Consider the following 138,926-nt stretch of genomic DNA (forward strand, 5'->3'; position numbering starts at 1 on the left):
AGGCAAAATGGGGTGTTGGTGGGGAGGAGGCTGTGGGTGAGGCCTGCTTCCAGATCCACAGCTGTGTCTGTGCCTGAGTGGGGAGGGTCTGAATTCATGCTCTGAAACGAAGGCGACAACCTCCCCTCAGTTTCACAGGGAATTTGATGGCAGCAGAGAGCGTGGGCCTGGTGATCTTGGCTGCCCCACTGCTGCTGCCTCTGCTGGGTGGGCAGGCTGCTCAAGAGTTGAAATGAAGGTGGTGGCCAAGCTGGGTAGGAGAGAAAGGGGCATCTGTTTACAGCCACTGTGTCTGGGGGGCTTTCCCAAATAGTAGAAGGCCATAGGAGAGGGGCTTTGGGGGGCAGCTTCCTTCTAGGAAGACTGAGGTAGGGGTAGATGGGCCCTGTCCCCTGGCGAAGACGAAAAGGAGGAGCCGGCGGGCTTGAAACCTTCTCCTTCATCCTGTCTTCTTTGCTCCTTGATTGAGAGCGTGGCTCAGCTCCCAGCTGCCTGGGTAGCTGCCTGGGCCGAGATAGGGTTCTATATCCTGGAGGCCTGGTGTCCCCACCCCAGCAGGTCGCCCGGGAGGGGCAGGAGAGGAGGCCTCTTCCTCCTTTGTGTCCGGACAGAAGTGGCCGCCGCGCCCAGAGCCAGTCCCGCGGCAAAGGCCCGGCCAGCCAGCGGGTTGCACAATGCCACGGCTGCTCGGTCAGCCCGCGCCCTGCCCCGTCCTGCCTGCCTGTCGCCGCCTTTCCTCTGACTCTCTCTGCATGCCTTCCTTTCCTTGCTCTTCCCTCTCTTTCATCCTGCCTCCCCTCTTTTCTTTCTTCCCTCTTTCTTTTATTCTAATCCGTTTTCTTCTTTCTTTCCCTCCTTCCTTCCTCCCTTTCTCTCTGGGGACCTGGCGCCGTGCTTCAGTCTTGCTGTCTCAGGCTGTCTCGGGCTCAGTCTCTCTCAGGCTCTGTCCCCTGATGTCCTCTTGGTCACAGTCTGGCCCCGGGCCCTCTGAACGCTCCGCGGCTCTGCTCAGCATTGCCAGCAGCCACCCAAGAACCAGGCAGGGTTCCCTGCCGCCAGGGCTGGGGGGGAGGTGCAGATGGCGCTGGGAATTTGGAGGAAGCCTAGGCAGGGGGACTGTAACCTGCAGTCTTTTCCTTGAACTAGTGAGGGAGAATTTTTGATTGACAGCTAACCCAGCTCCATCAAGGCCAAAGAGATACTCTGTTTCTTGCTGTAATTTGACTTTTCCAAAACCAGTCCAGTCAGGGGGCGGGGGGCGGTGAGGAGAAGATAATCAGAGCTGAGGGTGAAGAGGCTGAGGCCCCGGGTCGCCTCTCCCCAGCCGGGTACTTCTCATGTCCCCCCCATGCGTCGAAATCCCAGCCCCGCTAGACCGAAAAGGAGAGAACCCGAGAAGGGGAGGAGCAGGGACTGGGGTGGGGGCCTGGCAGGCTGGGGTCAGTGCTGCGGGCTGCAGACAGACCCTTCCCCCTCAACTTTCCTCACCCCCCTTCTCCCAAACACACACACTAGTCTCTGGAACACCTCTCTCTAGCCCTTCTCCTCCTTAGAGGAGACAGGTTGACAGAGATGCAAGAAAAAAGCAGCCTCCGCCCCCCCCCCCCACCCCTGGTGTTTGGTCCCATCCTGAGGACAGGAATGGGAAAGAAGAGCAGGCATCTCCAGTCTGAGAAACCTTGTCCTTCCCTGCTGCCTCAGAGCCTGTGTCTTAGCCTCAGCTCCTGCCTGTTTCCCTTGGCGCAAACTGGACTATTCCCTGCTGACCCTGAAATTGCACCCCTCCTTCAAATTCACTCTGCCCTGACTAGAACGCCTGTGTCTCTGGGGATATCACCTGTTCTTCTCCCCCAACCCCACCAACTTCCCTGCCCCTCTCTTGCACCCACACTGAGAATTTCCTGCTTGCCTTTGCCCACCTTTGCTAAACCACCATGGGACAGTTTGATGAAAAGCAGAGGGCTGGGCAATGAATGAACCCCAAATTCAAAGAGGAGGGTAACAACCAACTTACTGAGGGGGAAGGAATCCAAGTTGTGTGATCTTCCCTGCCATCACACTGCCCCCTCCAGAATTCCTGTGTCTGACTCCAAAGAAATTGCTTTCTCCCATTCCTTCATAGCTTTTTTTCGTTCCAAAAACAGCCTACAATTTTATTTAATGAAAGACACATTTATGAACAATCAAATGATCCTCATAAAAATTTTATTGAAGGACGTAAAAACAAGCTACTTGCCCACGACCGAGGTCGTTCTCTCGCCTTGCCCGCTCTCACCCTGGCTCTCTGTAGACAGAGCCCCGGTAGTGACTTCTTTTTTGGGGGGAGGGTAGGATGTCTCAGAGATGGAGTTGAGGGCAAAAGAGGGCGAACAGGAAGACGGGACGGGGACACCCCACTGAAGTTGTGTAGATCTCTTCTCCACTTCTTCAGGCTGGCAAAGAAAGATAAAGATACAGACAATAAATTTAAAATAAAGACGTTTGCATATCTGTGCCAAAGCAAAGAGAGGACTTCTGGTGACAGAGGTGTACAAGTTCCCGAGGTCCTACCCCTCCCAGCCTTGGGCCACCTTCCCCAAGCTTCCCCTGCCCAGGATTTGGGGGGCTGAGTTGGCCAGTGGCAGAAGGACGCTCCCCTTTCCCTCCTTCCCTCCCTCCACCCCAGCTTCCCCAGTCCCCTCCCACTCTCCCTCCCTCGCTGCTGCTGCTCCAGAAAGAAATACATACATACATACTATTTAAAAACGCATTTTTAAAAGCCACGTTCCGAACTGACAATTGCTGATCTCGGCTCGCGCAGAGACTGCGGGAGCGTCGGGGCCGACAGAGACGGATTACGTCAAGAAATAGTTCCTCCACCTACCTCGGCCGGCCTCTCTGCCCCTGCGGGGCTCCAGCGCCCAGCTCAGCCCCGAGGGTCCGGGAACCCTGGCTTCGGGGACTGGCATTGGCACCCCATTAAGAAATCCTCCCGGGGGTGGGGGCGGAGGCCATCTGCTTATGGGTGGACACGGGCAGGGGCTTCTGTGCTGAGATGCGAGTTGTCCTTAGGGGGCGGCGGGTCCTTGGGTCCAGAGTTGCGGACCCCCAGGAAAACGCAGGTCGCGGGGATCAGCAGAGAGAAGGGGGTGGGAGAAGAGAAAAAAAAAAAGCCAGGAAAAAAAGCCCCTGCGCATTGATCCGCGCCGTATTTTTGGGTAAATACGATCACGTGGGGGCCGGGGAGCCAATGAGCTGCGGGGAAAAGGCTGGAAAAATAATTACCTGCCTTGATTGTTCTGTGAGCAGATAAAAAGTACATATACAGTTCATACAATAATCTTATGTATGTAAAACCCTGTTACGATGTCGGCGACGGGGCCCATCAGTAACTATTACGTGGACTCGCTCATCTCTCACGACAATGAAGACCTCCTAGCGTCCAGGTTTCCGGCCACAGGGGCTCACCCCGCCGCCGCCAGACCCAGCGGTTTGGTGCCGGACTGTAGCGATTTTCCGTCCTGTAGCTTCGCGCCCAAGCCGGCAGTGTTCAGCACGTCGTGGGCGCCCGTGCCCTCGCAGTCGTCCGTGGTCTACCACCCGTACGGCCCCCAGCCCCACCTCGGCGCCGACACGCGCTACATGCGGACTTGGCTCGAGCCGCTGTCCGGCGCCGTCTCCTTCCCCAGCTTCCCTGCCGGGGGCCGTCACTACGCCCTCAAGCCGGACGCCTACCCCGGGCGCCGCGCCGACTGCGGCCCGGGCGACGGCCGCAGCTACCCGGACTACATGTACGGCTCGCCCGGGGAGCTGCGCGACCGCGCCCCGCAGACCCTGCCCTCGCCCGAGGCGGACGCCCTCGCCGGCAGCAAGCACAAAGAGGAGAAGGCCGACCTGGACCCCAGTAAGTTGGGAGCAATTTTCCTTTACAACCCGCGCGGGAGGGGAGGGGAGGCCAGGCGGGGGGAGCGGATTACAGCCCCTCGGAGCGGCGCAGGGAGCGCGGGAGAGGGGTGAGGGCGAGGACTCAATAAAAGCGAATTACCTTGGGGAGCTTTCAGGGGCAGGAAGGTCTGAGAAGGGGGCCCAGGGAGCCAGGTTGGGAGAAGGCTGAGGGGGGCTCCTCTCCCAGGAGCTGGCTTTGATGAGACCCCCGCCCCCACACCCCCAGCCCAGGCTTTTTGGCTCAGTCACTACTTTCGGAGAAATGCAGACAGGGCCAGGGGATAGGGTGGGGGCGAGGTTCATTTTATGGTTTGGGATGAGATGGGGGAGAGATGAGGAGGACACTGGGGATAGAGAGGAAATAACCCCAAGGAGAAAAGCCACCCCTACCTCCCAGGCAGTGTGGGGGTCCTCACCCCACTAGAGATTCATAAAACAGAAGGTCCATGGGCTTCTCCCCCAGGAACCCTGGATGAGAGGTCTGAGGGCTTTCTCAGCCTGGGAACTTGGAGGGATCAGGACTTCCAGAGTTGAGGGAGAGAAGAGGGATCCCAGTCTCCTTAAACTTGAGAGCCCTCTTCTGAGGCTCTGCAGGAGAGAGGGGTGGGAATGGGGGTCAGGGATAAGGAGTGGGGAGAAGCATCTCCCCAGATTAGAGAATTGCACACACACACACACACACACACACACACACACTCCAATCAGGGAAAGGGGAGCCTTCTGAGTATTGCAGAGAAAGGCAAGGGTAGGTTTTTTTTTTTTTTTTTTTTGGAGGGGGGACAGGTGAGAGCTGCAGGGCCAGAAAGAGGATAGAAGGGGAAACAGCAGGAGGAGGGGGTGCAGCCCCTGGGTGTGAGGAAATGTCTGGGGGAGACCCAGGAGGGGGCTGCAGGAAAGGATTTCCTGCAGCCCCATCAGGGGCCAGGGCCTAATTATACCCCTCTGAAGGCTTCCCTCCTTGCCCTCAGCTACTCCCATAAACCTGAAATTGGAGGCTTGGCTCCTGCAGAGCCTGTCCTGGGGCTGGCAGGAGGAGGGGGCACTGGAAGCCAAAGAGGGAAGCTAAGATATAGGGGAGCCTGTCCCCAAGGCCAGCAGCTCCCTGGGGAGAGGAGAAAGGCTTTTCCCATCCCAGCATCACCCTGAGAATTCGCCTCAGCAGGGTTGAATTCCGAGAGCGGAGATGGGGCTCTGGAGAGGATACTGAGGGGCTTGGGGACTCTCAGGGTCAGGAAATAGAACTGCTGAAATTTCAGGACTTGGTCGTGGGCTGGGAGGATGGGAGGGGGCAGAGGAGGAGGGAAGTGGGGAGGAGAGAGACCTCGCTATAAAAATAAAAAACAAGAGAGAGAAGCGTTTATGGGCCTATGAAACGGTTGGGAATTTGGACTTTTTATGAGGATATTCTCGAATTACTACTCTTGAAGCTGAGGAGGACCAGACTGTAGAGGCTTTGATAGCTTCGATTTCCTATAGTTTTAGGTGCTGGAAACTGAGGAGGGGAAAGATAGGGAGGGGGGAGACCGCAAAAGCAGTAAGGGGGGTGGAATTCCTAAAGCAAAACGTGTCCAAATTCAGGTTCAATTATTGGGTTTGGGGAGCCAGGCTGAGCCTGAGGATGGGGTGGCAGGGGTCCTAGGCTGGAAGGGGGCTCCACTGACCCCTGCCTGTGTTTGGCCCTCCAGGCAACCCCGTGGCCAACTGGATTCACGCCCGTTCCACGAGGAAGAAGCGCTGCCCGTACACCAAGTACCAGACGCTGGAACTGGAGAAGGAGTTTCTCTTCAATATGTATTTAACCAGGGACCGTCGGTACGAGGTGGCCCGGGTTCTCAACCTCACCGAGCGGCAGGTCAAAATCTGGTTTCAGAATCGGAGGATGAAGATGAAAAAGATGAATAAAGAGAAAACCGACAAGGAGCAATCCTAAACCCTGCCCCAGCCTGCTGCCTCGCACAGCCAAGGGAAAAACAAAACAAAACAAAAAACCCACAAAATACCCCAGCCCAGGCGGGAGACAGCACTGAAAGAAAAAAGGAAAGAGCAAGATAGAGAAAAGCCAATCGGCTTAAAAAGGAAAAAAAAAAGGGAAGGGGAAAAGGAAAACTCTTGCAATTTGGGAGGGTTCAGTGTTGAGAAATTGGTGTTTTAGAGTTAGTTCTACCCAGCGAGGAGGAGGAGGAGGCGGGGAGAGAAACCGCGTTCTCTTCTCCCAGCGCAACTGAAATAAATGACACACACAAATGTGATTTTTTTTTTCTTCTTTCTTCAGAGAAGCCAGTACTTGAATCGCTATATTTCTATTTTTTTTCATGTATTGTATTTGGTCCGGGCCATCACTCCCCAGGCCTGGGGTGCTCTGTGTGCAGATTTTGTACAAACACACACACGCGCACACATACAACATACACAAGTATGCTTCCCAGCCCAGGAGCGAAAAGGCGAGGGCCGGGGACCATGCCGCAGGCTGGGTCCAGTGGCGCAGGCCGGCGCCTCTGGCATGTACATAGCAGTGTCTCCTCTCATCCTCAGAGTCGGTCTGTAACGTGCTTCTGTTTGTTATGGTAGAACAGCTCTGTGTTAATATATCGAAGTCACTTAAAAAACCAGAAACCCAACTGCATCCAGTTCTCATTATTTCTCCTCCTTGTCGCTCCCAGGCTTCTGACGTGGAGGAGGCAAGTGCTTAGATCCTTTAGGGGAGGTGGGAGCCAGGCAAGGGTCTCCCCCTACTTCGGAAGGGCAAGTGCCCGCCACTCCTCCCCAGGCAGGGTGTGATGGGGCTAAGAGGCTCCCGGGTTGTGGTGGAGGCTGCTGAGGCCCGGGTGCCGCCTGTGCCTTCCCTGGCTGGCTGCCTGTGAGTCTCCTGGTAGCTCGATGGAGTCCCTGGGGGTGGGGGTATGGCATGAATGGTTTTCCTTGGCTGTAATTAATTGTAATAATTTATGAGTACATGAGATCGGAGGGAAGAGATAGGTAAAGATGAAGGTTGCGTGCTGGGTGCAGGCCGGGGCTGGATTCTTGCCTGGCTGCATCGGTGCTTTGAGGGGTGTCTTGGTGGGGGGGAGGCTGCTAAGGAGGGTGTGCGGTGAAGGGTGAAGAGGAAGGCCCTGCAGGCCTCAGGGAACTGGACAGGCAGTGGACATTGAGAGTGAAAGAAGATGCAGAGAGAGAGCAGGGGGAGAGAGTAGAGAGGGAAGAAAGAAAAGGGAGGAAAGAAGGGGGAGAGAAGAAAGATGGCAAAACCAATGCAATCAAGATTAGATTTAGTTTCTATTTCTCAGTGTATTCTCAGTTCCTCTCTCCATCTCCTAGTTCTCTCTTTTCTATTCAACCTATCTCTCTGGTGCTTAATTTGAATGTTGATCTGGGGGTGAAGTTTGAATGTTGATCTGGGGGTGACAGTGGTTATGCTGAGCAACCGCAGCATTTCAAGAGATCCCTAGGCTAGGACCAAAGGAAGCTGGGCAGGGATTAGCCAGAAGTGGGGTGTTCTCTGGTGGCTGTGGGACCCCAGGGGCAAAGATTTGGGGATATGTGTGTGTAACAACAGCCCAGTGGGGATGGTCGACTGCCTAGCACCCTGAGAGCCTTCCCCAGAACCAGCAGTTTTCATCTGTTAATCAGAAGCAGACTCAAACTGCTGGGTATGCTTCAGCCCAGCGCCCCCTTTCTCGGAAATCCCCCAATCTGGAAACTATTAAACTCAGACTGCTTGAAATATAGCTCTTTAATATCTCAGGCTGCCCATTTTGGCGAGAGTGCAGGGTGTTGCTCTGAATACTTGGGGAATACCACCGTAAAAGAAAATAATTGGGGACCCCGATTCCTAAGCAGCTCCCCCCATGGCCATCACCTTACAGGATTGGTGAGGCACTTGTAGGGACCAGCCCCTTCCCATCATTTGAATCTCCTACCTGCTCCTCCTATTAAATAGTCCAGTTTCAGGGGCTGGAGGAAGGTGGAAAGAGGTGAACGTTTTGTTTTTGATAATATTTTGAGGGAGACAATTTAAAGTCGCGGTTTGGTTTTCCCAGTCGCTGAAGCACCCCTCCTCTTTCCCGCTTAAGAAGAGACCTCCCAATTCCAGAAGCGATTGTTTTCTTGGTCCTTTTGAAAGGTGCTTTGCCTGTATTTTTCTGGCTACCTCGCTCCTCCTCTGGGACCCTGGCCTCAGTTGCGCCCCGCGCGGAGGACAAGGCACCCACCCATCTCCCTCGGTCCTGACCGCGGGGACTCAAGCCTCTCTCCCGGCCCGAGCTCGGCGGTGTTTCCGGGCCTCCACCCCGCCCCTGCTCCAAGGCCCTGTCGCCTCCCCTCGTCCGTCCGTCAGCGCGGCCTGCTTCCTGCGGCCCTCCCGAGCCGGTCTGGCTCCCGGCAGGAAGGAGGGCCCTGACCAGAGCGTGGGATCCACAGCAGGCCCACGCGGTCCAGCCCGCGGTTCAGTACCAGCTCAGCCTCCAGCCTGCAGGTCAGGATTGGATTCGATTTTTATTTATTGTCATTTGTGAACTCAAACCACAACAACACGACACACATCTGGGGAAAGAAACGAAAGCTGGGGACGAAAGAGGGGCTTGCAAACGCCCCCCTGCCCTAATCCTCCCCTCCCACCTCTCCTCTGCTCCTTTGTCAGAATCACAAAACCCTAAAGGTTGTTCCACTTGGGAAGGCAGAGGGTAGGTACATTTCCGAGGCCCCGAAATGCCACTTTTATGGCGCTGTTTGTCTCCCTGCGCTGGATTCTGAATGGGGCCGAACAAAACAGCAGCGCGGAGCTGGCTAGACGTCTGGGCTTAATTGTTTTATGGTTTAAATAAGGTGGACACTCTTTCCTTTGAAATCGGATTATAGGAATGTTTTGTCTATGGCCCACGGAGAACAGGACCTCACTGGATGGGAGGGAGAGGTGGAGAGAGCGCGCGTGAGAGAGGGCTGGGCCACAAACCAGGGGGCAAAGAGCCGGGAGAAGTCAGAGTCCCACCCCAAAGTCCTGAAGGCGGCGGCGGAATAGGCGGTACGGAGCAGGCGGCAGGGTAAGAGGAGCGAGGAGTTTAGAGTGCGCGCCACGGGCAGGCGGTCGCGGGAGCTTCGGTGCGAGTGTCTGCGTGCGCGGTGTTCCGAGGCCAGAAATGCGCCTGGTTGCGGGGCAAATCGCGGCAGTTCCTTTTGCACAGTGTCTCAATGCGGGAAGGGAGGGTGACAAAAAGAGAATATAGTATAAAACCTTGGACAAGGTTTATTTCGAGGATTTAGAACACAAAAGAACAGCGCTCCTGGGGAGGGGGGAATCCCTTCCGGGGACCCCTCTCGTGCGCATTCATTTGGAAACTCCTTCCTCCCACCCCCCCACCTTTGGGTCAAGCCTGGGGACCTGCTTGCTCTTAGCTGCTGGCTTTTTTTCCGGCCGAACTGCATTGGAGAAAGTGGACGCGAGGTGGCGCTGTTGCTCAATGTTAGAGGCGGCGGCTGTGCCCCCAGCCGGCCTGGCCGCACTGACATTTGAGGCCCGGCCCCGAGGAGCAGCGACTAAAAGGCCGGGTGCCCCGGCCCAACCCGGCCCCTCTGGCTCTGAGCAAATCAATCCTCTCACCTGCGAGGTGTAAATAAATCGCGAGTGGCGGCAGGAGATGGGCCCTCGTTCTGCCAGCAGACTCGGGAGGTTCAGAAGGGCGGGCGTTGAAAATAATCGCTTTGCGGAGGAGATAAGCACGAAGCAGGCAACGCGTAATTAACGCGAAAAGGCAGAATGACCCGGACAAACGAACATAAATCCACGATACCTAGGAGGGCGGTGCAGGCCTCGGGGCGAGGGACGGAGACGCCCCAGCAAGGATGGCTGCTTGCGGTTCCTTTATTTCCAGGTTTGAGGAGCGAAATCAACCAAATATATGTAAAAAAACAATCAATCAAATGAACTGAAGAGAGAAAAGGCGAGGGACCTTTGAAAGGGGAAATCAAGTCCAGCCGGGGCTTTGGGGACTGGTGGGCTCTCAAAGCAGGCGATGCATGCAGCACACTCTGGACAGTTGCATTCCAAGACACAAAGGCCCGGAAGGATAGCTCTATGGCAGGATTTTCGCTGGCCCATAAAATGTTGAGATATCCCCTCACCCCCTAAAAGATAAGGCGCAGGCCCCAGAGCGGATATGGCCTGCCCAGCCTCTGCTTTCCAGGAGGAAAAAAGGAAAGTATTTATGACAGTCCCCAGTGACCTAGAAGCTGGGAGTCCAGAGTCTGTCAGTTTAGTACCCACAGAGCAGGCTCAGAGAAGGCAGAGGCTGAACCAAGGCTGCAGCGTGCTCTGGTAGTGGAGGAAATCTCAGTCATGTCCCCTACTGCCCTGGACCCTGCAGCCCTGGCATGGCCCTCTGAACCTCCCCTCCTGTGGCTCCAGGGTCAGAGTTATTGGTGTTGTGTCACAGAGTTGGAGCAGTCCCCACCTCACTCAGATGGGGGTGGATTCTTCCAAATTCAGGGTATCCTGATCTCTTGCTGGGGCCCCAGTGGTTCTCCTTTGGGAATGTGGCTGAGAGTGACTATTTCCCCAGCAATTATTTAGATTCAAAAGGGGGAGACTCATTTTCTCTGCATCATCCTCCCCTGCGCTTTCATTTCTTCCTTCATCCCTAGAGCTGGGCTCTGGATGGATAGTGAAGAAAAAGATCTGATTTTCTAACTGCCTCCTTCCTCATCCAACCCTGAAACTCCAGAATGTGGAAGGAAATTAGGTAGCTTTTTTTTTTTTTTTTTTATGATGCAAAGAGCGAAAGATGCATGTGTGTTTATCAGGTCTTATTTTCACATATGTCTGGGTGTGCACAAGTGTGCACAGTGTCTGTGAAGTCTCAGGGGTGCTTTCTGATAATTGAGTGTGTGTGCATTTGATGTTGTTCGTGGTGGAAGAGAGCATATACAACATGTGTGGATCCTGAGTATGGCCCCGCATTGCCCTCACATACTGTGGAGGGGGAGAACCAGAAAAATCATTCTTCTTCATTCACCTGCACAGAGCACACGTGTCCACAGCTCTCTTTCTCCCTTTTCTCTCTGTCTGTGTTCAGTCCATGTAACTGTACATGTTTATGGCCAGAGAAGGGTGCTGATGGGATAAGGGTCTTTCATCCATTAGCATTAACTTGAATTTACCCAGTCTTGGGGATGGGGGAACCCCCCAGAGAAGTGTGGGTAAATATTTAAAGAGTGTCTGTTGACAGTTCCCATCCACATCCTGGCCTGGGCAGCCTGCCTGGGGAAGTTGGGGAGGGGGGATGCGGTGAAGCCAGGAGGCCCCTCCAGGCCAAACTAGCATTTCCTATGGGGTTAGGGTATGTGGGGACAAGTAAGAGGCCTGCTTTAGAGGCCTCCAACCCAGATACAGGGGGTCTCCTAAGAAGCAACCTCCTGGATCAGCCCAGCCAGAAGCCAGAGAACCACAGCTGCCCTCTCCCTCTGTTCCCACCAGCGGCTTTGCTCTCAGAGCCTCCAACAAGCTCGTGGCCATTGCCCGGGCTTCCTGCCTGAGGCATGAGCTGGTGTCTGAAGGGGCAGTGCAGCCCTGACTGGGTATATGGAGTGTCCTTGCCTCTGGCCCTCTCCACTACCCACAGCCAGCTGACAAGGGATCTTAAGAATCTAGGGGGGACAGGGCAGCTGGATAGGGGCAAGAGGGTTCTGATGGCTGACGTGTCTGGGGATAAGATGCGCTTTTCCTCCTAAAGTCCCCAGACTTAAGGACCCCCTGGGGAACCCACGTTTGGTTGTTAGGGGACCACTCTCTCTGGTTGGCATTCAGCCCCCTCGGGGGTCTTATACCTGTTGAGGTAACCTGAGTTGACCTGCTGGCTCAGGTACCTCTCTCTCTGAGAGGAAGGAAAAGAGAAGGGAGGAGAGGCACCTTCAAATCTGAATGCGCACCTTGGAAAAGCTGGCCCCAGCCATTAGCTGGGGCTGGCTCACCACCACCCCCCACATACCACACCCCCATCCCTCCCCCTTCCTCCCCTCCCCTTCTTCCAGGTCCCCCCAGCCCTGAACCCCTCTACCCCCCGCCCGCCATCCCTCCCTTCCTTCTCTCTCTCTCTCTCTCCCTCTCTCTCTCCCTCTCTCTCTCTCCCTCTCGCCTGTCTTCATGTCGTGGATTGATGAACGCGAATCGCGTGTAAGCGCCGCCACCGCCGGGAGTCTGAGGAATTCGCCTGGGCTGTTAAAGGAAAGAGCTAAGTGCGAGAGCGCGAGCTCTACCTACCGACAGTGAAGAGAGCCGCCGCCGCCGCCGCCGCCGCCGCCGCCGCCCGCTTGCCCGCCGCCGCCCGCGCCCAGCCCGGGAGCTGCGCCGCCCCGCCGGCCGCCGGCACCCAGGCGCCCCCCACCTGCCCAGCCCGGCCCGCCGCCCCGGGGAGCCGGCCGGCCTGGGGATCGCTCCCGGGGGGAGGGCAGTTTCGGGGGTCCCGGGCGGGGGAGTCGGGAGCCAGAGGGGAGGGGGCGGCGGGTTTTCATGTGCCCAGCATGAGCTCCTACTTCGTCAACCCCCTGTTCTCCAAGTACAAAGGCGGCGAGTCCCTGGAGCCGGCCTATTACGACTGCCGCTTCCCGCAGAGCGTGGGCCGGAGCCATGCGCTGGTGTACGGGCCCGGCGGCTCGGCGCCCGGCTTCCAGCACGCCTCGCACCACGTCCAAGACTTCTTCCACCACGGCACCTCGGGCATCTCCAACTCGGGCTACCAGCAGAACCCGTGCTCGCTGAGCTGCCACGGAGACGCCTCCAAATTCTATGGCTACGAGGCGCTCCCCAGACAGTCCCTTTATGGGGCTCAGCAAGAGGCGAGCGTGGTGCAATATCCCGACTGTAAATCCTCCGCCAACACTAACAGTAGCGAAGGACAAGGCCACTTAAATCAAAACTCGTCTCCCAGCCTCATGTTTCCATGGATGAGACCCCACGGTGAGAAGCCTTTTCTCTTTCCCCCTTAGTCTCCCGCGCTCCGGGGTCTTCCCCCCTCCCTCGCCTCCTTTTTGTCTGCCCTCGCTTTCCCTCCTGGCTTGGGGCTCTCTCGGGCCCCACCCCCGGGCCTGAGTGGGTTTCTGGAGGTTGGGAGGTTCAGCTGGGGGTGGGGCACCGGGTTTGTCTGGGAGATTTGGGGGATTGGGGTAAAAGTGGGGGAAAAGGTGGTATCTGGGTGCAAAGGGTTAAAAAAACGTTTTCTCCACCTCTGTCAGTCTGTCTCTCTCTCTCCCCTCCTCTTTCTCTGTCTGTCTCTTTCTCTCACCGTCTCTAGTCAAAGTTGGGGAGGTGGCTGGGAAGGAGCGGGGGACCCTGAGGTTATCAGCTTTTGGAACAAGCCAGTTTCTCCATAAGGCAGAGAGCCCCAGTCCAGGACAGTGGCCAGGCTGTCTTGGGATGAAGACCCCTGCTTCCCTCCCCTGGCTGGGTCAGGGGGTGGCAGGACCCCAAGGACAGGTGATCTGCCTCTCTGGGGTACCCACCACCTCCTCTGAGAGAACTAGCTTTAGGGCCACTACCCCAACTTTGCTCTACTTCCCTCAGTTGGAGAGAAGAGAGGGAGTCAGAGAGGAGGGGGGGGGGGAAAGAGTCCTGAAAAGGAGGGAGGCCATGTAGGTTAGAGGGCTCTGACGTCCAGAAGACCCTCGCCAAGCTGCCCCCCATCAAAGGCTTGTGGGGTCTTTCTGAGACCCTCAGGGCAGCTCAGGTCATGAGCCCCTCCAAGGGTGGCCCCTCATTGCCCAATTTCGAAGTAAAAGGGGAAGCTAGAAAGCGACAAGTTCCAGCAAGGATGGCCCGTGATTTATTTGCTGATCTCTAGTTAGCAATCAGGCCAAGCAGTGATACATTCCAGGAGATCAATTATTTTTCCTCCTTGCAAGGCATAAGGCAGAGAGATCTGAAGAGGGGCAGTGAGCAGAGCCTCACTTCCTCACCCCCAGCCCTTTTGCCTTCCTTTTGGAAAGAGACTCTGTCCCCAGCCCTTCTCACCCAATGCCCCTCTGCACTTGTAAACAAAGCTGCAAGGGCCAGTTTCCTGGAACTGCAGGCCTGGGGGGACTCTGCAGTGCTCCCTTGGCCTCTTCCAGCCCCGGCTTTCCAGACAGATCCTAGTCCCTGCCCCCACCCCTACCCTACCTCCCAAGGTGAAGCTAAACCAAAACAAATCCCCCAAACTTTCCTGCCCTTGCCTGCTCTGCCTTTTCTGCAGGAGGGAGGGGAACTGGGGAAACCAGAGGGGGGGATTTCAGGGGAGGAAGAGTGACAGGGGAAAGCCAAGCCCCTACCCAAACATAACCAGACTGGGCTTCTGTTCTGTCCAGCTCCGGGGCGGCGCAGCGGAAGGCAAACTTACAGCCGGTATCAGACCTTGGAACTAGAAAAGGAGTTTCTCTTTAATCCTTATTTGACACGAAAGCGTCGGATTGAAGTCTCTCATGCCCTGGGACTGACTGAGAGACAAGTGAAGATCTGGTTCCAGAACCGAAGGATGAAGTGGAAAAAGGAGAACAACAAGGATAAACTGCCCGGAGCCCGAGATGAGGAGAAGGTGGAGGAAGAAGGAAACGAGGAAGAGGAGAAAGAAGAGGAGGAAAAGGAAGAAAACAAGGACTGAGCAAAAAAAGAGAGACATCCCCCCCCTCCTTTAGCAACTCCCTTGAAGTTTCATTTTATGGTAGCAGATAAATTGAGAAGTTTACGACTGTCATTTGCTTTTATAGAGAATAGAATGACACTCACAACTCTAACTACCTGTCAGATACTTGCAGCTCTGGTTTTATTACCTTTGGACTTCCCCCCACCTTTATTTGTTTGGGGGCTGGAGGGGGGATACTGAGACACAGCGAAAAGTTCCGAGTCTCTGTCTCAGTCGTTGCCCCAACACACACACTTCTCCCTACCCCCACCCTTCCTAGTCTTGCCTGGATTTTAAGGTCTGAGACCTGGCCCCCTTTCCCCTTCTCCCGGCCCCTTCTTGCCACACTGCCACCTCCCTGCTTCTCTGGTATTTATTTTAGAGGGGAGCCCCCTCAAAATGTGGAAGAAGACTCGTGGCTTTGTTTTCATGCTAGGATTAGTGTCTTAGATGGACTTTTTTTCCCAAAGGACAGAAAAAGTGAAGGAAGGAAGGAAAAGAAAGGGAAGATATTCAAAGATATTTTAAAAATGATAGCAAGGAATATCCCCTCTCCCTCCCTGGGGGTCCCCACTTAGACCCCCTTGACTTTCTCTAGGAACCTGATGGAAACCTGAAGGAGACGAGGTCGCCCCTTCCCCCCTCCCTTTTCACGGGGTAGAAAGGCGCCTGCCTGCAGTTGCCGCTCAGATCCTACCTAGCCATCCCTTGGTCACTCGGGCCCATGCCTTCCTCCCCTTCAGCTGTCTAATTCCTGTTGTTGGGCCCAGCTTCCTCTGAGCTGCACTGGTATAAGCGCTCAGAAATCGCCATAATCATGAAAATAATAATAATACTGATAATAATCATAGTAAATCTTTAACATACTACCTAAAGGGAACCTGCAATAATCTTGAAAAAATAAAAAAGAGAAATTAAAAAGATCCTAATACAGGAGAAAAAAAGAGAAAAAATTTAAAATAAAAAAAAAGAAAGAAACCTCCAACGTATTTTATCACTACCTATAGGAAGAAATCCTGCTTTGAGAGTATTTGTAATGCAGTTTTGTTGTCGTTTGTTGCTGCTTATTTCACTAAGAAAAACCCAACAACTGAGACTGCCTAGCCCGCCGGTCCTGTGCGCTTTTATTGTGCTTCTAACCCCAGTAGAGTAGAACTAAATTGCACTGAATGTATAGTTAACTGTCTTGAATCCTCTGTTTATGCAATGTGCTCGAAAGAAAAACAACGTTAAAAATATATCTATAATAATAATTTTTGGTCATTCGTCTTTATGTCCAGCTATGAATGTAGATTTTGTGTCCCGGCAGCAGCTCTGTTTCTGGTCGAAGTACTTTGTATTGTATACGTGAGTCATAATAAAAATTGGAGAAAAAATATTTGAAGCTGTAATGACTGACTCGATTTTTCCCCATCATACCCCATTTTCTACCCCTCCCCTCCTTACCCTTTTTCAATATTCTAGTAAAGGTTTCCTCCACTGATCTGACTTGGGGTTGGGGAGCACTCACATGGAGAGGAGTGGAGGAGCTGAGAGGACTGGCTGGGCTGGGAGGGCAGGTGAAAGTGGGGAGGTGAACAGGAGGAGGAGGAAGCAGAGCAGAATGCCCTTGGGAGAACATTGGCTCCAAACAAAGTGGGTTGGTAGATGCCAGGGTCCCAGTGGGAAGAAAGCATCTTCTCCTCCACTCATCCATCTTCTTCCTCCTGGCCCTGGGCTGAGCCCAGATCAAAAATCTGCGCCCCCTCCCATGCCCCTCCAGCAACTAGGCCTTTTTCAACCAGGGGCTGGGGCTAAGGATGAGGACATGTGATTCCTTCTGATCTCTCATGGTCAACCCTTAGTACTCAGCACCCAGCACTAGAAAGGATGTGAGGCTTGAGGCAGTCTGGAGGACTTGGTTGGAAGAAGCCTGAGAGTGGGGTAAGGGAGCTTAAGCCTAGGGGAGAGGAGAGAAGGGAAAGGTGGAGGGACTGGCAAGGCAAGCAGCCCGAGTCCACTGTCTGAAATTCAAATTCAGCCAGCACAGAGCCATCACTGTCACCCAGCCGCTTGCGCTTACTCCAGCCTCGGTCCTGGCTGTTTCAAGCCCTCTCAGCTTCACCTTGGCAATTGGGCAGCCTGCCCTGCCCTTATAATTCAGGTCATTGGCTTAGGTGGGGGTGGGCCCACTGAGTGATCAGTCCCACACTCCAGCCACAGCCGGGTAAGGACAGTCTTCACTGGACTCCCCATTCCCCAAAATAAAGGGTTGAAGGCTAAGGGGCTCAGGGGGCAAGAGGTCTCTCGGTCTTCCCTGGAGAGTCCTAGACAGAGAAATCTGTTTATGCCAGCAAGATTCTGGTCAAATAATACCAAATTCCAGAGATACAAGCCGTCTGATTCAGTCAAGAGATGGGACGAGGGGAGGGGATGGGATCTTCTGGTCTTAAAAACCCAGACCCCCAAAGACTGAAATATTTTTGAGGTCAGACCTCTCTCTCTCTTTCTCCCTTCACTCTCTCAGTCTCTGTTCTCCCGTTCAATGATTTCCCCAGACTTACGCCCAGTAAGTCGACTCTAGTTTTGTGTAATTTCACCCGCGTCTGAGTCCCTGGCTCCCACGCAAAGTGGTCTTGAATACAGGATTGGGTCAGGCGTCGTTAATAGGGGAGTCCTGCGGCCCGAGAGAGGCTACCGATTGGAAGCGCAGGCTGCGGGCAGGCAGTCGGGAACAGCTTTGAACAGCTCTGGGGTAAATCTTTCGGAACCTGGGGTCCCAGCTGACAGCCGCGGGGCCAGCCAGGTAACCCCGTTTGCTGCGGGGAAACACCGGCTGCCCGCCGGGGAGGCCCGAATAGAGAGCATTTCGCTCTGACCTCAGGCCTTCCCACGGGCGTCCAGACTCCGAGGGCCGGCAAGGGTCGTTTCATTTTGAAATGTGGAATTATGCTTGCTATTAATAAAAAATCGCTGGCCCAGTAGCCATTGACCTTACACTAAATGCCTTCGAAGAACCTCACCGAATTTTCCCCGCACCCAATGCCCCATTCAACCCCGGCCGTGCGCAGCAATGCCCGTGGCCCCAAGCCCGGCGTCGGAGGGCGGGGTGCGTCTGGCGCCCAGCATCGCTTGAGATGCGAGGCAACGGGTGGGCCAGACCCAGAGAGCTCCAGCCGCCCTCTCTTACAGCACCCGCTCCCCCCAACCCGTGGTGCCCACCGCCTCTGTTTTCTCGTTTGGAGAGAAAAGGAGGCAAAACCCGTTTTATGGGAGAACTTAATTGCGAGCGGGGATGCGCTCTCTTTAGAAACGCGTCCTCCCAAATACTCCCGCCGTCCCATTACCGGAATGGGGACCATTCGGCGGCAGCAGCTAGGACTTTCTCCCATTCTTTACTTTTTTATTAGCCAATCAAAGTGGCTTCCGAAAGCTATTTGTGATTTGTGAAAAATAGTGTCTTTCAAAATGCTGAGTTGAAGCATCTCGCTCATTTCGCCTTGAATTTATTATTCTAATCTCAACCGTAGAGACAGGATAATGCAGCTATTAAGTTGGGGGGCAAATTCGTTTCTCAGGATTTAAAAAAAAAAAACAAAAAACACTCGGCATTATCTCTCCCTCCCCACTTCGTTGTAGAGGCCAAGGGAATTGCGGGCCTGTAGGGAATCCAGGGGAGGAGGATGAGGGAGGTAATAAGTGCCCTAAAAGGCTCCTTGGGGTACCCTAGGATGGGAGAGTGGATTGACCTCCCCAGCCTCAGCTTCCCCAAATGAGATGCCCCAGCGGCTGTGTGCTGGAGAAAGTCACCCCATGCCAGTTAAAGCGAACTATAAGACAGGTTGTGCCACAGACTAGAAGTAAAATTTCCGGTGAACTGACCGCAGAGCTGTCCCATTCTCCCCGAGGCCCATTGTGAAAAGCTGGGCCAGTGCTTCCTTGTCGTAATTTTTAACTACCTGTTATAAAATTTATGGGTGGGTTTGTAAAAGAAACGAGGTCCCTGCATCCGGCTGAGGGAACTGCTTCACTTACTGTAGAGGAAGTTTGGGGAGGGGATGATGGGACCCCCTGTTGGTTGGGGTGGGGCACCCAGCCGTGGAAGTCCCCATGCCAATATGACTCTGGAACCAAGAGAAGAGCTTTGGGCCTTCAAATCTCCAGCTTGTTGGGGAGAGTGGCTGGGTGGTGACTGGTGGCAAATAGTCTCTATGGGGAAATTTATTCTGGGCTCCCTCACATTGGATTCATTGCCAAAATCAGGGGTCTGGAGTCTCCCGTGCTCTGGTGTTTAGCATGGAAGGTAGAATTTAAGGAAAGAATAGATTCTTTTTTCAGGGCCTGCAAGGTGTGTCCTAGTTGCCCAGACATTGGAATTTTTCTGAAAAAGGCAGATGGGTTTGGGCCACCTGACCAGACAGAAAAAGGCTTCCTATGACCATGCACCCAAAGGAAAAACAACTGGGAAGTAAGATCGATCATAGGCCTTAATTTTATATTTAATTCTAAAAAGATTAGGAGGAAGCTGCCATCTGAACCTAGGAACTGAGGAGACGTGACATCCTTAGGAGACCTAGGGATGATCTTGGGGGGTGGGGGGGTAGGAATGTCACTTTCCCGGAGAAAAGAATCTGGGGACGAGGGGCGCTTTGGGAGTTCTGCAGGCTGCTCCCCATTCTCGTCCGCCACGCCCCCCCTCCCCAAGCTGCCTCCGCAGGCCTAAACCCTCTCTGCTCTTCAGACCACGGCCAGGTCAGTCTTGGTTATGAGGCTTCCAGCCGCCTCCCCGTCCTGTTCCCATCTGGGGTGGAGTGGGGGCTTCCCCTACGCCCCAGTGGGAAGGATGTTGTTCTCTTCCTAGAAAAAAATGACAGGGGTAGGCTGAGCATCCCTTCTCAGTCCCTTCACGCCGCCGGGGCTGCCGTCACTGCCCCAATGCCACAAATCTTTGCAAAGCTGTGGTTCCCCCAGAGCCAACCTTAATACCCCATTTATTAAGGAAAATATGTAAAATTCGGCATGGCAGAGGGAGGCAGCCGACTCAGCGCCAGAATCCTTCCTTGTCTCCTGTCAGGTCCCCCCTTCGCCCTTCCGCGCTAGCCAGGAGCAACCCGGCCCGTGGGGAGTGGGCGGCGGGTGGGGGTGGGGTGGGGGGTCGGGGGATGCTCCCTCTCCGAGAGAATTGGGTAAACATGGCGACCGCGGCGCCCATTTGCACACGCTACACAAATGCATCGCATTCCCGGTTGTTTGCAGAAAATTTACAGCTGAGTAATAAAAGTTTACGATCGACTCACAAGTTGGATTGGCCACAAGAAGTCATGTGGATTCCATCCATGAACGTGAACTTTTTATTGTGGTTTGTCCGTTCGGAGCGCTCCGCAGAACAGTCCTCCCTGTAAGAGCCTAACCATTGCCAGGGAAACCTGCGCTGGGCGCTCCCTTCATTACTAGTATTTTTTTTATTAATCTGATTAATAATTATTTTCTCCCCTCATTTAATTTTTTTCCTCCCAGCTGGAGTTGCCGGAAGCTGGGAGCACCTGGGGAGGGGGGCGGGGGGAGAGGCTGGAGTAGAGGGCACCCGTCTCTCCCTTCCCGACCCTCTAGCCCCCCAAGGGGCAGGAGGAATGCGGGAACAGGAGTTGAGACAGGGAGCTGCAGATGCCTCCGCCCCTCCCCTCTCCTAAGCTCTCCCTCCTGCCCCCTTCTTGCATCTCTCCTTAATTTTATTTGGCTTTTTTAAATTATTGGGACTATTCTTTTTTATTTTAAAATTTCTATAAAGTATATATATATACATATATATGTATGTGGAGCTGAGACAGGCTCGGCAGCGGCACAGAATGAGCAAAGACGAGAAAGAGAGAGTGGGAGAGAGAGGCAGAGAGAGAGAGGGAGAGGGAGAGTGACAGCAGCGCCCGGTAAGTGTTTCCTTATTGGTTCAAATATGTAACTAATGGTCCGTAGCTGGGTGGCGGTTTCAAGATAAGGACAGCAGCGGCTTGTCTTGGTTAGAAAGGAGAGGGGGCGAGATGGTGGGCGCGTGGCAATTATGGGGAGGAAAAGTGGGGGTGGGGGAGAAATTGGGTTAAACTGGAATATGGTAGTGGGGGAAGTATGTTGTCCTTATGTCACTGTACGCTGAAGTTGGGGGTCGGGGGGCCAGAGGACTGCGTGGGGCTCAAGGCCGGGGTCTAGTGCGCAGACCTTGTCCTTACCTGTTATAGATCTGCGGCCTCTTGGCTAACGGGACTGGGACAGAGGGGGCTCGGGAGCTCAAAATCCAGGGCAGAAGAGAGAACCTGTAAGCTGTAACCAATGCCTTCCGAGCAGAGTCAGCCCCCCAACCCCCAAACAAACTTTCCAGTGCCCCCTCCCTGCTCCGCAGCCCCCTCCCTCCCGGAGAGCGCGACCGCTAGAGCTCACACATGCGCAGTGCGGGCCCAGGGCCTGCGGCCGCGGAGCAGGAAGAGAGCGCTGCTAGGCGGGCGGCGGGGCCTGTTAATTGGCAATTAGGGGGGAGGCTGGTGGCTGGTGCGCGTCAGCGGAGAGGAGAGCGTCTGCCCACCCCCTGCTTCCACCCCCACTCGAGCGGATGGAAAGATGGGAGGTGCTCTGCACTGCGGATGGATGGGTGGGGGTGGGGGACTCCGTACTCAAAGGCCATCTTGTGCTTGGAGAATGGGGGCCAATCTGCTTTCTCTCCCCCCACCCGCGGCCCGGCGTTCCCCACCCCCAACCGCGGCCACCCGACCCAGGATACCAACTGGACTGCTTCACCCGCGTCGCCTGGCTGCTCTGGGCTGTGATCTGCCCTGTCTGGGGCGGAGGTGGGAATTGAAGAGGCCCTAGAATGGGTGGGGACAGTGACCAGGCCTCGCCGGCAGGGCCTCCTGAATGAGCAGAGGTAGTGAGGTCTCAATGCACGGCTGGGGCACGACTGACTTATGGGGTCGGGACTCAGAACTGGGCGGCCCGGAGGGTCCTGGGCGCTGGGGATCTTCCTAATAATTGGTGCTAATGGCGTGTTGTATAGTCTTAACCCAACACATATGGTTTCATAACACAGTGGCTTAATATCTTCCAAATGTACGTGGCCCTGAATGTGTTGCAGCTTGATATATGACCCCGCCCTGCTCCCTGGCCTGGGTCCGAGGCGGCCCCTATATGTGTGAGCTTCTGTTTATAAAGGGCAACGCACACACACTCGCTTACACACCCAAGGCAGACACACCCCAGAGCTGGGGGAGGGGAGGGTGCATACTTCTAGAGGGATCCGAGAGTCTGGGGGCCAGAGTCCCCTTCAGCCCGAGCCAAGAGCACCCCCCCCATCCTCTCCCAAACGCGCGACTGGGCTTCTGCGCCAAGCCCGAGTGGGGGAGGGGACCGCTCCTCGATTTCCTGTTTAAACCCAGACTAGTCGCCTGAGGGGGGGGGGGGGGGAAGATAACCTGTTTTATCAAATTTTTAAAAATATAGTTCGACTGCATTCAAATCAAACCCCTTGGGCCCGAGTTGACGGTGAATCTTCCCTCCCCTCGCCCCACAATCCCCTTCCCTTCCTCTCTTGCCCCCCCAAAATTCCCCTTTCGCAGCCGACATAAAGGCCTGGGAGGTATTCTCCCGGGGGAAGAAATGGCATTTTCTCTCCCCCTTCCCCCCACCCCCCCACCCCCCCGCAATAGGACTTGTGTGTGTCGGCAGAGGCGTCTGCCGAGGGGCTAATTTCGCGTTCCTTGTTTACGATCGAGAAAAGCGCTTGGCTCTCCCCAAATGGGCCCAGCCCGCCGCCCGCTCCGGCTGCCGCGCGCTCTCTCGCCGCCCCGGCGCGGCCCTGGGGCTGACGCCCCGGGGAGCCAGGCCGCGGCCGCTCAGACCCCGAGTCCGTGCGACCTGCAAAGGGCGAGGGGAGTACCGTGGGCCAGTGGAGGGGCCCCGGAGGCCTGAAAATGGGAGCTTTTCTCCTGGCGTATTCTGGGAACCGCCGATCGGTGAGGCCTCTATTTCTCTTTCGCTGTATTTTGTCTGCCCCCGCCCCAGCAGATGGCCGCACTGACTGGGGGAGGGGGACAAGTCTTTGTTCACCGCCCCCCCCAGGACAACAATTTCCGGAGAAGGCCACTCGGGCCAGTGGGGATTCACCTGGAATACTAGAGGGGGCCCCCTCCCTTTGGAGGGGTGGGCCTGGGCTAGGCTGGGGTATCACCTTCGGCCTACAGGGATCTAACCTAACGAAAGTGGTTGGTGCGATTTCACATTGGTAGGGTTGGTGGTTGTCGGGTTAGTAGCACCATCCTGAAATGTCCTTATATATTATTTTTATACATTGATTTTCTGTCCCTTCTTGGCTATGGTCCTGCAGGCTCCCACTCATTTCACCCCTAGACTCTTCTCAGGACCCAGAGGGATGCAGAGACAGTCTAGCCGCAGTGACTGGCCCTAGTTTTCCATTTTCTAGTCTGGCCAGGGGAAAAACCCAGCCCCAAACGCCAGCCCCTTCCTTCCCTCCTTACTTTCAATTTTCCTTCCTTTCTTTCTCTCCCTCGATGGCACTCAAACAGAAGCACAAAAGGGGCCACCCGTGGCAACCCTCAGCCTCCTTGCAGGCCAAATTCCCTGTGGACAAGGTCCTAAGAGCAGGAGGACACTGCTGTGATTATCTAATAATAGCCAGAGCAGCTGAGAATAGAATCAGGCTCAAGGACTCTGCACACCCAGAGCTAAGGCTGTGCAGAAGCCCTGAATCCATGGGTCAGGGTCTGGTGACACTCCCTTGGGCCCAGGGCCCCCAGCAGTCTCCACTGAGTCCACTCTTTGGGTACCTCAGGCCTGTCCCTTACGGGGCTTTGTCAGTCCTGCCACGGGCTGTATTTCATGCGCCAGCTCCTAGCTAAGGAGAAATGGGCAGAGCAAACCCTTTCTCCCCCTGGTCTGACAGTTGTGATCCCCACGAAGAATGCGACCTTGTTTGGAGAAGGCGGCCTTGTTGGGTTGGCTGTTATGTTCCGAAACCAGGCTTGGTAGCTTTATACGTTTATTAGATAGAGGCTCAAATGTACAGGCGCAGACTTCTGCACGAATATATACAGACTCATGTTTCCTCAGTGGTTAATTGTGTATTACCATGCCTATATGCGCTCAAACACCATTTTATGTGCGTGCGAAATTTTGTTAGCCCTCACTAGATGGGCTTGGGCTCAAGGAGGCACTGGGTGCCCTCTGTGCGTGCTCTGCTGAAAATGTGTTCGTGCTGGAATCGGAGTATGCGGGTATCAATAACCAAGAGATGCCACAAAGGTTTTCTCAGACCTTATTGCCTTCGCTGTCCAAGCAGCTGGGCTGGGGAAAGATTGACTTCTTTCTGCTTCCTCTCCACACCTCCCTGCAGACTTCCCCAACTCAGGATTGTTTGAGCAGGCGAGCCCAGTTGTGCTGAAAGTGAGTTCGGTGGGAAACTTTGGTCGGTGAGGCATGCCTGTGAGCAGTTTTGAGCAGTCGCTGGGCCCTGGTGTTCGAAGCCTCGCTGAGGCGGCAGAGAAGATTGGAGTGGTTAATAAGCTGGCCTCTGGGCAATGATCTGGGGCGGCTGTGGACGGACTAAGGTGCCTGGAGAGGCCGCTGGAGAAAGCCAGCCAGACGGATGAGGGTGCGGTGAATGCCTGTCTCCCCACTCCTGCTCGCTCTGGCTGCTGACGGGGTCTCAGCTTTGCCTGTGTCATATGTGGAGCGGACTAGGGGATCTCAAAGTTCCCCAGAAACCTAGATCTGGTTACTGGTGGAACTTTATTTTAATCCTCTCTGCTACCTAAGCCGTAGAGATAGCTGAAGCTTGGTCTGACCGCCAGTGGGCCTAGAGCACTGACTGTGAGCCAGGGCTGAGAATTAACCAGCCTTCTTTCTCCCATTTGGGGCCAAGGAAAGACAGAGGCTGGGGTATAAATGTCCATTAAAACCCCCAGGAAAGAAAGTAAGGATGGGAGAGGAGCTGGCGGGGGTTTAACTCCACTCCCTAGGCGATCAGGTTCCTCCCCAGAATCTCCTGTCCAGACTTGCTGCGGGTGCGAGGCGTGCAGCTCTTTCCCATCTTCTATCGCACCAAGGGCAGCCTTGAGCTTTTAGGCCTTGGCGGCCCCGAGTGCCAGGGTGACATTACCCCCAAAGTGTGCCCCTCATCACGGCCCACGGCCTCTGCCACGGCGCTGCAGCCGCCCCTGTTTATTGTGTCTGTGAGTTGTTTACTTGTTTTGTCTGCTGCCACCCTGCGTCAGAAACCCGCCAAACAGCAAACTCACCCAGGAGAACAAAGTGCGGCGCTGTCCTGAACTCCCTCCCCTTTCCGGCACCCTGCTCCCGCCATTCCCACCTCCCTCACTCTCCCTTTCCGAGAGGAGGAAGCAGAAATCGTCCTAAAATAGGGCAGCTGTTTATAGGGTCGGGGGAATTATGGGGATACCATAAACCTCCGGGTGTCCTGGTGGTGGAGAGACAGAGCAGCCCTCCCCTGGCCTCCAGCTTTTTTTCCTTTCCCCTGGCAACTGCTCGGTTAAGGGGGCCACACTCCTTGAGAAAGCCGAATCCCCCTCACCCCACTCCTTTCTGCAGGAGTTTTCCCTGAGACACAGGTTGTTGGGTTTTAAATCAGGCTAATGTTGGCGGATTCATAAAGCTAGATAAAGCATGTCGCTCTCCCCATCACCCTCCCTTCTCCTCAGCCCCCCAAAATAGCAGTGAATTTAAGCAAATCCTACAAAATTAAATTGCCCCTTCACTAAAGATCCTATAAATCTCCAATCTCGCCAGGTGTAGAGTCGGAGAGGCCGCTGTTCGCCTCTAATTTTGCTCCTGGCTATCAAATCTGAAAGAGTATTATCGAAGTAAGTAATATTCTCTCGTTTCTGAAATTAATTCCCCCCTCCCCATCTCTCTCCTCTTTTCACCAGCGCAGATTAAATGGTTCTTTCAGATCTGCAAACAATAAAGGATCAAATTATTTATAGGGAAATAAAGACAGTGTTTCTTGTTGGCTTATTGTTCCAGAACTTTAATAACATTTTATTTTCAAGTGGGAAAACTTAGACCAGGGGAAGAAGAAGGAGACAGGTGGGGGGAGAGGAAGTGAGGGGAGGCAGGGAACCCACACACAAAACTCCTGCTGTATGTAGTAACTTTTATGATATTTACAATTTCCTCATGACAACTCACTGTGATGTCATAAATGCTGCGTTCTTGTTCTTGAATTTTACAATTCTCAAAACTTCCAAAATGGATCCAAGCAGTACTCTGCATGGAGGGATATAAGAGAAGCCAGAAAATTGGGGATCGTTTGTTTTCATTCTGGAGGCCAAAAATATTCTGAGTGTTCTGGATTTTAATTTTCCCTCCTGGGCCAAACAGGACTATTTGCTTTCCCTCCCTGAAATGTCACTCAGGATCTGAATTCCCTCCCCATTCCCAATGGGGATGAGACAGTATGTCTGAATGCTTTCTGTATGCCCCCTCCTCAGTTGATACTCAGCTGCTTGGGACAGAGGTTGGAGGCTTGGGGGCCAGGCCCCCAAAGCCAGAAATGATTTCTTCCAGAGGGGGCCCAAATGGGCTCAGGGTTGAGTGCGATGGGACAGAGATGTTGAAGACCTACTGTACTTCTTAACCTTCAGCCAGAGAAGCCAAACAAATGCCGGTGTGGGAGTTTGTGTCTGCTGATGGTAGCAGCATTAAGTGGAGTGGTGGTAAAGAAAGGTCAGGCAGAAATCTGGAAAGAGAGAGGGAGAAGAGAAAATATGATGTGAGTTAGCTGAGACCCTCCAGGTACCTTTCTTCTCTGTTTAATTGCAAATAAAGCAAAAGCAGCTTGGGCAGCCTCTCAACCTCTCAGCTCAAAAGCGCAGGCCTCTGAGGTGTTTGGGGCAGTTCTCAGGAGCTTGACATGCCCCATCTGGCCTTTTCCTCTATCCCCCCTCCCTGCTGCCCCCCAACTCCATTCAGCTGGCCAGCCTGGGGCCCTGTCCCCAGAATATTAGCACCCCCAAATGGGATCCATTTCCGGGCTGGGTGTGTCAAATTTCACTTTTCTCCAAGTGTCTCCATGCCTCAACTTTGAAAGGAGAAAGAGCATTCTTTTTTGCAGTACAACACATGTGTGGAGAGGTATGAGCTCAGACAGTTTCCCCACTGGATCTTTGAGAAGCTGGGGGCTCCTTGGGTCAGCTATGCTGGGGTATCCCCAAGCAGACCCAGTTCCCTGCGTTCAGGTTCTCTGACGGACTAGGAAACTCTTTGCAAGCCTTTTACTCTGCATTCTGTGAAGATCAAAGGATCTCTTACACAAAACACTAGGCATTTGGAGTAGGATTTATTTTTTTAATTTTTAAATAAAAAAGAAATCCTATCATAAGCCAGTCGGGCCAACTGAGCAATCACTCTAGAACAGCAAAGCCTTAACCAAACAGTGCTATTGTGAGGTGAGCTGAACAATTATTGAAACTCAGCTTTCTCTGCAAGAGGGATTTCAGCCCTCGCCCAGTGGCACAAAAGGGGCCAGTGGGGCAACCGCTCCTCTCCCGCCCTGGAAGTCGAGGATCCAGGGGGTGGGCCGGGCAGCTGTAGGGGCTTCCAGGCAGCCAGGCATTCAGGCCGACTGCTGAGTCCCGCGGCTCCAGTGCCCACGTCCCTGAGCAGCCTTCGGAGGCGCCGGGCTGCAGTTGGCGCCGGCAGCCAGGAATGGAGTGTGTATGTATCTGTGTGTGAGGCTGGGTGAGTCACAGACAGCGGTGCAGAGTTGGGGGATCTGGGGAGAGAGAGAAGACTGGCAGAACACAAACTAACCAGGACCTCTGGAGAAGACTGGCCCCAAATAAAAATTCCAGATCTCATGCCTCTCACTTCACATACTCTTCCCCTAGAATTAATTAATATATTTCCCAGAGCAGAGTGGAAAGCAAAGGCAGGCAAGGTGAGGCCCACCCATGAACCTCTCCAGGGCCAGAGGCCAGACCCAGCCACCCTCTCCCCAGTTCAGAGATACACAGGCCCCCAACCCCCATTCTGGAGCAGGATAAGGCTAGAATAGGAGCCTTAACACTTGCCCTGGGAAACCCTCCAGTGTCCAGCCTCCAATGCAACCCTTGGGGACTCCCGACCAATGACTGCCCCCCATTTAGGCTCAGGGCACCTACAATGAGTTCTCTCCTATAATTAGTGTTCATGAAAAGCATATGTTTTGGTTGCTGGGACAGGGAGCCGCAACTTTCCCCCTTTATTCCTTTTCTGTATTTTTTGAATTCTGTTTTTGAATCCACTGATTCCAGCTCCGAAAGCGAAAATCCGTTCTTGCCGCCAACCCCCCTCCCTATTCCAGAGGCCGAAGGGGCAGAGCAAGTCGGAGACCTATGGGCCTGATGAGGGGATGTTCTCTGATTTCTCTAGGCTTGTTTTATAGAAACAAAGAACTAGTTCTCCCCCCTCCTTCCCAGGACTTGTGCATATTTACAAGAGCTCAACTGCAGTTTTAATAAAACATCTGTTCTTGCTTCTGCTGATGAGTTTCCATAATTGTTTTCAGACAAATTTAACAGGAAAATATAAATATATTTAGAAAAACCCAAGTCCCAGCTTTCCCCCCATAGACAGTCGTTCTTTTGCCAAAAAAATAAAATTAACATGAAATGAGAAAAGGAAAATATAATCCAAGGGAGGGAAGATTCGGCTCATCTGACTTGTTCTCCCCCCTTGGAGCGAATCCTTCCAGCAAATTTCAGCTGCATAATTAAAGATCTAACTGAAGGAAGAAGGCTTCTTTCCTGAGGAACGAAAGGTGATGGGGGAAAAGTGTGTTAGAAACTAATTTTGCCGAAAGTCTTTAAGCAGTGGCAGAATTTATTTGTATTTCTGCTTCCCCTTCTCCCCTCTTCCAGCATTTCTGCCTCCCCCCACCCCCAGCAGCTGGTTCCTGTTCATTATAAATTGGCGAGACCTTTCAGTCTCTGCCCTCTGTTTAGGGACGTAATAAAACACTTAACTTTCCGGGGCTGAGACTTACATTCTGCTCCTCAGGGCGCCCACCCCCTGCGCCCACTGCCTTTAGGCCCCAAAGGGGACTCTCCCCAACTTAGGCACCCTTTTCCTCTCCACACTTGGTTTAGAAGGGGCTCAAGAAAACAAACCCAGGCATCCTTGCTGGGGAACTGCAGCGCATGCTTCCCCAGAAGCCCCTTCTTTCTTCCAAGGTCCTTCCTTCCCCCACCCACCCATAAAAGAGATTTTAAAATACATAGAAAATCAACAGTCATTGAAAGCAAAACCTCATTAAGACATCCTATCTTCCATCATTCAATTTGTTGTACATTGCAACAATTTAATATCTTGAAGGAAATATCACTGACATGATTTATCCCTCTAGCAATCTCTCTCTGAAGGGGGGGTGGGGAGGGAATTTACTCTCTCTTCCGGCCTGTTCTACGTGTAACACTGCTGTCCTTAGGGCAGAATTGAGACTGGGAACTCTGAGAGCGGCTACTGGTGTCCAGGGGGGCACTGACTTGTTCCTTAGTTCAGCCCCCTCGGCCTTCCACCCCCTCCCCACTTCTCTTTCTCTCTCCCTCTTGCCCTCCAGGGGGCCTGGAGCCCCAGCCAGCTGTTGGAAACCCCTGCCCAGGCATGCCATGAATTCGAGGACAGCTGGATTCTAGAGCGAAAAGCAGCTTATGCTGGTGTCTGTTTGTGTACCTGCCATGACACCCCAAAAGAGACAACTCATCTCAAAATTTCTTTCTTATTTTAAGAATCCTCCTCTATACTTCACCTTCATTTCCTTGGGGAGAGGAAAGTATGGTCCAGGAGAGGGAGCCTTTATAATTATAGGGGCCTTCCCCCTGCCCTTCTAAACACCAACACATTTCTCTCCTCTCTGAAGGACTGGGGCTGTATTTTTATAAGCCAACACAAATTGTCTCACAGGAAGACTCTTCCATCCCGTTACGAGGTTCATGTATTAACTAACATGTTGTCTCCATCAGCTCCTACATACTGTCTGCTTTTGGGTTCGAAACTTTATTTTTCCCCCCTAGCGACACTCCAGGGAAACCTTAACGTTACAGAAGATGAATAAACGAGTTTTTTTCCCAGTGTAGTCCCGTTTATGGCTTTATTGCTACCCATTGATTACTCCGCTTTGTTACACAGAAGGAAAAGATCATAAAATCCGGCGACATCCGGGTTCTTGTTATAGCCAGTTCTCCCCCTCCCCAAAATGGTGAGGGGAAAATATGATCTTCCACTGTTCCCTTCGCTTGCCCCACCACCCCCCTCTTTGTCAACTCAGAGCATTTTCGGCCTATGTTACAATATCAAAAGAAGTTTGGATTAATCAGGAGGAAAAAGCCCATCTGCACACCTTCCGCTGTTTCCGTTCGCCCACTGCGGCTCCTCAGAAGCCTCGGACTCAGCTGCCTTTTCCTAACCTTCTCTTCCTTTTTCTCAGCCCCCAGGTGGGAAGAAAATGGGGGTAGGGAGCTGCTGAGAGGCCTGGCCCCACCAGGTGTGGCTGGCCCTTGGGAGAGAGCGCCCCAGGAAACCTTGGCTGGAATCTCCAAGCCCCAGAGCTCAGGTCCAGGGGCATTTCCCTTGGCAGGACAGCATCCGAGAGGGGCAGGGGTTTCTGCCCTGGGCAGGGGCTTGAGACTGCAAGACGCTCTGTGTCCATCAGAGCCCCACCAGCTTTCTCTCTTTGGCTGGATGCTATGTGAATTACCCCAACGGCCCTGGCTGGCTCCAAATCATAAATTCTCACCAACATAAACAGGAGTTGATGTGTCTAGAAAGACTCTCAGAGTTCTTTCTTCTTCCTTTCTTCCTTTTTTTCTCTCTCTCCCACCTTTTACTTCTTTCTCTTCCTTTCCTAGTGTATTTTTAAATAAATTTTCCCTTTTAGGCAAAAATGCTGTAAGAGTTTCCCCCAAAAGGGGTTCCTGAGCAGGAGGAGGGAGAGAAGGGCTAGGAGAAAGAGGAAGCGGATGCATGGCTCCTTTGCACACCTCAGCTCTGCCACTGCACTCTGAAGACTCAGCATTCCCTCTTTAGACTTAGGGGTTCCCCCCATGCCCCCCGCCACCCCCAACTCTCAGACATACTCTCCTTCCTCTAAACAGCATGTCTTATGCAATTTCTTTCCATTCTTGATTTAAAAAAAAATTATTCGGGTAAAAATAGACTGGTTTAAAGATGGGAACTCGCTCCTTGGAGTATCAAACCAGATTTCCTGTAAGATTTCTGGGGAACCCCCTGAGCTGGGAAGGAGTTCCTCCTATGGAGAAATCAAAGTGTAATTTTAGAAGAGGGCAGATATAAAAGATGAAATCAGATTGAAAATACAGAGATTTCTCCTGTGGCCACAGCATAGCAAAGTTAGCTGGGGCTGAGAGATTTCCTGGGAGTGCAACTCTCCTTTTCTGGGCCTCAAGGCCCTGCTAGAGGACATTCACCCTTTCCTTCACCTTCAAATCAGTTCTCTTACATATATATTTTTAAAAGAAATCCAAGTCTTACTTTCAAAGCACACACTTAGTCTCAACTAGGGAATCAACAGAAGCAGAAGCGATTTTTTTCCCCCTTCTTGACATCTGGCTTGCGATTGGCTAGGAGGGGGTCAGCTGACTTTGTCATTTTGTCTGTCCTGGATTGGAGCCGTCCCTATAACCATCTAGTTCCGAGTACAAACTGGAGACAGAAATAAATATTAAAGAAATCATAGCCCGACCAGGTAAAGGCAAAGGGATGAATTCCTACTTCACTAACCCTTCCTTATCCTGCCACCTCGCCGGGGGCCAGGACGTCCTCCCCAACGTCGCCCTCAATTCCACCGCCTATGATCCAGTGAGGCATTTCTCGACCTATGGAGCGGCCGTGGCTCAGAACCGGATCTACTCGACTCCCTTTTATTCGCCACAGGAGAATGTCGTGTTCAGTTCCAGCCGAGGGCCGTATGACTATGGATCTAATTCCTTTTACCAGGAGAAAGACATGCTCTCAAACTGCAGACAAAACACCTTAGGACATAACACACAGACCTCAATCGCTCAGGATTTTAGTTCTGAGCAGGGCAGGACTGCGCCCCAGGACCAGAAAGCCAGTATCCAGATTTACCCCTGGATGCAGCGAATGAATTCGCACAGTGGTGAGTTTTACAGCTCCGAGATATAAATTAAATAAACTGAACTGGCTTTATGACCGGCTTCCCTAGAAGAACGGGCGGAGAGAGTTTTTTATGGCCCCATAAAAACAATCACGCTCGTCTCCTCGCCGACGCCGAGACAGGGCCCCCTCTTCTGCCCCCTCTGCTCGCCTCCTGCTTGCTTGCAGGGGCCTGGCCCCCTCGGCCCCTGACGGATTGGAGGGCTCTAAGGCGAGTTGAGGGGGCAGGAACAGGGCAGGGGATGAGGGGAGGGGGTGGGGGAGCCCCCAAAGTCGAGTCAGACTGAGGAGAACGGAGAGGGGGCAGAGAATGGGACAGAGAAGTGGGGAGAAGTTTCCCAGGAGCTAGGGCGCTTGGGGAGATGGGGGAGCCCAGACCTTGAGAAATGGGGCCTCATCCCCAGTGTTTTGAGATTTTTCTGAAAAATCAGCTTTTAGTTTACAGCTTCCTGCTTGGTTCTGTCCCCCCACCCCCACACACCTTTCTTTGAGACACACCTACCAACCGGGGTGGGGGGGAACTGAATGAGGTTAGGATCCTGGCTGTACCCCCAGTGGGGGTGGGGACAGCAGAGGGGAGAAGGCTGGAGCCGGAGGGGCCCGTGAGTGCTGGCCAAGTTGGGAGGGTCAGGGCTGTGCTAGGCTAGATCATCTGCAGAGGATGCCTTGCTGATTGTTTGTAGTGTGTTTTGTGCCCGGATCTCTAGGGGTCGGCTATGGAGCGGACCGGAGGCGCGGTCGCCAGATCTACTCGAGGTACCAGACGCTGGAACTGGAGAAGGAATTTCACTTCAACCGCTACCTAACGCGGCGCCGGCGCATCGAGATCGCCAACGCGCTCTGCCTGACCGAGCGACAGATCAAAATCTGGTTCCAGAACCGCCGGATGAAGTGGAAAAAAGAGTCTAATCTCACGTCCACGCTCTCAGGGGGCGGCGGAGGGGCCGCGGCTGACAGCATGGGCGGAAAAGAGGAAAAGCGGGAAGAGACAGAAGAGGAGAAGCAGAAAGAGTGACCAGGACTGTCCCTGCCACCCCTCTTTCTCCTGCTCCCTCGCTCCCCCCAATACCCTCCTAATCACACACTCTATATTTATCACTGGCACAATTGATGTGTTTGGACTCCCTGAGACAAAATTAGGGAGTCAAATATGGACCTGAAAAGTCAACTCTGGACGCCCCCCTCCCTCACCGCACAAACTCTTTTCACCAGGCGCCTCCTCCTCCTCGCTCCCTCGCTAGCTCGTTCTCGGCTCGTCTGCAGGCCCCTTCCCCCGCCCAGGCCTTGGGGCTCGTCCCAGAACCTCGCTTTAGACTCCACAGATCTCCCTCCAAACGAGGACTTGGCCTCCCACCCCCTCGGCGCCCCCCATCCCCGCCCCCGCTCAGAGAGCCGGCTCCCGGGCCCCGGGGGCCTCTGCTCCCGGGCCTCAGGGCCCGGCCTGGCAGCCGGGGAGGGCGGGAGGCCCGAGGAGGGCGCGTCGGGGCCCCACAGCAGCCCCCAGGGCCTCCCCGCAGCCCCCGCCCGGCCCCTCTGCCCCAGCAAATGCCCAGCCCAGGCGAATTGTATTTAAAGAATCCTGGGGGTCATTATGGCATATTACAAACTGTGACCGTTTCTGTGTGAATATTTTTAGCTGTATTTGTGGTCTCTGTATTTATATTTATGTTTAGCACCGTCCGTGTTCCAATCCAATCTTAAAAAGGGGAAAAAAGAGAGGGAAAATTACAAAAAGAAAAAAAAAGTGAGCGACGTTTGTTTAGCCAGTAGGAGAAAAAAAATAAATTAAAAAAATTCCCTCGTGTTACCTTCCTGTATAAATCCGACCTCTGGATCCGTTCTCGAATATTTAATAAAACTGATATTATTTTTAAAAGTTTATATCGGGATTTCTGTTACTTCGCTCGCCCGCCGGCCTCAGGCTGAAAGTTGGAGCAGGCTCTGAGCGCTCCCGCGTCTGCCCGCTGCCTGCGAGCCCCCGGCCCCCTGCACGCGCCTGGCCCGGCCCGGCACCGATCCCGGCCTTGCGGTTCTCCCGGGGGTCGCACTGGGGGCTGGGAGGCCTCTCTGGGCTCCCCACGCAGAGCAACGCACTCAAACCGCAAAAAAAAAAAAAAAAAAAAAGGCCGCATGGGTTTGGTTGGGGGTAGAGTGGGACCCCGGGTTGGCCGCATTGGTCTCCGGCCCCACACAGGCCTTTCTTCCTGTCTTTGGTAGTTTGGGGTCCTCGGCTTCTGAACCCCGGACCCCCAAAGGCCAGAAAGGCTGCATCATCCAGGCCCCAGGTCGCCCCCGCCCACTCCCCGGAGTAGGGAGGGAGGCGCCGGAGCTAGCAGGGCAGCCCCCGGCCCGCGCCAGGATTCTTGCGAAACGTGGCGGAGGCGGAGAGCCGAGGGGAAGAAGACCGCCGGGATCTGAGCCCTTCTGCAGGGCCTGAGCGATTCAAGGACATCTCGGAAAAGAAAGCCTGGAAACTGATCTCTCGCCTGCTCTGGGACTCCTGACGTGGCCGGGACCAAATTCCTTCTTCCTTACTTCTCCAGCCCGTCTTTTCCTTACTGTTTCTTCTCCCCTCAAACTAGGCCAGTGAAGAGCGCAGCCAGACCCTAGCCCTTCCCCAGCTCAGGCCGTCTTTCCTAAGCCCAGCCAGAGAAACCTGAGTGGATGTAGGGGGTGAGGTATTGAGGGGGTCTCCCGGAGGAAAAAAATCCGCCAGAGTTTTCCAGACCTTCCAGATCCCCTCCAGCGCCTCCACCAGCGGAGGGGGGGGGGGGGCCGAAGGGGGGCTTCCCCTGGCAGGGGCGGAGATTTCCTGGGGAGAGACAGGCAGGAAAGAATAAGACTTGGAGCTAGGGGAGGGGGGTCGGAAAGGGGCCTAATGGCTGCCGAGGCCCTGGTCTCAGGCTGTGAAGGTAGACCAGGCGCCTGCCCTGCCCACCCCCCACCCCCCTGCCCCCAACCAGGTCCTTTGGGAGACCTCCAGATCGCTCAGAAATTGCTCTCCCTTGGACCTTCTGAACCCAGGTCCCTGGAAAGCCTGGTTCAGAGGCCTTTTCCCCAAAGGGCACAAAACAGGCCTTTTCCTTTGCCCTGCTCATATAATATTTGTAGAAGCTTGGATTTTGCTTCTCCATGCCCTCAATGAACATGTATTTTCCATCCAAAATACTTGGCATGGGTACCACACGAAGGTCATACACAGGGATGCTGAGCAGTCCTCCAGTTCATTATGTCTGATTCTTTACCTAGGCTGCTAGCCACTCACCCACCCACACACACAATTGAAAATTGCCTTGATGTCCCTCTGGAGTCCCTGGGGTGATGAGGAGGCCTACCGATCTTCCCCTGGCTCCTTACCTCCAGGCTTACCCCAAAGTCCCCAGCAATCTTAGTCCCAGGAGCCCTCTATCTAGCTCTGTCCACCCAGGACCACTCCTCATGGGCATCCTGTCTACCTCTCCAGAGGCTGGGTTCATTTTCTCAGTCTGACAGGCACCTCCTCAGCGGTATCAGGGCTCCGGGGCCTCAAAGGAAAGGGACCTGGACCCTTGATTTAGAGAACCTGAGATAAGGCTCCTCCAGCCTGGGTTGGGGCTCTCCTACCTCAATCCCCTTCTCAGCCATTTTTGAACATTGAAACTCCCTGGGGTTGTGGAGGATGGGGCTATCCGTTATCAAAAAACGCTCTGCGCATCCTGGTGAAGCCTTATCTCCAGTTAAAATTAAATACAATTTAAAAGGCCATTTCAGGAGTTTATTGCTGCAACACCCAGCTTCTTCTCTACAGGGTAGAAAATCCTGAGAGGCCTGAAGGCCAGCCAACAAGCCAGGATGCAATTCCTCCAAGTAGGCACCAGGTGTCGCTGTGGGCTTGTTGTCCCGGCTACCCCCCAATTCCAAGAACCATTTTTTTTTTTTCCTCCCCCTTCTCTCCTTTTCTCTCTGTCTCACTCCCTCTCCCCCTTGGTTGGGCTTTGCCAACATATCAAGATGCGTTTCGCCGGCTTCCATCACTAACCTCCCGGAGGTCATCAAGCCAAATTTATGAGTGGCCGCTCGAGTCACGTGACTCTATTTAAGGCTCCCTTATTTGGGAAGAGCGCATAGGATAAAGAAAGAGATATCTCCACCTATAAATTGTGCACTTTGGAGAACAAAAAACCCCTCAACTTCAAAGAGTCACAAATCACCCTTAATCAAAAAGGGTGCAGAAATTTTTTTTGGGCCCTCCCCGCCATGAGCTCCTACGTAGCCAATTCATTCTATAAGCAGAGCCCCAATATCCCTGCCTATAACATGCAAACTTGTGGGAACTATGGATCGGCCTCAGAGGTGCAGGCATCCAGGTACTGCTACGGCGGATTGGACTTAAGCATCACTTTCCCACCGCCTGCGCCTTCCAACTCTCTCCACGGGGTAGACATGGCTGCCAACCCCCGGGCTCACCCCGACCGCCCCGCCTGCAGCGCCGCAGCCGCTCCGGGACACGCTCTGGGCAGAGATGAAGCGGCTCCTCTGAACCCCGGGATGTACAGTCAGAAGGCGGCTCGCCCAGCGCTGGAGGAGCGAGCTAAGAGCAGTGGGGAGATCAAAGAGGAGCAGGCGCAGACAGGGCAGCCTGCCGGACTGAGCCAGCCACCGGCCGCGCCACAGATTTACCCGTGGATGACCAAACTGCACATGAGCCACGGTAAACTTTAGGACTTCATTTTGCGCGCTCGGGTCCGCCTGGGTTTTATAGGCCATGCGGGGCAAATAAAGAAAAAAAACCTGCGGCCATAAATTTTACGATCCAGGCATCAATGGCTCGTAAAACTGTCCACTAAAAGGCTTAGAGGCTGTGTGCGCCCAAATTTACGACGACATAATTGGATCATAGGAACAAAACGTGTATAAAAGGCAATATTCAATTTTTGGGGGAGAGGGAGGGAGTTAAAAAAATAGAGGGATCTGAAGGGTGAGGAGCGCGGGGCTCCAGAGCGGGGATCCCCCCGCGGTCCCTCCTCCCTCCCCTGCGGAGCCGGCTCGGCCGCCGCTTGCGGCTCCGGAGGATTCCAGCGACTCGGGAGGGGCGGGAGGGGGGTCCCCGGTGCTCGGATCTCGAGGGTGCTTATTGTTCGGTCCGAGCCTGGGTCTCCCTCTCCCCCCACTCCCAGCCCCTCCGGCTGCTGAGTGAAGGCTGCGGCGGAAAGTTTCCTGCCTGGGCGGAGGCTCCTCTCCCGGGGCCAGGCTGGGCTGGGCCGGGCCCGCCTGCGGCCCGCCGGGCCTGTCCGGCCCCGCTCGCGTCTTCTCCCTCTGGCCGCGGGTGGGGGCCTGGGGCTGGGATGGGGACGCTGGGGTGCTGCACGCTATTCACCCCTTCCTGGCTTGGGGGGTTTATATTCCAGAGACAGACGGCAAGCGGTCCCGAACCAGTTACACGCGCTACCAGACTCTGGAACTAGAAAAAGAATTCCACTTTAACCGCTACCTCACTCGCCGCAGGCGCATAGAGATCGCCAACAACTTGTGTCTCAACGAGAGACAGATCAAGATCTGGTTCCAGAACCGCAGGATGAAGTGGAAGAAAGATTCCAAAATGAAAAGCAAAGAGGCTCTCTAGAGGCATCGGGGAGGCCCGCCGAGAGCACCCCGAGCCCGCTTCGGTCCCGCGCCTTTCCCTGTCGGTTTTTCCTCTCTAGATATCTTGGGGGCAAGAACGGGGGCTGGAGCGCCGGTTCCCCACCTCAGACAAAAGCTCTTTCCCTTGGCATTGCGCATCCCTACCGACCCCAGGTTCCCGCGGGGCTGCCCGCGCCGACCGGACTCCCCTCAGTTCTGCTCAGCACCGTGGTCCGGGACAAGTTCCGCAGGGGACCCCCAGACGGCTGTGGCACAGGAGCTGGTGCTGAGCGAACCTGGCTTGGGCCGCCTCTCAGAATTCCTGCCCCAGCGTGGGCCGCCGGGGTTCAGGTGGGCCCTGCCGCCGCGGCAGGCCCCACGCCCGGACCCTGCGGCCTCGCCCTCTCCTTTGTTCGGGCTTAGGCGGGCCAGGCGGGCTGCCGGCTTGGTGAGAGCATGGTTGTGCTTGGCAAACCCCGGCACCATCTCGGGGTGCTTCTTTGTAGCCACTCAACTCGATGCTCATTTTTTAAATGGTCTGCATATGAAAGGGGGAGATGACTGTCTGCCTAGGGCCCCCTCGGCTGCCCTATGCTCTCTAAACCTGCGCCCCCTCAACCCCAAAACCCGGAAACCCGTCCAGCCTGCGCTCTCTGCATGTCCTCTCAGGCCCCCAGCCTCAGACCGCTAGCTAGCTCAACTATTGGGGTTCCCTACTACTAGACCCCACAAAGGTTCTAGAGGCTCCTGGCTGCCCAGTAGTCCTTGCCACGACTTTCGGTGTCCTTCTGCCCATCGCTATTGTCCAACTATTTATTAACTCCACATCTTTCCTGAAACTATATTTTTGTCATATCAAATAAAGACAAAGAGAGAACAGGACGAAAGATACAGTGGCTCCTCTCTGTTTGGGGGGCATGTATTGGGAAAAGTGTCTAAATGGGCTGCGGGGTGTTGGGGAAGGCCCACAGCCTTCCAGCGGCTCCTTCAAAAGAATTTTAGGAGAGTCTAGGAGCATTGAGTAGAGGCAGGTGAAACTGAGCCCTTTTCCTAACCCTGGCTCCAAGAAGAACCTCTTGGGGAAGGGGAGGACACCCAGACCGTCTCTACTGCCTTTTCCTGTGCTGTGGCTGTCCTAATCATTCAGGCCTCAGTACCCACTCCCACCCTGACTGGGTGAATCTGAGGCCTCTAGACTGACCGCCGCACGCATTGCATGCCAGAGCTAATCTGCAGGGACCAGGGATCCATGGCTCCCAGGTGCTCAAACTCAGGCCCTCCTGGGCCTTTGAAGAGCTCTCTCAAGGCTAGGTGGTCTCTGAGGGGCCTCACTGGACATAGAGGAAGGGTTGAGCTCTCAGTCTAGGGGCCTATTTGGTCGCCCAGACGATGCTCAGAAAGAGTTGGTACTGCTTGGTAGAGGGGCACTGCAGGAGGAAGTGTGTGACCTTTGTTGGGGGTGGGGAGCAGTGGGGCAACCTGCAGTTTGTACCTGCCTGGCCGGAAATGTTCAGATTGTCTTCCCCACGTTCTAGAGCCTAGGGCTATGCAGACAATTAGCTGGGAAAGGAGCTGCGTAGACCAGTGCCTGAGTCGCGTCTGTTGGCCCGCCATCATTTATCTCAGTCTCAGAGATTTTGTGTGGAGGGGGAGGGGGAGCTAAAGAGAAGGGGGAAACGCAGAGAATTCAGGTGGTGCCTGAGGCTGGCCTAGGCCCAGAACTGCTCTGCCCCAGGCTCCTGGGATGGGATGAAGGAAAGAAGTACTTTACGGGAGAAACAAATGTGGGAAGGGTCCATAAAACTTTACTGCATTTCCTCTCCTGCCTCCCACGACGGGGTAATTTCCTGGAGCCAAGCCTAGGCCCCCCACACTGGGGGGCGGGGGCCAGTTCGGGAGCTGGGCTCGGAGGCTGTTCCAGCAGCCAAGAGGGAGAGGGAGCAGAGAGGATCTGGGGAGGGGGAAGGGGAATATTTATGATTATTAACGCTGATGCTACTTGGATTTATTATAAGGCTGGACTTCTCTGCATCCTACTGCTTAAGCTGCCAGTCTGTCTTTTATTTATTTTTTTTGAAAGATCCAAGAGCCTTGCCTCACTCCATGCCTAACACACAGGAGGTCTTACACAAGTTTCTTGAACTGCACCCCTGGCTACACCCTTCGTCTTCTCAGAGCACTCACCAGGTTAGGGCACCCGTAATGTCTCTCTTCCATTAGCTCACAGCAGTCAACCCAGCCCAGCACCAACTCATCTCTCTCAAGCCCCCTTCCTCTCAAATAAAATGTGTGATTTTCTTCAGGGAGTTATTTTAATTTTTTCTCCATGCTGAGTAAAACTATTGGGCGAGCAGTGAAGCATGGAGAAGCACTGGCGTCTCCAGTGGGTAACAGTTAACTAAGAAAGAGGCCGTGGCACCCACCAGCACCCACCCCAGCCTCCCTGACTGCCAGGGGACAGGCTCTGTGCTTCCTCCCCATTGGCGGTGGGGGTGGGGGTGGGGGGAGGGATGCACCACCCCAGGGGGAAAACCAGGGGTGGAGGCAGTGTGACAGACCTGCTGAGCAGGGTGCACAGATGCCTTCTCCCCACAGGGTTTGGGCCTCTTTCCCTGGAGGAGCTGGAGGACTTGGGTAGACAGAGCCGTGCCAGCCAGTTTTCCACCCTCTGTCACAGTCTGCAGGCCTGCGCCCAGGCCCCAGCCTCTGCTTCAGCGGCATCAGCGACCATAACCTAGACAGAGGCTACAAATCTACTCCCGTGCACTGGGAGTGGGTGCAGCCCAGACCCCTGCTTTCACCGCGAGCAGAGGCCTCTGTGTTGGAGTCTGGGGTGGTTCCCCTACCAGCCAGCCTCCTAGAACGATCTTCAAGTACTAGGGTTTGGCATTGCTCTGGGGGAGTTTAATGGAGGGGCTTCTGGGTCTGACCAGAGACCACGGAGCCTGCATCTCCACTCCACCCTGGAACCCACCCCCTCTGGCAGCGAGAAATAAGGGGAAGAAACATGACTTACCTTCCCGGGGGAGTGGGAAGAGGGGTACACGGCCCACTCTGAACAATTAGAGGATAGAGGAGGAAAAAAAAAATAGGAGGAAGAAAAATATCAACACAACCTTGAAGGCGACAGGTCCTTATGGAAATAAGTAAGTAAGTAAATAAATAAATAAGGATCCACTCCTCCCCCCCCTCCCCACCCTGCAAGGGGTGTGTGGGGGTGGGGCAAAGGAGCAGCAAAAGGGCTTTTTAGTGTAACCGAGCATTGGAGAAATACGCATGGCTTCTATGTGAATTTAGGAGTTTGAAACTTTTGGAGGTTATTTATGTGAATGGCCTGAAGGCAAGCCCGTGAGTGGCTCTTGGGGGACCACGTGATGTCATTAAACCAAGTTTTATGGTGTAGGGAGAGCTGACAAACCCACAATATATTTACATCATATATAATCTTAACTGTCCAGCCACGCAGCTGCTGGTGAGGTTTAATGCTAGGACAGAGGGCCTGGCAGTTAGAGGGGATTACGGCGCTGGGGATGATGGTGAGAGAGGTTACATCTTCGCAAATGAATCCCAGGCGAACGCTGTAAGTTAATTTTCTCTCTCTCTGACCCTTTCTCCCATTTACTTAATGTCCCCCCAACCCCGCTCCAGATAGGAGGCAGTTCCCACTCATTAAGGGGAGGGGAAGAAGGCCTCCCCAGGCCATGGTGGGAGAGAAAGAGAAGCCGCTGGGAGGTAGAAGGATGGGGGAGTTTGTCTCCTCAGACCAGCCCTCCCCACTCCCAGCCCCTTAGTTCCTCCAAATGCAAGTTAACTGGGGTAAAGAGAGACTTGGATTCTTTAGAGCTTCACTAGGTCTCCCTGACCCCCTTTCCCTTCTCAATTGGGAAGAAAGACAGCGGCAGACACAGGGATGTTTGGTGTTTGTAGGACTGTGTAAACTCTAGGCGCAAGCGCAAAGGGCCTCTGGGGCCTTTGTCCTGGGGAGGGGCCAGTTCAGCCTTGGCCAGTGGCCCAGAGTCCAGGCAGGGCGGGCAGCTGGGGAGGGGGCCAGGGAAGGAGAGTTTGAGACTACTGAGCCTGCGACCTGAAACGGCAGAAGCATTTTAAAGATAGAGGATGGAGCCCAGGAGGTCCCCAAACATTCTTTCTTTCTTCACCACCAGACCTAAATCGGCAGCTGTCCCAGTCTCCGCAGTCTGGGGGTCTTAGCCGGTCTGGGGCCAGTATGGTTTCATGCCTTCCTCTCCCTCTAGCTGTTGAGATCTTTCCTGGTGTCCCCAGCACTGGCCTGAGGTAAAACTAGGCCCGGGAGGCCAGGAGGCTCCTGCTGTGAGTGGAGTATAAATGGGTGTGGGAGTGGAGGTAACATCTTTATTAAGCCTGGCCAGGGAAGTCCCTCAGCTCTGAGGAGAGAGTGGCCTCTGGGGGAAGGAGCATTCAGGACCCAATATGGGTTTGCACCCTGGGGCCAGTCTCAGGCTTGGGCTCCCTTCAAGTTTCTAGGAACGTTCCTTCCTAGAGGTGTCGTGGGACATGGAGGCACGTGTCCTCCACACCTTCGAGTGTGTACCCTACCTGACAACCTAGGAACTCAGGTACTCTGAAGGGGCCAGGGATTCCGAAGCCGGGCCAAAAGGCGGCCCTTCGAGGGTGTAGCCTCTTAAGTCCTGGGAAAGGGAAGGGGAGCGGATGGGGAGAGGGAGTGAGCCGCCTGGAGGGACTGACTGCCCTGGGGGCTAGCAGCTCTGGGTGCCTGCGGTGTGGAGAGGTGCGGTTGGGTGACTGGAAGAGGACACTGCTACTGAGCCCCTGCCGCCCAAGAGACTGAGGCAGAAGCAGGCAATCAAGCAGAGGCAGGGAGTCCAGGCAGACTCTGGCAGGGTGAGGGGGGACAGAGACCCAAAGACACTGGGCACTGGGCGTCAGAGCTGGAGCCGCATCCCTCAGGGGACTGTTGCCTGTGTGAGGAGCACAGGCACCCTGGTGGAAAAGTCCAGAAGCCTCCCCTCTGGGTCCTCAGTCCCTCACAACCCACCTGCCCCACCAGCCTCCCACACCTTTATGTTCCGGGAAAGTGGCAGGATCCCAACGGACTCCTTCCAGTGGCCCAGAGGAGAATTAACTTTCCTGTTCTTTATGGGCCCTCCTCCCTTCTCCTCCTCCCCACTAGTCCAATTTGGAGAGTTTCTGGAAACTTTCCATTCAAGCAGCAGGGAGATGGGAGTTTCCCTTGGTCTATAACTTGACTCTTCCCCTCCCTCTGGCCTCCCTAGTACTTCAGGGAGCAAATCTAATGGTCTTCAATAAAGAATTTAAGCAGGGCCAAAGTTCCACACCCAGGCAAGACTCACCACCTTCCCCCACTCCTGGCGAGATCGCAGGCCTAGTTCTCTCAGCTCTGTGTAGCAGGGTGAGCGTGTTTCTGTTTTACAGACTTACATAGCATTTCTTGGAGGGTTTCTATAACTTCCTCGTCTTCTTTTCCTGTTTCTTAGGCTCAAAAGTTCCATGTAAATATCACCCCTTAATAGACCCTCCTTCCTCTCAAATAATTTGCCAGAGCGGTTTTTTTTTCTTCTTTTGTTTTGTAGGACTAATATAAAGGGAAGTAGTAGTAGTACAACAGGTCTTGAAATTTTTGGTTCTCCCACCCCTCCCCCACACTGGAATTAGGTTTCTCTAGAGTAGGGGGATGGGCAGTCCATCAGGTGCCCCAACTAACCTGGAAAGCTTTTAATTTTGTTTCTAGGTCTTTAACCCTAGAAGAGGTCAAGCAACCAATCAGAAATGTGCTAAGCAGGGTCACATGGCCTCCACTAACCAATCAGCCAAAAAGGTCTCACCCTTCCCTGCTTTCTTCTTCCTCCTCCCTCCCCACCACCCTCTTTAGTTTCTGGGTCCTCCCTCTCTATGATGTGAAGGGAATAAGTGATGCTGAGAATATTCTAGCCCCTTCCCTCTGTCCCTTACCCAGCTCTCAGGAGTCTGCGGCTTTTGTCCTCTAGTTCTAACAAAGTTGTATTTCGAGGTCAATCTCAATTGTACTGGGACTGGAAGTTGTATGGGCATCCTCTGCATTACTCCATGTTCTCCTGTGTGATCTTACCCAATTCCCTGCACTTTACAGATATGCCCTTTCAATTAGGCTGTACAGTGGGTGTGGATGCAAACTCCAGCCCTGAATTCAAATTCTGTGATTATTCCCTATATACTTACTTTGCACACCTTTTCGTTTTTATTCTCTTCCGATCCTCTTGAGCACAGGTGGAGTGACTAGAAGCGATCTCTTTCAATTTTCTTCCTGGAAATGCTCCAGAAGTCACTAGCTTTATCAAAGCGCCTCTGGCATGGTTGGGGAAGGCAGCAAAAGTGGAGACTTTTTGAAAGTTGTGTTTGGTACCTTTAGTTTGTTGAGTAACTTCAAGTCTGGAAAAGGGAATCAGCACAGAAAACCAGGACCCTTGCCTCACTGCTCTCATATGAAACAGTTGATGGATTTAAGTCCCCTTCCTTTCCATTCTTTTAACAAGATATGCCACTGCTGCTGCTTTATCCTGGCCAATGGCTATCAAAGGACACAGCCACTGAAGATGTGGGTTTTAGTGTTTATATTTACATGGGTCAGGTCAGAATAAGCAATGGGTGATAAACTATTTCTGAGCAAAACAGCTGATGGTGCAGACAGTGTGCGTGTATGGCAGGAGTGCGTGTGTCTCCTGAACACTTGGACTGGGCCCTGAGCCAACTGACTTGCTTTTCAGGTCCAGACCCAGGCATTTCATCCCCCATCCCTCAGTCTCCAGGGCTTTGTTGCAGGGTTAATTTTCTGATTGAGTTCCACCCCACCCCAGCCACCCCCCCAGCCCCCCCGCCCCCCCAGCAACCTCCCCTTCTCCCTGCTGATCTCCGGCCCTCTTTGAGCTGACTGAGCAGCAGGAGTTCTGATGGGTGGTGTCCCCAGACATCCAAGCCCTCCTCTGGGGGTGTCAAGGGATAGCCCAGTTTGAGCTGGGCTTTGTCAGCATCTCCGTGGTGGTAGTTTGCTTTCTAGGTGGGGCTGATTTGGGGACAATGCCACAGGCCAGGTGGGAAGGATTAGAATGAAAAGCCAGAGGGAGGGCAGCTCTTCTCAGAAACCACTGGGCCCTCACTTCCCAAGTTACCTTCAATCCCACCATTCTACTGACTTCTTTCATGAACTAGAATTAGAGCACACAAACTTATTTTTCCCTGGTAGATGGTATGGTAATCTTGTCTAAGACCAATCCTCACCTCTAGTGTGGATATCTCATGCTGGAGTTTCCAGATTCCATGAAACTAAGGCAAGAAGAGGGGAGAGGTGTGGCTGGCTCCTTCTAAGCAGGCACTGGAAGAGAGCTTTTATTGCCTCAGCCCCTCCTAATATCCAGGTCAACTTTATCTGTCTCTTTGCCTCTCCCTCTCTTTGTGTAATTACTTTGGGTTGAGTTTCTCAGCGGAAACATCATTGTCCAGGGCTTCAGTTCTGTGCTTTCTTTTCCTGAAGAGACAAGCACTGTTCTGAGCCTCCTCCTCAGTGGGATTGTAGACCCTGGAGCCCTTAGCTGTGGAGAAGGGAGAGAATCTGGATTCAAGACCCCCCAAGCTAGGGCTCTTTGGCTTTCTGAGATTCAATTTAAAGAAGAGGCTAGCTGTTAGAGAGCCAGGAATATCTCATCCTTTTTACTAGGTCTTTGTAAACCTCAATGGTGTACCTGTTCTAGTACTTCCCTTCACTGCTTTGATAGGGCCCCAGGAGCCCAAGGAGTCTGGACTGAGGAGCTGAAGTAATAGAGATCTCTTTGTCCTTGAGTCCTACAGAAGAACTCTGGGATCCATTTTCTTCTTCCACTGCTAGGAAGATCCACTGTGTGGGGAGTGGGAGGGAAATGAAATTTAGGACTTGGGAAAGTTGGGCTGTCTAGAACCTTGTTCAGCTTCTGATGACCAGGCCTTAGAAGCTACAATGAAAGGTTGACCAGAAGGCTCTGGGTATGCTGAGGAGCAAGTACAGGAAGGAGGCCACTTCTCTACAGCTGACTCAAACACAGAGAAAGCTCTGCCATGATGTGCAGCCCCATATTGGGGGATGGGATGGTGGAATGTGTGGGCTTAATTCCCTGGGATCTCTTTAGTTCTGCATGTGTCACAGCTCTGACAGAGTTAGAGGAGGCTAGGTTCTGCCCTTGAAAGATTCCCACTTCTCCCAGCCCCCAGCCCAGAACATCACACACAAAAGTATATGTATGTGGCCAAGTATGGTATTAAAGAGGTCAGAAGCCCAGGCGGGACACAGTAAACCAGCCTTAAACTAACTTCCCAGTCCTTGTCCTGCTCTATTCTTCCCATCAGCCCAGCCTGAAGACCATTTGTCCTCCCCCTCCACACTCATGCCCTCAAGCCCCAAGCAACTGTTGAGTTTCTTCCTTTCTGCTTCCCTGGAAAACCAAACCCCTGGAGCAGCCCCCACAGAGGGTGGCAGCCAGGCTCTCGGTGATCTTTAGTGTCCTGTTGGCCTGTTGAGTTGTAGGAGGGTTGGAAGGCAGTGTGGGACCATGAGGCCAGATCCTTATCTGATCAAATCCACTCTTCAGGCTCAAACTCCAAATATCTCAGGGCTGCTTCTTTGCTCAGATAGTAGAGAAAATTCTTGTCTATAAAATGCTTCTTTAAAAAGTTAATTTTCTGGCTGGAAAACCCAGCATGTGTGTGTGTGTGTGTGTGAATGAAGAGAGTAAGGGTCAGGTCCCTCATTTTGGATTGTGTCTCTCCCCCTCCTCTGGGTGGAGGATGGGGATGTGGGCTGAGGCTTTATTGAGGGTGCTTTTCCTGTTGGGAGTAGTGGTGGGTCATAAAACCTAGAGGAGGTTGTTTTGATCTGGTGACTTCTCAGGAAGTAGCATTTGAGCTTTTGCTTTGTAAATCACTCTCCTCCAAACTGGCCAACTAGATTGGATTGCACTTCCCCAAGCCCACCTGGGGCCCTTCTTACTTCTCTTTCCCCAGTAAACCAAAGCAGAAAAATCAAAGCAAGTCCAGGGGCCCCAGATCCTCTGCCTCCAATATGAAAAGGGCTCACTGGTGATTTGACCCCTCTAAATTCGGCATGTTCTGGGTGGTATGGCCATAGTTCTCCTTAAAATTCCAGATTTAAAAATCATACCATCTTTCATTTTCTTTTGCTCATGCAGACTTTGGTTCCCCCAACCCCTCAGTTAAAAAACAAGTAACATGGAAGGTAATCAGCTTCTGAGTCTGGTGGTAGATACAATGACTCCTGGGGGCACTACTCTCTTGTGGGGCTGCCGTCTCCCTGTGATGCATTTCCTGAGCCCCAAACCCCTTCTTGACAAGGTGGGACTTTGGGTGTGTAAGAGAGAGCTCATGAAGAGAGGGGATGAGACTGAGGCATCATCTAAGCATTATATGAATGGAGGAAATTCTCTGCAGTCAGTGACTGGGATTTATGTAATTAAGATGCATGCTGGGGTGTGAGTGAAAGCCCACAGCCTCCTTACTAACTGAACTGTAGCAAAAAAAAAAAAAAAAAAGCATTTTACCTAAATGGCTCCATTTTGTAATGTTAATGACCCTTTCCCTCCTAAAGACACCCCTGCTTCTCAAGGGTCCCTCTGCCAGCTTTGGGCTAGGGAGCTAAAGGGAAAAGAAGTAAAGAGGCTTCTATCTCTGTCTCAGTTCAGGCTACAAGTTAGGATGCTTTCAGGCCCAGACATCAGGGCTCCTATCCATAGCCAGAGAAATGCCCCATATGCTGGAAATGACGCCATAGATTATATGAATTCCTGGGCCCTCTTAGCACTTACTTGCACAGGCTCCAGTTTACTCTCCTTCATTTCCCAGAGAAGTCTGGGTTGGGGCATCCCAAACCCACAACCATCAGAGAATCTCCCTCATTCCTAAGGCTTGATGCAAATACACTGCCTTTATAGAAAGCTGAGCACTTCCATAGCTGTATACGGGAAAATATATTTATAGATCGCTCCGTGTATAATAGGATGTATGTTTTCCATCTCTCTCTACTCCACATTTAAATGCAGATTTATAGATCTTTAGATTTATAGATCCACAGTGAACATAACAGTCCTCTGTCAGATTTCTGTGTGCACATTACCAATCTCTCTATAGTGCTGGATGTATAGGCTGGGATGTATTGGTACAGCACTCCCTAAATATCTGGATGAATATTTGGTGAGCTTTTTCTTTCCCCTTGGTTGGAAAAAGACTCTTGAGTGTGTTGCTCAATCTCTATTTTGAAAAATTTATCTAGATTTATGCAAAAGCCCCAACTCATAAAATAGCTACATATTGAAGCTACATATTTGGAGATCTTTATAGTCTTTGCAGTTTTGCTGCAAACTTAAATATTTGAAAGTATGTTTAGAGATGGTTCCATAATACATGTATCTATATGTAGGGGCATAGATCTCCCTCCAGAAGGATATAAACTTAATTCATCTCTCTGTCTATCTCTGTGTCAATAAAGACGTCAGGTGAGTGTCTTTATTGGGGATAGGGAACAAATATCTTTCTGGCTGTTTTGCTTATTAAAGAGAGTGATTCTGTTGCTGTCTTCAAGGTTCCCACTAAAGAGAGTCCAAAGGAGTTAGTTGCCTCCTAAAAACCTGCTCTAGGGACCACAGCCCTCTCCAGGCTTTCCCTGTGACTTGAAATCCCAGCCCAGTCTCCCCAACCTGCAGGACCTCCCAGAACAGCTGCTAAGAAGGGAGAGAAGAGGGAAGAGTCCTAGGACTATGCTACTCTTGGCTCCCAGGGTGGAGAGGTTGAGGGAGGGAAGCATGAGTCTCCCCAACACAACTGGGCCTTTGAAATTTGGGGAAAGATGTTCAAGTCTCCCCCTATTTTTGGAGGGTGCCCAAATAGTGCGAGGGTCACTGCCCTACCCATAAATGCCTCCTCCCCAATTGTTCTTGGTGCCCAGGGCCCAATTAAGCGGCTGCCTCACTCTCGGCAGCCGAGCTCTTATCGGCCGGGGATTGATGCCTCCGCGGCTCCTGTATATCATTTCCAAGATTTTTTCTGTCCAACTCCTCGGCTCCTTCGGCTTCCGCGGCTTTGACTAATGATTGTTACAGATGCCAACGTCTCCAGAATCCTAATAGCCAGGCAGGCGGACTCTTATTTACCCGGCAACATTGCCGCGGGGGAAGGGGGGCTGGGGGAGCAAGGATTGGGATGTTGCAGGTTGTGGGGGACAGGGGAGAAGGTTATGATCAACTCAAGTTTCCCTGAACTTCTTCCCCAGTGAGAAAGACATTCCCAACTCCCTCCTCTGCCTGAGGGAAAAACAGAATCATAAAATAGGGCTAATAGTAACTCATAGTTTGCCTCGTTGGAAAAGATCAAAGAATGAACAGGACATGGGAGAATAATCAGAGAAGTGTTTATTACTTGTAAATAGATGAGAGATTAAGCAGGAGACCAGCAGTTTAGGGAGGAAAAAGGAGGGTTTCTTTTCTTTTTTTGTCCGGAGGAGGAGAGACAGGGAAAGTCAGCCACGGTGGGAGAAGGGGCTCCTTTTTAAGTTTTCGCGTCTTCCCCGTCCTCTCCCCACCCCAAATCTAGTCTTCCCATCCGTGAAAATGCCTCCCCTTTTTCCCTTTCTTCGCCTCACCTTCGGTCACTCCGGTGTAGGGATGACCCGCGTGTTGCCGACCCGGGTGCCTCCTCCCAGAGGCCGCTCGGGTGCCCGCTGGGGCTGCCGGAGTGCTGGGGCCTCTGTCTGGGGGTGGGGAGAAAATCAGACCCAACAGCCCACTGCGGGCTGGGGGTCGCCGGCCCTGCGGTTCCACGCGGGCCGAGTGGCGGAAAGTTGCAGCCGAATCCGCTTCTCCGGCGCTTCTGGGCCGCCAGCGGGGCCAGGTCTTTGGGGGGAGCGGCTGGAGTTCCCCGCCGAGCCTGCAGCCTGGGCATCGCGCTTCCTCGGGTCTCCATCCTGACCTTCCCAGACACACATACTTCATGCCGGTGAAGAGACAAAAAAGCTGAGCGGCCCGGCTCCGAGCCCAGGCGTGGAGTGCTCACTCCAACCCGGAATATTTTTCTATCAGAGAATAATGGAGCACAAAATAATTCAGCAGAGCGGATGGGCAGGAGCGCAGTGTGGGAGCCCCGCGCGGTGGCCCGGCTGCACAGCGGGCTGCGCCGCCCAGCCCCGGAAGACCATTTCGTTGGAGTGTAGAGCGAGGCCGCAGCCCAGCCCCGACCCAGCAGCCCGAGGGCCAGTCTCTAAATGACGGCCCTTCAAGAGGACTCGGAAATGCAAAAAGGGAGCCGAAAAATTTAAACAGTCTGAAGGTAGAGGCGTCCCGGCGCGGCCAAAGCGAAAATCAATCACGTAATTAAAACGGGGAGAGGGCGAGGCCAGAGGTTGGGGGTCCCGGGTTCCGAGGAGGCGGCCAAGGTATGGGCCGAGGCGGGTGAGTGGCCCGGGGATGGGGCTCGCCCGCCACGGCCCGGAGCGCGAGGGGCTGCGGGAAGGTTTATCACAGATCGCTATTGATTCCTGCTCGTCTGGGGAGAGCAGGCTGCGTGTCCTCCTCCAGGCCGGATCCTGAAACCGACCGATGGGCCTTTCCGGGCTCCCTCATTTTTTATGGGGTTCCGGCACGCAGTGAAAGACGGCTCCCCAGATCCCAGGAGTGCCCGAATCTGTCCAGGCAAGTTTGTCTGAGAGTGCAGGTGGCACCAAGACATGGCCTCCGGGTTTAAGGGGATAGAGGAAGGTGGTACCCTAGTTTCAGGCACTTACATGTTCCCCTTGGTCTGGATTCCCCCTGCCTGGGAATCCAGGCTTGCCTTTGGAATGACTCTTATCTAAGGAGGGAGGCTTGGAAGGGATGTGGGTAGGCTTATCAAGGGGAAACTTGGGCCTGAGCTAACTGGATCCCTTAGGGGTCCCAGGGACCCCAGAGAAGGAAAGGGAACAGTTTCTGGAGGAAGGAAAGAAGGCACACAGGGAGCTCTGTTTGTGAAGAAATGATGTTCTTGTTATTATTGAGGTTAATGATGGTAATGATTGGGTATGGCTGGGTCAGCCTGAAAGAAGAGCTCTCCACAGCCCTTTCTCACAGAGGCTTCTCTGGAGAAGTCACTGGCTCTCCGACCTAGCTGTAATTGGGGAGAATAAAATGAAGACCTTTCCTCCCTTTCCCTGCCCTTTCCTCCCCCACTCCTTAAGAACTCCAGGAAAAAAGGGGACACCTTGTAAAATCTTCATCACCCACCCCAATAATTTCCCCTCTGCTCTCTCCAGTAAAACGCATCATTTGGGGGCACTGGGCTTTTGCCAGGCACCCTTCTTATGAAGTTCAGCAAGCAGTTCCTGGGCCAAGTCCCCACTAATGAATTCTGTTTCTGACTCTGGAGGAGACCCAGGATTCTCTTGCCTGCTCCATGGAATTCTCCCTCTATCCTTGTCTCTGCCTTCCTTGGTCCAGGGTGCCTCAACCCATGAGTCCCTGGAAGCTCAGAGGCCAAGAACAGATTAGAGTATTTTGAGATGCCCTCATCAACCCCAAAAGGAATCCCACCTTCCTATCGGCTTCTTAATTCTGGGAGCACCAGGTCAGCTCTCTGGAAGCTACCCTAAGCCAGCCTAATTCCTAAATCTTTCAAAACCACATTTAGAGTGCTTTAAAAGTAAAAGTCCTTTCACCCCCCTCTAACAGGAAAGTTCAAGTTAGAAATACTCAGCAGCGCAAGCTTCTTGCAGCACTGTCAGAATTTTTCAATAACAACAACAAAAATAAGAATTAAAGCTTTCATCAAGGGGAGAAAGGGACACCCCCACCCTAGTTTTAAAGAGGATATAATCCTGCAGCCTTGGACGAGAGTGGGGAGCAGGGGTCAGTGAGGCCAGGATGAGCAAAGAAGAGGATGGGGAACCCAACCTCTAACTAACAATTTCTCCAGCATAAAAATGAAACATCAAATTCGTTAGCCCAGGGCCTTCATTTTTCCCCTTCCACATTATAACTAGTTATTGAACTCACTGGAAGATCTAAAGGCCATTTGCGAAGAGACAAATTTCAATGGAGTTTCCCCATCAATAACCCCATGGCAGTGACCTATTGGAACAAGTCAAACACCCGAGGTGAAATGCAGGTCACTCTGTCTAACCAATATTAAAATGCGGCCACTTTTTAAAAAGCCACTTTAAATGAGATTTGAGGAAAATTGAATTCCAAGGAAGGCAAAGCAAGGAGGGGGAAATTCACGAGAGGACCCTGCTTATGGTCTCCGAACAAACAGGAGAAATTCATCTTTAATATTTTAAAGGGGGGCAAATTAACATTCCATGATTGCTTTTTTTTTTTGAGACTATAAGCGATTCCAGGAGAAAAAAAAGGTTGAGTATTTTCTGGTGACACGTCTGGGTTATTAAAATCATTTTAGACCAATTCATTACTTTTACTGACAAGAGATTTAAGAAAAAATCAATTAAGCATTTGCATATTCTTTTGCATACATTAGCCCTGCCTGCTGGCATTAGAAGGGGACAAAACACATACATATATACATATACACACACAGCGGGGAAAATGGGAGCCTTCCTTTATTTTGGGGTTTGCAAGTTGCTTGGAGAAAAAAAATAAAAAATGGAATGAATTACTTGATGGTATACCATCTAAAAGTCAAATTTATTTGAGGAAGAGGAAAGAGACATGTTGCAATGTTTAATCTCTAAAACAACAACAAAAACCATATACACACGCGCGCGCGCACAGTCACATCCTGTCCTTCTGAGAGTGGGGAAAGGAATGACACCTTATTTTCCCTCTCTTTGCCCGCCAAATCCTGAGTTGGCTCTCACTATTTTTCTCCCTAGGAAAATCCAGGGAGTCTGAGAGGTGAGATTTTAATGCAGCAGAGAATCAGTGGAGTCGCTGAGGTCTCTCAGCCGGCAGCTTGTTACTGGGGAGGGGAGGAATATGGGTTATCCAACGGTCAGTATGGTAATGCGGGCACAATAAGGCCTCGCACACAATGGACACATATTTTTCTTCAGCGGTGTCAGAAGGGAAGCGCTTTGTACTAAAACACGTTTCCGAAAGAGAAACCAGATCGAGATTTAGAAAGAGTATGGGGTGGGGGGGGGGGGGGGGCGGATGCGGGTAGCATTCAGAGAGTGATTGTTTGGAGGCTGGCAAAAGGTGATCAGAAAAAATAAAAAAAAATAAAATTGGGGCTGAGAGAGGTAGAGGGCAGAGCAGGGGTTGGAGATCCCTGGGCTGATGAGGCAGGAGGGCAAAACACAAAAGGAGATACAAGGATTCATCACGGACAAGAGCCGCTTTAGTGCCCCCCCAACCCATTAAGCTAACGCTAAGTACAGGAGCCCTCAGAAGGGATCTTATTTCTATGCTCGCAATAATATCCAGGTGAAAATGTTTGTATGTGTGTGTCTGTGTAGCGGACTCTGGCTTGCTGTTTTCTTCATGTGATAGGCGACTTTCTTGCTACTGAGATATAGGAGCCCAAAGAGAGTTTTTTTGGTAAATGATGTAGATGCATGTGGACAAATTTGGGGAAATCTCCCAGATTTTACTTTCTGGGTCCGAATGTCAAATTAGCTGTGCAAACCTGGAAAGAAAACTCCATGTATTTATGGCTGCATAAGGAGGCACTTAATACATCAATAAATATTAATAGTATGAATGCACATGGACTTGGCATTCAGTTGAGGGCATCTGAACTCTCTTGGATCTGACTACACGCACTGGCCCAAAGTGGGTTTCGTGCTCCCCTTCCCTCGACCCACCTGCAGGAGCTCAGAATCCTGGGGAGTGGGGGTGTAAGATGGGCCGTGCCTTGGAAAGTACTTCTTAGCAAGCCCAAGAGGGTGAAAAGAAGGAAGAAAAGCAAGTTGAGGCGGGGGCAGGGCTGGTAGAAGGTGACAGTGAGGGCTGGGAGGAGGGGAGCCAGGTGGAGGTGAGACTATTCCTGGCCAGCATAGGGTGGGGCAGCCTGATCCAGGTGCAGGCCTAGAAGGGAGGATGGGGGTGGGGCTGGAAGGCTTTCTCCTTCAGCAACCTTTCCCCCACCCTACCTGAGCTCTTGGAGTTCTGCCTCTCCCCAGGTGGGGGGCTGGGGCTGGGTTCAGAATTTTTCTGTAGGACAGCAGTCAGCATTGGTTTCCCTTTGGCACTTCTAACAACTTGTAATTAACCCACCCCCCAGCACCAATAATAAACCAACTAAGCAGCAGCCTTCACCTTCTGACAGTCTCAAGCTCCTCTTCCAACCAAACCAGCCAATCTTCACACGCAGAGGGTCCCGGATAAGAGTGGGCAGGAGTTCTCAACCAACTTTGGAAATTTGAGAATCGCCTCTAAGAGGTGGTCAGCCTCCAGGGAATTCCGGTTCTCTCACCCATCTAGTGGCAGCAAGTGGGCACTGACCTCTGGGCAAGAGGTTTCCAGGGACTCCCAAGCACTGGCTCTTGGTGAGCCTAGGGTGACGGTAGGGGGCTTGAACATGGCAGGAAGAAAGGTGGTCACGGGCCCAGGCAGAGGGAATCAGTCCTTTGGGGCATCTGCTGTGGCCCAGCTCTCCAGCCTCAAAGTGAGCCCTAATTTGGAAGTGAGAACCCTCTCTGGCATCCCAAAGGTGGTGAGAGACAGGTTGGGAATCTCCTGCCTTCAGCCTCCCTCTCGCAACGGTTTTATTTTTTTCCCTTTCCCCTCCTCATTCCCTTAATTGCAGATGTTCTAATTAAACCCTCAAATAGTTGTTATGCCGTTTTAAAAGGTACTTATTCAAGTGTCAACCAGGCTGGGCTGGGAGGAGGCAGCGTAGGGCGGCGAATTAAAGGTAGATTGACTAATCACAGCGGCGATCATAATAATAAAATCAGAGGGGAAAAAAATCACATTACGACTTTTCGTGGAAAGGAGGGAGCAGGCAGCCAGCGGCCGCCAGCCCTGCACCGCCGCCGACACAAAGAGTGCGGGCGATTCCGCGAGACTGATTTATGACGTTTTACAGCCCTATAAAAGCTGTAGCGACGAGGCAAGCGCTCCTACCACCGCTGGCAGATTTAGTCTAATAAATAAAACATAAACAGTTAACTTTATGTGTCACTTTTATTGTTATCAAGTAAAATATAGCCGAGCCCCGGCAAGCTATGATTTTAAACTATAATTGTTATCAAGTGCAACAAGGGGACCCAGCTCCCTCCCTGGGTTCTCCCTTCTGCCACCCCCACCAACTCTGAGTTATGGGATCAGTTAATTAGAATTGGTGGCATGACGTGGCCACCCCTAGCTGGGGGGGGGGGTGTCAGAAAGCAGCTCTTCTTGCCCCCTCCCTCCTCCATGGCCCTGCCACCCCATCAAGGCTATTCCTGTGGGTGGGTGGCAAGAGAGAGGGGAGGGCGCAGGAATGGACTGGAGACCCCCAAGTCCCGCCCAGCCTCCCCAGCTTCGTGAGCTCACCCCTCAGCTTTTGGAAGGCAGCCTGGAGCTGACCCTTGGGGATGCGTGTTTACATGTAAACACATGTGTTACATGGATACAGTCCCTGGCCGGAAGCAGGCTCTACTCACGCAGGCCTTCCTCCTAGCTAGGTCTGCCCTCTGTGGGGATGGAGAAGGAAGAGCTCCCAGGGCCTTGGCTGGGCACCATCCCAGGGGACTGGCCCCTGGCAGAGTGCTCTCCTCCTTGCCCCAAGTCCTCGGGAACCGGCCTTGGAGGTAGTTGTCAGAAAGCGGCAGGCCAGGCAGAATGGAGAGCAGAAACAACTGCCAGCGGAAGAGATCCTCTGCTCTGGGCTGGGCAGGGAGGGTCAGTGGGCACTTGGGGAGGGCAAGGCTTCTGAACTATGCTTTTGCCAACCACTTCCTGTCTCTCTTCAGCGGGGGCTCAACCCCCAGACCTCCAGAAATGACGTCAGAATCATTTGCATCCCGCTGCCTCTACCTGCCTGGTCCAGCTGGGACCCTGCCTCGCCGGCCCCCTGGCCAGAGGGTTGGGTGAGTGTGTATGGAGAAGAGGGCTGGACTCTGGTCTCCTTGGATGAGGGGGTACCACAGGCTCACCAGCCTCCTGGGCTCAGCCTGGGCCCCTCCCCATCCAACCGCCACTCCAGTCCTCATTCAACTTCCTCTTCCTGCGAAAGAGGGGCGCTGCCCCGTGACCTACACAGATTGAGACAGGATCGCCATGAATGGGGATCTCTGGAAAAGCTCGGGAGCCGAGGCCCGAAGGGTACACCGGAGGTCCAACGGGAGACTCTGGGAGGGGGCTGAATCACAGCCTCCCAACAGCCTCCCAATGCCCAGGCTTTGGAAAGGAGCTGGGGGCTTCCCATCTCCTTTGGCAGGGGAGCGTTGTCAGTCGGAGGGGTGTGTACTGGGGGCACCCCAGCCCCTGCCAGCTAACCCCACATCATCACCACCACCACCCCCCAGCACCACCACCACCACCACACACAAAAAAAATTGGATACATTTTGAATAAAGCGATTCGGTTCCTTATCCGGGGACTGGGTTGCTCCGTGTGATTGGCCGGCGGAGTCACATGGTGAAAGTAACTTTACAGGGTCGCTAGCTAGTAGGAGGGCTTTATGGAGCAGAAAAACGACAAAGCGAGAAAAATTATTTTCCACTCCAGAAATTAATGATCATGAGCTCGTATTTGATGGACTCTAACTACATCGATCCGAAATTTCCTCCATGCGAAGAATATTCGCAAAATAGCTACATCCCTGAACACAGTCCGGAATATTACGGCCGGACCAGGGAATCGGGATTCCAGCATCACCACCAGGAGCTGTACCCACCACCGCCTCCGCGCCCTAGCTACCCTGAGCGCCAGTATAGCTGCACCAGTCTCCAGGGGCCAGGCAATTCGCGAGGCCACGGGCCAGCCCAGGCGGGCCACCACCACCCCGAGAAATCACAGCCGCTCTGCGAGCCGGCGCCTCTCTCAGGCGCCTCCGCCTCCCCGTCCCCAGCCCCGCCAGCCTGCAGCCAGCCAGCCCCTGACCATCCCTCCAGCGCCGCCAGCAAGCAACCCATAGTCTACCCATGGATGAAAAAAATCCACGTTAGCACGGGTAGGCAACTTTGCTTTTTGCTCTCCCCCTCCCCTCTTCCCCGGCGCTCCCCACCCTCCTCGGCCCCCGCCGGCCCCGTCCTCCTTTCTCTCCTTCCCCCTCTCTCTCCAGGAGCGACTCTGGGTTAGCACAATTGAACTGGATTTACGAGCGAGAATGGGTAATTACATCCCCCATAAATTTTATGGCTTAGCTACTCTGGGCAGTCCGAGCCATGTGCTACGATCTGTTATGTATGTGTGAAAACTATGCTCGCTTTCTAAGGGCGCATAAATAATTCAGTGTCGTTACAATGAGGATTCCCCTCTTATTACACTACAAAGTCTCCAGCTCCCTTCAACTTCTTTATAACCCATTTAGCTTGATGACTTTATTTCCATCACCCCCTCCTCCTGTTTCAACAGAGCTGAGGATGGGGTGAGGGTGGGGGGCGGGGAGCCTGCTGCCTTTGAACCCCACTATTTGCTTTCCCCCCTCCCCTCAGTGAACCCCAATTATAACGGAGGGGAACCCAAGCGCTCGAGGACAGCCTACACCCGGCAGCAAGTCCTGGAATTAGAGAAAGAGTTTCATTACAATCGCTACCTGACCCGAAGGAGAAGGATCGAGATCGCCCACTCGCTGTGCCTCTCTGAGAGGCAGATCAAAATCTGGTTCCAAAACCGTCGCATGAAATGGAAGAAGGACCACCGACTTCCCAACACCAAAGTCAGGTCAGCGCCCCCGGCCGGCGCTGCGCCCAGCACCCTCTCCGCAGCCACCCCGGGCACTTCTGAAGACCACTCCCAGAGCGCCACGCCGCCGGAGCAGCAACGGGCAGAGGACATTACCAGGTTATAAAACATAACTCACACCCTGCCCCTATCCCAGGCCCCCCATCCTCCCCTCACACACAAATTGACTCTTATTTATAGAATTTAATATATATATATATTTTGGTTCTTTTCTCTCTTCCTCCCACCTTCCCCCTTGTCAGTTCCAAACAGACAAAACAGATAAACAAGCCCCCTGCCCTTCTCATCTTTCCACTGTTAAGGACCCTTTTAAGCATGTGATGTTGTCTTAGCATGGTACCTGCTGGTTTTTTGTTATTGTTTTTTTTAAGGCCATTTTGGGGGGTTATTTATTTTTTAAGGGAAAAAAAACTGCAAAAATTATATATTGCAAGGTGTGATGGTCTGGTTTGGGTGCATTTCAGGGGAAATGAGGAAAAGAAAAAAGGAAAAAGATTTTTAAGCCAGTACTCCTCCTCCTCCTCCTTCCCCCCTCTTTCCTTAGGCCCTTTGCATTGAAAATGCACCAGGGGAGGTTAGTGAGGGGGAAGTCATTTTAAGGAGAACAAAGCTATGAAGTTCTTTTGTATTATTGTTGGGGGGAGCTGGGAGGAGAAGGGGGAAGACAGCAGACAAAGCTAAATGCATCTGGAGAGCCTCTCAGAGCTGTTCAGTTTGAGGAGCCAAAAGAAAATAAAAATGAACTTTCAGTTCAGAGAGGCAGTCTATAGGTAGAACACCCCACCCCACCCCCCATCGTGGTTATTGTGTTTTTGGACTGAATTTACTTGATTATTGTAAAACTTGCAATAAAGAATTTTAGTGTCGATGTGAAATGCCCCGTGATCAATAATAAACCAGTGGATGTGAATTAGTTTTACGTCAGTGTCTGATGGTTTCTTTTTCTCCCCCTTCTCCTTCTGGCCTGGTAACATCCCACCTTCTCTCTAGAGTTGCTGAAGTTTACTCTAAGCAAATACACAAATCTTAACTCTCAACTCCAGTTTCCCAAGGTCCTTAGAAGATCCAGCAATAGGTTTGAGGCAGAGGATGTCAGAAGAGGGGATGTGGAAGAGTAGGGCACTCCCTCCCTGAGTCTGTAGGGGCCAGACTCTCCTGGGGGGTCTCACTTTTCTAGAGTTAAGCTGGTGCCTTCTTTGTCTCTTCCTCTCTCCTCTCTTCTGCCTTCCCTCTGGTGAGTAGGCCTGCCTAATTTGCAGATTAGAAGGCAAGTTTAGGGAGTGGGGACGAAGAAGAGTTTTCATCTTTGGGGAGTTCTTTGGGGCTGAAGGATTAGGAAGATGCCTCTCAACATGCCTGTTCTCATAAAAGAAGAAACATTTTGAGCTGGTGATTCTAAAGCAGCAAAGTGACCTGTCAGGGTGGCTTTTCTGTTTGTTTAGACTTGGAAAGAAGGGTGAAGTGGAGGCCAGAGGCCTGGGAGGCCCTCTTGCATGGGTAGGCCTCAAAGCCTGATGCCTGGAGATAATGAAGCACTCTTATTCCCCGCTCCCCGCCACCCTCCCCCCCCCACCCCCCGCCCCAACTTTTATCATGGACCTGCTAGATGTTGAGAAAAGACACAGGGAGAGGCAGGGGGATCACCTTTCTTCCTACAACCTCCCAGGTCTCCATAGGACTTGAAGATTGGAGGAACAAGACTTCCTGCTTGTAAGAAAAATTTTTTAAAATTGCTTCCTTGGGGGCTAAAACAAACAAAAAACTGATTTGGATTGCCTGAATGATTACTTTAAGCCAGAGACTCCAAAGAATTCTAGTCCTGAAGACCAGGCTCTGAGCAAGGCCTGCTCGAATTTTTGCTTGCTTGTTGGGAGAAGGTAAAGGGGTAGTTGGTGAGCTTCTCCGACAGTTTATCCAAATATCAGGATGGAGGGCTGTCAGAAGTAGAAAAGAGAGGAATAAGAGATCTGGGATAAGTAGGGAAGCCATGGGTACTGCTGTCCTCTCGCCTCAAATTCTGGAGTGAAAGGCAACAGAGGAACCAAGTTATGAAAAGCTGTTTGATATGCTTTGGATTTATTTCCTCTTGAACCACTTGCTGGGGGTGTGTGTGTGTGTGTGTGTGTGTGTGTGTGTGCTGGGGTCCTGTAGGTCTACTTTCCCCTCCCTCAATGGTGCCCTGGGGACAGCAAAACATGCTGCCCACAGTGTGAGGAAGCAGGGCCAACAATTATCTGGAGTGATTTTATGTAATCAAGTGAATTAGGGGCCAAATCTGACTGTAGCTCCCATCATCTTGATGCAATTGGCTTTGGGGCAGGAAAAGGGGGTCTAGTTGCTCTTAGGAAAAGGGAAGGTGTGAGAGGGGGACCTGGAAGTCTTTCCAATCCCTTAAGGAAGTTAAGATGGAAAGACAGGGCAATGGAAATTAAGATTCATAATCTTTTCCTAACTTTGCTCACTTGGTTTCAGGGGAATATATTCTTTCTCCTCCCTAAAGTGGAAGGGATGAACACAGGGGAGGGAAATTCACTATCTTCTATATGTTAAGATGAACTTGCTAAAGGTACACACTCTTGTTCGAGAAAAGCAGTATAAAAGGATTGGGACAGTTCTTTTATTTTTCCTTCTTTAGGAGCTTCTGTTTTAAATTCCTCTTCCTTTTAAATTCCTCTTCTCACACATCCACATGTAGTCACTCTCTGTGTATCTCAGTCTGAAAAGCAGAAACATCAGACATCCATAGTTTGACAAATAAAACTAAACCCTCTTGTATTTGAGTTTTGGAAAAATTTGGCCTCTGGCCTTCCCTCCAGTGGGTTCCATTCTTTGCTCTTTCCCCAAAACTCTCCTTTGCCTTGGACCTGACCACCTGGAATGGGATCAGGCTCTCGGAGATGAGTGGGATGTCCAGTGTAGGGGGCCAACCTGAGCCCCTAGCTCTAGCTGTCTTGACCCACTGGACGCTGCTACAGCCTCACTGGGAAGCTGAGGGTCAGGGCTTTTATTGAAGTTGGATTGAACAGTGGGGAAAGCCTGGGGGAGGGTGGGGAAGACAGCCCAGGTTCATGGGGAGGACACAGCATTTTCTCTCCCATCGCCTTTATATTCGGCAGCGCCTCTGACCTCTCCCCCACCCCCAGCTCCGACCCTCCCAAGCCAGCCCTAGCTCAGCCCCCTGTCTCCAGACAGGATGCCACAGCTTCTGTGGGGCTGGGGATTTCTTGCCCCGAGTAATGGGAGAGGCAAGGCGCATGAATGCCTGCTAGCGTATTGTGTGTGTCTCTCCAATGGCTAAGTAAAAAGAAGACGGGGTGAAACCGGCAACACCAATCTTCCAAGGTCCTTCTCTCCAAGCACCAGGAGATCCCCACAGGTCAAAAATCCCCTTGACATGTAAGTAGTTAGCACTCATATGCTCTGGGGGCAAGGAGCACAGCAATTTCAACTCTATCTCTATTTGCCATTCAATTTTTATTTCAACGCCCCGTCTTGGGGAGGGAAGGCGGGAAATCCAATCAGGAGCGGTGAACTTCTGCTTGGGGAAAAAACTAGAGTATCTGAGCCGAGGAGAGTACCTGGGGAACGAAGAAACTTGTCTCCCAAAGGAGACAAGAGACTCTTTCTCTAAGAGTGGAGAAAGTGAGCCTGGGGGCGGGGGCGGGGGTGGGGGAAGGACTGAGGAACTTTGCTTGTCTGAGGGCCTCTCACTGCCGCTTGTGTGAAGTTTCCTACAAAGTTTTCTCTGCAATCTGTGCATTAGCTTTTTTTGAGCATAGACTTGGCGGATTGCAATCCAGGGACGCCTTCCCGCTGTTAGATGTATGTATCTGTGTGTATTTGGGGGACCACTAAGGAAGACAAACAGTTAAGGGTTTCTCCGGAGCTTGGGGTCAGGGTACCCTCTGCTAGGCACGGTTTGTCTGCTTTTCTAAGACTAGAGAGACTGATTCTGAAGGGGTGCTATGGTGGGGAGGAGAAGCCTGCTGGGGCAATTTTACCATCTTTTTCTCAGCTTTCTGCCCAGTCCTGGGGAAGTGTGGTTCACAAAGCCACTTCTCATGGTTTTCCACAGCTTCTATCTGCACCCCACCTTTGGAGAGCTAATTTTTATGAAAATGTTCCCCTTTCAAGAAATTCTTTTTAGGCTTGGAAAAAGAGATGGAGGAACCCCCAACTTCAGCGGCAATCAGCGCAGCGGGAATATTTATTACCTCTCTGGATATCATTACCTAAGAATACAATTTTATGAACTTCCTAATCTGTTAGCTTGATTTATCTGGGTGGGTAGGGGCCCAAAATAAACATTTAGGGGATTTAGTAGGAAAAAAAGTCTTTGCCTGTGACCAGTCTTTCTGATGGAACTGACCACCCCCCTTGCATGCTTTTTCTGCATCCCATCTCACTAGCCCCAGTTTAATTTTTCTCCTGCAGCATGTGGCAGCTTTGAGTATCCAAGTTTTAGTTGCTTCTTGAGAATTAAAAAGGGTAATGTGCACTGTTTGAACCAGACACCTGGAGGGCTCTCTCAGCCGCCTTAAAATCTGTGCAGTTCCCAGAACTCGGATCCCCTTTGGACTTGGGGAGCAGAGAGAAACCGAGGTCTGCTCACTGCCTCCCAGGTCCAGGAGCCTCTTCTCTGGCTTGGCTCTCCTCTACGCCTCAGGATTTTCCTGCTCTTCTCTCTGGTGTCAGCTCTGTAGTTTCTTTGAACAACAGGGTCCTTCCAGAAGCCAAGCCCACAACCACAACCATGCCTGCAGGCCCAGCTAACTGATGAATTAGGAGGCAGGGGAGACAAGGATGGGTAGGAAGAGTCTCAGAGGATGTTTGAGGAAGAGTAGGGCCACATAGTCTAATAAACCTAAAGGGACTGTTTTAACTTCCCAGTCCCCATCAGCAATTGCCAGATTCCCTGAGATGTAGGGTCCTGTAGGATCCACTCTGCAACCGTGATGGGAATGGGTCCAGTCCAAAGAACTGCCCCTCTACTCACTCCTTTCTGACCCTGTCTTTGCAGCATCAGAGTTTGGGAGAGGGAAGTATATTTGAACTTGGGGCGGAGAAACCCTAAATCACAGCATGTGGGAGGCTCTGCCAAACAGCTCAATCCTAGGTTCCTGCTCCCGGGGGTGCCTCTGGCTTCCCAGGAAGCTGGGCCTAAGAGAACAGGGCACAAAGCAGCTGCCTGCATTCGGGGGTCCTCGCTCCCCTCCTGGCAGCGGCCAGGGTCTGGAAGAAGCCGAAATGGGGCCAGCCCGACAAAGACCGCGAGAGGCCGACCGGCGGCCCGGCTTCTGCTCTGGGTTCCACGCCGAGTCTGCTGCGGGTGCGGTGTCGCCTTCAGCTGGGTCACGACCCCCAGCTCTCACGGAGGACAATAGGGCGCGGGGCGGGGGCCGGGGGCTGCGTGGCCGGCCAAGCGGGTTCACTGAGCAGTGAACTCCGCTCCACCTCCCGGGGCTCGTCCTTCAGAGCCCAAGCTCACTTTGCTTCCCCCATTCTACCTTCCATTTTTTCGTGGAAAATGGAGCGGGCCTCTCGGTTGCTCTTTGACCGATCAACTCCCCACCACCAAATAAGGAGACTTTATTTCCTTTGGAAAGGAAAGGATAGTTTTCTCTGACTCATAAGAGCAGGAAATGGGACCCTCTCACAAGATTTTTGTGGGGACCGATGGAGAGGAGAGATCTCAGTCAGTAGTAGAAACATTTCCAAACCCCGAAGAATCCCGGGTCATCAAACCAACAGTCTCTTCTGTGTCAGAGGAATTTCAGGCCCAGAATGGGTCCACTCCGCACCTCAGCCCAAATCCTGTGAAGAATTGCCTCCCTCCTCCCCTGGCCTTTGTCTCTGAATGCCAGGTTAGGATTAGGACTCTTACAAAACGGGAGGCACCTTCTCCAGTCCCATGGACAGGGGACAGGGCTGGGTTATCCATGGGGGTGTGGAAATGAGTCACTTGGGAGATGGCCCCCAACCAGTTTGTTCTTGTTCTGAGGTGTCACCCCACTCCCATGACTGCCTGGCTCCTGTTTTGACTCTGTCCCTTTGGGCAGGAATGCAGTGTTTGTAACTTTCTACATGTGGAGTTTTTCCACTCAGCTGGAACAGACCTTGGTAATTAAGGTTACAGAACAGGGCTTGAGTTCCAGCAGGAGGAGAGAAGAGCTGGGGAGAGGAGAAAATGGAGGAGGTATGGACTATTCCCCATGGGCGTTTGTTCCTGCTTTTACCGGCCCTTCTCCACACCCCACCTCATCCCTCTTCTGCCTGACTCCACTCAGAGGGGAGACGGGGAGATTTGAGCTTCCCAGCTGGAAACCTCTCTTCTTGGACTTGGTCTTTCTGATAATTTTGAACCATTTTGGGATGTGACTGCCTCCGTGTCTGTCTCTGCTCAGCATTTTCAAGGAAGCCTAGTGTCCCTGCTGCTTTCTATGTTCCGTATTTCCTCCGGTTGGTTCTTGCTCCTCTGCCCTCTCATCCCCCAATAATCCTCTGGGACAGCCCCCAGCTCCAGTGCTCCTCCTGGAACTCCCCTCCCTTGAGAATGCAGAAGAGGAACCAAAAGGTAGGGGGTGGCAATCTGGGAGGGACATTTGAGGTTCAAAGGTTCCTGGCTGAGCTTCCAGTCCAGGTCACCTCAGGGACCGATCTGACTGCTCCAGAGTGGCCCCTGGGCCAGCAGCAAATAGAACAAGATTTTATAGCCCCAGGGCAGATGTTGGCTTAGCCGTCTCACCCGGATTCCACCAAAGAGGCTCCAATCCCCACCACACCTTTGTTCTCTTTCCTTTTTCCCCTCCTCCCCCTCCTCTTCCTCCGTTTGATCCTGCCTTTCCCCCTCAAATTATTCCTTTAGATCTGGAAGCATCTGTTCCTGCCTGCCCCTCCCCCTCCCCTCTTTCCCTCCTTCCCCCTCCCTCCCTCTCTAGCAAAGAAGCCCCCAAATGGAGGGCCTCTGGCCTCTAGCCTGTTCTGTTACCTCAGAGCCCAGAGACCTTTGAGGCCAAACCTTGAGACCCCTCCCAACCCCCGGTCCCTTTCATTTCATTCTCTCAGCTGGAGAGGGTCCTGGAATTGCACAGTTTGAGTCTTGGCCCCCAGGGACCAGTCTCTTCTCTTACTGGGTCAGTTATCCATTAAATTCAGGCAAAAGCACTGTAGTCGAAGGGTTTGGTGCTGAATTATTTAGATTATTGCCCCAATTCTCTGCTGGGCTTTTTTTGGACTCTGGATTTTGAACATATCTTCATATTCTGACCATAGAGGGGAGATGGCCTTTTCTAATCCTCTCTACCTGGTCATTCTTTATTACCTTCCCGTGCCCCTTCCCTTGATTGCAAAGTCATTTTCTGAGCAATTAGCATTTCCCTCAATACCCCTCAGAATTCTGTAATCTAACAGAGGAGGCCAAGGCATTGTTCATACTATACACACGGAAGGGTCTCTTTTCTCTGTCTTCCAAAAAATAAAAAAGAAGCCAAGAAATGACTGCCTCACATCCTCCTTGCCTCCACTCATATCCAGGAATATGTGGTCTCCAAAGCTTGATGGAGAAGGTGGTAAACTTAATCAAGGTGAACAATAGCTTGTCTTATCCTCTTAGTCAATCCAGTTGGATTTTAGTCTGGATAATGCCAGCCCAAGACTCTTGAACTCTGTCTGCTAGACCTGTCTGTAGCAAGAACACACGTTATATTCCAGAGCACCAGACTGGAATAATCCCAAGGTCCTTGCCCTAGTACCCACAGTTGAAAACCAGTAGAAAAGATTAAATCCTTCTCCGTCCCTTCCTTCCAGCTCTGTCTTGAGATTCAGCCCTGCTTGGGATTCTGCCCCTCTTCTCTCTTTGTAGATCGGTGGTTGGCCAAAAGCCCCAGATTCATGCTCCCGTTGCTCTGCCACTCGGTTACCATGACAATAAGAGGCAACTGAACTCGCCACCCACTCCAGGTGGTTGGATAGACCCAGACCAGCCAGGATGGTCTCTGGGGGAACCTGATCTAAGAAAGACACTGGAGATGAGAGCCTGTATTTTGTTATAGCATCTTTGCTAATTAGTCAGGATGGAAGAGGGAAAACTGGGGAGAGAGTCTCTCTCTGCACTCTATAATTTCATACAGTCCTTTCTCTCTGCATACGTGTTTGCCTAGAGGTACACCGTCAAAACAAGCATGAGGCAAGGACCTCAACACATTCATTTTTTCTGTTTATAAATGCATGGGAGGTGATTTTGCTGAAGGTCTGCATGTGTGTATGTGTGCGTGTGTGCGGAGAGGCTCTGAGTGATAGAGAAGAATAACGTCCCAAGTATAGCACCTGTGAAGTAGGTTTTTTGACTTATCACTGATGTTGCTGGTGACAGAGGTTTTTGCTGTCCTCTCTTCCTCATACAACTGCTTTAAAAGGCCTGCCCCTTGGCCTGAAGGCCATGTGGCCTGAGGACTCACTCTTGATCCTACAACTTGGCTCCAGAGGCCTGGGGTGGTTATATAAGAAGAAGGCAGGAGTCAGAGACATCTGGAAGATCAGATTCCTCACTTAATGCTCTCACTTACATGTCAAAGTTAAATCAAAACCGCAAACATTTATCTAACCCTTCAATCTACACTATTCTGCTCATAGGCAGGGCCTGGGAAACCACCACCACCACCACGACAATAGCAGCAGCAACTGCACGGTAGCTGTCTCCTAGGGTTCTTAATTGCCTTGGGATTAAGTGGATAAATGTATGAAAAGCACTTAGATGAGTGCTTGGCATATAGTAAGGTTTCAGTAAGTGCTGCTGCTGCTAAGTCGCTTCAGTAAGTGCTAGCTGTTATTATTATTAACAATAATAGGCATTTTCTTAAGTGCTTACTATGTACCAGGCGGTATGCTAAATTTATTTCATTTGAATCTTATAATAACACTGCAAGGAAGTTGTGTCCCTATTTTACACAAGGGGAAGCTGAGTGAGGCCCAAGAGGCTGATGATATGCCCCATTGGCAGAACCAGGACTCCAATCAGACTTGCCTGACCCCAGAGTGGGCACTCTGAACCATTTCTCTGCTTCTGATGAACTTGGACACTGCTTTAGGCTGGGACTGAGTTTGGCAGGGAGCACTGATGAGGATGTGGGTACAGCAGCAGCCTGAGGGTGAGCAGAACCTAACCTGGGCTTTGCTACTTGCCTTGGTCTTGCCTTAGGTTCTTGTCCCTAGCAGCTACAGGCTCTGACGGTTGTTCACAAATTTTTGGTCTTAGAACCCCTTTATACTCTTAAATATTATTAGAATCTCCAAGAGCTCTTTTTATATGGGTCATACCTATCAATATTTACCTTACTAGAAACGAAAACTGGAACTTTAAAAAAAAAAGTCTTTTAAAACAATGATAATCTGTTGCATGTTGTCATAACTTCTTAAAAAAATTTTAATTGGATGTCATAACTTTTTTTGAAAAAACTATTTTAAAAAACAATTTAGTGAGAAAAATGTCATTGTTTTACATTGAAGCATATCTTTTAAATGTCTAGCTTAATAGAAAGTGATTGGATCCTCATATCTGTTTCTCCTTTCAATTTGTTATGATACAGTTTATGTTTGAAGTATATGAAGTACATAGCCTCATGCAGATATATATTGGAAAAGAAAGGAGTTCACAGAACTCTTGAAAGGATATCCAGGACCCCCAGGGATCCTTGGGCCGCACTTTAAGAACCACGGATCTAACCAACTGAGACAACCAGCAGAACTCACTTCATAATAACTATATCGAACATCTTTTTTGCTCTTGATTGTTGCTTCTAACTCCAAGACTCCGTCATTTCACTAGTTCAGGCTGTATTCGAATTGCGTTATCTTAGGCAATTACTCATTTTTTTCTAGCCCATATTTTAAATTAGATAGATAAATAGATTGGCATGCATGCATACAAATATTTATATGTTATACATGTTATTGGTGGATATTCATTATTTTATTTTGAATATGTAGAGTAAAATATAGATTTATGGATAAAATAGTTTTTATGTTTAGCATAGCTTGACCTGGGCAGCTTAGCTATTCCTATCAATCTTGTTTTTCCAAAGCGGAAACTGAGCCAAAGAGGGGTGATGTGACTTGCTGAAGATGACATGCTCAGTGTGCAGTGGATAGGAGATCAGAACTCCTGTCCTCTGACTCCAGCACCTGTGCTCACTGTGCAGGAACCTTCCCTCCGAAGACATGGCTGCATAACACATGCATGAAGGTAGCTGGGTGCCATACACTGTTTATGGAAGTATATGTGATGGTTTTAGTTATCTGAACATATTTATGTATGAAAGGGAAAAAAATCTTGTATCCCTGGGTGTGAAGTTGCAGTTTTATTGAGAGGCACAAGGCACCAGCTTGCCAATGGTTTTCCTTCCTTACAAAACTCACTGTGTGTCTGTGGTCTTGGGCTTGATCTAATTTTAGAGACACTTACTCCTTTCAAATCCTCTGTTGGTACATTCTCACAAGGGGTATGCAGATAGCCCGGTTCTTCATATGAACACACCGAACAGGCACACCTGGAGGTAACAATCTGATCCCCTTTCTTTTTTTTTTACCCTGGACATCATGCACAACCTCCTGTATTTTCAAAATAAGTGATCTACAAGGGTATAACCGAAATACGCATAGCTGTGTGAACGGAGGTGTGTATGTGTCTCTGCGGATGCAAATGTGGAACCCTTGGGTGTCCATATACTTGTCTAGGTAAGCACCATGCAAATGTACAAGCAACTGGAGCCTCAGTAATTTCATTAATCTGATAGGGATTTATTCACAAATTCTATATTTTATGACTGCATGAGGTTCATGTTTATGCACAGTCCAATGAGAAGAACCCTAGGTGGGAAGCAGGCTGTTGGAATTCTAGTCAGGGCTTTCTGCTCCCAGTTGCCTTAAACAAATCACTTACCTGGTGAGGGCCTTCCACCTCCTCATCCACATAATGGGGGAATAATGAGAGTTTCAGCTACATCTCCAGATGGAGAGTGCAGTGGGGAAAGAATAGGAGATGTCTGTGAGAATGTGATTCTTTCATACTATGGAAAAATCCAAACAAAATCAAGAGAGAATAATATAATCAAACATTCACATACCCATCACCTCACTTTAACAGGGATCAACCCATGGTCAATCTAATTTCACCTAGTTTGAGCCCAACACTTCCTCATCCACTTTTAAGCAAACCCCAGACATCACATTGTTTCTTATGTGAACAATTCAATAAATATCTCTAAAAGATAAAAATCATTTTTAACAACCTAACTACAATATGATTATCATACTGACCTGAAAAATGTCAGCCATTTTTTTTAGCTTTTAAAGTGTGAGAAAGGTCTAAAAATGCAGAGCAGCTGCCTTCCCTATGCCTCATGCTCAGGGTTGATTAATGTTAATAAGGGAAAATGAGGAAAATGGGAAGGAAAGGATGAAGTTTCCTTTTTTATTTCTTTCTTAAAATCCCAGTTCACCTCCAGAAACTCCCCTCTCCTCATTAGGGCCATTAAAAATGGACTGAGAGGGGACCGTGGAGGTCTAGATTGCTAGAGGCAGCCAGAAGGGGCCCTTGGAAGACTGCAGACTTCATCTTGGAAGAAAATAGTTGTTGAGCCAGAGGGAGTCTGAGCAGAGGGCCTGCCCAACCATTTCCAGCATCAGATTTCACCTTTGGCTTGCCAGGCATTTGAGAGATGTCTGAAGTCTCATTGGAGTTACTGATCTCTAAAGACATGCAGATACATGTAATAGCATCCTTATACAGAAACCCAAAGGAGATATGCGCAGAGGCACAGGCAAATCTACCTGTTCATACACAGGTCATGTACAAACACATGCAAGCATTCAGAGACAGATGTAAATGTACGAGTAGATGTACACCCAGGTGTGTGGGAAAACACAGAGACATAACCCAAACACTCAGACATATGTGAGTATGCAGGGATACAAAAACATGCAAGTCATGGAAAAAAATATACAAAAAGCCAAATACAAAAGCCCAGAGACATGCAAATGCATTTGGGGCCATTTTTACATATGAGCAGTTAATGTAGCCAAGCCCCATTCTAGCTGGCTCCTTCCCTCTCAGCCTATAAATTGACCAAATATTGGCCAAAGCTACACCCTGAGTCACATTCATGCAAATGTGCACCTAAGAGAAATTGTCCCAAGGGCTTCCCATTGCTCCTGCTAGCACAAGTTTTCTCTCTCTCAATCCTCTGTCTCCCAGAAAGACAAAGACTAAGGGTAGTATGGCATGGTATGTATGTGTGTGTATGTGTCCATATGAACATGTGTTTCTTTGTTCTAATGAGTCAGCTTGATGAGAACAGAAGGGCGCTAGCCACATACAGACTGCAAGTCACTGCAGGCTGATGAGAGAACGTTGCTTTGCCTACTCTGTGCTGCAGCTATAGGTTAGACTGATATTTTGGGGGAATTGATTGACCCAAGTGGGTATTTTGGCATCTTATAGACATGACTGAGAGTGCTTTCTTTGAGCCTGAGTGAGGCTGTCAGTTGTCTGGGTTTGATTTTTTTGAGTGAACTTACCAATCAATTCAAAGAATAATGGTGATGGAACTGAGTTGATCAGGTGGTTGACTAGGCCTCACATGGCCACAGAGTGATTCTGAGTCAAAAACGATGGGCAGAATCTGACAGTTTAAAAACAGGATCCATCAATTAAACAGAAAGAAACCAGTGGGGCTGTTTGGCACTCTGTTCACCCAAACCAGTCAACTGATTAAAATGTTCTCATTTCAACCTATTTGTGCAAGATGCACCCACAGCACCTGAGGGTCAGGGAACCCAAAAGGCTTTGCATCGAAAGCTGGATGTACACCAAGATCTAAAAGAGGAAAGGGCTGTGTTCGTGGCTGTACACTTGGAAGAAAAAAGTTCTGATGCAAGGCTGTGTGTGATTGCATGAGTGCTTGTATCTGGACCTGTGTCTACTTATAACTAATAACACTGGCAAGACAGTAAAAGCTGTGTATCATAACTGGTGCTTTCTTTTCATGTGGAATCACAGAATGTTAGGTATTGAAGGAACCTTTAGAGTTCATGTAGAAACTGAGACTTGGAGAGCTTTTGGTTTTTGTTTTTTTGTTTCGTTATTTATTTTTTGGCCATACCCTACAGCAGGTGGGATCTTAGTGCCCTGACCAGGGATCAAACATGCGCCACCTGCATTGGAAGTTCGGAGTCTTAACTAGTGGACCACTAGGGAAGTCCTAAGGTGTGGAGAGTTTTAAATGACTTGTCCAAGGTCACACAGTGAATGAACAGCTGAGACACATCTAGACACCATATTTGTTAAGGCTGTCATAACAAACTACCCACAGAGTAGGTGGCTAAAACAATAGAAATTTATTTTTTTCACATTTCTGGAGGCTAGAAGTCCAAGACCAAAGTGTTGGTATGGTTGAATCCTTTAGAAGCCTCTCTCGTGATCTTTTTCACATGGTCTTGGGGTCCACCTGGTTTTTCTGTGTCCTAATCTCTTCCTTGGACATCAGCCAAGTTGAATTAAGTTCCGCCACTATGTCCTCATTTTGTCTTGATTATCTCTTTAAAGGCCCCATATCTAAATACAGTCACATTCTCCAGTACTGGGGGGTTAAGACTTCAACATAGGAATTTGGGGTGACACAAAGCCTAAAACAGACATCAAGTCCCGAGACCCCATGCTGCTAAGTCGCTTCAGTCATGTCCGACTCTGTGCGACCCAAAAGACAGAAGCCCACAGGCTCCCCAGTCCCTGGGATTCTCGAGGCAAGAACACTGGAGTGGGTTGCCATTTCCTTCTCCAATACATGAAAGTGAAAAGTGAAAGTGAAGTTGCTCAGTCGTATCCGACTCTTAGCGACCTCATGGACTGCAGCCCACCAGGCTCCTCTGTCCATGGGATTTTCCAGGCAAGAGTGCTGGAGTGGGGTGCCATTGCCTTCTCTCTAGACCCCCCCTAGTCCAGTGCTATTGTGCCCACATCAAACTGATAAGTGATCTGGTGAATTTTGTTCCTGAATTGATTTAATTTTGTTTGGTTCCTTAGAGATGGGAAAGTTGGTTGGGGCCAACACAAGATTTAAAAATGTATTCCGGAGCCAAAGCCCAGTGGTAAACTGAGTAAGCATTGTCTGAGGACTCTGGAATTAGACAGACCACCAAACACTGGGAAAAGGAAGTTTCCAACCAGAATCTGTGGACTAGAAGGAACCATGTGAGGTTAACTTGACCGTCTCAGGGGGGTGAGAATTACCTGATATGTTCAGAGAACACAGGTGTCTAACAATGTTCATGACTGGCAAATTCTTCTTATATATCATCAGCATTCTTTGTGCTAAGTTCAACCCTCTTCCCTTGCCTCCAGTCCCCAAAATTGGACAATAAGAGTTTTTCCTTGGGAGCTTGAGGAAGGCTTGATGATATATTAAGGAAAAACTTTCTATTCAAGATAGCCTTTTTTCTTTATCTTATTTTCCCGGAGGTAGGATGTCAGAGGCAAAAAAAAAAAAAAAAAATGTGCACTCATCCCTTTGTTCTTTGCCCCGAGACCTTCAGCCCCTCTCCAGGTCTTGAGCAGCTCTAGAGAGTGGATTGAGGGGAACTGATACATAATGTGGCACAGAAACAAGGGTCTTCCCCTGTTTATTAGAGAATCCCTCTAATTTCACAGGGCTTCCCTGGTGGCTTAGATAGTAAAGAATCCACCTTTAATGCAGGAAACCCAGGTTCAATCCCTGGGTCAGGAAGATCCCCTGGAGAAGGCAATGGCTACCCACTCCAGTATTCTTGCCTGGAGAAGTCCATGGACAGAGGAGCCTGGCAGGCCATAGTCCGTGGGGTCACAAAGAGTCAGATATGACTGAGTGACTAACACTTTCTAATTTCACAGAAATCACAGATGGGCTCCAATGGGATTGTGGAGTGTGGTGTGGGTATGATAAGGCATGTGCCAAAAAAGTGGCCATAACCAAGCAAGAAAGTCCACATTATCATGATGGTTGGTATCTCTGTTCTCTGCCATGGGAATCAAGCTCAAATTCTGGGTTTTGGAGGAAGAACTTACAAAAGTATCTAGCTGAAACGCAAAGACAGCCAGGTGCAGTGTGGTATACTGGGAAGGATGGCTTGAGGATCAGAATGCTTGGGTTCTGGTCTCTGTCTGAGCCTCAGTTTCCCTTCCTTTACAATGAAGTGGTTCGATTAGGTTATCACTCAGATCCTTCCAGCTCTGAAACTAAGCAAAAACTAGAGGATGCTGGGGGGCAGGGAAGGAATACTCTTTGTAGCAAATCAAATGATGGACTATGTGTCTCTGTGAACCAAACCAGGCACAGAAAACTCTCCATCTTCATTCCAGAGTTGGTGGGGGTTGGAGGAGTGGGGGTGTTAGCTGTGGTGTCTCCTCATTTGACAACTCAACCTTCCGCACAGGGCCCCTGCAGACACACCATGGGGAGCTGTCTCCCTTGAGGATTCTGCCCCTGAGGGGAGGGAGGCAAAGACAAGATGGGGCAGGACAATGGGGAGGGTGTCTGGAGGATGCCAGCAGCCAGGTGAAAACAGGGATATCAGCCCACTCTCTGCTTAGCTTCAAAAATCAGAATAAAGAGATCCAATTTTATAGCTTTCATCTGAAGTTAATGGATAATGAGATGCAGGATCAGCCTTATGCAGTGATGCAGTATAAAGCCCCTGGGAAAGCTCTGTTTTCCCCCTCCCCAATTATCCCGCCACTGAAATGCCTTAAGTTCCACCGTTAGAGCACATGGTGTTAAGTGCAGTCCTCTGCACATCACATCCTTTAAAATACAAAAGCACCGCTGGGATACTTTATCAAACAAGGCTAGAACCAGAAAAGTAGTGCTTAGCGGGGATGCTCAGGGAGACGAGGGGCTCTGAAGATTAATCTCTAGATGCTTCTCAGTTTCACGTTGACTGAGCCTTACAAGAAAGCTAGACTCTGCCTGGGGAAGTGGGAACTCAAGAACTCCACTAGAGATGAGGTGCCTCAACTCTGGCTCTATCTCCAGTCTTGGGAAAGGGTTGGACTGTAAGTGGTAAGGCTAGTCATCATGCTGAAAGAAAAAATCACAGACTGCCAATAAAGTAGAACTCAGGGAGATGGAAATTTTGAGTTATGTGCATTTGGATCTACCACTGCAGAAGCCAGTATAGAAGTTCCTCACAGGGCCGCCTCTGCACGTCCAGAGGATGTCAAACTATTAAAAAAAATTTTTTTTTCCTTTACCTGGTTATATTCTTTTTTTTTTTTTTTTTTTAAACCCAGGAGGCATGATTTGGAACTATGAAAACCTAGCAGATGGGGAAACACACAGCCAGGGTTCAAACCTGGCTAAGCGACCTTGGGCAGATGACTTAACCTTTCTGAGACTACATTTCCTCATCCAATTCAGTATAAAGCACCTGACATATAGTAATCCTCTATAAATGGAAGCTATTATAGTTATGAGTATTGAGAGGGCTTCAGGACACTACCCATGAATTGGAACTGAGTCATGGAATGAATAATTACCATATTCGGAACAAATCAGAAGCCCCGACCCTGATAATTCATGCATAATCTTCTCACTGCATGGAATCCAGTCTTTCCCCAACTTAATTTGACCTCTCAAAAATGGGCGATAAAAGAGGAAGAATGCATTCTGGACTCTTCTAAGCAGCCTGGAAACCTTAGGTTTAGGGCAAAGATGGTCTTCCCCAGAGACAGGATGGGTGGCTGTCTTCATGATATGGTTTTAAGAAAAATTGTACACCACCCTCACACAAATCTGTATTATGCCACCTGCCATGGATCTGAAATTCCATCATCATAGCTACTTCTTTCCACCTGGGCAATGGCTCCTGCAGACCCCTACCTAAAAGCACACAATTTCCTGGGAGGATGTACATGTGCACACATTGGTTAAGGTTTCCTAATCTGGCAATCCGGCTTTTACCCCATGGATACTGAGCTGGAACTCAGGATAAGTAAGCTTTGATAGGACTGGGGATATAGAAAGGCTAGAGGCGTACAGTGGAAAGTATGGGCAGCAGAAAGACATGAGGACCAGAAAAAGAAGAAAAGACACCCAAAGAGCTAGGGGACCTGCTAAGAAGGGCCACTATATCACCTAGGGTTTAAAGAGGCAAAAAGTAAATGCAATTCTAACTTTTCCAGTTTGCCTTGATACTGACTTTATCTGAGTCTTGCACCCTCCACCCTGGACTGGCTTCTTTCCAGGAGCAATTGTGTACTTGGGTGGAGGGAGAGGTGGAGGGCTGCCCTCAGCGTTCCGGCTGTCTAAGTAGCAACACCCAGGATCTCGATGACTGGCCAAGCAGCTTTGTCTCTGACCAAGGCTACCATGACAGCCACGTCAGTTCTCCACCCAGGGTTGGGGCTGAGCACTGAGTAACTAGGAGTGTGCTCTGCACATTACTGGGATTCCTGGGGGCCTTTTAGAATCTGTCATCCAAAAACATGTGTCTGGTTTGTGTTTTAATTATAATCTGTGAAAAGATGAAAAAAAAATTGTTAGTCACTCAGTCATATTTGACTCTTTGCAACCCTATGGATTGTAGTCTGTCAGTCTCCTCTGTCCATGGAATTCTCCAGGCAAGAATACTAGAATGGATTGCCATTCCTTTCTCCAGGGGATCTTCCCAACCCAGGGATCGAACCTAGGTCTCCTGCATTGACGACAGATTCTTTACCATCTGAGCCACCAGGGAAGCCCCTGTGGCTTCTATTGCCAAAAAAGCCAATAGACATGTGGGGCCTGGCACCTCCGAGATCTGGTCTAAACAGGTCTGAAGGCCCCTGATGTTGCTATGTTTGCAGGACGGGCCATCCTCCTACACTTGATTCAGATGTTTTGGCATCATGGCAGCACAAGTTCTCTCTTTAACCTGATCTGCCTAGAAACTGTGCAGGCAGTTTCTGCCCCCAAAAAGGGCAATTAGAGAAGTAAGAATTGGATTCCTCCCACATTATCCTAAATATCACTGTGATGTCAGGGAGACAATATTAATACTTACAACTCTTCTCCTCCCAACTTCCCAACTCTCTCCTCCAACTTCCCAAACAGGAATGGAAAACGCTGGGAACAGGAGAGAAGAATTGGGACTGGAGAGACTGTTAAGCAGGTGTAAAACACTGGGGGAGGGGTTCTGTAAACACTCCATCTCAGAGAGGGTGACTTTGTGGATGGGAGGAGGAGAGGGAGCTGAAGGGTGGTAATTAGCTTATTATTGTCTCCCCTGGGTGTTGTGAGAATTCCTTAGGAGACACTTGTAAAAAAGCAGAGGGAAGACAGTAAATACACATCTAATGATATGCTAAATAAATTATTATTGTTATTATTATGACTATTATTATAGCCATTGCAACTTGCTCCTTGCATCCAAGTTTCCACTAGAGATGGGAATTGGTCCCCTTATAGCCAGGCCTCCACTCTGCCAAGATGCCCCCAGACTCTCCCACCCTCAGGAATTACTGGAATAATTGGGCAGAGGAGACCAGGCTTCAGTTAACAGCCAGTTGCCTGGTTTCTGCAGGAGAGCAGATAAGGAGCTTGCAGAAACGTGCAAGGCCTCAGCCTGGTGCCTGTGATCCAGCAGGAAAGCAGGAAAAGGGATTTGCCTAGAAAGGCAGGGCTTGTACCTGGAGAGGAACTTTCTGACTCCCAAGCAAGGGGACTCAGAGAGGACAACAAGCAGACAACTGGGGATGGGTCACAGAAAGAAAGGGTAAATAAATATATCAATTAGGGATGCCCAACCCAGAGATCCTGGTCTTCCCAGCTCCCTATCATCCTGGCGACCGTCCACACTGTGTATGTGCCTTTGCTGGGGACAGAGCAGATTGTTTTTATCAGCTTTTCAAGGGGGTCTGGGACCCAGAAACAGCTAAGAGTCATTCCAGCCCAGGTAAAGGGACCCAACCTCTCCAGGCTCAACAATGTACAGTTGACTGCCTGGGTCTCTTCGTTTCCTGCCTTTTGGCCAAAGACGGTTGTTATTTGAACCCTGCAGGTTCTGAGGTTTATAGCAAACCGTCCCCACCTCCTGGCCTGAGCCTAGAGACACCTGCCCAGAGTCCAGCTTAGGCAAACATATGTAAATGTCAGCCCCTCAACTCTCTCTCTGCATTTCCGTAAAGAAAGTAGCCACAATCCATCGGTGGGCATTAGGTGTTGGAGGGTGGGGGTACAGATTGTCTGCAGAGGAAACTGTCAAAAACTGGGGGACTAGAAATGAGATTCCAGATTTAACTTAGCCCACTCTCCAGACTTCAGTCCGTTATCCAGACCCCAGGCAGATTGCCTCTAAGTGTTCTGAGAGGAAATAGAAACCAAAGCAGGGGCCTCCCTGCTTCAAGCCTTGATGGGATCCTGCAGACCTGAATCCTCACTAGATGGGGATCTCTGAACCTGACTATCTCACCCCATGCCAGTGACTGCCTGCCCCCAACTCCCAGAAGGAATTATTCTACAGGGACCGAAGCAGGGGGATTATGACAATTAAGAAATAACTATATGAAACAACCTAAATGTTACTGCAGCAGAAAATATGAACCTTTTTAAAGTTAAAAAAATTTTTTGGATAACTTTATTTATTTATATTCTTGGCTGTGCTGGGTCTTTGTCGTTGCATAGGCTTTTCTCTGGTTGTAGCAAGTGGGGGCTACTCTCTAGTGGTGATGTGCCGGCTTCTCATTGCTGTGGCTTCTCTTGTTGCAGAGCACAGGCTCTAGGGCGTGGGGGCTTCAGTAGTCGTGGCACTTGGGCTCAGTAATTGGGCTCCCGGGCTCTAGAGCACAGGCTTGATCATTTGTGGTGCATGGGCTTAGTTGCTCTGTGGCATGTGGAATCTTCCCAGACCAGGGATTGAACCCATGTCTCCCACATTTGCAGGTGGATTCTTGACCACTGAGCCACCTAGGAAGCCCCATCTCAAATTTTTTTAAACATTAATTCTGATCAGTTTGGTAGCATCCACAGAGCAGGCCTGAGGCATCCGGCATTTCCTCAGCCAGGCTAACTGCCTCCAGCTGATTTATGTTTATTTCATTTGTATATTTCTTAATGGATCAGGTGGTGTTTCCTCTTTGGACCTCTCAGGCCCACTAGCAGCTCTAGCCCAGCCCAGGTCTTGACTCTGGTTTAGTTTTAATATATTTGGGATTCTGGAAAATCAGGAGACTGAGGGCAGAGGGCAGAGCCTGACTTGCCCCCTCCCCTATTTCCTGGCTCCAGGTGCCTCGCTCCAGTCCCTAACCTCCCATCTTAGGGCTGGAGCTACTCTCTTGCCCTGGCACTAACCACTGGCCCCAGCAGAGCTCACTGTGGCCAGCGACCATGTGATCCCCCAGCCAGGCTCCAGTCCATGCACCCAGATGCCCTAGCCTGTGGTGGCCAGTGGCTGGGAAAGGTGAGACTCCCTCTGCCAAAAGCCTTTGAATTGGTTGCCATTCAGTTTACTACAAGTACCTATTGGGCAACTCCTCTGTGCCAGGCGTCAGAGAGAGTCCATGCTCTGGAGCTCCAATCTAGTGGGTAGGGGTGTGTGGAAGCTGGTGCTTGGCTTTTAACCCCAGCTGAGGGATCTCCACTCCCTTCCAGCATCCTAAAGATCTTGGAAGCCCTGCTGGCTGCTGAAACTAAGAGCCAGGAAACTCCTTCATGCAAACCATTCAGCAAACATGCCTGCAACTCCCAGGTTTTCAAAAAATAACGAAATGAGGTTGACGGTGTCTTTTTTCCCAGGGGATGGTTGGTGCAGAAGAACTGTGGAGCCTGGGCTCAGTGGCATCTGGAAGGGGCTGCTGGGAGAGCCGTGTGGATGAGTAGAAGTGAGGGACAGAGGTTCAGTTCCATGTTCCCTCCTCATTAAGGTCATATTCTCCCCATAAAGGCTCAAGGCAGGGCTATTAGGGGGCTAAAGAGGCCTCTAAGAATCCCAATTTGGGGACCAACAGATCAGAAGTGGCCCAAAGGAGGAGAATTTGGCCCAAAAGCCCAGGCCTCAGAGAAGGAGGGTGGGGAGGACCTCCCCAAACTCCTATCAGAATAGGCCCAATACTGAAAAATTCACCCCTCCATCCACCAGACTCCTCAGGAGCACAGGAGGCCCAGGCTAAAACAAGCTTTATGGGGTCACATTACCTTGGTTTCCTGGCTGTATTACCGGAGAGCAGCAGGGACAAAAGTGTACCCCACTTCCTGCTCCATCCCTCCTAAATGTCTTCATCTCTAAAGCCTACTCCTTAGAGACCCCAAAATTAGGGTTCAAGAGAAAGGCACCAGGCATATGAGAGGGGCTGAATGGTAGCCAATCTTTGGTTCATCAAAAGCCAAACCTAAGGCCCTTCAAGATCTGTTCCCTGCCTCCATTAGTGGTGATGGTAGGATATCCTACCTCCATCTGGGTGGTAGGACAGTTCACTGCCTCCCCTTCTGTGCCACCTATGCCAGCCCGTCACAAAACTGGTTCCACTTTCAGTGGGTGCCCGCTGTTTACCTCTTTCCTCCCTGACTATCCGTGCTGAGCCCCAATGTCCCTCCTTTTGCCTCCCTTCCCGGAGACTTCCCCTGCTCTGTTTACCCTCCTGTAACTCCATCCCTCCATAAGTAAAGAACTCCGCTAGCTGGTTTCCTAGTTGGCCAGATACAGCTGCTCTGTTGGCCCTCTGAAAACATTTCCTGAACAAGTCTCTCCCAGCCCCTGCGTATAAATATGCCTGAACAGAGATAGACTGACCTAAGCCCAAATACACACACATCATGAGATAATTACACCCTTATATACATACAGATATCTCTATAGAGTTATATTCGCAAGTGTCTATAACTCTTGCGAGATAGCAGCATGTACATATAGGACTATAATTACTTATGTCTATTTTTATAACTATGTAGTTATAAATAGATATGCCTATATATAGTGATAATAATATAGAAATATCTCCAGAGCCATATATGGCTCTAAGTGAGTGCTCTAACTACTCTATATCACAATCAATAAGTATATATCTCCTGATACATAATTCCAACGATATACATTTATCTATATAGCTGCTCAGAGCTGTAAATCTGTCAGGATATCAAATGTCCATAAAGCTGGATGGCTAGAAGAGAGTCGTATATTTTCCTATATATAAATCTGCTCTTACAACTCCTGTATATGCACAAATACAATGGAAATAATTATATTTTCCTCAAGCATAAATCTGTAAACACAACCACAGCACATTTAGGTATGGTTCGAGATAGAGCAATATTTTCTAGACATCAGTCTGTCAATAGAGCCACCATGCCTCCAAACAGAGAGAGTTATAGTGGGAGGTATAAATAAACTCTCCAGCCGCCAAGGGATGTGTAGACCGAGATGTAAACAGGACTCTAAGCCGCCTTTCTTCTTCTTCGTAAGTTTCCTGCTGAGAATACAGTGCAGAGGTGTCTGGGTGGTGCTATTTCCCCCCTAAAGAGGACTGGAGATCGCTGGACTTTGGGAAATCAGGCAGGAGTTGGTGGGAGCAGCCCAGAAGCCCCTTCTAAGTCAGCCGACCGGTGGCTGAGAGCTCGGGCAAGTGGAGAGGCCTGGGGGAGAAAAAATGAAGCAGAGTCTGGCTTGAGTCACTGTCCCCAGTTTTAGGCCCCAAATCCTCGCATCAAGGAAGCCCCCCGACCGACCGGGCATCCAAGCCGAGAGAGCCAGGAGAGCCGCGGAGGCTTGGGAGAAGAGGGCTGCAGGCCGACCCGGGGAGGCTGAGACCCAGCGGGGTCGCCTGCTGGTGCCGGCCCGCGCCGCGCCCCGTCGCCCGGGGCAGCTGCCTCGGCGGGCGGCTGCCTGGAACCCAGACCTGGGCCCTCTCTGCGCGCTCCGCGCTCAGTGCTTCCACCGACCGCAGTTGTTTCCTCTTACTGTTATTTTGCCGGGTTGGTTATGGCAGTGTCCTCCACTCCGCATGGTTCTCAAATACTAGGACGCCCAAGGGTCTCTTTCGGATCTTTGTATGTCTACACTGGTTTTAAAGAAGTGACTCAGTGAAAAGTGTTTCTCCGTCTCTTTTCCGACCAGATGGGTCACCGGCTGTTAAAAAAGAATCCAAACCCCTTAAAAGGTTTGTGACTTAAAATTTTTTTAAGTTTTCACGCTCACTTGTTATGATCATTTTATCTTATTTCTCTTTTTAAAGTTGGCTAATTTGTTTTTGTATTCCTTTTTTGATTTTCTTTCTCTTTTTTTTTGCATACGATTATTTTTAAAGGGGATTTCGTTAGACCCGAAACTGTGGGACGGCTTCCTCCCCCGAGAGAGCGTAGGTCGCATCTCTACCCCTCTGATTTCATCCTCCCCTCAATACATAAATTCATAAGATGACCAGAAAATTGTACCTGCATAGAATGAGGCGGTCGTGGACGTATCCGGGACCCTGCGCTTCTCTTCCTTTATGGAAATCCTCTCCGCTCCAAGCCCGCGAAGGAAAATTCTGCGTGCCTCAAACCCTCCTTTCTTTCTCTCTCACTGTCCCCCCTCTCTCACTCTCTTTTTTTAAGACCCCAGGAAGGCAACTTCCCTGGTCTTGCCTCGAGCTCTCCCTTCTCTCCGACAAGGCCATAAATGTTTTTCAGCGTCGATCTCTGCCCGCGGCTGGTCCTCCCGGACAACTCCAACTCGGGCACCTCGGCAGCTCACTCGCTGGGCCTGGACCCTGGCTGTGATCATCCCCTCTTCCCTTTCTGCTCCTGTAGGCCCTGACCCTATATGCTTTAATTCCTCTTTAAAACAGGGTTTCCAAAGAATCCCCAGAGCTACTAACCCTCCTCTTACGTGGGGTTCCTCCCCGATCAGACAAAGCAAAAGCCGAGAAAGAGAAACAAGAGAGAGCGGCCTGCAGGCTCGCCTTCTCCTCCTCTGGAGGAGAACCTTATCTGGGGAGGGGGTTCCCAAACCCAGCCCCACAAGGGCATAGAAAGAAGCTCACTTCCTTCCTTCCTTTCTCCCTGGGTTGCTGTGATCATGACTCCTCCTGTCCCCTCCTCAAAATATCTCCTCTTGCATTTTATTGTTATCCTGCTAGGGAGGGACTGTTAACTACTGTTTTATTGTTATTATTTATTGTTATTATGATTGTTGTTAGAGATTTGTTCACCGGGTTTGGGGGTGGGGGGAGCAGCAGCCTGGCCCAGAGGGAGGCCTGCTTGTCACACGTGCACATGTACACACACACACACACACACACACACACCCCTAGCGTGGTGCACACACAGGTATATATCCACAAATGCCTGTTATAGTCAGGCCCTGGAACAGCAATTCACAGTAGGCTGGCATGCTCTTACCCTAGCGCACAAACAAAACATTGCCCATGCACACCAGCATTCAGTCGCAAACACCACCCCTAGACCAGTTTCAAAACCCACACAGCAAGCTTGCAAGGAAAGGAAAATAGGTAAGAATCCACTTGCAGAGATCACTTCTCTCCCAGAATCTGGAGGGGTGAGTCAGGCCTCTGTCTCTTCACCCCCAGTCTCTCTCTCTTTCTCTTTTTTTCCTCCTTGTTTACAGCTTCAGAGAGCTCAAGGCCCATAAATCTTGAGGGGCCTACAGAGGCAGAGCACATTTGTATGCATCGTTAGGACTCGCTAATACCTAAGCCCATTAACGAGCGTGTTTGCTCGTGGTTTCCGGTGTGTATTAACTTATAGTTAAATTCTGGAGGAAAGGGCATTGTGAATTAACATATACCAAATCCATCACGGGGCTTTTGTCATATCAGATTAGTCAGCGACGGGTTTTGGGGAGCGGAATGCCAGAGTCGGGGTGTACCTACCCACCCTCTTAACTTTCTGATGCAACATGAGGGTCTAGGGTAAGAGGATACTCCTGTCCCAGCCCTAGCATTCAGATCCCCCAAGCCTGCGGCTGCACACCTGCGGGACGGTGGATGGCCCAGGGACCGGGGTCTCGGAGATCGGCGCCGGTGAAGGGAGGCGGGCCAGGGGAGGCCCAGCAGGCTGGGCCGGTGGTTGTGCTGGGACCGCTCGGCCCGCGGCTGCTGGGCTGTCTGGTTTCGGCTTTCTGAGAGGAGAGGCAAGTGGAGTCGCTGAACTTTAATTAAACAGAGGAGAAGACAGTGGGGGAAGGACCAAACGAACGGAGGAGGAGGAGGAGGCAGCCGAAAGGCCGAGGAAAGGAAGCAAGTCTGACTTGGGGAGATCTGTCTGCAAAGGGCCGCAAGCTGGGCCCTGGTGATGGTCTTCCCTTTCCTCACCCCAGCTTCTCCGCCCTAGTCAAGGACGGTCATTCCAGCCCTCTTTTAAAAAGAAAGAAAGAAACGGTAAAGAAAAAATCCTTTCTAATTACAAGGCATGTTTCAGCCAGGTGTTCTCGGTTCCAATGACTCAGACCCTGTTGGAACTCCAAGGATCTGTATAATTGGCTTGGACAGACAGAGATGAAGGATGCCACTTCTGGAGGGAGAACGGGAGTGGAAGTTCTTTCTCTTGGGGTCCTGCAGAAAATGCCAAAGACAAAACCAGCTGAATTATCGTGTCCGTGTGGATCTAGTTGCCTGTTTAAATAAAGCAAGCAGGGAGGGACGAGGGTGGATTGAGTTGGGGGTGGGGCGGGGTACGGAGATCCACGGCCGGCCGGCATGGAGCGGGCTGACGGGAGGGAAAACGCCTCTTCTCCCCTTGCGAGAGCAACTCAGGGGCCTCCCTGGCGGGGCTGGGGCGGCCGCGCGCGGGCCGGGCCGGGGCGGGCCGGGGCCGGCGGGAGGAGGGGAGGCGGGGGCGGGCCCTCCCCGGGCGCTGTGAACTTTAGCTGGGCCGCCGCCTGTCAGCCCCAGAAAGCGTTAAAGGTGCAGCAGCCCGCGCCAGCCTCCGCAGCCGCCTTTGTACGCGTGATTTATGACTTCAATCTTGGTTCACCGAGAGTTCACACGGCTTTCGCTGCTGTTGAAGGTTAAAAGATGGTCTTCGCTTGACAAGTGGGACTATTGAAAATTCCTTCTTCTTCTTTTTTTTTTTTAAAGAAGCGAAGAGAGAAAAAAAAAAAATTGGGGAGGGGGAGGGGACAGGGTTGCAGGTGGGGAAAATGGTAAATCAGGAAAGTTTGTCCCTCTAGGATTTTTTTTTTCCGGAACTAGGATTTGGGGGTATAAGCTGGGGAGGTGCATGGAAAGTAGGAGGAGCTAGGGAACAGATTTTTTTTTTTTTTGGCCTCTTTGGAGGCCAAAGGAGTGGCATTAAAACACACACACACACAAACTCGTGCTTCCACAGTTAATTATCTGGATAACTTGAATCACACCTAACTAATCCTCCTCTTGAGACCAAAACTGGGACCAGGGAAGGAGAGAGCTTGAGGTGGGTGTGTGATGCCTACCCAGTGTGTTTGGCTGTCCGTCCACCTTGCCTGTAGCAGTTTTTCAAGGGCACCCTTGTACCACAGATTTGGAAAAGGGTGGTTTTAGGTTCCAGTTGTCCCAACTCCCTTCAACCTGTAGATTTAGCCTGATGTGCACACTTGAGGTACATGGTGAACTGATGGGAACACTCTAGAACTGGGATTGGAAACCCTTTCTAATACCAGATCTCCTTGTGCACCTCCACCATCTTCTCATTCCTTCTTCCAGTACTTTGAAGGTGGTTCCCCATCAGAGATGGTGGTCAAGGATCACCTAAGGACCAAAAGATAAGGCCCCTTTGTGGTCTAAGGCGGTGAATGCTTAAAAGAACCAATCTCTCCTTTTCAGATTCCCTGAGAGAGAGAAGATTCCCTGGAGCTGAGAGTTTCTGAGCAGCTCTTTGAGGTTCCTTTAAGGTTTTTTTTTAATCCCACAAAGTGGGAATTTGGGGTTGTAGGTGTTGGGAAGAGGAGCAGCAGAGAGCTGGGTCTGGGTGCTGGGTATGCCTCCCTAGCCCTGTTTAGACCCCACTACTGTAACTGGGCTTCCTGGTGGCTCAGATGGTAAACAAGCCTCCTGCAATGCAGATAAACCTGGGTTCGATCCCTGGGTAGAGAAGATACTCTGGAGAAGGGAATGGCTACCCACTCCAGTATTCTTGCCTGGAGAATTCCATGGACAGAGGAGCCTGGGCTACAGTCCATGGGGTTGCACAGAGTGGGACTCGATTGAGCGACTAACACTTTCACCATAATTGATGCCATGTAGAAGTGACTTAGCAGCAGCAGCAGCAGATGTCTTCTCAGGAGGTCAGCCTCTCTAATTCAGAAGCTGGAACTAAGGGCATCCACACTAGAAGGGGTGCTTCCTGTTTCCTTTCCTGCATAGAGTTGGAGAGGTCTTCTGCCACCCTCTGAGGGCTCCTACGGCAATCTGCAAGAGAATGGAAGGAAGAAGGAGAAGAGCCAGAAGATAGCCACATCAGTCCCTCCCACACCCCATATATAAACAGTAGAACAGGCAGCAGGGAACAGAGGGACTCCAGAAGTCCAGAATCCCAGTTCTCAGGTCTCCCTGGCATGGATGGCCCTCTGGCCTTGGAAGAGCTGGAGGCAGTGTGGTACTATGTTTAGTGGCTTGGGGAGGGAGAGGGGATAGTTGTTGGGAGGAACCAGCCAAGGAAGCTAATGAATGCCTTCCATGTTTGGCTAGGGAAGCAAAGGAAGGAACTTAAGGGCCTCTAGGGAAGTGATGGCTGTACTGAAGTCCCCCTCCCATCCCCTCCAACTATGTTCCTCCCTGGGAAATCATTTCAATGGGCTTGTGCTTATCTGCAAGTGGGGAATAATTATAAATTATTAATTCATAATTAAGACTGTTGGTGCTGACCATTGCCCTCCAGTGGGCTCCTTGATTTTCTTCTCCCCTGTGAAGCACAGGGCAGCCTCTGTTAGCCCCTGCCCTCAGAACAAGCAAACTGAGGCCAGCCCCTTGAACTCAGCCTCTATGTGGAATGGTCGCCTCACGGTGCACCGCATAGAGTGTTTGTATTCAATAAACCACCTCCCAGGAACTTCAGATTTCAAAGTGCTACCTTGTATGGAGAGAGGAACTAAGATTTGCCCGCAGGACTCCCAGGCGCAATGTTCAAGTGATCTGGGATCAGGGATGGGTGGTCTGCCTCCCCTGCCCTGAGGGGATGATGGCTTCTGTCAGCCCTCTGGGGACCCCTGAAGACACATTGGGCTCCTTTTCCTGACTCCCCTTTCCCCCCACCTCACTCCCCTGTAGGAGGCACCACACCCTGGGATGGTTGGGGAGGGGAAGTAGAATCCATCAGTTGTTTCACATCTGTAATGGCCTAGAGAGAAAACTGTCCCGAGGGATAATTTCCCTTTAATTCCCTGCCTGCAGCTCACCTCCCTCTGCACTGAGATAGTTCTCTTCATCCCCTCTTCCTGCCTTTCCCGTCCTCCGGAAATGCGATGGGGAGGGCGAGGCAGCTCCCCCAGCTGCACCTAGAGACAGACAGAAGTAGGAAATGAGGAGAGGGGTTCAGACCTCCTACTTCCCATGACTTGTCCCTCTGTTCCTCAAACCCAGCTTGACACCTTGATAGCAGGGCCCTCCCACCTCCCTCCCCCAACTCTCTCTCAGGGAAAAGAAGCCCTCTCTTCCTCCCTGAGACAAGGGCTGCTGTAAAAACACCACCATTGGGGACCCGGCCCCCATGCATCTCTCCATGCTGTCTGGTCCCAGGTAAGCCGGTGGCCCAGCCAGCGCACATCACCGCTTCCTGCCCCAGTGGAGCTGGTCCACGGAGTCATCTCAGCCACCACCCCAAAGTTCACTCGCTCTTCCTTCAGGCCACCCCAGCGTCTCTGGGTCTCTCTCAAACCAGGAGGCAGGTAGGAAGCCCATCCAGAGAGTCCTCTGGAGCTGGCAAGTATATTTTAATTTACTGTTTGATGGCAAATAAAGAGACCTTGGGAAAAAAGAGAAGGAGCAACTGTGCCCGGCATCGTCCCCACTGGCCCCCCCTCTGGACATTGGCTTTCTCCACGAAACAGTACATTGTTGTTCTTGGACAACCATTCCCCACCATCTCTGTTCGAAGGGTTTGAGTTTCACCCTCCGTTCACCCCCATTAATCACCCCAGCAGCTAAACATCACCCAGCCCCCTCTGGCCCTTTCTCTTCTTCTTGCCCTTAGTATTCATGGCGGGCATTCCTCACTGCTTCAGGCCTCACAAAGACCCCTCCTCTGACACAAGTTCCCTCCCTGTCCCAGCCACCGGGTCCTGATGATGGGCTCTGCTCAGCGGTCCTGGTCCTGCTGTTCTCCGACTGCCAGCTCCTTCCCACACCCTCCTTCAGGTACCTCAGCCCTTCCCCACAGACCCTGTCCAGCCTCTCCCACCCACCACCACTCTTTCCTTCATGCCTCATCCACGTGTAGCCCCTCTCTACCCTTTTCCCTTCCTTTTCTCTAGGACCTTCAGATACCAGTTAGGAAGCACTTCCCTTCCAGCCTTGAGAAACTGAGTAGCTAAAAGCATGGGTTTTGGATTCAAGTCCCAACTCTGTCACTGGCTGGTTGTACGACCTTAGGCAGACTGCTTAACCTGTCTTAGACATCCATAAAATGGACATACCCACTGACCTTATGGAACAGTTGTGTGGATCAGATTAAATTTTATTTGCATGGATCCAAGCATTCAGCAGGAGCTTGATAAATGGTGGTTATTAATATCAAGCTTCTTGTAAGGAGGGAAAAGGATGCTCTTCAGATTCCAATAAAAGTGAAGGAATTGCCTCCTCCAGCATCTAAAAGGGAGGGATCACAATGATGGTGTCGTGCAGATAAGCAGCGCCCTACACCAGCAGCCACTCTCTTGTGTTAGCTCTCTAGGGCCACGATTTGCCACACATGGAACTGCCTCGGGAGCTTTAAGAAATACTGATGTCTGGGTCCCACTTCCTGAGATTCTAATTTGGTTGATTTGGAGTAGTGCCCAGGCTTCTGTATTGTTAAGAACCCCTCGGGTGATGCTAATTTGTAGCCAGGGATTAGGTACAGGCCCTGGGAGAAGAGAGGTGCTAGAAGGCTGCCATGCTGCCCTTTTCCTGTGTGTTAACGGGATGTACAGCAGGAAGGGTACTCAGCCTAGAACTTCTTCTCAACTTGGGGCCCCCTCAGCAGCCACATTGCTTCAGGTGGGATTGGCGAGGGGCTGTCACTCAGGATCGACTTGAGATTGCAGACTTTGATCCTTTTCATTTCTTACAACTATTGGGATTTAGAAACGGGCCACGCCAAGAGAAAACAGGGGAATGGACAAATGGACCCCTCCCAAGGTTCCCCCCTCATCAGAAAAGTATATGATCCCCAGACCACCAGTGACAGAGGTAGAAGCAGCTAGCGGGGAAAATCTATAATTACATAGTAAATGGAGTTTCTACCTGGTTGTTACAATAATAGGCCAAGCAATTAGGATACAAGTTTCCAGGATCTTTTCCTATATTTCCAAAAAGACAAATCACCCCCAGGAACAGAATCTGCATATTGTAATTAACTGATAAATATTTCATGCCTGGCTCAAACTTTCTCCTCTTCTATTTAATGGCCACAAACTTGAGCACAGAGGAAACTGGGGAAGAGGAGGGAGGGGAGGGCCGGAAGGCCCCACATTGGCTTTGAGGGAGGGAGAAGCTGTCTCAGCTGCTGCTTTACTTTCCTCCTGTTCTTTTAAGGAAACATTGCTCACCTGAGAAAATCAGGTCCCAGGTGGCAGAAGATGTAACTTGGGCTTCTTGGCCTCAGCCCTGACCTCCCCCAGAAGAGGCCAGTCTCTGGTGACCCTGGGGCGCTGGGAGCTGCCTGCTTTGGAGTCCAAGGGCCCGGTGTTTGAATATAAGCTCAGTTCTGCCATTTATTAACCAGTTGGTTTTTAAGAAATTTACTCAATTTATCTGAAACTCAGTTTCTTCATCTGTAAAACAGGCATAGCAATCTTTTCCTTGTAGGGTTGCCTGTGCCCAGGAGTATTACACCTGATAACTGTTGTTATCAACAGTGACAGTGTATAATGATTAGTCACCCCATTGCATCACATTGCATTGTATCTCTTCCCTTGCCCAACCCCACCCCAATGTTTATGGCACTTAATCGAATGCTTCCTGTGAATGGGGTGAAGACCTTACCTCATTTAATCAACACAACATCTCTGTGAAGGGAGTATAGTATTACCTCCATTTATTATCTGTATTATGCAAATAAGGGAACTGGTACCTGTAGCAGTTGAGTTTCTAGCCCAGGGTCACCCCAGGATGGGCTTAAGAGCACAGGCTTTGTGGTCTTTGATAGTTTCAAAGCTGGGCTCTGCTGTTTCATAATAGCTATAGGATGCAGCGGAGTAAGCTACTTAACCTAAGTCTCAGTTTCTTCATCTGTAAATTGGGACTATTCATGGTACCTATCTATGCTCAGTCCCTCAGTTGTGTCCAACTCTTTGCAACCCTATGGACTGTGGTCTGCCAGGATCCTCTGTCCATGGGATTTTCCAGGCAGGAATGCTGGAGTGGGTTGCCATTTCCTTCTCCAGGGATTCATGGTACCTACCTGGAAGATAACTGTGGTACTTAAGTGTGAAATTTACGGGCAGTGCCTGACTTGGTACTGGCACTGCCAGGTGCCCAACAAGTATTAGCCATCCTCATTTTGATCCCCATTAGACCAGAAGTGGCCTTTGGCAGCTCAGCCCTGGTGTCTCCTGCTGTTTGGTGGTGCTTGGAGGTTAAGTGTGTGAGGTTCTCCACAAGCCACAGAGCTGCTCTCTCATTAACTCCCCCTCTCTCCCCACACACACTTCAGTACTCAGGACTTGGGAAAAAGGACACTAAACAGATTATGACTCCATTTCGGGAATTAAATCAAAACTCAAGACTAACTCAATTTGGCTTCCTACGAGAGGGAAAGGTTAAAAGGGAGTGAGGAGGCGTCTGGGTGCGCTCTCAGAATGGTAATGGGTTCTGGGTCCTTGCCCCCAGCTCTCAAAAGGGCCCTTGCCTGAGGGGGATACCCTGGGGTGGGGGAGCAGAGGAGCCTTAGAGCTCTAGGTCACCTGGAGTGGCAAGGGGTTGGAAGATGGCCCAGGAACATTTCCCCAAGCAGGATCTTCTCCTCACGGCCCTCAGTCAGCCCAGCCCTTGGCTGAAGGGGATCCCAGGACTGGACAGGACTGGGGCTTAAATGGGTAGATGGGCCTTGAGGTGGTCACCTCAGAAGGAATATCTGTGCTGACCTGCTTCTTAAGACCTCGAAGCAACACTGATACTATAGTGTTTTATGTTTAGATACACTTGTTAGACAGCCCTAAGCACTGTGACCTGTGTTCTTGTATGAACATACAGTCTACATGTGAATATCTGCCCAACTCTCATTCAGCTTCCTGCATTAACCCAGATGATTCTGAGCAACATGAAATAAAAAGTAAAAATCGATTTCTACTTCCGGAAAAGTGATAATTTCCCACAGCATTTCCTCCTTTGCTGCTAACACTCTCCTTCCAGTCTTATAAGGACCATATTTCCCCTTATACAGAAGGGGAAACTGAGGCTCAAGGAGATGGGTAGGTTGAATCACAGAAGCAGTAATCCAAGGATGAACCCCGAACAGAAACCAGTGCCTTTAGGAGGAGACAGGGCAGGGAAAGCCGCTTTGGGTTTCACCTGGAGGTCCCAGGCCTCCCCAAAGTCCAGTGGGATGGGGACAGCGCCTGGGAGGCCGTCGCTGCGGAGGGAGGGACTCAAGGGCTCGCCGAACAGCGGGGCCTCGGGCGAGAGCGTCGCCAGAGCGTCCTCATTCCGCGATTACTGTCAGGGGACCATCCATCAGCGCCGCCCGGGACGCTCGGCCAGACTGCCCGCCGCCCGCCCGGGTCTCTCCAGATCGCATTAGCGTGGAGTGAGGGCGCGCAGCGGCACCGGCTGCTGGGAGAGGGGCAGGCTGGCCACGCTGGGGGGTTGGGGACCTGGGCTCCCGCAGTGGAGCCGCTGCAGGGGCAAGGCGGAGGCTGCTTTAGAGGGTCTTCCTTCCAGTCTCCCGGCTCTGGCGTCTTAAGGTCGAGGAAGGGGGCACTAGAACACGGGAGCGGTGGGGGAGGGGAACCCAGGGCTCCAGGGAGGGGGCAAGGTAGTTTGGGAGACCTCTCTCACTCTTTACGGGTAAAGAGGAAAACGGGAAAGAGTTGGTTGGGGAGGGGAGAGATTGAGATAGGGAAGGGAGTGGATTAAGTGGGAGTTGTTTATTCTTTGCTCAGTGTCTGACTCTTAAGTGACCCCATGGACTGTCGCCCGTCAGGCTCCTCTGTCCATGGGATTTTCCAGGCAAGAATACTGGAGTGGGTTGCCAATTCCTTCTCCAGGGATCTTCCCAACCCAGGGATGGAACTCAAGTCTCCTGCATTGGTAGGTGGATTCTTTACCACTGAGCTACCTGGGAAGCCCGGTTAAGTGGAAGACAGGGACTTAAAAGGGGAGAAAATCGAGGAAGTAGAGAGACTGGACTACGAACAGATACGCAGGGGTGAAAAAAACCTTAGAAATAATCTAGTGCAGCCCCCTCATTCTACAGAGGGAGAAAGTGAGGCCAAGAGTTTGGCCAGCTCTCCCATAGCCTTCCCTGCTCAGTTTGTCCTCTGGGGACGGGCAAACCTCACTAATTGCCATAAGATCAAAACCAGCGGGCTTGAGGTTGGATATGAAGAAGTACTTCCTGGTCCCACAGTCTGGAACCACTTTTTTTGGCTGAGACTCTAAAGCAGCTGTCCTTCCCTGAGTGTGAAGTTGGCACCATCTGCCAGGGAAAGACTTGTCCACTGCAGTCAGATTCCCTGGTCTGCCTGTATAAGCCTTGGTGCTGACATACTGGGGGGCTCCAGAGAGCCTGGTTCCTATCCATGGGGCTTGTGCTCTAGACATGGATGAACTCCCATGTCTCTGGCCTCCTCTCCCGTCCCTGCCAGCTCTGCAATATCATGGAATCCCTGAATCCTTGGCAGCCCTCAGATCATCTCATCCTTCCTCCTGCCTCTGGACTGTATCTGAGTGGTTCCTGTTAACCCACCCCAGCCTCTCTCCTTCAACCTGTTTCCTGACAATCAGAAGTCCCCCCTTATGTCTCAACTCGATCCCTCCACCCCTGTGGTCCTTCATCATCACTTTGGTGGGATTTTGTCATGACCAGGACTGAAACAGAACATTCTTTCTACAAGCAAACGCTCCTCCTTTCCAGGGGTACCCAACCCTTTTGAGAGCTCTGGAAACTTCTCTTTCCTCTCACTGAAACCAGCTCCTATATGTGCTGAGGTAGGGATTGTCTTTTGAGAAGAGTTCATCTTTCTCCACAGCCCAGGTTACACTCAGAGGAAGGAAAATGTAAGGGAGTTTCCAATCCCAGCCTCTGCCTCTGAGTCCGGCCCCTAAAGAGGCCTGGGGCTCAGTAGAGGTGATAAATGAACAGAGCTGGGACAGGGGCAGATTCTCTGTACCCCCTTTCCAGGCCCAGCTCCCAGCGACAGGGCCCTTATGGGAACAAGAGAGATATTCCTGCCACTCCAGTCTAAAGGCCATAGATAAATTTCAGCATTACTCCTTCTTGTGGACAAAGGGATGCCCTCAGGACTTGTTTAGTTGCTAAGTTGTATCTGACTCTTCCAAGTGGAAAAGCCTGGGAAAGAGGTTGTTTTTGCAGCCGCTGATGCTTTATCCAGAGGAGGATGTCAGCCTCACCCCCGGAGCAGTGCTGGAAGCTGAGAGGTTGGGAGTATAGAGTGAATTCTTCCAAGGGCATGCTAGTCAAGGGGGTTGAAACGCCCAGGCCAGAAAACCATCCAAGGAAGGAAGCCATGGCAATAACTCTGTCTCTGTGCTAACTCCACATACATTGTCTCATGTGATCCTCAGTGCCGGGTGCAGCGCCTGGCACGGAAAATATGCTTGTTGTACAAATGGATTCATGAAGAGCCCTGGGAGGAAGGTCACGATCCTCAATTATAGATGAAGAAACAGAGGCACACAAAGGTTAAATGACTTGCTCAAGGTCATGTGTCTCATTGGGGCAGGGCCAGATTTCAGGGGAGAGCTACTTTTGTGGTCGAGGGTGCTGGAGAAGAGGAAGGCAGGAAGGGAGGGATGAACGATCAGACACCAGACTGGGTGGGGAACAGAGGAGAGCTGCATAAAGAGATGACTCCCTGGACAAAGATGACATTTCAGACCATGCAGCTTTAGAATTATCTCACTGCAGGCTGACTGGTAGCATACACACAGTGCTGCGCATAACATGGAGAGGTCGAGGGGGAGACTGGGCCATTAAAGACCCAGAGAGGGGGTTGACACTGACAGTCTGGACGCATGACCCCTTAATGCCCCTCAGTGCTGTTGCAGTCTCACTTCCCTGGATCTGTTCTTGTTATTGTTATTATTGTTGTCATTGCTTCTGTCTGATTTTAATTATCTTATTTTTTTCAAATAGGAAATACATATACATGGTTGAGAACTCAAAAGGCATCAAAAGTTATACAGTGACAAGTAAGTCTCCCTCCCACATGCTCAGGACCGCCAGGCCACCCAGGTCCTCTCTCCATTCTAACCACAGCAACCACTGGCTTGTAGAACCCTCCAAAAATATTTTCTCCTTCTCCTGGCTTGTACCCTAAAGTCGCCACAAAGCTGAGTTGAGCACAGCGGGTTGGGAGAAAGGGGTAAAGGGACACACCTGGATTGGTGGGTCTGGGAGGACCAAGTACCTTCACTTCCCCCCACCCCACCCTGCTGAGATGACTGCATGCCTTGGGAGCTCGGAAGCCTTGCAGGTGAGAGGGAGGGGTTAGGGGTCCCAGCCGAGGCAGGAGCCCTTTCCAGGGCTCTAAGTCCCCACTCCGCCATCCCAGGAGCCTCAGTGTTCACCTGGCTGAGGCATCACCCAGTTGGGTCCTGCTCAGGTTCTCCAGAGAACCAGTCTCCATACCTTCCCTCTACTACCCGTTGCTCTGTTGGGAAGTCTTCCTGGATGTCTAACTCCAATTCCTTTTACTTTTGGTGCAGCTCATGGTTTTGGCTTCTGCCCTCAGTGGAGATGGAACGTCCTCTTTGAGATGATGACTCGATTCCCTCCCTCCATGAACATACACAATAACATACACCCTCCCCCACCTTGAAGACCTCTGAATTCCCATCCACCCATCATTTCCAATCACTTCGTTCTTGCCTGGCACATCCCTTTGGTATTATTATCCCAAAGTGCTTCTTGGTCACTGAGGTGATGAAATTCCAACATAAAGTCAAGTCTTCCACCAGATTCAGGGGGTAGATCCAGGCTAGTCTTTTTGCCAACAGAACCCCCCAGCTTTAGTGATGGCCCAGCACAACTCTTGCACTTGTGTGCATCACCTTGACCCTCCCTTCCCGCTCTGGGCCTCATTCATGGCCTGCAGTGTGATGAGGCATAAATGGACCCCATCCTAGGGTGGCTTCTCCTGCCTTCCCTCCAAATCTCATCTTTTGTGTTTACTCATTAAGCAGTTATTATTACTGAGCACTAGTCTAGGTTCTTGGGATACACTGGTGACCCAAACAGAGAAAGACACCTATCCAGGCCAAGTTTACATTTTAGAGGGTGAGACAGATAATAACAATACATTTATTAGATAAGTATATTCTATTATATATTAGGTGGGAGTTATTACCGAAAAAAATAAATCAGAGAAAGAGGGATCAAGATGAAGGGGAAGTCTGCAATTTTAAATATTTTAGTCAAGAATGTCTCACTGAGAATATAGTATTTGAATGAAGACCTAGAGATGAGGATGTAAGTTAGTCCTGCAACTATGTTGGGGAACAGAATTCCAAGCAGAGGGAACAGCTGATGCAAAGGCCCTGGGGCAGGTATGTGCCAGGCAAGTTTCTGGAAACTGGAGGCCAGTGAACAAGGAGAAGAGGGGGAAAGGATGATATCAGAGAGGTAATGAGGGGGCCCGGTGACATAGGGCCTTGAAGGCTATCTTAAGGAGTTTGATTTTTATTCTGAATGGACAGGACAAATATGACTGAACTGACATTTTAAATACGCCTTCTGTCTTTTGTGTTGAGAATGGATTGCAGGGGTGGAGGGTGGGTCAAGATGCAGGGAGACCTGTTGAAAGGTTTTGGCACTAATCCAGGTGTGAGATGAGTGGCTCGGACCAGGGTGGCAGCAGCCAACGTGGTGAGAAGGGCCCAGATTCTGAATCTGGTGACAGTTTTCCCTTCCTCGACCTCCATCCTCTGCTCTCTTCATGTTCTCTCTTCTTTTCTAGGTTGTATGTTTTCTTTTGCCTTGAAGACTGAGAGCTCCTTGGGGGCGGAGCTCAGTGCCCGTCCCCGGATCTGCCCAGCATCTAGGTGTGAAGGTCAGCAGGCCCCAGGGCTGCCCAGGAAGAGGCTGGTGAGCAGGGCAGTCCGGCAGCCCTCCTCGGTCCCAGGCTCCCTGAGCCGAGGGGAGGAGGCTGCTGACTCTAAAGAGGATGTGATGGACAGTTATTGAAGGCACTCAGCTGGGGGCTCCACTCCAGTCTTAATCTGAGCCGCCCTCGAGGAAATCATAACCAGCTCTTAAAAACATGTTAAGACCAAAGCTAGTGTGTGTGTTTGAGCAGTGCTTCAGACAGCTGCTTAATACTGGGGCCCTCTGGGCCTTTGATTTCTCCACCCTTCGCCTGGCCCTCTCCCCCCATCTGGCTGGTGTTTATCGGCCAAGACATTGTTTAAATCACACTCATTTCCTATAAACATTTCACTTGAAATGCCATCCACTGCTCCAGAAATTCATCTATCACCAGCTCAGGACTGTACTCGAGGAGCCTCGGGGTGATGGCTCCCCACCTCTTCCTCCTGTCCCCCATCATCCCTCCTCCCCTGACCCATATTCTCAGGTTTCACGCCCTAAGAACAACTTCCCCTCAGTGTAACCGTGCACTTAGTGCCAGGATTATTTATAACAGTTGAGATGGCAACAGGCTACAGGGAACAGCCCAGCCCATGGACACTGTCTCTTACAAAGCTCAATAAATGGACTTGGATCGCTATTTACCACCTGGTGTCTCAGTCTCCTCTGTGTTCCCCGCTGGCTTCAGGGGGATATGGGGGGATGGGGGAACAGGGGCCTGGGCCAGGTCAAGGCTGTCCTCAGAGTTTAAGGTTCTTATAAGCCAGGCCCCAAAGAAAGCGAACCCTTGTTCTCTCTCTGTCCCCTACCTCTCATTTCGGGCCTCAGGTGAGTTCTCCTCTCGGAACTGAGCCACTCTTAAGGGTGTGTTCTTCAGCAGGGAGCCCATTGCCTGCCCAGGAGTTAAACTTGTTTTTATTGTTCAGTCGCTAAGTTGTGTCCAACTCACTGCAACCCCATGGACTGCAGCACTCCAGGTTCCCCTGTCAAACTGGAGAAGGCATCTAATCTTGACTGGAATGGGGTGTGGGAGATTCTGGGGTCTCCTTCCAAGGAAAACTTTGACTTGGCTCAACTCGAGCTAGAGTGGAGGCAGGGGGATGGATGAATTCACTTCCTAAAGACGGAAAGCTTCCTGACTGAATTCCTCCCCCTCAGCCGTGACAATTCACTAGTTGCCCTAATTTGAAGGCACTCGTGTTAGGGCTGGAGGACCCTAACCCATTGAATGGCTCCTCTCCCAATCTCATTCATTTGGTTAGAGTCACCTGAAGGAAAAACGTCATCAGCTTTCCTAGTCCTTCCTGAAGGCCTGATCCAATCCCTCCCCAGACACTGGGGTACCTCCAACTCTTTCCCTTCACACCTGTGACCACTTGCTGTGCTGGGGAGGCTCCCAGCTGAGTTCCAGGGAGAGCCCAGGTGAGAAATTTCTAGAAGGTAGGGAGGGATTCAGGGTTAAACCCAAGGTGGGGCAGGCAGGGGAGCAACCCTCGTCTTTGGGGGTCAAGTAACACCCCTTTACAAGCCAAATGAAGAAAAAAGGTTCTAAAGGGAACACATGACTCCATAAAATAAAGGGACATAATTGGGAGCGATATCTAATTTATCTATTGAATGCCTCCTACGTACTCTTTTATCACTTAGATGGACAGAATATAATTGGTGTGCTGAACGCCATCAATCTCAGGGCCTGGGCTTCCTGTGCTGGCTACACCTATTACTGTCAGATTATGACACTGTAATACCAAGATCAATGACATTTTAAATGTGCTCCAGTTATGGGCAATTGCTGACAATAAAAACAGTGACAAATTGATGAAACTTGGGCAGCGATGATCTGGTGTCAAAAATAAACCATAAATAATCTGCTTTCCAAACTGGGAGAGGTGCCTGGGACACCAGCTTAAGGGGGAAAGGCCCAGGGAGAGCAGAGCCCCCCTCCACAGCATCTTGGCCACTCAGGAAGCCACACCTGCTTTGGCAAACTCCCTGAAGGCCAGACTGTGAGGGCCTGATGGGGAGATGCAAAGGATGCAAAGGTGGTCTTGGGTTGAAGCCTGGGGTCCCTTCAGAAAGAGTCCCCATCATTTGGACTTTGGGAAGTGCCCCTGTGTGGCTGCCAAGTCGGGGATCCCCTTTAACGGGAGTCAAGACATCCTTGAGTGGTCTTGTGGGATCCTGCCCACACTAAGGGATTGTTGGTCAAATCACAGAGTCAGACTTAGTCAATGTTAAACCTGGTGGAGACTTTGAGAATCTCTCTTGGCAGACAGTCTGGCTTTGTCCTGCAGGCTGGCTGGCAGAGGGAGGTTCGGTGTCTTTCCTCAGAGAGGCCCGCATGCGGGTGTGTTCTGGGCGCCTGGCACCAGTGTGGCAGGAATGAGTTAGAGGCATGTTCCTTTTGGGATCATGGAGTAGACATGGAAAAAGAATGTGGTAAAAACAGACCAAGCCCCCCTGCTCAAAACCATGATGTGTCTCCTTCTCTGCTTTTGACTAATGTTAAAGGTTTCTCAGTGAAAGGCAGCTCTAGGCATGCAACCAGCAGAGCTATTCAAGGGCGCGTTAAGGCAGACCCTTCTCCAGTTCCTTATTTTTAAGGGATTTATCTTTTGTTTTATTGTTTTGCTCTCACATTTCCCCCTCATTTTAATAATCACAATTTCTTAGTATGGATACTACCACTGATACTATGACAAGGTTAAATATTGGAGAGCATTTATTGAGCAACTACTGCATGCCAAACTCTGTCCCGAGTTTTTTACAGATATGGTTTTTAAGCCCCATAGCAGTCCTTTGAGGTGAAAGACATTTTCCACATTTAGAGGCTTAGAGATTTGGTGTCTTCCAGAGAGTCACCAAAGGAAGAAAGGAGCAAGAAAGGAATCTAAGATACAGACTCCAAGACTCACCTTTGTTTTTTTTTCACTGTCCTTTTCACAAACCATTTCATCCCATTTTATAGATGAGGACCCCAAAGCTAAGAGGATCCCTCAAGAACCTAGCTAGTCAGGGCAGAGCTGGACCTAAACCTGGCTTTCCTGACTCCTGTACTAAACCTCTGCTCTTCCCGGTGCCCCACAGCTGTCTCCTTCCTCAGGAGACTGCTGCTCACTTGGCCAGGTGCTGCAGCCTGAAGGCGGCAAGCGGCCACGGTCTGCTCGATTCCAAGCAAGCAGTGGTTGAATCTTCCCTCTGCCACTCGACAGCTCTGTGGCCTTAGACAAGTCACTTCACCTCTCTGAGTTTCAGGTGGTTTGAGAATGTAAATGACGTAATCCATGTAAAGCATTTGGCACCAGGGCCTGGTGCGTAGTAAGTGCTCACTAAATGTAGTCATTAGAGCTATAACCTGGGACAGTGGCAGGGAGTGTGACAAATGAAAAATCAAATCGAGAAGGGACTTCCTGGGGGAGCACGGCACACACGGAAGCATTTCTCACCTGGGGTATAGAAGCCACTTGGTGGGAGTATCACAGGATACATGAGAAGCCTCTCTGAGGGCCACAGAGGTTATTTGATGGCAAATATCATTTTTATATGAAGACATAAAGACATAAAAAGTATACTATGAAGAAACATATATATACTCTGTAATAGAATGCAAAATTTGCATAATTTTAAAGCTAAAATTTAAAGCATCAAAAGACTTTGGTCCTTGGTGAGGGCCCTTCAAGCTGAGCCCCCAGGCCATGCGTGTGTGCTAAGACGCTTCAGTCATATCTCTTTTCTACCCCATGGACTGTAGCACTCCAGGCTCCTCTGTCCATGCGATTCTCCAGGTAAGAATACTGGAGTGGGTTGCCATGCGTTCCTCCAGAGGATCTTCCTGACACACGGATGGAACCCGTATCTCCTTCAGTTCTTGCATTGCAGATGGATTCTTTTACCGCTGAGCCACCAGGGAAGCCTGAGCTCCCAGATCACTGGGGTCCAATTCATTCTTGTCTAATATCAAAAGGACTTTGGCAGAAAAGCTTGAGAATCCTCATGTCAGGGACAGAGCCTGGATAAGAGACAGGATTTCTGATTTAGTCACTCTTTAAAAGAGTAAAACAAACACAATTGTTTCCACAGCTTAACCTTCAAGCTTAGCATTAAGAACATGAAGTATTCAATTTAAATTTATGACAACTTATTTCTGATTCCTTCCTGTTTAATAATTACAAGCCAAATCACTAACCATAAACCCTGTGAAAAGTCACACTTTATAGAAGGTGGCAAAGCAGAATACTTAACATTGCTTGGATTCTTAAGGAAAAACCCAGGGGCTGCCAAACACTTAGATACTTTTAAGTTTTATGACCACGGGAGGGATTTGCCCCTCCAGGTCTCATGGACTCTTTCCTCTCTTGACCCCTACTCTAGTCCTCTGCGGGTGCCCTCTGTTGGCCCAGCCTTGGGGCTGCCCAGGGTTCAAGGCTTTCATATTCCCAAAAGGCCTTGGAGTGTCCCTTGACCAATTATAGAACACCCACAGGACACACCTACCTAGGGCTCTGTAACCAACCCAGCAGCTGCTGCCGCCATGGCCAACTTCTGCTCTTTCTAAAATCCTACCTTCTTCTCTCTACTTTTTAAAATTTATATGTATTTATTTTTCACTGGAGGATAATTGCTTTGCAACACTGTTGGTTTCTGCCATGTAGTGTAAGTAATACATGTTGATTGTAGAGAAATGTTAAGAGTCCAGGTGAAAAAGAGGAGAGAAAAAAGTCCCCAGAGTTTCCCCACTAAGGAAGATCCTCACTTCACTGGGCAAGTCAAAGGACTCTGGGAGTGGTACTGAGTCTCCTCCTGCTTAAGGTGGAAGTCCGCATAGTGTGACTCTGTTCAGAGTGGCAACATGGTATTCTATAGGGTCGCAAAGAGTTGGACATGACTGAGCGACTAAAAAACAACTTTGGTAGGGAGTATTGTTCTGATAAAAATCAGAAGCCTTGGTTTCCCTGGTGACTCAGTGGTAAAGAATCTGCCTGCCAATGCCAGGGACAAGGGTTGGATCCCTGGTTGGGGAAGATCCCACATGTCTTGAGCAACTAAGCCTGTGTGCCATGACTATTGAGCCTGTGCTCTAGAGCCAGGAAACTGCAACCACTGAGCCCAGGGGCTGCAACTACTGAAGCCCGTGCGCCCAAGAGCCCGAGTTCTGCAACAAAAGAAGCCACCACAATGAGAAGCCCAAGCACCACAACTAGAGAAAAACTTGAGCAGCAACAAAGACCCAGCACAGCCAAAAATAAATGATAAATAAATAAAACTTTTTTTAAAAAAGAAAAAAAAATATCAGAAGCCTGCCCAAGTTTAAGGTGGAAGGGGACTGGCCACAGCCCAGTTTGAGGATCCTTAGATTGGTCCTTGGGTGACTCTAAGGATTGGATCCAGGGGACAGCAGGCCTTTCCAGTGGATCCCACCACCCCATAAAATGACAGGCTCTTAGAGAACTGGGCTGACCAGGGTCAATATTTTTCCCTCACCTACTCCACTACTTCATGACATTAAAAGTACTTTGAATAAAGAACAAGTCTAAATTGCAAATACTCTCAGGAAAGAGAGTTGAGTGACTTAGCTCCATTTCTGAGAGGAGGAAATGCCTTACTCTGCCAGACCAGACAAAACTAAAGTGAACTTCTGGTCCCCCCACCCCACCCCGAGAAGGGCAGTGGGAATGGTAAAAGTATTTCTGCCCCCCAAACCCAGGGATGATGTGAAGAAAGGCCACTTAGCCATACCCAGGTCCCAAAGAACTCTGAGGCAAGGTGAGGGTCTAAAAAGAGGATCTGAGACAGATAAGCATGAAGCCGTGAGCTGGCAGAGTCAGTTCAGGAAACTGGTGCTGGGGGCAGAGAAAGGGCGGGCAGGGAAGGCTTCCAGGGGAAGGTAGTGAGTCAGAGGAGGAGAAAAATGAGACTGAGCAGGTCTCTGTGTAGAGACGGAATTGGCAGCAGAGGGTGGGTAACGGCTGGGATGGGGCAGGGGGTGGGGAGGTGAGGAAGGGGAGGGGTGGCAGTGGCTTTGGGGGGGGCTCTCTGCAGAGGGTAGCCTTTCGAGGCGATGGCCAGAACTCTGGGTCTTAAGAGCAGGAAAGCAGGTTATATTTCACATCCTTCTCTGAATAGAGAGATTGGATTTGGTCAAGAATAAGTCCCTAGGAAGCAATTGTGAGCACCCCGCCCGTCCATCTTGTTGATGAATATGGAGTGGGAGCAAAGTTAGGAGTGTGGGCGTCTGACAGGTCTTTATGATTCTAGAATCACTTATTACACCTTCTTCCTCCTCCTCTGCCTTGGCTAATGGGCTGTGGGTACCCACCATGCAGAGGGCAGCAAAACTCTCATTGTGGGTAGTGCAGAAGCTGGGTCCTGCAATCCTGGCCTTTTGAGGAAACTATTTTTTTGAATTGTTTGTTTTTTCAGCCCTTGAAGGACTGAACCTTTCCCCCTCCAACTTCTGGGTCCCTCCAAATCCTTCATAGCCAGCAATCCTGAGAACCGGAAGTCTGGTCTGTTCCCTAACATCAGCCTTCCTGTGTATGGCTGTCTCATTGCCTCTTGCCCAGAAAGACGGTTTCTGGATGTACCTTTCTCAGCAATCCAGGTTCACCCCCTGGGACCCTCATCTTGGAGGCTGGCACCATCATCAGGTCAGTCATGTTGGGCCGGGAATCTGGGAGTCATCCTGGATTCCTCCATCCCATCAACCTCTCTGAGCCAATACTTACTGAGCATCTTCAGTGAGGCAGGCCCTGTTCATGGTGCTGAAGACCACCAGGTACAAAACAAATCCCTGCCCTTATCAGCTTGAGAATCAGTGACCTGATGTGTGGGTTCCACTTTCAGAATGCGTTACCCTCTTTCCCGCTGTTACTGTCCTCAGTATTCCCCATCACCTGGAACCTTCTGGTTAGTCGCCAGGATGGTCTTACAAACCCAAGTCTACCCTTGTTGGTGCTTTGCCAAAACCTCAAATGAAGACTTAACTTTTAAAAATTCAGAGTTAAAAAATCAAGTTGTAAATTATGTCATAACAATTGGATGGTTTTTTAAGAAGCACTGAAGCAATATAGTATGCTATTCATGGATCTATGTATGTGGTTAAAAAAAACAGAACAAGGAATTCATGATGGTGGGACCTTGGGTAGGAAGGAGAATGGTACTAGGAGGGGAAAAAGGAGCTTCAATTTTATGTCATGACCTGTTTATTTTTAAAAACTCCAGAGCAAAGTTGATGAAATATCAGTAGTAGCTTAATAAAACCTGAAGTCTTTTGGTGGATACAAGAGTGTGATAGTATTATATTTTCTTGAATTATAGAAAAACTTTTCAAAATTTAAACCATAAAATCCTCAGAAGTCCTTCACTGTCCCCACCCCTTTAAAAGACTACTATCTTGGGCCTTCATAAACTTGTTTCAACCTACTCTTTACAATGAAGGATTGGCCGTTTCCCAAAGATGCCACAGGTGCCCTGGCCCCCGGGCCTTCATCAAGGCTGCTCTCTTCTCCCGAATACCCTTTCTTGATTGCCACTTCACCCCTGCCCCCTGGTTAGTATAGCAAGCTGGTTAGGACTGGGAAGGTAGAAACATTATGGGAAAGACAACTCTTAATTGACCTGGTTTGTATTTCACTGCAGCTAGCGAGACAGATCACCTGTTTCTTTTTATTTAAAATCCGGTTTGTTTCAAAACTGCTATCAGTGAGAAGGAAGTGGAAAGATTAAGACCCTCCACAGAGCCTTCCTGCCCTCCCCTCTCCCCCAAATAACCCAGCCCTGAGGCAGAAGCTTCCCAGCAGAAAAAGGAAAACTGATAACCTCATTCCCTGGTCTGGCTTTGTTAGGATTATCATCTGGTGTTCCCTGCTGCTGCTGGAATAGCTGCTTTAGTGCAGACCAGTGCCATCTCCTGCCTAGAGGGAAGCAACTTGACTGGAGCCTGATTTGACCACAGCTCTTGGTGGGATGCTGAACAGGCACACAGACTGGCCCAGAACACCCTGCCATGCTGAGCTGATCTGTCCCTGATTTCCACGCACCCTTTGGGATAGCGTTGGTGTTGCTTCCCTACATCCTCCTTGCATGCCCCCTCACAGACCAGAGTAGGTGCCCCTTATATGCCTTCAATGGCAACTGTCCCTTCCCCTTCATAGCGCACATCACCCTGAATTCTAACTGCCTATTATGAACCTGCCTCCTGTATCAAGTCTTGATCTCCAAGAAGACAAGGACCAAGTCTGTTTTCTGTTGCATCTTTAGTGCCTGCAACTTTACCTGGCTCATAGTGGATGCTCAAGACTTTTTTTTAATGAATGAGTGGTCTCTGTTACTAGACTGTGAGTATCTTGTTGACAAGGACTATGCCCTGATTATCTCTGGATCTTCAGTGCCTTGTATAGTGCTTGGCACATAGTATGTGCTCAATAAAAGCTCCCCCATTTGAGTGACTGGAACTTGGTTTCTCCCCTTACAAGCTGGGTAGAAGAGAGAATCTTTGCATCTCTCTCTCTTCTCCCCGCTGTGTTAGGGCTGGTGGTTGAAGCTGTGGGACCCTTCCTGCCTTCAATGACCATAGATTCAAACATTCTAATGGGACAACAGAAAGTGCTAGTCAAATTTCTGGGTCCTGATATCTCTCCTACTGACCACCCCAAATGTGGGTGAACTCCTTCAGAGAAGGCGCTTCAGGGCCCCTCCCCATTCACTTCAATCTCTAGCATCATCAAAGAGTCCAGGGAAATTTAATTTTCACCCCTTCTTTCTAATTCCAGTAGCATCTGTAGTTTGTACTTGTTCCCCCATAACTGTTTGTGTTAGTTCTGTCTCTAACCATACTGCACCATCATGCACTATTTTAAGCAGGTTTAATAGATGATCCTTGCAAATTGACAAGAAGAAAACAACACATACCAAGAGAAAGCAGAAGAGGATGTTTTCTTTTTTTGTTTTAACCTAGAATTTGTCATCTGATGCTTGCTAGCTCCTTAGTACAATGAGAAGTGCACTTGATTTCTGCAAAACATCTGAGGAGGCATAAAGTACTCACTCCAATATTCTGGCCTGGGAAAGTCCGTATACAATTTTGTTGTTGTTGTTTAGTCACTAACTCGTGTCCCACTCTTCTGCCACCCCATGGACAGAGGGTCACATGGACACAGCCCATGGTGCCGCAAAAGAATTGGACACAACTTAAAGACTAAACAACAACGATAACAACAACAAAAGTACCCTGGAATAAAGACCATGTCTTTTATTTGTATTATTTTTCTAATTCCTCCACTCTAAAAAGTTTGCCAAAGTCCTCGGTTTAAGCCCTGAGTGTTAATTGGTTGATTTAGCTTTGGTTGTGGTCCACTGAGATCCCTGGATCCTTTTAAGCCAAAGAGTTATGCCCTCCGATGGGGAAACATAAGGTAGGGGAAGGGCCTTTAAATGTGACCCGTGAGAGGTGGTTCTCCTGGGCCTCAGCCCCCAGGCTCCAAGTGTAAGGTGGGAGGGGAGTGAGGAGAGACGACATAGGTACTCATAGAAACTGAGCTGGCAGTTCCGGGTAGGGTTGGGGGAGTGGGGAGAGGGGAAGAGAGGAGTCTGGGCGAAGGCCAGAGGTGGCTCCCAGGAGAGTCCTCAGAGCGGGCAGCCGGACGTCGCTCCATCCTTCCTGCCTGACGGATGGGTCTGCTGCTCAGGCACAAGCTGTCAGGCCAGGCCGCTGCCAAGGCAGAACAGTGGCGCTTCTGTGAACGCTACTCCGCGCCTGGAGAATGGGGCCCTCCAGGAGAGTGATGGAGAAAGCAGACGTCCCCGGGCAGGAGCCGTGAGGGGCGGGGCCCCGGAGCCGATGGGTCACAGGAAGCGTGTCCGCCTCCCCGAAACGAGGGCCACAGGAGGCCAGCAGAGGTGGGGCGGTGGGCAACCGTGGGGGCAGGCGGGCGGGGACAGGCTGGGGGTGGGGATACAATTTGGGATTGCTGTAGTCGGGGGTTGCTGTTGGCCCGAAGAAGAGAGGCAGAAGGAAGGACGCCGAGGGCTGGGCCCCCGCCCCTTTAATAACACGAGCCATTTGCCTTCAGTTGCACGGTGTTTGTTTCCGGTCAGACGCCCCAAAACCTTCCCATCTCTTCCCGGACCCCTTCGCCTCCGTTAGCTCTGCCGGCATCTCCCGCCGGGCCCTCCACGCGGGCGGGATCCCTACTGCTCTCGCTCGGACCTGGGGATCCACGAGGCTCCGCGATCCGCTCATGGCCCGGCTCCGACCCCGCCCGGCAGCCGCCTCCCCCTCAGCGTTAATTAAAACTTGCGAGATGGAGAGGCTGGCGCGGGCGGCTCCGTTTTATTTGCAGCATCTTTCATGCTGCTGACGATCGTAAAGGGCTTTAATATTGAAATATGGGCCATTTTCCCAGCTCCAGCCCTCGCCGCGCGCTCCCTACACCCCCCACACCCAGCCACCCCGCGCTTGATGAAAGAGCCCCTGCAAATCCATTAAGAAGAGATAATTGAAAACTCCGGGGTAATATTTAAGGCCTCGCGCCGACGCGGGGCGGAAGGCCCGGCTGCGCCCGCCGTGCCCATGAGTGCCGGTGTGCATAGGTCCCCCGCGCTCCAGACCGCCAAGGCCCTGCGGCCTTTGCCTCCACGAGGCCTCATCCCGGTACTCGCCTCCCTCCCAGCTCTCAACGGGTCTGCTCTGCGCTTCCTTGGCTCTGAAGAAGACTTGCCTCGAGAGACTCCTAGTTCCATAAAGTGACAAGTCACACTTGCGAAAGATGGCTCAGGGGCACGTGTGCTACGACACAGCTCTGGCCCCAGTGGTCCAGCCTGAATTTGATGCATAGGTCTGAGGAATTGCTTAGTGGCTCTGGGCATTGCATTCCCTTCTGTCTGCAGTGTTCCTCCTGCACTTGGCTGTTCCTCCATCAAAAGGAGCCCAGCAAGATCCAAAGTAATGGTGCCCCCGGGGTGTGGAGGGGGCAGGAGAATAGTTACCCCATGATCTGAAAGAGATGGGAATACCAGACCACCTGACCTGCCTCTGGAGAAACCTGTATACCGGTCAGGAAGCAACAGTTAGAACTGAACATGGAACAACAGACTGGTTCCAAATAGGAAAAGAAGTACGTCAAGGCTGTATATTGTCACCCTGCTTATTTAACTTCTATGCAGAGTACATCATGAGAAATGCTGGGCTGGAAGAAGCACAAGCTGGAATCAAGATTGCCAGGAGAAATATCAATAACCTCAGATATGCAGATGACACCACCCTTATGGCAGAAAGTGAAGAGGAACTAAAGAGCCTCTTGATGAAAGTGAAAGAAGAGAGTGAAAAAGTTGACTTAAAGCTCAACATTCAGAAAACTAAGATCATGGCATCTGGTCCCATCACTTCATGGCAAATAGATGGGGAAACAGTGGAAACAGTGGCTGACTTTATTTTTCTGGGCTTCAAAATCACTGTGGATGGTGATTGCAGCCATGAAATTAAAAGACACTTGATCCTTGGAAGGAAAGTTATGACCAACCTAGACAGCATATTAAAAAGCAGAGACATTACTTTGCCAACAAAGGTCCGTCTAGTCAAGGCTATGGTTTTTTCAGTGGTAATGTATGGATGTGAGAGTTGGACTATAAAGAAAGCTGAGCGCAGAAGAATTGATGCTTTTGAACTGTGGTGTTGGAGGAGACTCTTGAGAGTCCTTTGGACTGCAAGGAGATCAGTCCTGGGTGTTCATTGGAGGGACTGATGTTGAAACTGAAACTCCAATACTTTGGCCACCTGATGCGGCGAGCTGACTCATTGGAAAAGACCCTGCTGCTGGGAAAGATTGAGGGCAGGAGGAGAAGGGGACAACAGAGGATAAGATGGTTGGATGGCATCACCAACACAATGGACATGGGTTTGGGTGGACTCCTGGAGTTGGTGATGGACAGGGAGGCCTGGCGTGCTGCGATTCATGGGGTCGCAAAGAGTTGGACACGACTGAGCGACTGAACCGAACTGAACTGAACTGGACTGGACTGAACTGGACTGAACTGGAAGTGACCCTTCCTGCACCTAGTGATGAGGATACAGTGGCTTCCCATAGTGTTCCACTTTTGTAAATGTTCTCAAATCTTCCATAACAAACATTTTTACAAAATAGCTCAAATATCTTCCTTTCACTTCACCCTTTCTCTCAAGGCTGGGTTGGCTACCTGTTGTCCTGTATGTACATTACTATCCCTTAGCACTTTGTGTTCCCATTACTGTTGAAAATCTGTCCTCCACTAGGCTATGGCAACTTGAGGAAAGGGATCAGGTCTAAATTCTTTCCTCAGTCCTTGCTCCTGGCCGAGGCCCAAGTATATAATATGTGCTCAGTAAACAGCATTGAGTTGACAGCTGTCTCTGTCCTAGAGGTCTCCAAGGATTGCAGATCAGGATGTGAACACTTGGGGAAGGGGCCAGAGGATGGAAGAGAGGCAGGGTCTGCAAGTCTGGGTCAGTGTTAATGTCTGTTTCCCACAGTGCCTGGCTCCAGGCTGTTCCCAGTGTGGGATGAAGGGATAGGGGAAGGTCTGAGGACCCTGCTGTGCACTGTGGTATAGGAATCCATAGGTTTCTACCCCTGTTGTTTGGGCGGTGGGGGTTCTCTACCCCATTTGGTCAGACTCTGTGTGAGACTAGTTCTGCTAGGAGTTAGGGTCTGCTGTGACTGTGAGTGCCCTCTGTGTCTTGGGTGGGGAGGAGATGAGAAGAGAAGAAGGGAGGAGGCTATTTTGTGCAAAAGGCACAAGTGGTTTAGGCATTTCCATCCATCCCCACCTGGCCTCCTACCCTCCGCTCGGCCTTTCACCCCTCTTGCTCCAGACCTCCCCACTACAGTACCCAGCACCGTACACACAGGAAGGCGGCATGAGGCGGGTGCTGTTTCTGCTCGGCTCCCACCCCCACCTTGGTCCCTGAGGCCACAGTGGCAGATTCTCCATATGGCCAGGATGAGGCATAGCCTTCCAGCTCTCCAACTCAAAAAGTCCTTGTTAATACCACAAAACATCAAAGCTGGAAGGTGTGAACAGACATTGGATCTAGACCTTTCTTAATATCTCTGGGACAGCTGAAACCCAGAAAGGGTATGTGTGTGTGTGTGAGGACTCAGGACAGAACCAATGCTGGATGGAACCCCAGCAAGTTAGTGGCTGAGCTCGAAACCCAATTTCTTGATCTACGATTAGTGTTTAGGGTTTTTTTGTTTTGTTTTGTTCTTATTTTTTTGCCATTCCACAAGGTATGTGGGATCTTAGTTCCCCAACCAGGATTTGAACCCTTGCCCCCTGCATTGGAAGTGTGGAGACTTAACCGGTGACTGCCAGGGAAGCTCCTGCAAACATTATCTCACTGGATTCTCACAAACCTATGGAATTGTATTATAATTCTCACCTACACATGGGGAAAATGAGGCTCAGGGAGACTAGCCACTTGTCTAAGTGACACACTGCTAAACAACAGAGCCAGGATCTGCAACTTAGCTTAACAGGCGCAAATTCCAGTGCACATTTCTCCAGTGACCCCCTCCTCCATCCCCCCCCCGCAACACACACACACACACACACACACACACAGCCATGCTGGGCTGGTTTCCCAGACACTCACTCTTCATCCCTGGAACATCCTCAGTCAGAGATCATTTCACCTCCCCTGCCCAGCACAGGGCTCTTTGCCCCAAATGAAGTAGCTGGTGGTGTTCCCACTATGGTCTTGGGCATGGGACTCCATGAGCTGAATCCATGCAGAGCCTGGTCTCCTGCACACAGCCCTGCTCCTGTCTGTGGCCACTGAGGCCTCTGCCATAAATCCCCAGGTCTCAGCTCATAACCATTAGCAAGCGATTGGACTCATCAGTATGTGCTTATGAGACTCAGGTCAGATAAATGGATTGCCGGAGGTCAGGAACAAGGGATCTCTTCACCCTGCCTTACGCCAGAGGTGTCCCCGCCCCCATCCAGAGGCTGGAAAATTCCTCTTGACTTACAGCTTCAGTACGAAGAGGGGGTGTTATAAAGATGTATCCCCAGTAATCCACATTCGTGGGAAGAAAATGGCCTGGAGATAGAAAACCTCAGTTGTCTCATGGTCATTGAGGCTGGAGTTACCTACACACTCACACACACACGGCACACCCACAAACATGTACACTGTCACACTCCATCTCAGATCAAATCCAGATTCTTCAGCAACTGCCCCCAGCCCTGCCCACACCAGGGCTGGCCTCACACTGTCCCACCTTTGAGGTGTTCTCTGGATCAGCACTGCTTCAGCACCCCTGTGCCTACTATGCATGACTAGGGGTCTTGTTCAAATACAGATTCTGACTCAGTAGATCTAGACTGGAACCTGAGATTGTTTTTCTAGCCAGTTCCCAAGTGAGGCCACTTCTCCAAGGATGTTAAACAATGGTCCTCCCCTATTGAACGAGTAGGAGGGGGGGGAAATGAGGGTGTATAGTTTGGAAAAGCTCCCCACCCCCACTCCCTGGAGATGCACACTCAGGCATTGAGCCAGCTCTAGAATGCTGTTCTCTCGCTCTTCACGTGGCTCCTTCTTCCCCCTCAAATATCAGCCTAAATTCTCTGCTTCCCCAAAGAAACCTCTGACCCCCCTCAGTGTAATGGGGCCCCATTCCACCAACTTACCCTACACTCTTCTTAGCAGGTATCACAACTTGCATTTATGTATTTACTTAACTTATGTTGGGGGGCGGTCAGTCTCATCCCCTGAAATGTAAGGTCTCAGAGTTCAGGGATCATGCCTGCCTTGTTCACACATGAGTGCTCAGCACCTGATGCCTAGCATGGAGTAGGCACTCATTAAATCTTAACAAATGAATGAATGAATGAAGCACTTTCCTGATGATAAGTGGTGTGGGAAAGAGTATCTGAATGAGGGGCTGATGTCATAGACAATTAGAGAAAGCTTCTTGAAGGAAAATGAGAAGCATGGTGTGAAAGACTTGGTATATACGACACAAGGAAAGGGGAGAGGCAAGTGCATCTGGGTAACAAGTTGGGCTTGTTGGTCACACCTGGCATGACAAGGGTGGGGGAGGGTCCTGAAAGAAAGGTCATCAAAGCCGGGGCAGGTGCTGCAGGGTCTTGACAACCGTGGTTGTCAACCATGGGCAGCAGGAAGGCTACGGTCCTCTCCACACCTCATGGACAGGGACCTACACTTATTCTTTCCTGTACTTGACAAATTCTTCCTCAGCCTGTGTCACATGCCAGACACTGTGCTGGGTGCACATCCAGGGATAAACACAATGGCTCTGATTCCTGCCCTTATGGGGCTGACAGTCTATCAGGAGAGACTGAGGTTAAACTAAATCATTCGAGTTGGGCAAGTCCACAAAGAAGTACATGATGAGGGACGTGATGGTCAGAAGAGGAGCTTCCCTAGGGGATGACAGTCAGCAGAGTCTGAGGGGTGGGGTTTGTCTTCCCCAGCCCCCAGTCTGCCTCAGCGCACTTGCCCTGGACTTCCCGCATTCCACTGCACTGCCCCTTTAAGAGGCGCACCTCTTTCCTGAGCAAAGGAGGTTCCGGGCACACAGCCGCCTGCCAAGGTTGTGGGTTATAAATCAATGCTGGCACTCCCTTGGCAGTGGACTCTCCTCTGAGCTGCCCAGATGGCGGGCAGGCCTGGGGCTCCAGGGGCAGCCAGACACACAGGAAGGGGGAGTAGGGCAAGGTGGGGACACAGCTGGGCCCTGGGCCCCAGTGGCAGCTACCCACCTCTGCCTAAGGACCTTGGGCCAGAGAAAACGCCAAGGTCCTTCTATGCTGATTACAGAGACTTTCTGAATCCTGAGTCACAGGCTGGCACCCACCTTTGGGGTCGTTGCCTCACCCCTGTCGGTGACCCAAGCCTCACAGACACCCTCTGAGACCAAGGGTCATGGATTTTCCCTTTGGGATGACCTCTTGGGGTTACGGTCAGCTCCAGTATCCAACCTGAAAGTTCTACCTGTGGTCTGATCCTCTTCCCTCTTGCTGTAGCCAAGAGGTGCTCTTCTACATTCTCTGAAGGACAGCAGCTTCCCATTTTGGGAGGATGATGGGAGGGCTTTGGGCTCTGATTACATGCCCCGTCTGCCTTCACTTTACACCTCCTAGAAATGCAGGATAGGAAGGTTTCTCAAGGTTAACCAGAGAGGGTGGAACTCCGCCCTCTTGGGGGTTGGCATCCCTCAGCCACCCTCACAGGTGCTGTGACAGAGGGAACATATGTCGATTCCACCCCTGAGGACAGTGACGACATCTCAGCAGACACAGCCCCACAGAGCTGGGCTCAGCAGGCCTTGACAGAACTGGAAAGTCAGCCCCTCTCCCGGGCCTGGGCCTGGGTCTTCATTGTGTGCCAAGGGGTGGAAGCAAAGCCTGGAGACCCCACCCACAGAGCAATAGGCAGCAATAGGCAGATTTTCACTCTCCCCACGCCCTCTAATATCCACCAATGTTTCTAGAACAGTGGGGAATTCCTGGGTTATAGAACAATAGATATTTCCTGGGATGTTCTTGTCTTCCAATTCTCCTGTGAAAAATCAGAACGCACAGGGCCTTCGAAATCCTCTTACACATTCATTGTACAGATGAGGAAATGAGACTCAGAGAAATAAACACAGGCCTTTGAGCATTAAGGTTACTTCTGCTACCCTATATTTGCCTCCTGAGTAGAAACCCCTGAGCCACCACTAAGCAGGATACATTAGGCTCCAACTATAATAGAACAGATGGAGGTTAGATAACAAGCTGAACTTTCTCAGAATAGTTGATCACAGAGAAGGATGAGAAATGAAATAAAGGAATGGAGTTCTCCCCAAGAGTGGGGTGGGAGCGGGTAGAGATAGACTCAGGACTTGGGTTGGAATTTTGCAAAAAAGGAATGTAGAGAATGGAGGAGGAAGCTGCTGGTAAGGAGCCCAGAACCAGGCAGCTTGGCTGTGGGGCTTCCAGGGTTCCTCCCCAAGGGCCTCCAGCCTCCACCCACAGCAGGCCTCTGGGTGTCTACAGAGTTTAAATTCAGGCCTTACTTCAGCTGATTCTCTTGGCTTATTCCTTGCTCTCCCGGGATGGCTTATCTAGCTGCCAGAGTCATTTGCCTTCTCTAATTTGTGTTTAAATTAAAGTTCCCACAAAACAGGGGCTTAATGTGCTGTTTCCAAGAGCTCCCAGGCCCCCCGCAGCTCTGGAAGTTAAGGGCGGCTGGAGGGAGGAGGCCATTGAGCTCCCATAGAGGCTGATCCCACTGGGTGTGGGGGTCCTGGTGCGGATGATCCAGCTGGGTCTCTCTGGTTCTAGTTGTTCTCTCCAAAATGGTAATACGTGGGGGCAGGGCAGGGAAAATCATGCCCACAGAGGGGTTGGGGACCACCAGACCTGTCTATGGACTCCTGGTAGGTGTTCACCCTTTTTCAGAACCTTGTAAGGATGGCAGGGAAGGCGGGCAATAAGAAGGGGTAGAAAATAAGGAGAAAGCTTGAGGCTCCTTTTTTTTTTTTAACAATTACACATAGCGCTACACTGTGTGTCTGCACTTCCTAAGTGAAAAGTGAAAGTCGCTCAGTTGTGTCCGAGGCTTTGCGACCCCATGGGGAATTCCCCAGGTCAGAATACTCCCCATTCCCTTCACCAGGGGATCTTCCCAACCCAGGGATCAAACCCAGGTCTCCCCCAGTCTCTCACATTGCACACGGATTCTTTACCAGCTGAACCACAAGGGAAGCCCAGGAATACTGGAATGGGGAGCCTATCCCTTCTCCAGAGGATCTTCCCGACCCAGGAATCGAACCCGGGTCTCCTGCATTGCAGGAGGATTCTTTACCAACTGAGCTGTCAGGGAAGCACTTCTAAGGACCTCATAACCTTAAGCTTACTTCACTGTCTCCACAACCCTATGAGGGAGTGTTGTTATTATCAGCCCCATTTTTACACCTGTGGAAACAGGCACAGAGAGGTCAAGTAATATGCTCAAGATCACACAGCTTAAAGTCTGGCTCCAGATTTCAGTGCTACACTGCCACTTATTCCAAGATTTTTCTCCCTGCCAATCTCTTGATTACAAAGTGAGGCTTCTCTTTGATTGACAGCAACTGAAGTGGAGTGACACTCTTTTCCGGTTCCTCTTTCCCTCTCTGGGCCACAAGCTTCTCTCCTGTAAGATGAGGACCAGGTGCTTGAAGGGATTAAGGGGGTGAGGAAGGCTTAAGGAGACAGCTTGTCAGAACAGCCACCACTGGGTTGTGATTCCCAGGTGGCTCAGAGGTAACGGATCCACCTGCCAATGCAGGAGACACAGGAGACATGGGTTCCATCCCTGGGTCGGGAAGATCGCCTGGAGAAGGAAATGGCAACCCACTCCAGTATTCTTGTCTGGAGAATCCCCATGAACAGAGGAGCCTGGCAGGCTACAGCCCACGGGGTCGCAAAGAGTCAGACATGACTGAGCGCGCACTCAGTGCAACTCTGAAGGCTTAAGAAGATAGCTTGTCGGAGTGGCGACCCCAGGGTTGGTCCTCAGTCATAATTTCCTTCCCTTTGGCCCAACCACCAGGCCTCCGGCTGCCCTTGCCTGCACCACCTCTTGATTCTGCTTTCCAGAGAACTCCAGGCCGTGATTCCTCAGCAGAGGAAACCCGTGAAAACCCTCAACAGAGAGTCGTCCCCCATTCCTTGGTCCAAAACTCTCTCTTCCTCCAGGGAGCCCTTGGAGAAGAAGAAGAAAGCTCACCTGGAACCCCAACCTGCCTGTCTCCACCACCCTCACCTCCACCCAGGCAAGCCAGTCAAGGTCCAAACAGCAAATCCATGACACACCCGAAGGGGTTTCATTGAAGAGAGTTTAATGACACAATTTTCAAGGCACAGATGGAATGAAGGGAGCCAATAAGGGTTGGTGAGGTACCAAGAAGAGTTGAAATGGGGTCAGGGAGAGCAGCCATGCAGCCAAGGTGGGGCCTTTGAGGAACCACAGCCTCTGCCAGAGCTTCAGGCAGGTGGGCGGGCGAGACCACAGGGGACGGGGAGACAAATATCTCAGCTCCTCACTCCCTTCCCTGCCAGGACCCCTGCTAGCCAAGCCTGACCAGTTGAGAAGTCAGGAACTTAAGCAATGCCCTCTGCATCAAGCAGCCTCCGGGGCCAGGGCGACCCAGAGAACAAAGGCGGCGAACATCATCACCCCGCCTGCTTCACCGGGATTCCCTTAGTACACCGAAGCCTTCTCTCTGTGGCTTTACTGCCATTTTTGTCACTGCCTGCAGCCCAACAGGGACCCAGCTCACAGGAAGATGGGATCCAGGCAGGAAGAAGCGGGAGGGAAGGGGCTACACTGAGCATAGGTCGAGGATAGGAGGAGGGCCGTTTTTGGGGGTAGTGATATCAAATGGTGACATGAGACCAATTCAGTACTTGATACAAATCACTAATCTCGCTCCGGCCTCCCCTCTCTAGACTGCAGCCCCTTTGGGGTGGGGATTTTGTCTTGTCCATCCTGGACATCTAGCGTGGTGTGCCTCTGAAGTACATAATCAGAACTTATTGACTCAATAAGGGGATAACCAGTAAATGAGTGAATAAGCCTACTCACAGCTCATGTGCACACTCTGGGCCCCCATCAGAAAGCCCCAGTGAGTGAATCACACATAATACTCCTACAGGAGCTTTATTTCAGCCGTCCAGCACCTCAGATTTTCCATGCAGCCGTTCAGCCCCTGGCCGCCCGAGCCCACGTCTGTCTCCGAGCTGGCCAGAGGCTGTGCTTTGACAGCCCCCATTCAAACGTGCCGTGACTTCATTTGGCTCCTCTTAATGAGGGAATCGGGGAAACAGCAAGTGACTTCATTTCTCACAGCCTTCCTGTGAGCTTTCTCCGGAGAAGTCTTGATCCATGGCAAACAGTCTGTGGTACTCCCGGTTGGAGCCCCTGGCAAGAGATGGGAGACAGGAGTGACGGTGCCAAGGAGGAGCTGAAGGATCGTCACCCTGGGAGCCACATCTCTGCGTTGCTTTTTCCAATGGGCCATAAAGACTGAGGGAGGCAGGGGGAAGGGGGCGGAGGCAGCTGGGAAAGCACACTCAAGTTCCCAAATGGAGTCACTGCACCAGGCCCACCTGGTGGAGCGATTAAGCACAGACTCTGGGGGCCAGGCGGCTGGCTGGCTTCGTAATCCCCGCCCTGCCACTTGCCGGCTGTGCGACCTTGGGTAAGATGCGTCATAATTCTGCCTCAGTTTCCTCATCTTAAAAAACATATGTGGAGAATACTAATACCTACTTCAAATGGTGGTGGGCAAGAGATGAGTTTAATAGCCATGAAATATTGAGCAGAATACACGATCCCTGGTCAGCCCTACATAAATTTCATTGTGTGAAATTGATCGGGACACTTGGGTTCTAGCCTCACAAACTTTTTTTTGGTAGTAAGTCCAGCCTTGGATACTTCTTCAGTTTGCTGTGAGAAGTGAACAAATGCATATGACAATTAGAACTTGTTAGAGTTTGTTATTTGTCGTCAAGCTTGCCTATGTTCCTGATGGAGCAGGGGTGGGAGGATGCCGTCAGTCGTCAGGTTCTGGTTATCTGCCTTGCTGAGGTCCCCTGCTTGTCAACATCATCAGCTCTTTGGGTGGTTAAAGCTTTTGCTTGACAACATCCAGACCTCTCACAGTCCCTCCCACACAGCAAGAGCTGGAAGAGCTTGGCTTTTGAAAGCAAAACTGGTCCTTCCCTTCCTACCCACAAGGCAGGTGTAGCCGGTGGACACAAGTTTCCAGAGAGGAGAGGGCACCTCCATGTCAGCCCACTTTGCCTTTGGGTGGGAGCGGAGGGGCCAGCCTGGGGCAGGACAGTGGAGAGTGGCCAGATCCTCTGGGCTAGGGCCTCAGAAAGAAATGTATTTGTCTTTGTCCTGGAGAGCAGGGAATGGAAACAAACCCATCCCAGAGTCCAATACGAATGTGCTACCACTTACTACTACCAATGTGATCTTAAATAGTTACATAATCTCTTTAAGTCAGTTTTTATCATCCTCAAAATGGGGATGGTGGTGGTTTAGTCACTAAGTCATGTCCAACTCTTTGCAACCCCATGGACTGTAGTCCACCAGGCTCCTCTCTCCATGGAATTTCCCAGGCAAGGATACCAGAGTGGGTTGCCATTTCTTTCTCCAGGGCATCTTCCCAAGCCAGAGATGGAACCCTGGTCTCCTGCATTGCAGGCAGATTCTTTACTGACAGCCACCAGGGAAGCCCCAAATGGAGATAATTATATCTAACTCAAAGAGTTGAAGGGAATTTCCATGGCAGTCCAGTGGTTAGGGCTTGGTACTTTCACTATTGTGGCCTGGGTATAGTCCCTGGTTGGGGAACTAAGATTCTGCAAGCTGTACAATGCAGCCAAAAAAAAAAAAAAAGGATGAAATCAGTGAGATATGTAAATCCCTTGGTACATGGCTAGTCCAATACTTGGTAATTGTTATTAGCTGATATTTTGTGTTGTTTGTACACCGTCCCACTGAGAGATGAAGAAGTAGTGCTGTTTTCCAGACTGCAAAAGGAGGTGGCAGCAAAAGTGATTTGCAACTCTGCTTTGTTTACGTTTTCGTTATGGAGCACATAGTAAGTACATCATTTGTTCATTCATTCATTCGTTCAACAAATATTTATAGACCTTTGCTTTACAACAAATGTTTACAGACCTTCGTCACTTTGCTCACTTGTATTTATCTTACTCTCACCGTTAGAGTTCATGGGGGCATGGGCAGTGGCTCATGGGTTCACTGGATCCTTTGTGCAAACTTGCCTGGATATTGGGGATTCTCATATGTGAGACATACCAGGTTCTTTTTTTTTTTTTTGCAGAACTAGAGTTTTTATTTTTTAGAACAATTTCAATTTTTATTGTTACCAATAATTAACAATAAAACCAGTATTATTTTATGCCTCCACATTAAAAAAAATTTTATTATAGTTGATTTACAATATTGTGTTAGTTTCAGGTGCACAGCAAAGTGATTCAGTTATATGTATATACACACTTTTTCAGGTTCTTTTCCATTATAGGTTATTACAAGATATTGAATATAGTTCCCCGTGCTATTCAGTAGGACTTTGCTGTTTATCTATTTTATATATAGTAGCGTGTATCTGGAGAAGGCAACGGCACCCCACTCCAGTTCTCTTGCCTGGAAAATCCCACGGACAGAGGAGCCTGGTAGGCTGCGGTCCATGGGGTGGCTAGGAGTTGGACACGACTGAGGAACTTCACTTTCATGTTTCGCTTTCATGCATTGGAGAAGGAAATGGCAACCCACTCCAGTGATCTTGCCTGGAGAATCCCAGGGACGGCAGAGCCTGGCGGGCTGCCATCTATGGGGTCACACAGAGTCGGACACGACTGAAGTAACTTAGCAGCAGCAGCAGCGTGTATCTGCTAACCTTGAGCCTGTAATTAGCCCCTCCCCTTTCCATTTTGGTAACCATAAATGTTTTTCTGTCTGCAAGTATGTTTCTATTTTGTAAATAAGTTTATTTGTATTAGATTCTTCATATAAGCATATAATATTTGTCTTTCTTTGTATAACTTACTTTGCTTAGTATGATAATCTCAAGGTCCATCCATGTTGCTGTAAAGGGACTTATTTCTTTTCTATGGCTGAGTAATGTTCATATATATAATATATATACCCATTTTTGCCCACAGATCTCATTCCATGTGGTCCAAGCTCTCTAGAGACAGAAGAGTTAAGGAAGAATCATCATATTCAGGCAGAAAGTGAAAGCGACAGTCACTCAGTCGTGTCCAACTCTTTGCAACCCCAGGGACTATATAGTCCATGGAATTCTTCAGGCCAGAATACTGGAGTGGGTAGCATTTCCCTTCTCCAGGGGATCTTCCCAATCCAAGGATCAAATCCAGGTCTCCCTGACAGCCCAAATATCCATCAGCAGAAAAGAGGATAAACAAAAGTACTGTATCCATATAATGGAATATTATTTAGCCATAAAAAAGAATGAAGCACTGATACCTGCTACAACATGGATGAACCTGGAAAACACTGTGCTAAGTGAAAGAAGCTGGTCACAAAGGACCACATAGTATATGATTCCCTTCATATGAGATTCCAGAATAGAGAAATCTGCCGAGACAGAGAGCAGATCAGTGTTTGCTCATGGCAGGCAGGGGTATGGAGGGATAAAAGGAGGGTGGTAAAACACTTCCCTGGTGGCCCGGTGGTTAAGACTCTGTGCTCCCAATGCAGGGGGTGTGGGTTCAATCCCCAGTCGGGGAACTAGATCCTGCATGCCACGACTAAGACCTGGCACAGTCAAATAAATTTTTCTTTAAGAAAAATGGGGGAGTGCTAATCTCATAAGTGTATGAGATTTCTTTTAGAGGTGATGAAAATGGTCTAAAATGGACTCTGGTGATAGTTGCACGTATCTGTGACTCCACTAAAACCACTGAATTATATACTTTAATGGCAAATTGTATGGTGTGTGTGAATTATATCCCAAGAAACTTGCTTTAAAAAAAGAAAGGGCGAAATGGAGACGGGGCAGTTGAGATGGAGCAGCAAGGCCAAAACGAAGCCCAGGCACTGTCTGTCCTGGCAGCCCCCCAAGCCAAAGCCTGCAGATCGCACAGGCAGTGTTATGGTAGCCCCCAAGCCACGACTCAGGAAGATAAATTGGCCCCAGAGGTATGGGACTGGGTCCCTTCTCCCCTGACAGCTCCCTCTCTGTGTTTTTTCTGGCACAAGAAACATTCTGTCTTCTTGTATAAATAGGGGAAATTTATGACAGTTTTCCCCCTTCTCCTCCCTGGTGGGCTACTAGGAAGGGGCTGGGGTGGGGGAAGGAGGGAGACATAAATGTGGAAAGACTAGAGGGAGGCAGGGAGCTTGGCTCTGGCCCGGCTCTGCTCTGTATGTTGGACCATCTGGGTGAGAAGGCGGCTGGAGCAAAGATGCAGCCCGTTGGTTCCCAGGCGCAGGGAGGTGGGGCTCTGAGGCAGACATCCAACAGGAGGACACAGGGGAAATCAGGGAACTATGGCCTGGCCATCCCAGAGTTTTATCCAAGGAGATGCAGGCTCCCCCTGTCTGGTTGGGGTGTTTTTGTCCTTGTGATTTGTTGAGGAAGCTGATATGGTGATTAGAGAACCCATCCTGGATTCAGAAAATGACAGAAAAACTGTGTGATCTTAGGTAAGTCACTTCCTCTCTCTGGGCCTTGTCTGTAATTAAAAAAACAGGGGGAGGAGATTGAACTTGCAGGGGGTTTCAAACTGGTTTTCTTTCTCCAAATAAAACTTTATGTAGCAACCCAACATCTAACTCGGGTGTCCTGCTAAACTTCTTAGGTTGAAGTGAGGGTGGGGATGGAAGATACCTAGGTCCCTTGGTGATAGGAAGGGGCTTGGCCGAGCAGAGATGATCTCCAAGGTCCCTTCCATCTCTGTTCTTAGGTGGGAAGGTATATGAAGAAGGATGATGGCAAAACTGCTATTAAAAAAAAAGTCTCAAACACAGTCACAAATAGAAAACATGTTTATTTATCGTATGACGGTCTGGAAGGGAGCCATCCTGGACGGCAGGTGGCTCTGCTCGACCTGGTCAATCAGGAACTTGGGATCCTATCCTACCACGGTTTCGCCTTCTCTTAGGGATTTCTCCTCAACTGCACAGTCACAGCTCAGTCTCAGGCACATCAGCTCTAGCTCACGAAAAGAAGAACTTACCAACATCTTAAGGCTCTGATGCCATTCCTCGACTTACATTACCTCTGGCCCCTCTGGCCAGTGGAGTGTCCAGATGGGAGGTGCTGTGCCCTCGCAGAACAAGAAGAAAAGACGCTTAGTGGAGAGCCCAGCAAGTCTGAATCCAGGGCTCAAACCACCCCCAGCTGAGCGGCCCTCTTCTTCTGCCCCTCCTCCCTCTATGGAGGAGAAATTGAGTCCATTGTCCAGAGGACAGGATGATGCCCAATAAAGTCCCCCCATCCACCCCAAGATCAGAGTCCCAGGAAAGTGACTTGGAGGCCTCCTCTAGAGAGAATACCCATCTTCTTCACAAGGGTGTGAGAAAAGCTTCTGCTCCCACTGCCCCCCGCCCCTCCCCATCTCTGTCTCACCTTATTTTCCAACTCCTGTTATGACTACAAATAGTGGGCAGCAGGGTGACCAGAACTCTGAAGGGAAGGAGAGACCAGGCCAGGGAGCTGCGCTTTGCAGGTGCCCAGGTATGCTTTTGGTGCCAGGCAGACCCAGTTACCACATGCATGACTGGAGGTGGGGATTCAGTTCTCAGAGCGTCAGCTGACTCCTCTGGCTATAGGAATGAGCAGCTCACTTGTCAGCGTCACCACAGGCTTGAAACAAGAGTAACAGATCTACCCGGCACAGTCTGCGCTAAGAAACGGTAACCGATTGTACCCGGTGCCAGAGAAGTCAATCTGATCCAGACCCTCTGGCCTCACCCAGCCTTTGCACAGTCAGTATTTCCCCACCTGCTCTGCCAGTGCACCACTTCCATCCCTCTTCTTTACTTCCGATCTTCCTTCCCCTCTTATCTAAATCCTGATCTGTACTTTCCTCCTCCAGGAAGTCTTCCCTGACTGAAACATTCCCACTCCCCACCCTCATCTTCCAGCAGCTCCATGGTCCTGGCCTCGTCCGTGTCCCAACTTTACGTGTGTCCTACCTCACCTTTCAGAAAGTCCCACCTCTCTGTTCAGAAAATGTGCAGCAATGGAAGCAAGTTAAGATTTGTCATTAGGCAGGTCAGCATTCAGATTCCAACTTTGCCACTTCGTAGCTTTATGATTTTGGCACGTTACTTCATCTCTTTGGACCTCTGTTTTCTGGGCTCTCTCCAGTGGCGTCAGGGATGTGAAGGCTGGTATGTAGTTAGACAGTATTTATTAAACTTCAGTCCCTTCTGCTCGACCCAGTTTCCCCCAACCCACACTCCTGGGGACTGACTCTCTACCAAAGGAGGGTATTAGACCAAGAAAGCAATCCTCCCATCACAGCCCTCCAGGGGAAAAAGAAGTGACTTTCCTTTGTTTGAAGTCTCTGGTCACTGAGAGGGGACCACCAACCCAAGAGCCAAAGCAGAGGCCAGGGAACTCAGGTGTCCCAGCTCCCAGGGCCCCAGGTCTCACTCTCCCCCTGCCCTCACCACATGCACCTGAGTTATTAGACCAGATCCAGGGATGGGGGTGAGAGGGCTGACCCATTCATGATCCCAGAGAACCCACTGAACCCTTAACCTCTAAGAGGTTCTGTGACCATCTCCAAACTCCCCAGCTCAGAAAAGCTACAACATCAGTAACAACTAGCTTTGTACAGTTTGTACAATGCTTCCCACACAACTAACACTGGTCTAGACACTTCACACATATTAACTCACTTAATCCTCAAAACAGCCTATGAGCTAGGTACAAGTAAATCCATTTGCCAAATAAGGAGACTGCAGTGTGGAAAGGTTAAGTAACTTGCCCAAGGTCATACAGCTAGCATGAGGCAGGGCTGAGGTTCAAATCCAGGCAGCCTGTCTCCAGAATCTGTGCTTTTAGCCACTACGCTAGTTTATTGGTAGTTTCTAGGTGCCAAGCATTGTAGAAACAGTAAGTGTATTTCATCTCATCACGAATACCCCACTGAGATAGCTACTTCAGAACCCCTAGCTGCTTTGCTTCACATCCCAGCCTCCCAGCTCCTCCTTCTCTAGGGGGGGTTTGGAAATACTAGCACCTTCCTTCACAAAGCTACTTTACCCTCCTCACCAGCGCCCAACCTCGTGCCCCAACTACTCCCATTCACTTCTGCCTCTTCCTCTCGATTTTTGCCTCTCAGCCCTCCCTCTCCCCACAACATCCCCAAACCTTTCTATCCCTCCCCCTCAACTCCCTTCTGCCCTCCCCCAAAGCTCCAACGGGATCAGATAAATTTCACCTAAAAAGACTGTCAGATGGTCCCCAATCAGGCCCCCACTGTGCGTGGATCTCATGCCCCCAGGGAGGCACCGCAGTGACTGCGCTGGAGTCAGAAATAAAATCCTCCTCGTCCTCCCCCGCCCCCCACTTCCCATCACTCATCTGGGAATCTAGGGCGAAGAAGGGAGCTAAAGTGCAGAGCGTTCATTTAATATTAACAAATTGAAATGAATTCTTTTAATGCCAATTAACTTGGAGCGGCCCCTTATTAATAGTAATTTAGATTCATACTTGGGAGAAGCAGGGACGGGGGTTGGGCTGAATGTGCCCAGCATGTCAATGTGACGACAAAGCTGGGGACTAAGCGGGGAGGAGCAATGACAATGTTACTTTGGCCAAGTTGGGCTGTTTCCCTCAGAGGCAGAAAGAAAGGCTTGGGGAAATGAAATTTATCTCATCATTTGATTTTGGTACCTGCAGTGGATCTGAATAGGCTGCAACTGTATCACACTACTTTGATGATTTTTACTTCACAGTAATGCTAGAGAGAATGTCCTCGGAGCTGGGATTTACCCCAAACTCTCCTAAACCAGACCCCACTGACCCGAAGTGATCTAGTCCCCAGGCCAGCCCTCTCATTCTTTGTGTCCATTCAAAGCTAGAGCTGGAGATCAGAATGGGGTCCCCCAACCCCTGCCCTCTCCACCTTATCAGAAGTAAAAGAGGGAACTACATGTTGTGTCTCTCTTCTGGGAATCTCTCCCAGGAGGCAAGAGTCGCAAGAGGCTGACCCTGAGCTCACAGTTTACATTTAAGGGAGGGGGGGAAAAATCTGTTGGTACTTTGCTTAGAATTCAGGGTCAAGATGAGAACTAAAAATTCAACTTTGTGTCCCAGAGACTTGCCCAGAATAGAGCCAAGGAGAAAGAGCTTGGTCCCAAACTAAAAAGTCAAATAGCAGTTCTGTTTTCCCTGATTTTGCTGGCTTGGGGAGTCGGACTAGAGGTGCCCAGAGCCTCGAGTTTAAGCTCTGACACAAGTAGGACATTTTCTTATCAGGCATCCCTCCTTGCCCATGAGTGAATCGAATTTGATGCTGGGAATTGTGGAAGTTGGGGTGGGAGTTCTGAAATGGAGGAGGCAGGAGGGGAAAGGGGGTCGGACAAGGGTAAGGAAATATACAAAATGGTGAACTGTATAAAATTAAAATTTTAAAGATGGTTTAACAAACTAAAGTTTAAATTTCAAGAACAGGTCAGGTTTTTATTAATAGAAGAGGTAAACTACATCAAAATTTAAAGATAAAAATTGAAGACAATGCATACAACAGTTGAAGTAAATTGTCCTTCAAAAGAGGGGTCAGAATGAATCAAAAGAGACCTCATTCACACCCCCATAGAGTTTCCCCAACAATAAATTCATTTACAAAACAAAAAGAGAAATCAACACAAAAGTAACCCTTGGTCCACACTAGGAGGAAAAAATAAATTGCGAAGATTCAGTAGCAGCTGAAAACTAATGAGGGAGGAGAAAAACAAAAATGAATAAACTTGAAATATGTTAACTGGTTCTTTGTAAATACTGAAACTGGAAGATGGGATGGAGAAAAGCACCCACTTGACATCATCAGAAAAGTGAAACTTGCAAAAACAAAAGGGTAACTCATCTCCAAAGTAAACTCTCTTCAAATAGAATGCTCCTCTCCAAAAGAAGAGAATAGAAAATTGATCCAAAAAGTACTAGTCGTCCTCCAAGGAAAGTACATTAACCTGAACTTCATCTTTCCCCAAATCTGAAATTATATATATATATATATATATATATATATATACACAAAAGGATTATATTTTTTTCAACTAAGAGAAAAACAAAATCATATTCAAATTGTCTAATGGGGCACGAAAGGCGACGCTTTTTGCAGGTGCCAGAAAGGATGGGGGAGGGGGTGGTTGAAGGGTGGAGGACCCGCTTACCTTGCTCTCGAGCAGCGGCTGTTGGACAGAAGTGGGTGCGGGACCCTGCAAGTGCCTGCGGGGTTGGGGAAAAAGAGGATTCGGGGATCCCGGTGCCCCGCACGAATAAGGAGGGTGGACGGACTGGGGGGCACCCATTTCCCTACCTCCGCCCGCCTCCCTCCCTCCAGTACCCAGGCCTAGAGAGCTACTGAAAGTTACAAATTGCTTCCATTATTAGCTCATCCCGGGCGGCCTGGTCATTGGCCAACCCCGGACCACGTGGTCCCTCGTACCAATCGATCGAATTTCTAGTTGCAATTCTCTGTACGTCCCTTGGCTCTGGGCAGGGACGGGTGGGGGGGAGCGGTGGCGCGGGGCCTGGGGAGGGGCTAAGAAAAGGGGTCACTTTTCCCCCTCACCCTCCCTCTCTGCGTTGTCCGGGTCCTGAGTGTCGCCCCAGAAGGGGCTTGGGGAATGTTGTGCGTTGGGACACACCGGGGAGGTTGCAAACTGGAGGAAGAGAGGGACGACGCCAGGGACCCAGGGCCCTCTCCTTCCAATTCCCCGAGCCTGCCCGGCCCCGCAGGCTTTTTCCTCTATAGCGCCCAGTCTCCCCTGGACGGTCCCCAGCTGGCAGTCTGACCCGGTACCCGGGGCACTTGAGCGTCCTCTCTCCGGATCACTGCTTGGGCCCCCACCTTGGGGAAGATGCACCCGAGTCCTGCTTCTCAGGGGCTCGTTCTGAATCAGGCGCCTGCGCTCTTAGGGGGCGCCCACCCCATCCCGACCGCCGAGTTCGCGCCCCTCCTCAGACAATGTGAGAGACCGACAAACTTTTGAATGGATTAAAATCCAGAGGAGCCCCGCTGGAACAGGTGAGCTGGGTCTGGGAGGGGTGCGCTGTAGCCTGAAAACTGTCTTCCCCATCTCTGCCTCTCTCCTCACTTCATCCCGGCTCCCCTGCTGGCAGATACTGATCTACCCGACCTCGGGGGAATTTGGGCTGCGGTTGGAGGAGCCACTGGCAGAGGAGTGGAGCCAGAGCAGCTTTCCTCACCCGAGTTTGGGGACTAAGGTGGCAATGTCAGAGGAAAGGGGATGCTTCTGAAACTGGAGAGAATGGGAGAAACTGGGCGCTTGGAGACCCGTAGAGTCTGAAGGTGATCACTTCTTTCCCCAAACGCAACTTGCAGGAACTTAAGAAAAGTTTTTTGAGGAGATGGAGATGGGAGCAGAGTTTGGGTTTTGAGGTTTGAAGTGGGAGAGAGGGCCCCTGCTTCTTATATCGGAGGAAGGATGCATTTGTTTATTTCTCCATCACGGCTAATTACGGATGTATAAAAACCCGGACAGGTCCCGAACCTGCTCACCCAGCAAACTCTTAGAGGCGCTTAGAGATCCCCAAAGGGCTTTCCCAGGAAAGCGAGAGAAGTACCAGCCGCAAACGGTAGTTTTCGTCTCTGCCCGGGTAGGGGGCGGGGTATCGATCCAAAGCATCAGCTCGCGACCTTCTCGGGGGTCCCCTGCTGCCCCTGGGAACCTTTTGCTGATTTTAAGTTAGGAATGACATGAATTTCTTCTTCTTCTTCTCCTTTTAACTCCAATTTGACTCAGAGACCCATTTCCCCAAGATGGAATCCGGGGAGCGTCCCTCCCCACGCCCCAGCAAAACCACCTTCCAACTTCTTCCAGCCCACGCAAGAGGGTCAGGAAAAGACCCCCTACCCCTTCCCTGGGGCTGAGATTCCAGCCCCCCTCCCCAAGAGAAGTCCTAGGAGGAAAAGACTCTTCAAAAGGGAGTCAGAGAGGGCGGGATCAGAGGGTGGGACTGAACTTGGGGGCACAGGTGGAGAGTGGGCAGGCTGGTGTGGAAATGGGGGCTGGCCTGCCGGGTCTGGGAAAGCCGGGAGAGTGGGGGCTATGGCAGGTGCATAGCAGGACCCAGGGAACTCTAGAGCCAGGCAAAGGGAGGCCCAGCCAGGGCGGAGGGTCTCCATAGTGCTGAGGTTTACCGGTCTGACCCAAGGAGCCAGGCAGGATGTGGCTGGAGCATTTGAACAGCTTCTTGGAAAAAGCCAGGAGGGGCTGTGGATCCCAGGAGAGAAAATTCCCACCTCCAGCGAGTGGTGTCTCTGGCCTCTACTTGGCCCTCATCTTTTGGTTGGGAGTGGCCAAACCGCCCAGGCCTTTGTGTTCACTGCATGTGAGGTTTTTCTGCGGGTAGTCCAGGGACTGCTCAGACACTGCTCATGGTGGAGCCCCTAAGTGGGCCTGCCTAGCTGAGAGGTTCCGAGAGAGCCACAGGGGGCACTGCCTAGGGACTCAGAGGTTTCCAGAGCATGGCCCTTGGGAGGGACGTATCCTGGGGCAAAAGTGAAAGGGACTGATATTCAAGTCTAAGCCCTTTTCTTTCCTCCCACCCTGTGGCCCTGTGCACCTCTCTAGCCCAGAGGAATGGGATGGAAGGTGTTATCCCCACCCAATCCCAAAATTAACAGGGAGCCGACTGAGGTTTCTTTTACCGGCTGTCCCAGCTCTGGGTGAGCTAAGAGAAAGCCCCTGGGTCTGGACTTTGCCCCCTCCCTCTTTGATGAATCTAGACCTTTTTCCGCCTCTTCCCCCATCTCCACCAACATGCCCCCCACACGCACACAGTCTGTAGAGCTGTCTCTCTTTTACTCTTTTCTTCTCTTCCTTTTTCTTTTTTATACTAGGATTGATGGAGTCATGACAGTTTGGCAGAGCGTCCCCTAAGCCTGTACTGGGGAGCTGTGGACCCAGCCCTGACTTCTCAGCTAGGGGCCAACAGCCTCGTCTGTGAGCCCTTGAAATTGAACCCCGCGTTGAGGGAAGCTGAGAAAGAATGGTGTGAGGGGTGGGTAGGCTGATGCAGGACAGAGCCCTGATCTGAGGAGGGGGCACATTTATGCCTTCTGCCTGTTTAGAGAGAGGATTTATAAACAATGGAAGATGGAAAGGAGGCTGAGGAAGCTGCACAAAGGACTGGAAAAAAACCTGAGAATGACAAAAAGACTGGTGAGGGAAGAGAAGATTTGAGAAAGCCCCGGTAGTGAGGGCAGAGGAGGGGACTCGGAGGGAGCAGGGAAGAACGATGGAACGAAGGAACATTCGTGAAAGACAGAATGAAGAAGCAAGATTTGTTTGTTGTACGAGAGAAGGGAAGAAAACCAAGAGAGGAAGGAAAAGCACATGAACAAAAGGAGGAGGCTAGAAAGTAAAAGAAAAGGGCAGGGAAAGAGAGAGAAGTTTAAAAAAGTAACAGAGAAAAATGAATGGCAGAAAGAGATGGAGAGGAACGGAGGAAAGCTAGGGAAAAGGAAAGAAGGAAGGAAAAGGGAAGGAAGAGAAGAGAAAACAGTGGAGGGAGGGCAGGAGGAAAACAAATGAAGGAAAATCGAGAATAAATACACAGAGAAAGAGGAAAGAAAGAAAAGAAGAGGGAACTGGGTTAACAGAAAGGAGGTACAGACTTGGGAGGAGCAGAGGGAGGGAAGCAGTGGAGAGGAAGGGGTGAGGAGAGAGGCCGGTGGAGCTGAGGTGGGGGCTCCCAGGTACACCGGCCTCCTGGGAGTGGATCCTGACCTCCCACCACCTCTCCCTCTCCTCGGGCCCCGGTGCCCACCTCCCCACCAAGGTGGAGATGGAGGCCAGCCTCTTGTGATTAGCTTCTCCCCAAAGTAGACAGAACTGGAGGAGTTCTTCCTGCATCTGCACCTGCCTTGGGCCAGCCTTAAAGCTCTACAGATCAAGATCTGGTTCCCAAAAGCAGAAGAAGCGCTGCAGAGCAGCGCGAGTCGCAGATCCGCCCTGGCTCCGTCTCCTGACCCACCTCCACTGTCTGCAGACTGGGCCTCTTTGTTCTGCCATGCTCTGGCTCTGTGACCTTGGACCTCAGTTTGGTCGCTATGTCAAGCAAAACCTTTGCACTGGTGGCTTCTTGTGTCCCTTTGGTTAGGCTGCCTGTATGTGCACAGGAGAGAGAGGGTAAGGCCCAGTCCATTCCAGAAGGGACATCTTCATTTTCTTCCTTGGCGAGAAGAAAAATCGTCCTCCTTTGCTAGCCTCATCTCCAGCCCTGCCCCGGAAAGCTACCTTTCAGGGCAAGGGATTTCTCCATGCCAGAAGGGGTCAGATTAATCTAGAAGGAGCTTGATGTAAGGTTTGCAGACACTGGAGGAGCCAGCGAAAGCGTCTCACGCCAGAAAGAGAATGAGGACATGCCTTCCCAGGGCATTTGGACTTTCGGTGTGCGGTATATTTCACTGAACTCTTACACAGAGATTAATTGGCAAAATGGCTCTAGGTTCAGCCCGTAGGAGAGATTGACAGGGGATGGTTGTGTCTGCAGCCTCTTGGGCCTATGCTTCCATACCTTGTCCATAGGATCCAGTGGCAACCACCCACTTAAAGCCGATTAGGTAACCCCTTTGTTTCCCCAAAGTGGGATGGGGCAGGTCACTGAGTTCAGCACATCCTCCATGGACAGCGCAACCCTTGAAGATAAAACCCTCAAACCACCGGCTGAAAAGCCGCCTCCCAAGTAAAACCTTGCAGCTCCCCTCAGGGAGGCCTCAGTCCGGCAGTTCCAGTGTGGCTCTGTTAGCTTTCCTCCCCTTCCTCAAGGCTCTTCCTTCCTTCTTTTATCTCTCCCTTTTCCCCCCAAACCCCACCCCTGCCTGCTTGCTTCTTTCCTTCTTTCTTCCTGTATTTTCCTTTTCTTTCTCTCCCTTTTCATCTAGTCCAGGCTGGGGCTCTTGTAGCATCTTCATACCCAGAGGCTTTGTTCTGAGACCTTCAGACAAGCTAACATGTACACTGACCTCAAGAGTTCATTGCTCAGATGCAAATATTGGGATTGGAGGATGAAAGGCAAAATAGGGGAGTAAGCTTTGCTAATCAAGTGCAGACTGAAGTAACTCATTTTCTGTATCAATCATGGTTATTGCTGTCATGTCCCTGTGGCTTACCCCCAGAAAATCCTTCTCCACCTCACCCATCTGCAGGCCGCAGTCAACCTGTCCCTGCCCATGGGGGTGGAGTTGCTAGTGCCCCTGAGGCCGTTGCTCTGCCCGGGTGAGTGAGGGCTACAAGAGCTCACCTTGCTGATGTCAGTAATGCCAGATCAGAGCCTCAAACTATTAAACAAGCAAAACCTATTTCCCCATTCCCGATGCATTTAGGGGGCCTCTTTCCCTTGGATGGAGAAACTGGTCAATTCTGACTCTTGGCCGTTTCTCCAAGGAATGCCCCCTGATTAGCTGGGCCCACCGCCATCCACAGCAGTTCAGCAAAAAAAGGAGGCCTCTTATTCCAGGCGGTGGTGGAGGGAACACCGACTGTCCACCCAGAACAGCTTCCTTGCCCCAGCCCGGCCCCAACCTGGGAAGGAGGGAGCCCAGTTCACTTCGCAGGATCCGGAATCTTGAATCTCCGGGGCAGAGCCGACAGCTGCGACCGCTTCCAGCCTGAGCCTGACGCTGGGAGCAGCTTCTGCCGTTGGGTACTCACTGCTGCCTCCGCTTCTGCTCTGTTCAGTTTGCTGCTGTGTTTTTCCGTGTCATGTAGGGATCTTGGGGGACAGGGCAATGAAATGTTTCTCCTCGGGTCCCCCAGTCCTTCCCCACGCCCCCAACCAAACCTTAAAGCTGCTGATGGATGGTATTAAGCTGCAGCTTCTGGCCCTGCTCAGAAGCTACTCCAAGCAAATTCAAATTTTCTTCTGGGCTGGAGGAAGGACACAAGCTCCTTCCTCAGTCTTTCCTTGCTCATTGATCCATTTGAAGGGCATTTGGGGGTCAAAACTGAGACCAGACTGCTTCCATTGGTATAAAATCAGCATCGTTATCACACGAAAGGCCCAGATTTCTCAAATCAAGGAACCGAGGGGGCTTCACCCAGCCCCACACCTCTTCTCTGGCTTCTCAAACCAGTGATGATGTAAAGGTTTGTTGAGGTGGAGGAAGAGAAGGGAAATAGGTAGTTTGCTGTACCAAGAGATCAATCTGTAACTGCGGCTGTTCGTTACACCAATGTTTATTTCATACCTACTATGTGCAAAGCGTTGTCCCCACCTCAGATTTGTCATGACAGTCAGTAATGGGATTCCTGCCACTGTGAGGCTTCAATACGTATGGACAAATATATAAATAAACAGACTGATGGAAAAGAAAGTTTGGATTTTGATTGCCACCTTCCATGTGCCTGGGCTCAGAGCCTCTGTCTTCCCAGCCCCAGCTACCGAGACCCAGTCAGTCAGCAAAAAACAAGACGGCCCTAGGGCTCATTTCTTTCCCCCACTGGAAAAATATTAGAAAAGGAGCAAGAGTCGTGCCCTGCGATCAGCAACCATGGAAGCCCTGAAATAAAGGGTTTGGGATGCTGAGCAGAAGGGTCACCCAGAGGTACCTTCCCATCCTTGAGGTGTCGGGGGAGGGGGGTGGGCTGTTCTGTTTCTCTGGGCGTCTGAACAGGCCTGTGGGTTTGCCTTGGTGTTATCACATGCCTAAAGTGACAGCAGGGTGTGTACGTGCAAGGGGCTGGACGAGCGTTCCCGAAGCAGGCTTGTGTTCACTGGACCCAGACGCCTGCGCTGGAGCAGGTGCATGTTGGGGGGCGGGTGCACAGATCCAAACACATCTCCGCATACATGATCCTCTGTGTATGTGAGAGCGTGTGTACCCGCTGAATTATTATAAAATTACACTGACCCTTACAGAAAATCCATACCGCCCGGTCTTTCTCCCCCGACCTCTCGACCTCTGGGGTGCCTGAGGAAAGAGCTGACCGGGTCACCGCCTCCCCCTAGTCAATGAGTCTCTCTCCATTAGCATGAAACATGAATCTACTGGCAGCTTGACAAATTATAACTAGCAGCCAGAGTTTTGCCAACTGGCTGGCTTGGGCGCTGTCTATTTATCATTGAAAATGGTAAATCATAAGAATCCAGATGACTTAATTATTCAAATCCACCCAGACCCAGAGAAGCTGCAGGCCCGTCAATCAGCCCTGGGCTTGGGGAGAAGGGCAGGGGGAGAAGGCTGATTGCTTGGGAGCTGAGAGATGCGGGTTCCATGGCCTCTGCCCTGCCCAGCGAGCGGGGGCTCTCTCTGCCGCCCTTTCCCTTCCCTGCCTACCTTCCAGGGCAGGAGCCTGGCCAATTATTCGGGCTGCTGACCCTCCCGGGGCTCTCCCTTCCCGGCCTCCCACTGCCCAGTCCCCAGGCTCCTATGATGTTTCTCTGCCTCTCTTTGTGCGAGTCTGCTAGTTTGCCCTCTCTTTCTGTATTTCAGTGCCTTTGATTTTATTTCTTCTCTTTCTCCTATTTTCTTCACCATTTCTTTTTCTCCCCTCTCCCTGTAGATGGACACTCATCCATACACGCTCACACACACACGACTTCTCTGATGGGGATTTGCCTGCATCCCTGGCCCCTTTGTTCTCACTGGCCAAGAGGTGCCCAGCTCAGGATCCCCATGCACACACACTGCACCCCTTTAACCCAGTGCCCTGCCTGAGTCCTGAAAGGTCTGAATCCTTTCCACCTTGGAGCCATACGAAAGCACAAAAGTCACTGGATGATCTGGGCTTGATCTGCATTTCACCCCCAAATGCCATACACACACTTTCCTGTCCCTCCTTCTGTGGAGTTCTGCATGGTCAGAGATGAGCCCCAGCAGGAGACAGGCCTGTGTCCCAGCAGGGCCCACCTCGTGCTGTCCCTTTGCTCTGACCATGGAACCACCACAAGCCTTAACGGAGGGACCCCTCAACATGAGTTTTTGCAGAAGGAGAAGAGAATCTCTTTACAGAACAAATCCTAGACCCGGAGGTCTGCACACTGAGCTTCTAGGGGCTCTTTGATCTCTGGATCCTTTTATCTTTGTGCCTCTCAAAACCCGCTGTAAGTATGTGCTCCTATTCCAGTCCTGGGCCCCAAGGGAAGCCCATGCTCCCCCGGCCCCCACTGGGGATGGTGCTGGGTGGGCCCAATGTGCCCCAGTTCAGGGGTTCGCTCCCTCTAGAGGACAGTGTGGATGGCGGGGAGGGTCCCCTCTTTGAATGGCGTCCTGGCTTGTTCTTTGGGGGGTGCTTGTTAGTTTGGCTCTGAGTGGCTATGTCAGCACATGTGACCACACGTTTTCGGGAGTCCTTATGCAGGAACAACAAGTGACAATGTCCCCACCAACAGGGCACCTGAGGAAACAGTCCTCTGATCCCTGCAATTCCATTTCAAGGCCTCCAACCCACGTAGCTCTCAATAGAAACTGGCCTTGCACTCTCACAGAACTCTAAAGAAGGAGCTGCTTGTCTCTGCTACTGAAAGGAAGTTCTTCCTTGACTCTAGCCGTTTCCTTTGGTGTTGGAGGATGGAGATGATCAGGAATCTTGGGAGGGGACTCCCCTCTCCTCCAAGAGAGTGTGTATGGTCTATAAGGGACCCTTCCTTACCTGGGCCCATCCCCCCGGCTTTGACACCACCTGCCACTCTTTCTTTCGTCTCTACCTTTCTGAAGCAGGTTGATATTTGACCACAAGGGCAGTGTTGAGGGGTGAGGCAGGCAGGGAGAGGATCAAGATTCCAAAGCAGCCCAGCAGCTGGGCGGTAGGGAGATCAATAAAGGGAGATAGATTGAAGACAGGTTTCTCTCACTTTTTTTCCTGCTGGCTCAGCGCCCCTGCCCAGCTCCTACGAGCAGGTGGAGGACAGAGTAGAGTCCTGGCCTCTCTCTGCCCTTCTAACTCAAACAGGTTCCTAATCCCTGGGTAGAGGGTAAACAGCCTCCAAGCACGGCCAGGATTAACCACAGAAATGCCGCTAAGGTATTTTGGGCACATTTCCCTGTCTGCCCCCCCCCACCCCATGTTACTAATTAGCCCAACAGCTTGAAAGAAGCTTGCGGGGAGTAGCTAGGAATGCCTTTGTGTGGCCCCGAAAGCCCAGGGCTGAGCTCTGGACAGTGTCTCTGGTGCTGGACTAGCTGAGGGGGACAGAGGGGTTCCCACCCCTACCCACCCACTGATTTCTACATCAGCTCCAGGGCAGGCCTCGCATTTTTCCTATGCATGCTCCCCGAATCTCCCGGCCTCCCCTTGGCTTTTCACAGCTGGAAGGCAGGTGGGGGACAAGGGGGAAAGTGGAATCGGCTCCGGAAATCAAACGACCCAATAAAAAATTAATTGTCTAATTAAAACCATGAGGAAGCCCCTTGCCAGAGTCTGGCTCTGAGTCATCAGGGCTATAAAGGGTGGGAAAATGAGTCTCAACTCCTAATAAATTCCTGATTTGCAGCTTGGTCTATCAGCAAAGGAGCAGGAGTGCTGAGGGTTCTGGGGGGCTAGGCCTCCTGGAGGTCACGCCCTCTATCCCTGGGCCCCCAGCCCTGGTGAGCACACCCACCTCCACCCCACAAACCCAGCTCGAACCCAAGGACTGGAACCTCTCCCAGAATCACTGCTCAAGGTGGGCGAGCCTTCTCAAGACTGACCCTCAGGCTCCCTGATCTGGGGCTCATACATTTCTTCCAGATCTTTCCTCAGGAAAGCAAACATCCTGGGACTTCCCTGGTGGTCCAGCAATTAAGAATCTATCTTCCAATGCAGGGGACGTAGGTTGGATCCCTGGTCGGGGAAACTAAGATCCCACATGCCAAGGGATAACTAAGCCCATGCACTGCAACTAGAGAGCCCAAACATAGCAACAAAGACCCAGCATAGCCAGAATTCTTAAAAAATTTTAAAAAGAAAGCAAACATCCTGGAAACTTCTCCAACTGGAGAGTTCTTCATTTAGATTAACTGATCATTGTTAGAAACAGGTTGCTGTGTGGGTGTGTTTTGACCTCATCCCCTTCATTTTTTGTGAAAAATACATTTTTACATAATTCATGAGCCAGCAACTTCCCTCTCTTAAAATTATGCTGATTTTTGCATGAATGACAGGGAATCATGCTACAAAATGAATCCCTCTCCCCTAAAAAAGTGCTCTGCCCAGTTGACCAAATCCCCTGGGAGAGTAAACACAGAGCTATTCCAAAAAGGAGTGCAGAGTTAGGCAACTCTCAAGGGTAGATGGGGATCTGAACCTTCGCCCTGGATAACGGCACCAGTTCTTCCCAGGGAGGAGTCTGCCCCATTCCTCTATTCCCTGCCTCCCTCAGCAAAAGTGCATTGTAGACAGAGGCAAGAAGTCATAATAGCAGGAGGAGGAGGAAACTGTTAGCATATAGCCTTCAACATCCTGATACATTATTTTATTACACAGAATACAATATGGGATGTGTATCTGCGATTAGCTTCTTTAAACAAACACAGGAGAACGAACAAAGGATGTCCTTCAGCACAGTCACCTCAGGAGGACATACATCTATCTATACCTCCCTTGATTTAACCACTTTGGCAAAGACTCCTTTAAATTGGACTGTAGCCATTCTACAAATACTCAAGACAAACATGATTAGCTACAAATCATTTTTTGACTGATTCCAGAAAAGCAAGTGATTTTCTCTCCAATAAGGACATTCAAAGACTGAGTCAGGTACCCTCCAGACAGTTCCCAAAGACGAGTTACAGAACTGGTGTCATTGCTGCCTTGTTGGAAGAAGGGCTTTTCCCCAAGGTGACTACTTGGAGGCAGTGGTGCTTTCAGTTGCATTTCTTTCTGGACACATCTGGAGTGTGTTATTTATCATTTCTGATGATCGTTCTTTTGTTCATCTGGTGGTTATTTTTCATCCTAAATAGCAAACTAAGCTTTCCCTAAGAAGGAGAAAAAGGGAAGGAAACAAATTCCTGACCCCCATCTGGGTCAGAATCTCATTTCAGATTTCAGCAAATTCCCATACACAAATGTCACCATGGTGGCTGGGTCTTTCTGCTTTCATGAACTCCAAACCTAGAGACAGGAATGTCAACACTGATTCTGATTCGCCTCACAGTAACTACAGACCTACTAAGTGCAACTAGGTAATTGTTTTCTATCTGAATTGAAGATAGAAATTCCTTCCTTGATGGATGGAATCTGCATTTCTTTTCCCTGCTACCCAGTTTAAGACTGCATCCTGCTCCATGGGCCTCTTGTTCTGGGAGACACTCCGGTTTCCTGGCGCCCACGTCTCATGAGTACATGACTTTGGAGATCATTTTGTCCACCTTTCTGTCCCCAGGCAAAGCCTCACGAATATTACTGGTTCTCAGCTTGACTTGCTTGGGTTGGTAAATAGAAAAGTCCTCAGTGTCCAACTATTTGCGACCCCGTGGACTGTAGCCCAGCAGGCTCCTATGTCCATGGAATTCTCCAGGCAAGCATACCCATGTGGGTAGCCATTCCCTTCTCCAGGGGATCTTCTGGACCCAGGGGCTGAACCCAGGTCTCCTGCAATGCAGGCAGATTCTTTACCATCTGAGCCACTAGGGAAGTCCTGACCCAGAAAGGGCATGATGGTGGCCCACCATCACACAACCTTGTGGGTGGGTGGGGGCGCGGGTGCCATGCACATCAAACTCTATGTGAACGGCACCACCTAGAGTTGTGCTCCAGGAGTGCAGTGAGTGCTTGGTCCCTGGAGCTGACCAGTGCAGCCACCCTGCAGCCCAGAGATGCTGGCGATTCAGTCAGTTTTGCCCAGTATTCACAGATGAAATATCTACATTTTGACAACTAAAGGGTCAACAACTCAGCCCCAAAAGAAGGGCTCAAAGTGGACATTCTATCCCCTCACTGAGATCTAGGCTCAGAAGACAGCTCACTAGTCTTCTCTTCACAACTTCAAAGGCAGCTCCAGCCCTAGGGAAGATCTCCGGTGTATGGAGCAAAGCTGATCCGACCCAAGCTCAGTGTCAGGTGATGTGGCTGGAACACAGGTCAGTCTGGGCCTAGAAATTGCAGTGATATGTAGGATCACCCCTGGGCTAGAGTTTGGGGAGGAATGGCAGTGGGTCATGGAGTGGTGGATGGTCAGGGTCCTTGGTGTAGAGTGAATGTTTACAATTGCCCAGGCCCTTCCCTCCTGGGCCCTCACCTGCAGGCAAAGCTGCCTTAGCCTCCTTACCCACTGCAAAGTCCATCCCACCTGGATATTCTTCTGCATCCTCTGCCAGCCCTGCTCTTCTCTCCTTCCACCCTCTTTTATGCTTTCCTCTCTGAAAGAGTCTGAACAAAGCCCACTGACCTCAGTCATTTCCACAGCATCCCCCTCAAGCATTCTCTTGGCATGCAGGGTCACTCAGACTCCGTGTCCTTACCTCACTGGGACCGAGCTCCTTCGTGTCCAGTTCACCCCATTCTGCCAGGACATCCCCAACTCAGCAGCTCCGGACACTCAGCCATCAGAGCCCTAGATGAGCCACCGCATCAGAGGCTGAGACACTAGGACTTGGAAGAAAGAGTCAGCCAGCCCACAGTCAGCCTCTCCTGATGGGACTCCTCCACACTGGGCACTGCGGGCCATGTGGAGAGTTGGAGGAAAAGAATCTGGTCACAGAGAGCATCGATCTCATGTGACCAAAAAAGACATCCATTCCAGATTAACATAACAGTAATAGCCCCGACCACGGAGGTGAAACTTGCACACAGTCCATTTCAGAGGTGAGAGAGAGAGCTCTCAGCTAGGGGCCCCTCAAAGCACCCCCAGAGCATGTCAGATAGGAACTGCCCTTGGAGACCCTCATAGGGCCTGCGACTGTGGAGGGATCATCACGTGGGTGCCCTTTGTTTCCCAGAATGCAGGTGGTGGGAGAAATGCATGCCAGCTGGGAGCTGGGATAGGGCTTCATCACTGAGCACCTATTCTGCCAGGCACTGGGAACCCAGTGAGAGTGAAGGAGCCCATGTTTCCAAGGCTGACAGTCTAGATGGGGAAAGAAACCAGAAGCAGATATTTACAAGGCAGTGAGGGAAGGCCCTACACCGGTGCTACCCTCTCCAGGCATCGTGGGGTACCATGCCCACACCTAAACCTCTCAGGGCAAAGAGAAGAAGGGGGCAGGGAAGGCATCCTGAAAGGGGGGCTGATGTGAACTGAGAGTGAGTGGTACCCTTTTTCTTCCCATACTCTCCCAACTGAGGCTTATCTTCCACGACGAGAAGAATCCATTGGCTTCTTCCAAACAGTGGGGTGTCAGCACCCTCTCAGCTGCTCTGTCTCTGGGCAGAGTATTCAAAGGTGGACTGAGGTCCCAGCCATCTCTGGGGCGCTTCCTGGTCCCATCTACCCCTCCCTCATCCCTCCCTGCTAGCATCATGGCCAGGTGAGTGGATGGAGCCTGGGAGCAGGAAGGGAAGAGCCACCAGCCTCCTAGAATTACGTGCTATTCAGTCTTCCTCCCTCGGCCTTTGGGGCTGATGCCCCTGCTTCCCCCTCATTCTCCATCCGGACCCAGCTCCCACCTCCCGCAGCCGCAGCTGCTCCCTCCCCTGCACCTTGGAAGAACGTCCTTCCTCTGCCTCCCTCCACAGGGGCTGAGTGGGAGGGAGGCGGCATCTGGCCCCATTCTCCTTGGCCTGAGCAGGCTATCTGGAAAGGGGAACCCCCCTTGCCCTGTCCTCCTCTCTGGGGAGCACCCTCCCTCCCCTCTCCACATTCCCCAGAAGTTCTCAGACTGAGATCCGTCGGACTACGTGCAGTTATGTGGTGAAATCACTGCTTTCCTGCCCCGAGGCGCCGAAGCTAGGAAGGGAGCCTGTTCAGACCTTTGATGTAGGCACGTTTTAAAAGGCCCACCTGTCCCCTCTCTCTCCCCACCCCCAGCCTGAACTGCTGGCGCCCCTCCTCACGGCTCTGACTCCCAGGCTACCCCCGATGGGGCCTGGATCGGGTCACACAAACCCTTTCCCGCTGGGGTAATCGAACCCAACCCCCAACCGTGCTCACTCGGGGACATCTGTCTCCAGTGAACAAGGGGAGATCCCAAACTTGAGTGGTTCAGTGACACTTAAAAGCTTAGAGCAGGAAGATCTGCAGTTTCTCTTGGAGCAGGGCCTGTGGGGAGGGTCGCTCCGAAGCCCTCGTTTGATGTTGTGCTTTCATGGTTGCGGTTTGATCCAGATGTTCCCCACTTGTGGGATTTTCTCCTTGGGAGGGAGGGGGCCCTTGGCTGTGAAGACAGTTCCATCGTGTGCACATTTGGATCTCAGTGGCTGGGTGGGGGTGCTCTTCTGGCTGATGTCAAACCCTGCTCTGGACAACCCTGCCCTTTCCCCTCTGAGGATCACATCCTCTCCCTTCACATCCCCAGCCCCTTGTAGGCTTGCTGTGCCACTGTCCAGAAGTGACTCTACCTCTCTGTTCTTCCGGCACCACAAGATGGAGCTGGAGTTGGTTCCCAAACCATGGGAAGAACAGGAGAGGGAATTCAAGAACCAGATTTCTGGCCAAAGAACAGACAGTTATCAGAGAAATTGTGAATGGGATTGCACTGAGAACGATGAGTCCTGAAGAAGAAGTGGCCAGCCCTCTTTTAGATCAATCCTATAAGGCTGGAAGTAAACCTTTCCACATTCACAAGCCCCTTGACTCCCTCCAAGCTTGAAGAGGCCAAAGCCATCCCTCCCCAAAGGCTTCATGGAAACCCTGGAAGTCTTTCCTTCCACCTCAAGAGTCTTCAGAAGGTCTTCCTGCTGTCCAGCCTCCGTCACTGCTTGCAGTAGCAGGAGGCGGCTTCCCCAGGGACAGTGCATCAGTCATACTCAGTGGTCCTCTAAGACCCTCTGCAGCCTTCTAGATACTTCTGCCTCATGGAATCAAAAGGAGAGCTCTCAACTCTATCAAAAATCAGGTTGCTCCCGGAGTTATGTTGGTGACCACATAAACACTTGGGTCCTTGCTGGCTTTGTGGAGGTCACAGCCTAAATTGGACATGTGGATGTTGAGTGACAGAGGACAGACGGATCAAAGAAACTCCAACCCCGCCGGACCAAGACACCAGCCCACGAGTGGACCCTGAAGAACTGCCATCAGCCACAAGGTTAGGTAAGTGGACTTGATTTGGGGGGCAGGGCCTATGTGGGATGAGACAAAGCCTGGGAGGCTTGGCGCAGGAAGGGGAGACAAGGAGGAAACAAGAGAGGGCGGGAGCCAATGAGTGGACAGGAGGAGAGAGAACTGGCTCCCCACTGGACAGAGAAGGGGAGGGATGGGGGGTCAGGCGGGCACAGCAAGGAGGCCACGCAGCAGGCTCCACCCACAGTCCCACCTGGAGAATCTGGGCAGCTGTTCCCAGCTCCACTTGCTCTGTGTGACATCAGGGAAATGCACGTTTTGGGCATCAGCTTTTGCCCCCCGAAGGCCCTGAGGGTCAGTTCTAAGGCCTCCCCCTCCCCTTGGACTTTGATCCAGCCAAACACAGATGGGTCAGGTCATGATGTT

At 51.0% G+C, this 138,926-nt stretch overlaps 5 protein-coding genes and 4 long non-coding RNA genes across 18 annotated transcripts; 6 read left to right on the top strand and 3 right to left on the bottom strand.

Moving 5' to 3' along the window:
• Nucleotides 1-2,188: 2,188 nt before the first annotated feature.
• LOC102411097 lies at nucleotides 2,189-3,002 on the bottom strand. The gene is made up of 2 exons (XR_003108925.3): nucleotides 2,864-3,002; nucleotides 2,189-2,432 (listed from the first exon to the last, which is right to left on the bottom strand). It is a non-coding gene; the product is annotated as an uncharacterized LOC102411097 (long non-coding RNA).
• Nucleotides 3,003-3,345: 343 nt separating this feature from the next.
• HOXC9 (homeobox C9) lies at nucleotides 3,346-6,542 on the top strand. Its single transcript, XM_006063725.4, has 2 exons — nucleotides 3,346-3,883; nucleotides 5,610-6,542. The coding sequence occupies exons 1-2, from the start codon at nucleotides 3,346-3,348 to the stop codon at nucleotides 5,852-5,854; spliced, it is 783 nt and encodes a 260-aa protein (XP_006063787.1). The 3' UTR covers nucleotides 5,855-6,542.
• A 5,824-nt stretch (nucleotides 6,543-12,366) lies between these two features.
• Nucleotides 12,367-15,942, top strand: HOXC8 (homeobox C8). The gene is made up of 2 exons (XM_006063726.3): nucleotides 12,367-12,868; nucleotides 14,251-15,942. Exons 1-2 carry the CDS (start codon nucleotides 12,433-12,435, stop codon nucleotides 14,541-14,543), a joined length of 729 nt encoding a protein of 242 aa, XP_006063788.1. The 5' UTR covers nucleotides 12,367-12,432; the 3' UTR covers nucleotides 14,544-15,942.
• A 6,287-nt stretch (nucleotides 15,943-22,229) lies between these two features.
• HOXC6 (homeobox C6) lies at nucleotides 22,230-33,614 on the top strand. 5 transcript variants are annotated; one of them, XM_044941799.1, is made up of 3 exons: nucleotides 22,230-22,537; nucleotides 31,554-31,716; nucleotides 32,417-33,614. In XM_044941799.1, the coding sequence occupies exons 1-3, from the start codon at nucleotides 22,496-22,498 to the stop codon at nucleotides 32,746-32,748; spliced, it is 537 nt and encodes a 178-aa protein (XP_044797734.1). In that variant the 5' UTR covers nucleotides 22,230-22,495; the 3' UTR covers nucleotides 32,749-33,614. The 5 variants fall into 5 exon arrangements, with proteins under 5 accessions (XP_044797734.1, XP_025140091.1, XP_025140090.1 ...); XM_025284306.2 differs by having other exon boundaries at nucleotides 22,234-22,537; nucleotides 31,491-31,716; XM_025284305.2 differs by having other exon boundaries at nucleotides 22,237-22,537; nucleotides 31,371-31,716.
• Nucleotides 33,615-34,663: 1,049 nt separating this feature from the next.
• HOXC5 (homeobox C5) lies at nucleotides 34,664-38,687 on the top strand. Its single transcript, XM_006063724.4, has 2 exons — nucleotides 34,664-36,423; nucleotides 37,121-38,687. Exons 1-2 carry the CDS (start codon nucleotides 35,970-35,972, stop codon nucleotides 37,333-37,335), a joined length of 669 nt encoding a protein of 222 aa, XP_006063786.1. The 5' UTR covers nucleotides 34,664-35,969; the 3' UTR covers nucleotides 37,336-38,687.
• Nucleotides 38,688-40,688: 2,001 nt separating this feature from the next.
• On the top strand, nucleotides 40,689-58,103 carry HOXC4 (homeobox C4). Of its 3 annotated transcripts, none has more exons than XM_044941798.1 (3): nucleotides 40,689-40,914; nucleotides 55,249-56,450; nucleotides 56,935-58,103. In XM_044941798.1, the coding sequence occupies exons 2-3, from the start codon at nucleotides 56,012-56,014 to the stop codon at nucleotides 57,288-57,290; spliced, it is 795 nt and encodes a 264-aa protein (XP_044797733.1). In that variant the 5' UTR covers nucleotides 40,689-40,914; nucleotides 55,249-56,011; the 3' UTR covers nucleotides 57,291-58,103. The 3 variants fall into 3 exon arrangements, with proteins under 3 accessions (XP_044797733.1, XP_044797732.1, XP_044797731.1); XM_044941797.2 differs by lacking the exon at nucleotides 40,689-40,914 and adding an exon at nucleotides 48,562-55,086; XM_044941796.2 differs by lacking the exon at nucleotides 40,689-40,914 and having other exon boundaries at nucleotides 48,562-56,450.
• Nucleotides 58,104-77,074: 18,971 nt separating this feature from the next.
• LOC102409978 lies at nucleotides 77,075-82,290 on the bottom strand. 2 transcript variants are annotated; one of them, XR_006550616.2, is made up of 4 exons: nucleotides 82,153-82,290; nucleotides 80,614-81,823; nucleotides 80,141-80,308; nucleotides 77,075-79,815 (listed from the first exon to the last, which is right to left on the bottom strand). It is a non-coding gene; the product is annotated as an uncharacterized LOC102409978 (long non-coding RNA). The 2 variants fall into 2 exon arrangements; XR_328024.4 differs by having other exon boundaries at nucleotides 80,614-82,233.
• Nucleotides 82,291-82,320: 30 nt separating this feature from the next.
• On the bottom strand, nucleotides 82,321-87,719 carry LOC123333315. 2 transcript variants are annotated; one of them, XR_006550615.1, is made up of 5 exons: nucleotides 87,597-87,719; nucleotides 86,797-86,960; nucleotides 85,553-85,651; nucleotides 84,375-84,566; nucleotides 82,321-82,733 (listed from the first exon to the last, which is right to left on the bottom strand). It is a non-coding gene; the product is annotated as an uncharacterized LOC123333315 (long non-coding RNA). The 2 variants fall into 2 exon arrangements; XR_006550614.1 differs by lacking the exon at nucleotides 82,321-82,733 and having other exon boundaries at nucleotides 84,305-84,566.
• On the top strand, nucleotides 85,229-95,264 carry LOC123333316. Of its 2 annotated transcripts, none has more exons than XR_006550618.2 (3): nucleotides 85,229-86,510; nucleotides 92,671-92,726; nucleotides 94,493-95,264. It is a non-coding gene; the product is annotated as an uncharacterized LOC123333316 (long non-coding RNA). The 2 variants fall into 2 exon arrangements; XR_006550617.2 differs by lacking the exon at nucleotides 85,229-86,510 and adding an exon at nucleotides 86,954-90,602.
• The last annotated feature ends 43,662 nt before the right edge of the window (nucleotides 95,265-138,926 follow it).

This window comes from Bubalus bubalis, chromosome 4 (genome assembly GCF_019923935.1).
Source record: "Bubalus bubalis isolate 160015118507 breed Murrah chromosome 4, NDDB_SH_1, whole genome shotgun sequence".
NCBI classification, from domain to species: domain Eukaryota; kingdom Metazoa; phylum Chordata; class Mammalia; order Artiodactyla; family Bovidae; genus Bubalus; species Bubalus bubalis.

What these genes read in the sequence shown, in the direction of transcription:
- HOXC9 (XM_006063725.4), top strand. Translation starts at nt 3,346, where the DNA reads ATGTCGGCGACGGGGCCCATCAGTAACTATTACGTGGACTCGCTCATC. An exon ending in GAAGGCCGACCTGGACCCCA is followed by an intron (nt 3,884 to 5,609) that starts GTAAGTTGGGAG and finishes TTGGCCCTCCAG; the next exon opens with GCAACCCCGTGGCCAACTGG.
- HOXC8 (XM_006063726.3), top strand. Translation starts at nt 12,433, where the DNA reads ATGAGCTCCTACTTCGTCAACCCCCTGTTCTCCAAGTACAAAGGCGGC. An exon ending in TCCATGGATGAGACCCCACG is followed by an intron (nt 12,869 to 14,250) that starts GTGAGAAGCCTT and finishes TGTTCTGTCCAG; the next exon opens with CTCCGGGGCGGCGCAGCGGA.
- HOXC6 (XM_025284304.3), top strand. Translation starts at nt 31,317, where the DNA reads ATGAATTCCTACTTCACTAACCCTTCCTTATCCTGCCACCTCGCCGGG. An exon ending in GCGAATGAATTCGCACAGTG is followed by an intron (nt 31,717 to 32,416) that starts GTGAGTTTTACA and finishes GATTGTTTGTAG; the next exon opens with TGTGTTTTGTGCCCGGATCT.
- HOXC5 (XM_006063724.4), top strand. Translation starts at nt 35,970, where the DNA reads ATGAGCTCCTACGTAGCCAATTCATTCTATAAGCAGAGCCCCAATATC. An exon ending in CAAACTGCACATGAGCCACG is followed by an intron (nt 36,424 to 37,120) that starts GTAAACTTTAGG and finishes TTTATATTCCAG; the next exon opens with AGACAGACGGCAAGCGGTCC.
- HOXC4 (XM_044941798.1), top strand. Translation starts at nt 56,012, where the DNA reads ATGATCATGAGCTCGTATTTGATGGACTCTAACTACATCGATCCGAAA. An exon ending in AAAAATCCACGTTAGCACGG is followed by an intron (nt 56,451 to 56,934) that starts GTAGGCAACTTT and finishes CCCTCCCCTCAG; the next exon opens with TGAACCCCAATTATAACGGA.